General features: G+C 42.5%; 2 protein-coding genes across 2 annotated transcripts; both read right to left on the reverse strand.

The window, feature by feature from the left end:
• Window positions 1-13,158: 13,158 nt before the first annotated feature.
• LOC124113185 (aminopeptidase N-like) lies at window positions 13,159-61,053 on the reverse strand. The gene is made up of 21 exons (XM_046473459.2): window positions 60,477-61,053; window positions 55,746-56,277; window positions 47,225-47,383; window positions 46,684-46,801; window positions 42,266-42,386; window positions 41,207-41,355; window positions 40,615-40,728; window positions 39,230-39,340; window positions 30,399-30,464; window positions 26,608-26,673; window positions 24,831-25,009; window positions 24,375-24,484; window positions 23,814-23,959; window positions 23,226-23,281; window positions 22,610-22,757; window positions 22,219-22,298; window positions 20,876-20,986; window positions 20,213-20,380; window positions 19,173-19,301; window positions 18,222-18,297; window positions 13,159-17,419 (listed from the first exon to the last, which is right to left on the reverse strand). The coding sequence occupies exons 1-21, from the start codon at window positions 60,706-60,708 to the stop codon at window positions 17,264-17,266; spliced, it is 3,027 nt and encodes a 1,008-aa protein (XP_046329415.2). The 5' UTR covers window positions 60,709-61,053; the 3' UTR covers window positions 13,159-17,263.
• Window positions 61,054-84,630: 23,577 nt separating this feature from the next.
• Window positions 84,631-119,229, reverse strand: LOC124113195 (alpha-aminoadipic semialdehyde synthase, mitochondrial-like). The gene is made up of 13 exons (XM_046473466.2): window positions 119,075-119,229; window positions 105,375-105,490; window positions 104,306-104,435; window positions 102,945-103,055; window positions 101,666-101,774; window positions 99,596-99,672; window positions 96,438-96,501; window positions 94,924-95,097; window positions 88,543-88,638; window positions 86,981-87,093; window positions 86,122-86,216; window positions 85,528-85,704; window positions 84,631-85,268 (listed from the first exon to the last, which is right to left on the reverse strand). Exons 2-13 carry the CDS (start codon window positions 105,472-105,474, stop codon window positions 85,162-85,164), a joined length of 1,353 nt encoding a protein of 450 aa, XP_046329422.1. The 5' UTR covers window positions 105,475-105,490; window positions 119,075-119,229; the 3' UTR covers window positions 84,631-85,161.
• Between the last annotated feature and the right edge of the window lie 24,950 nt (window positions 119,230-144,179).

The following is a 144,179-nucleotide window of genomic DNA, read 5'->3' on the forward strand; positions in this document are numbered from 1 at the left end:
ATGCAACTTAACGAATCTTTGACACCACCCATAGAGATGTGTACTCTGTACCGATGAGAAGAAACTGTATGCGGTATTCAATAAACCCAAGTCAACATTTTTTAACAAAATACATTATTTTTTAATTTAATACAAATACCACTGAGAAATTCAAAACAGTAAATTGTGAGTAACCGAGGCAAACATGGATCAAATACACACATATATTTAAAAGAAAGTAATGTTAATAATTACAATGTACGTTTTTAATACCGAGGCAATTCGTCATAGTAATAAAAAGTATATCAAGGAGTATGTCTAATTATTGCCACTTGTAACATGGACGCTAACAACAATATTTAGTACTGAATTAATGCAGTATATATTGCAAATGTATCCTTATAATTTGGCCTGAACATTTTGTAATGTTTGATATTTTTCTAAAATATTTGGTAGGAATTATTCGAAAGCCAATCCGGCATATATACAATAGCAACATTGAGGCTCTTGATACTACATAAAGGAAGTGAGCAGAAAAATCCTCACTGCTTTATTCATTTAAGACACTAAAAATCCACATTAGTTTCTATGTAAGGGCGGTTTATTACGTCCAGAAGTGACACATCGCCATTACCGGACCCTGTTTTTCATTCTCTCGCCCACTTCACGGGCAGCACGTGCATGATGTGGTCGACAGATGGCCCGTCAAGCGGCGGTCAGCCAAGCGAGGTTGAGCGCCACGGACTTGGAGTTAAGTCCTTAATTAATTTTCTATTCTGTTAAATAATTACAGCTATTATGATATCAGTAAACAATCATTGTTGTTGGTAATAAGCATATAACCCTTTTTTATACATTGATACCACACATCGTATACTAGCTCTTTGGATACCCAAATTTGAATAAAGTTTTCAAATGGTTTCTCAAGCCGTGACTATATAATATGGCAGGTTACTACAGTGATATATATATAGAAAAAGAAATTCACGTCGTTTCCGACTCGGTCACAACATGAGAGATATAAAGGGCTCTCTTACATTTCCTTCTTTCAATTCAGCATGTATTTTGAATTCTGTTTCTGCAAACAGAGCTTAGAAAATTTACAAAATGTTAAAATTATGTATTTTATTGCGGGATTTTAAGTAAAAAATAAAAATACAATCGAATAGTAATAACGACCGACCGAAATTTCAATGTACATGTTATGTCTTACTATATACTTGAAATAATTATATATGATTGTTATATTTCATTGAGATAAAAGAAAAACGTGCCAAAATACATCGTATACAGTCGTTTACAAGGCCGTGCCATGTTGTTTATTACAGCATCTATTTATCATATATACGTTTTAGTATCAGAGACATATGTGTCGAAATAAAATATTATTTTTTTTTACAAATAATACATTCAGATTAAGATTTATCAGTCTCGTTAAACATTAGAGACACTATCATTTGTTGTTATTTTATGTCACCCCAAAATGGATTTCAGCGAGGTAAATCATTACATGAAAAAAGATATCTGTATTCTTTTTGTGTACGAATATATCGATTGGGTAAATATTTGTGTTGGTGTTCTACATGGGACGTCCAAGGGATGCAGATGGGAAGACTTGCGTGGACAGAACACAAGTCGAGCATCCTAAAGGGACGGATGTTGCTTGTAAAGTATGGTGATGGTTTCGTGTATAAATGATTCCATACTTTGACTTCATTTCGCTCATTCACATCTGCAGGAGCCCACTCGCCTAAACTTCTGTGTACGGTATGATTGTAATTGTACACTAGATCGGACAGCACGTCCACATAGCGCTCGGTGTTCTTGTGTGTCAGATACCTCGCTATGAGTGACCTCAACGTTCGAATGACTCTCTCGGCGTAATTCGCTTTAATGTCTTCTTTCTGAGTGACAAATAGACTGGCGCTCTATAAAATCCTGGAATGCCCCTTTAAATTCCGTACCTTTGTCCACTCTGATGGTTTGTGGCTTGCGACCGTGCGACAAGATGTCTTTGAATGCCTCGACAGTGGACTCGGGTTTCTTGTTTTTTAAAGGCGCTACCCATAGATAGCGCGACAAAACATAGACATGGTTCTATCATCTATTTTCAAAATAGCACGTTCTGAAGTAAAACTGTGCACATCATGTTACACGGTTAAAACTCAAAGTGGCATAAGCCCAAACTCTCCCTGTCAGCATCCCCCCTCTCACTGAATCTGATACTCTTTAGCCATGATCTTATCAGTTGTTCCCCTGCTCCAGTGAAGCAGGCACGGTCGAGCTGGTCCAAGTTTGTTTACTTTAGGGCACTGATGGCATGGGCCAGCTTGACACTCAAGGATTGAAACATAACACTCCAAGACAAAACAGTGAAACTACAGTGACCAAATCAACTCTTTGAAAAACGTTTTGAAGGTAATAATTATAATAAAGTGTCTATTCACTGGAAACTGACATCCCTTGACCAATATTTAAATCATGTTCAATGTGGTAAGCATTTATATATATCGGGTTTAAACCCAATTAGGCAATTCATTAGCCATTACTAATGATGGTAGTTTTGGGTTAAGCTCATACTCATAGGTATGTTAGTAGACTAACCCTTAGTCTATATAATTTTGATAAAAACCAATAACGCCAATAAATTGAAAAAGAGCCACACTGAGATGAGAGATTCCGCTTTTAGAAAATTTTACACTTGCTTCGTGTTTTAGGGCTATACCATTTCAGTAAGGGGAAGACAGAAAGGAAACTAGAAAGCTTGAGATTCTGTGAGGCAGACTAGTGTTTTAATAGTATTCTGTTCAACTTGCTCTTTCAGTGAAAAATTGAAAAATGGATTTATACTGGAGCAAATTTACAATATGTTCGCCACTACAAATAATGTTCAAAACTGTTTGACTGCCATGAACACACAGTGCCATTTAGAAAGTGGTCAAATGTAACAAATAATATATTTGGGATAACACTGGTAGTCAACTGGTAGTCTAGATCACATACATTGTGTACCCCTCTGACAAGTGTAAATTGGCAGGGCTCCAATGGCCCGTTGTCGGATTTTCATCAGCCAATCAACTTCGGATTCGCCTGGATCAACCGGATCAACCAAAACTACCTTCTGCGGACTGAGATTATACTACTCACCCGAGCTTGAGGATGTTCACATTTACTCATCTCACTGCATAGGTTGAGGTTGTTACTGACGCAGGGGAGAACACCTCAGTTGACCGTTGCGTTGTATACATCCAACAAGGACCAACATAGCCCAGAGTGGCAAAACAGCACAGTCATATTTTATATGAAAATAAATATGCACAAGTCATTTGTTTACATAATATTAGGCGTGACAATTTCATAAATACACGCTGAGTATATAAAACAAGACACTGCTGATTCACACGATCACTTTCCGTATGTGGGGTGATGGGTGTTGAGGGGCGTGGTGTATTTGGGTGATATGTGTTGAGGGGCGTGGTGTATTGGGGTGATGTGTGTTGAGGGGTGTGGTGTACTGGGGTGATGTGTGTTGAGGGGCGTGGTGTATTGGGGTGATATGTGTTGAGGGGCGTGGTGTATTGGGGTGATATGTGTTGAGGGGTGTGGTGTATTGGGGAGATGTGTGTTGAGGGGCGTGGTGTATTGGGGTGATGTGTGTTGAGGGGCGTGGTGTTATGGGGATATGTATGTTGAGGGGCGTGGTGTATTGGGGAGATGTGTGTTGAGGGGCGTTGTGTATTGGGGTGATGGGTGTTGAGGGGCGTGGTGTATTGGAGAGATGTGTGTTGAGGGGCGTGGTGTATTTGGGTGATGTGTGTTGAGGGGCGTGGTGTATTGGGGTCATGGGTGTTGAGGGGCGTGGTGTATTGGGGTCATGGGTGTTGAGGGGCGTGGTGTATTGGGGTGATGTGTGTTGAGGGGCGTGGTGTATTGGGGAGATGTGTGTTGAGGGGCGTGGTGTATTGGGGAGATGTGTGTTGAGGGGCGTGGTGTATTGGGGAGACGTGTATTGAGGGGCGTGTTGTATAGGGGTGATGTGTGTTGAAGGGCGTGGTGTATTGGGGTGATATGTGTTGAGGGGCGTGGTGTATTGGGGTGATGTGTGTTGAGGGGCGTGGTGTATTAGGGTGATGTGTGTTGAGGGGCGTGGTGTAATGCGGTGATGTGTGTTGAGGGGCGTGGTGTATTGGGGAGATGTGTGTTGAGGGGAGTTGTGTATTGGGGAGATGTGTGTTGAGGGTCGTGGTATATTGGGGTGATGTGTGTTGAGGGTCGTGGTGTATTGGGGTGATGTGTGTTGAGGAGCGTTGTGTATTGGGGTGATGTGTGTTGAGGGGCGTTGTGTAATGGGGTGTGTGATGTTGAGGGACGTGGTGTTCTGGGTGTGTTGTGCATTGGTGGCGTGGGGTATTGGGTGAGTGGTGTTAAGGGGCGTTGTGTTTTTGGGGGTGTAATTTTGAGTGTGTAATTTTGAGGGCGAGGTGTTCTGGGTGTGTGGTGTTTTTGGAGTGTGCTGTTGAGGTGCGTGGTGTATATGGGTGTGGTGTTGAGGGGCGTGGTGTATTGGGGTGTGGTGTTAAGGGGCGTAGTGTATGGGGTGTGTGGTGTTAAGGGGCTCGGTGTATTGGGGGTGTGGGGTTGAGGTATTCGGGGTGTGGTGTTGAGGGGCGTGGTGTATTGGGGTGTGGTGTTAAAGGGCGTAGTTTATGGGGGGTGTGGTGTTGAGGGGCTCGGTGTATTTGGGGTGTGGGGTTGAGGTATTCGGGGTGTTGTGTTGAGGGGCTTGATATAACTGAATGTGGTGTTTGCGGGTGGGGCAGGGCCTGGGTTTGGTATGTGTCTTCTTCATGGAAGGGGGATCGGGGGATATGAAGGCTTGTTAGGTGTGATGGGTTGTATAGAGTTTTGAGGCGTCCTAAAATGTGTTCGCTGTGCATGCTGGGTGTCCTTAAATGTGTTGCCATCCCCACAAATGTTGCCTGGTTCAGAGTAAACAAGTGTAACCCTTGAATCGGTGTCAGAAACAAGAGCCTCAGAAATATAACTATCACGGGCCCAGTAATAGTCAATCTCCGGTCTTGTCAATTACAGTCCTTAATTTTTGAAATGTCATCATGAGTATTAGGGAAGAAGCTCATGTGCCTGTGAGCACTATGTGATAAGATCACCACTTCTCCCTGCAGGGAGGCTGCCCCCGTCCACGGGTGTTTCCTGCACCCTGACCAGACCATGTCACAGTCGGAGCACTGACATGTACGTGCAGTGTGCCCCGTGTATGCCGCATGTCCCACTTATCAACTGACATGTACGTGCAGTGTGGCCCGTGTATGCCGTATGTCCCACTTATCAACTGACATGTCACAGTCGGAGCACTGACATGTACGTGCAGTGTGGCCCGTGTATGCCGCATGTCCCACTTATCAACTGACATGTACGTGCAGTGTGGCCCGTGTATGCCGTATGTCCCACTTATCAACTGACATGTCACAGTCGGAGCACTGACATGTACGTGCAGTGTGGCCCGTGTATGCCGCATGTCCCACTTATCAACTGACATGTACGTGCAGTGTGGCCCGTGTATGCCGTATGTCCCACTTATCAACTGACATGTCACAGTCGGAGCACTGACATGTACGTGCAGTGTGGCCCGTGTATGTATGCCGTATGTCCCACTTATCAACTGACATGTCACAGTCGGAGCACTGACATGTACGTGCAGTGTGGCCCGTGTATGCCGTATGTCCCACTTATCAACTGACATGTCACAGTCGGAGCACTGACATGTACGTGCAGTGTGGCCCGTGTATGCCGCATGTCCCACTTATCAACTGACATGTCACAGTCGGAGCACTGACATGTACGTGCAGTGTGGCCCGTGTATGCCGTATGTCCCACTTATCAGCTGACATGTCACAGTCGGAGCACTGACATGTACGTGCAGTGTGGCCCGTGTATGCCGCATGTCCCACTTATCAACTGACATGTACATGTACGTGCAGTGTGGCCCGTGTATGCCGCATGTCCCACTTATCAACTGACGTGTCACAGTCGGAGCACTGACATGTACGTGCAGTGTGGCCCGTGTATGCCGCATGTCCCACTTATCAACTGACGTGTCACGGTAACACTGAACTCACTCAGTTTTGTTAACACTGAACTCACTCAGTTGTGGTAAAACTGAACTCCCTCAGCTGTAGTAGAACTGAACCCAATCATTTGTGGTAAAACTGAACTCCCTCAGCTGTAGTAGAACTGAACCCACTCAGTTGTGGTAAAACTGAACTCCCTCAGCTGTAGTAGAACTGAACCCAATCAGTTGTGGTAAAACTGAACTCCCTCAGCTGTAGTAGAACTGAACCCACTCAGTTGTGGTAAAACTGAACTCCCTCAGCTGTAGTAGAACTGAACCCACTCAGTTGTGGTAAAACTGAACTCCCTCAGCTGTAGTAGAACTGAACCCAATCAGTTGTGGTAAAACTGAACTCCCTCAGCTGTAGTAGAACTGAACCCACTCAGTTGTGGTAAAACTGAACTCCCTCAGCTGTAGTAGAACTGAACCCAATCAGTTTTGGTAAAACTGAACTCCCTCAGCTGTAGTAGAACTGAACCCACTCAGTTGTGGTAAATCTGAACTCCCTCAGCTGTAGTAGAACTGAACCCACTCAGTTGTGGTAAAACTGAACTCCCTCAGCTGTAGTAGAACTGAACCCACTCAGTTGTGGTAAATCTGAACACCCTCAGCTGTAGTAGAACTGAACCCACTCAGTTGTGGTAAAACTGAACTCACTTAGTCAATACAAAGCCCAACTCACTCAGTCAACGATAACTCACTGGATCGTGGTAAATCACGACAAGGCTATTCCCACCATTTGTTTCATGTTAATCAGTACCGTTGCGCGTCAGGGAAGAGTATTGGTAGCCAATGATTGTCGTAAAAGGTGACTGAATGGATCATTGTTCACACCCGATGGCATCGCTCATAATAACCAGCAGTTTGCCTGATCTAGACTTGATGAAATACTGCGGCGTGAAACATCATTCACTCACTATACAGCTACATGTCTGTCCCAGTGAAGGTCCGGGTAAGATTCGGTCTTCAGCAAGTCATGCTTGTTATTACGAGGGGACTAACGGGCACGTGGGGTCAGGCTCGCTGACGTGACAGATGCTTGTTATCCTGTCCCAAGCGATGCTTACATCACTCACTGGATTGTCTGGTCCAGGGTCGATTATTTCCAAAAGCGCTGTCAGATAACTGGAATATTGCAGAATGCGGATATAAACCAACTAACCAGCAAACAAACATGTATGCAGTCATTGGTTCCCCTGACACCAGTGCTACTCGTACACACGCCTGGCCGTGGTTCTCTGAGCTGGCGGAGTTGATGAAGTGTATCCGGTCACGGAGTAGCATGTCCTTCCGCCGTCCGAGTCACATGGCAATTACCATCGGACTTGATGACTGGTAGATGGATTGTGTGAACTAATAGCGTGTGAGTGAGCTTAGCATTGGAACTACGGTAAACTACCATCGGCCTTGATGACTTGTAGATGTGAGGTGAGCTGTGATGAGGTGAAATGGGGTTTAAACGTCGCGTCCAAGATTATTGCGCTTATATGGCGACGTGCATGTACGTGTGTGTGTGTGTGTGTGTGGCTGCTTGTACTAGTCCGGACTGATGCCGATTTATAGTGCTAGCCCACTGAGATACGATGCCGCAGTTTAACATGAATACCCCACTCAGACACAGTATACTTACCCCGTTCGAACCCCGGACCTTCCGCTCTCCGGGTGGACGCTCTACCTCTAGACCACGGAGGCGGTCGACTTGTAGAGGAATTTGTAAACTAATAGCGTGTGAGTGAGCTTACTTGGAACAGCATTGGAACTACGGTAAGCTACGGTTATAACGAACTCAAAGAGACCACTAATTTGAATTCGTTATAACCGTAGTTCGTTATAAGCATATGTACAACAAATATACATATATTTCATCCGTCAGTCAGTTGTAAGCGTGTTCGTTATAAACGTAGTTTGCTGTATTTCCAGGGGGGTCAACTAGGGGGGGAGGAAAGTGTAGGTCTTGGAATCGACCTCTTTGGTGAAACCAGCGAGAATGGGTGTGGTGCTAATAAACCTAGGAACAATGAGGGCAAACCAGGATTCGAACTACGATCATACAATTCTGGACGCAACACTGCACAGCAAACTGTTGCATATTATATATCTTCAGTCAACAATCACGAAATTGTGTGTGACAAGTGAATTAAGTGGCCTGTGTGATCTCCAACTAATCGTTTGACATTGGAGAGATTGCTCCAGCATCTAGGCATTCATCTGTCAGAGAACAACCACTCTTATCTTTCTTAACAATATACCTATGACTTACATTTCTCATTGTGTTGTTATCTTTGTGCATTCATACATATATACAAGTACACACACACACGCACGCACGCACGCACACACACACAAACATAAACATACATACACACACACAAACACACACACAAACACATACACACACACAAACAAACACACACACACACGCACGCACGCACGCACGCACACACACACATACGCACGCACATACACACACGCGCGCGCGCACGCACGCACACGCACCAAGTTCACTGTATTAGAACAATCTCGCCTGTTATCGCTGGAAAATAAAGTTAAAGTGTCTATCATCGTAATCATATATACATTCTATACATGCAAGTACAACAAAGTTGTATCAACATTGAATCTACGGCGCATTTCAACGTTGAAAATGAAAGGTTATATGACGTTGAAATCAGACGCTAATACAACGTTGAAATCAGACGTTGATTCAGTGTTGACGTCAGACATTGCAATCTAATGTTTACAGTTTATACCACCTTGGACATCAATTGGCATGTCATCCAATAGAACGTCTCCTCATTAAGTTTTAAGCAGTCCAAAGACGTATGTGCTGAAATGCCCATGCATATCTGCCTTGTAATGGAAGATAAACTGAATGATATGCTTGAACAAAGTGGAGAATTAGGAGAATATGTTTTACTCAATTTGGTATTTCTGAACTGAATGAACAATTTTCTTTTATCCTCGGGTACTGTTTTGAACTAAAGTTGCGCGTAATAAAAACACATCAGTTCAACAATTACCGCTTATTACTCCTATTTAGGAGCTTAAGTTATTCTAACATCGCGTCGTCTGCTCGAAAACACAGGCCTCTAAGAGCAGAGTAGCCTCTCCTGTAACAAGGTAACAAATCCTTTTGTGTCTGTAAGAGGCAGGACTAAATCAAATTTATTTGTATATAATCACAAACTGTTCCATATGTTAAAAATAGGGATTATATCTGGCCTTGTCTCTTCTCTTCTCTCTGTAATATATCTCTTCTTTTGTTGCCTGGTCTGTCGATGTTTCCTCTATCTCTAGATTACTCTCAATCCAATGTTTCACTTTTAATTTCATATTTCCCTCCTAGAATCGGTCATCAGCAGCCCATGCTTGTCGTAAAAGGCGACTAGGCTTGTCGTAAGAGGCGACAAACGGGATCGGGTGGTCAGGCTCGCTGACTTGATGCATGTCACCATATCCCAATTGCGTGGATCGATGCTCATGATGTCAATCACTGGATTGTCTGGTCCAGACTCGATTATTTACAGACCACAGCCATATAGCTGGTATAGTGCTGATGTGCGGCGTTAAACAACAAACAAAACAAAACAAAAACAACGTGGCAGTATTTTTGGTTACAGGGAGTATTGCTGATTGTTGACGGCAGAAACTGTTAGAGGCGCACATACAATATCGACATTGCCCTTGTGAGTGCTTGTACCTAAAACTCCGGGCATGGTGAGAATGGGGGAAAATGGTGATTCTTCATCAGCGTAAATCTTACAAAGTGCAAAACAGTAGGGGATGATTCTACACCAGCGTTATTTAAATGAAGGAGGGTGTACGACCCGGCTGCTCTGATTGTGTTTGATGGATGGTTTGTTCGTCTTCGTCGATGAGCGAGTTCTCGGTTATATAAGAGAGGTAACTCTTCGTGGAATAATTCTCGTCCACAGAGCGCTTATTCAGTCTCCGTCGAAAACTTCAGTTTATTCTTGTCTCCCCCGGAGTACGTCTTCTTCTTACTTTAAGTTCCCTTCCAGGATATGTGCCATAGCTGAATTTATGTCCCCGTATCCTGCGAATAGTATCATTACTATTTGATCGTGAGTCATGAAGACATGTCATGATATAGTCGCAGTCGTTCAATCGACTCTGCTTTATGCAGAGATTTCTGTTGGAGAGATATGGAAAGGGTTTTGTCGCTTTATATACAACACAGATTATGACACAAATAGTATTGTCAAATGGCACTCAGTGATTCAAACAGTGTTTCTTTAAATACTTCCTTCCAAAAGCGAATACATGAGTACCAATAGCCTGATGCAATACTTTATTTAAATATTTGTTACTACAATTGCATTTGTGAGTGACTTTGTGATGCACATCTTGAAGAAATCTCTTTTTTTTTTGTATAATGTCGTAATCTCGGAACAACGCGTCTATAGCGACAGCGTACTTGGCGATCTGACGTTTTCCTGCAACGCAGCTGTGTGCGCTTCCACGTGTTTACATTCCACCACTGGCATCAGCATTTAGACACTTCATCCTCGTCAGTTTGAAACAGGAGATAAACATATACATACTGTGATTTCAGCGTAGAGCGATATTGCCTGCACATGTACATTTTACCAGCTATAACCCGCAAAATATAGGGCCCATCAACGTATGCTTGCCGTGAGAGGCGACTATATCGATTGGGTGGTCAGGCTCGGGGACTTAGTTGACTGAATGTCAGAGTTTTGTTTGTTTTTTATTTGTTGTTTAACACCGCATTTAGCAATATTCCAGCTATAAATAATTGCGTCTGGACTAGACAATCCAGTGATTGACATCATGAGCATCGGTCCACGCAATTGGGACACGATGACATGAATCAAACCACGACATCCATTTTTGATGGATAATATGAAGCAAACGAGAAATGGTTATTCCATGGTGATATTTTTTATACGGGTAATATAGCCGATATCACATGTATCATGTCAATGAGTATACGCAACAGGTCCTTCTTTAAATGTTTCAATGATTTAGCAATCCTTCCGTCAATGTTTCAATCGCGTAAACATTCCTTCTTTAAACGATTCAGTGATGTTACATTCCTTCTGTCAATGTATGTATGACATCAAGAAGAACAGTTGCACATTCTAGGAGTGACATTGTCATAGCGACTGATTTACGACACCCATGTCTGAAGAACATTTAATTACAAAGGCTCATTACCCTGGAGCCATGACATCTATATGCCTTGAAACACTTCATTGCTGTTATTTATAAGATGCTTATCCTAAATGTTAATCCCCATTTTTGTGTACATCGACCGTCTGCCATCCTGAACGAGATGTGCAAGTATGTCACTGATGAATTACTGTTTACATTTAATTTTATTACTTACTAATGTCAGGTGACCTTGGCTATATAAGCCTTGGTCGAGAAAGATTGAGGAAAAAGAAGAAAGAAAGGTCTTACCCTTAGCCTAGCTAGGGTTAGGCTGGGTGCTCCGGGGCACCTAGACAACAACCACTACCATTATGTGCTGACCTGGCACATAGTGTCTTTTGTATGTATATATCTACATGTATAAAGTAAAACTGTATATACCGCAAGCCATCGTCTCCAAGTTGTCACTTACTACTGAGAACCATACGTCGGCCCCTTGCATATACTAGTATGCAAATTATTCATTAATCAGAGATGAGACCACACACGTTGTTAACATTTTAAGGAAATCTGTTGTGAACCTTCCTAATAATGTCTGTGTCTACTGTCATATATCATAGTCAGCCTATTTTTTCTGCAGAAACAGATTCCACATGGCGTAAAGGGCAATATTGCTTTGGAAGTTATATGAATTGACCAATAACAATCAGTGATGGCACCCGGTGTTCGCGACAAGGTGTTAAGCTATGTGACGGCGGCCTGTAAATAATGGACCGAATCAGCTTAGACTAATGTCCGACACAAACTTGTAAGATTATACTGTATTAGAATACTTTTTTACGAGTATATTGGACTAGAAACCGTGATTACAGTCCAACCTGTATGAATGTACGACCGTTGTTGTTTTTTGTCATGGTGAATATTTATAGATTTGAGTGCAGACTTATCACACAGCAAACACCTGCACCTCTCGATAGCTAGTGAGATTTCGTGTCAGAATAGCCACGAGCACCCATTGCGTGTCAGTAGCCTCAGGAACGGGTGGTTGCTCACTGTGCCATCGGTGTCTTTGGGATTAATGTTCACTCTATCAACCTCTGGTCTGCCTGGATCATCCCTGATTACTTTCAGGCCACCGTTATAGAGCTGAAATATTGCTTTAACGTGAGTCGACATCTATGCATTTAAATCCATTTCGGAGGATTTGTATTCAGCGAGGTGTCAGTGATGAAAGATCCACAATGAAAACATGGCATTTTGATAGTAAACCGTTTATTATAACCGTCGCCTCGGGACTCAGCGCCATTGTTTACAGACTGGTACAACAATAATACGTCAAACCAACATTCATTTATATAGACTTAGTAGCATTTACAAAGGTTTAACTGTATCTACATTTTAGTGCAAATGTTCAAGAAAATCATGTATTTCGACACAAATGGTGTGATGGTAGTTTGGGTTCACTAAAAATAAAACAAATGATATTCATATAGGACTCCATTGCAAGCCAAATCATGCGTTTTAATTCGTCATTACATAACCAGTATGGTTCAAAATGGAGGCTTACACTGAAACGCCCACCACCACCCCACCTTCACTCCAACCATTCGCGCGTGCAGCACGTGGCCTTCCTTCGTCACAATGGAAGTCACTCTCCTCACACGTCAGCATTAGGACACTGTGACCAACACATCTCGAAAACCAACAATTTCTTGAGTTAACATTGTAAATTCTCTGTGCTGCCGATACACAGGCCTATGGGTTTTGTTTGTTTGTTTATTTGTTGTTTAACGCCGCACTCAGAGGTATTCCAGCTATATGACGGCGGTCTGTAAATAATCGAGTCTGGACCGGACAATCCAGTGCTTGACATCATAAGCATCGATCCACACAATTGGGATCGATGACATGCATCAACCAAGTCAGCGAGCCTGACCACCTGGTCCCGTTAGTCGCCTCTTACGACAACTATAGTCGCCTCTTCCGGCAAGCATGGGTTCCTGAAGACCTATTCTACCCCGGATCTTCACGTGGCAGGCCTATGGGAAGTGACTGTTTGACAGGTTCCGCTATATGTTACGTTGAGGGTTACCTCTGGTATGTGAGTCCTATCATGCTGCCTGATAAAAATGAGATCATTTACTTTTCATAAAACAGTTATTTACTTTTTTACATTTATGAAAAATTTAGCTTTGTGTTGTCTTGTGACGAAGAATGAATGAATTATTGATGTTTAGAAAGGTAATACGTGTATCTCCTGTTTTACATAGCGTGGAACTGTGACAAGTAAGAAACTAATTCGGATACACCTAGGAGTTTTACGAAAAAACTTCCATGTATCCTTCGGGGATATCAACTGATCCCTTATTGTTCAAAGTTCTATGATACTACAGATATCATATGATACAAGGAGGTAGTGGAACTGAGACATATCATATGATACAAGGACGTGGAGGAACTTATGTATATCATATGATACAAGGACGTGGAGGAACTTATGTATATCATATGATACAAGGACGTGGATGAACTGATGCATATCATATGATACAAGGAGGTAGAGGGACTGACACAAATCATATGATACAAGGATGTGGGGGACTGAGACGTATCATAGGATACAAGGAAGTAGAGGGACTGAGTCATATGATACAAGGAGGGAGTGGAACTGAGTCATATCATATGATACAAGGAGGTAGAGGGACTGACACAAATCATATGATACAAGGACGTGGAGGAACAGAGACGTATCATATGATACAAGGAAGTAGAGGAACTGAGCTATGTCATATGATACAAGGAAATGGAGGAACTGATGCATATCATATGGTACAAGGAAGTAGAGGAACTGATGTATATCATATGATACAAGACGTGGAGGAACAGAGACGTATCATATGATACAAGGAAGTAGAGGAACTGAGCTATGTCATATGATACAAGGAAATGGAGGAACTGATGCATATCATATGGTACAAGGAAGAAGAGGAACTGATCTATATCATATGAAACAAGACGTGGAGGAACTGATGCATATCATATGATACAAGGAAGTAGAGGGACGGAGCCATATCATATAATACAAGGACGTGGAGGAACAGAGACGTATCATATGATACAAGGAAGTAGAGGGACGGAGACATATCATATGATACAAGGAAGCAGAGGGACGGAGACATATCATATGATACAAGGAAGTGGAGGAACTGAGACATATCATATGATACAAGAAGGGAGTGGAACTAAGTCATATCAGATGATACAAGGACGTGGAGGGACGGAGACGTATCATATGATACAAGGAAGTAGAGGGACGGGGATATATCATATGATACAAGGAAGGTGAGGAACTGTTAAATATCATATGATACAAGGAAGTAGAGGGACGGAGACATATCATATGATACAAGGACGTGGAGGGACTGAGACATATCATATGATACAAGGACGTGGAGGAACTATGTCATATCAGATGATACAAGGAAGTAGAGGAACTGAGCTATGTCATATGATACAAGGAAATGGAGGAACTGATGCATATCATATGGTACAAGGAAGAAGAGGAACTGATCTATATCATATGAAACAAGACGTGGAGGAACTGATGCATATCATATGATACAAGGAAGTAGAGGGACGGAGCCATATCATATAATACAAGGACGTGGAGGAACAGAGACGTATCATATGATACAAGGAAGTAGAGGGACGGAGACATATCATATGATACAAGGAAGCAGAGGGACGGAGACATATCATATGATACAAGGAAGTGGAGGAACTGAGACATATCATATGATACAAGAAGGGAGTGGAACTAAGTCATATCAGATGATACAAGGACGTGGAGGGACTGAGACGTATCATATGATACAAGGAAGTAGAGGGACGGGGACATATCATATGATACAAGGAAGGTGAGGAACTGTTAAATATCATATGATACAAGAAGGGAGTGGAACTGAGTCATATCAGATGATACAAGGACGTGGAGGGACTGAGACATATCATATGATACAAGGAAGTAGAGGAACTGAGACATATCATATGATACAAGGACGTGGAGGAACTAAGTCATATCATATGATACAAGGAAGTAGAGGAACTGAGACATATCATATGATACAAGGAAGTAGAGGGACGGAGACATATCATATGATACAAGGAAGTAGAGGAACTAAGTCATATCATATGATACAAGGACGTGGATGAACTAAGTCATATCATATGATGCAAGGAAGTAGAGGAACTGAGACATATCATGTGATACAAGGACGTGGAGGAACTGACTCATATCATATGATACAAGGAAGTAGAGGAACTGAGACATATCATGTGATACAAGGACGTGGAGGAACTGAGACATATCATATGATACAAGGAAGTAGAGGAACTGAGACATATCATATGATACAAGGAAGTAGAGGGACGGAGACATATCATATGATACAAGGAAGGTGAGGAACTGTTAAATATCATATGATACAAGGAAGTAGAGGAACTGAGTCATATCATATGATACAAGGAAGTAGAGGAACTGAGACATATCATATGATACAAGGAAGTAGAGGGACGGAGACATATCATATGATACAAGGACGTGGAGGGACTGAGACATATCATATGATACAAGAAGGGAGTGGAACTGATGTATATCATATGATACAAGAACGTGGAGGAACTGAGACATGTCATATGATACAAGAAGGGAGTGGAACTAAGTCATATCATGTGATACAAGGAAGTAGAGGGACGGAGCCATATCATATGATACAAGGAAGTAGAGGGACGGAGCCATATCATATGATACAAGGAAGGTGAGGAACTGTTAAATATCATATGATACAAGAAGGGAGTGGAACTGAGTCATATCAGATGATACAAGGACGTGGAGGGACTGAGACATATCATATGATACAAGGAAGTAGAGGGACGGAGCCATATCATATGATACAAGGAAGTAGAGGGACGGAGCCATATCATATGATACAAGGAAGGTGAGGAACTGTTAAATATCATATGATACAAGAAGGGAGTGGAACTGAGTCATATCAGATGATACAAGGACGTGGAGGGACGGAGACGTATCATATGATAAAGGACGTGGAGGGACGGAGTCATATCAGATGATACAAGGAAGTAGAGGGACGGAGACATATCATATGATACAAGGACGTGGAGGGACTGAGAAATATCATATGATACAAGAAGGGAGCGGAACTAAGTCATATCAGATGATACAAGGACGTGGAGGGACTGAGACGTATCATATGATACAAGGAAGTAGAGGGACTGAGACATATCATATGATACAAGGATGTACTACCATACCCCGTGACATTCTACAGTACATAACTACCATACCCCTTGACGTTCTACAGTACATAGCTTCCATACCCCGTGACACTCTACAGTACATAGCTACCATACCCCGTGACACTCTACAGTACACAACTACCATACCCCGTGACACTCTACAGTACACAACTACCATACCCCGTGACACTCTACAGTACACAACTACCATACCCCGTGACGCTCTACAGTACATAGCTACCGTACCCCGTGACGCTCTACAGTACACAACAACCATACCCCGTGACACTCTACAGTACACAACTACCATACCCCGTGACGCTCTACAGTACACAACTACCATACCCCGTGACACTCTACAGTACATAACTACCATACCCCCTGACGCTCTACAGTACATAACTACCATACCCCGTGACGCTCTACAGTACATAGCTACCATACCCCGTGACACTCTACAGTACATAGCTACCATACCCCCTGATGCTCTACAGTACATAACTATCATACCCCGTGACACTCTACAGTACATAACTACCATACCCCCTGATGCTCTACAGTACATAGCTACCATAACCCGTGACATTCTACAGTACACAACTACCATACCCCCTGATGCTCTACAGTACATAACTATCATACCCCGTGACACTCTACAGAACATAACTACCACATCCCGTGCCGCTCTACAGTACCTAACTACCATACATAATTCCCATAACCCATCTCAGTGAACCACTCTGTCAACACGGCGCTGTGGTCCTCCATCCACAACTTCCTGGTGTTGAATGCAGACATGGCTGAACTGACTACAGAAGGCCTGATAGATCTTGTGTTGTTTGCCAGGAGTTCAAGCTGTAAAGAATACATATAGTTATTATGACAATACACTGTTGAATTAGTGAGTTAGTGAGTATTGAATTACTGTGCTTTTAGCAATACGCCAGCACTGTCAAGACTTGTGGGCTTCACACTTTGAACACGGGCGTGTGTGACGAGCTTAGACTTTACAATATACTTAGGGAAAGCTAATGGAACTTCATGCGATGCATTATTTTTTAACTCACTGCTCAAGACAAACGCTGTTAATCTCTTGGCAGCCTAACAATTTTCCTCTGAGTTGAAACAAATCATCGTTCTGGTTCAGGTTGTTTAACTCGAAGGCAAATCACGCTTTTCATAATGGATTATCTTTTTAAAAAACAAGCCAATCAAATTCAGGTTTTGCACCAATGAGTAAGTGATTGAGTTATGTTTTACGCCGCGTTTAGTACTATTTCAGGAAATGGAGGGTGGGGGGCACCAGACATGGGATTTTGACATTTGACCCCTATAAGGAATCGAACCCTGGTCTTCAATGTGACGTGATCCACGAAGCTACCATCTGTCCCTGCGTGTGCACGAGGGATGAGGAGGACACAACCATATTGATCATTTCCACTGGTGCTTCACGGATCCTTAATTATATTTCCCCAATTGCTGGCCTCACACACAAGTATTAATCCACGATCAGACCACACACTTCGACATGAACTCTGACTTAGAAACATAATGTTCACCCGCAACCATATCACACACTTTAGCATTGCAACACAATGTTCACTGCGTGCTACAATGACTAATTATAAGTTGAAATGTCCTTACGATACCGTCTTACCTCTGCTGTAAACGTACTGCTGGTCAGTGTATGGGCGACAACACCTAGGACGTTCCTTACTATTGTCTTCCGGAGCCTGAAACACACGCATCAAATGCTGGATCAGCTACTTAAACGCACAGGTCGATGGGCTGTACAACGAAATAGATATACTTTCCAAGATGTTAACAGTGGTGAGTGAGAGAGTTGGGTTAACGCCGCTTTTAACAGTATTCCAATTATATCGCGGCGTGTCAGCTTAATGTGGGAGGAAAGCCCGAACTAATGCAGGTCTCTGACGTTTACCACTTCGGTGAAACCCACGAGCACGGGTATGGCTGCTGACAAACCTAGAAACATAATTGAGGCGAACCGGGATTCGAACAAACAATCATAGGTTTCTGGCGTGCCCAAGGGACGCAACTCTGCACAGCGAATCGGGGCGCCTTAGACGACTGGGCCACCCGTGCCCCCACCAAGACGTTAACAGCTAATAAGTCCCCAACTACTCATTTTAGGTTGCCAACATATATACTGGTCTGTATATGCTCCGGAGTTACAACCTGAGGGTGACCAAGACATGGGGGATCACAATGATGTATATATAAGCGACTAAAGCCTGTCCATAGTAAATAGAAACCTCTACTAAAGTTGTACGATTCCGACAATATCATGAGGCTATCTAGCATAAACCTTTGATCCAGACAAAAAAAATGCACAATAAACGATTTCATTTATGCGGGTGTTTTGTGATAAGAATGCTCCGTTCTTACATTTTATTTAACGATTGGGACGTCTTCTATGAGCGTACAGTGAAGCTTCCGCCTCGTATAGGCTAATATATTAATGAGGAAGAGCCGGAATAAAAACCCTAGATTTGGGCACTGAAGGGAAGTTTTATACACGGCATTTGCGCCACCATGGGCGACTGCTTCCCCTCCTCCACTTCCAACACGCATGGAAGTCACTCACGAGTGGACGTTTTCCTTCACGTAGTCCCATACGATGTGCACGGCATCCGGGGACCTGGCCAAGGTGGTGAAGATAGTTGCCTGATGGAATGACTTTATCTTCCTAGAGTCACTTGCGACATCAAGAACCCTGTCAAGCATATCATTGTGAGTGAGTGAGTGAGTGAGTGAGTGAGTGAGTGAGTGAGTGAGTGAGTGAGTGAGTGAGTGAGTGAGTGAGTGAGTGGGTGGGTGGGTGGGCGGGTGGGTGGGTGAGTGAGTGAGTGAGTGAGTGAGTGAGTGAGTGTGTGGGTGGGTGGGTGAGTGAGTGAGTGAGTATGGTTTTACGCCGCTTTTAGCAATATTCCAGCAATATCACGGCGTGGGACACCAGAAATGGGCTTCACACATTGTACCCATGTCGGGAATCAAACCCAGGTCTTCGACGTGACGAGCGAAAGCTTAAACCACTAGGCTACCCGACCGACCCAGCATATCATTATGAGTATCTGAACAGGACATAGACTTCTACGTCCTCGAATACCAAGACTATCATACTCACAACACTGAGAAATCTAGGCTAGATTGTGTAGTGAAGTTGAGGACATAATGAATAACGAATAAAGCGACAAAACCCTTTCCATGTCCAATAGATATCTCTGCATGAAGCTGAGTCGATTGTACGATTACGACTATATCAAGAGCATGTGTTTATGAATCAATATCAATTAGTGATGATACCAGGTGTTCGCGAAAAGGTGAGCGTATCCTGCCCCACCGGTGACACTCGTCAAAAACACATGCAAAGCCAAGTCAATTGTTGACCTGAAAAAGACATGGGAACATATGGTACATGTCGAAATTGGGAATTGCATTGCACATCATTTTTGTCTCAAATTTGGAAATGTCCTCCACATGTCTCCCATTTAACTTTTTGAAAGCTTCACTGAGGCCTTACTTGTTGTAACCCTGGTCAAACAACTTCTGAGCACATGGATCAAGAAGTAACACATAAATCAAGGAATAAGCAAACGTAAAATGTCCCTGGTGTATGGAGTGTACCTTCTGATGAGCCATGGCTCTTTGGGACAGGCCAGACCAGTCAGCAGTCGGTGTGCGTATCGGTAGTCAGTGGCGGTGCTGTAGGCCTCGTAAACCGCCTGCCACGCCTCTAACCCCCCTTCCCGTACCCCGTAGCAGTTGACGATGTCCACAATATCCGGGGACGGCCTACAAGTAGCAGTTGATGAATCGTACACAATGATCAACATGGAATGTTTTATGATATGGTAATATTGTCCAAGAAAATTGTGATGTATTTATTCATATCTTTAAACTCTCTATTCTCTTTCTCAGGCTCATTCGTCCATATCTATATCTGAAATTCTTGTGGGATGCTTATCGCGGTTGATCAGGTCACGACCTCTAAGACTCCACACAAGACAATTAACTTTTAAGTCTTAGCTGCAACATTATACTATTGCTGTCACCAACCCCTGGGAAAATAGCCTGAAATGGCCGCTGGCAGCAAGGGCTGGTTTTTCATATGTTTTATCTTATAACTATACTAAACACATGCACCCATGTACACATTCAAACCCTAACACAATTCCAATTAAAAGGATTTTCAATGAACTACAAAAACCAAAAAATCAGCTCTAACAGTATATATATGCACAGTTTAACAATGCGAACTGATAAGGTACGATTTAGTCGCCGTGTTACCTGTACTTGTCCTGGTCGACGGTCCAGCGGTTAAACAGACGTGAGGAATCAGCTAAACAACTCCCGAGGCCCTGCCGACATGCCATGCGTGCGACCCTGGCTCGCTGATAGCTGTTGAAGACATGGACGATAAGTGCAATATTTGAAATGAGTTTGTTGATTTTTGGTTCGACAAATGGACACTAGTTGTCCCGTCCTCTAAGGCGTCGCAGTTCGTGTATACAGTTGCGTACCTTTGTCGTGGAGGATTACGCAGATCGTGGGTTCGGATCCAGGTTGATTGTGATCCTTGATTTGAAGGCACCAAACCGAGTTCGTGGATTTCACCAAGTTGTCGATTTGAACTCCCCATAAATTGACAAATGGTTGTATTTATAACTGAGCTACTGCTCCAAGCGGGCGGTTGAAGATTGGTTGTAAATACTTGGAAGATTCCTTGAATATGCTGTTGGGGATGGAAGGTCGTAGACACCATAACATTTGAATTAATATGTTATTAAAACGAGTGTTGATTCCTGATCAGGAACAAAGACTCACGGACAGCCTGGTTGTCATCGTACATTAGCTCTTAAGTCACAGATTTCAAACCAGAGACCAAAGCGCATCTGTAACGTTCCTTACAAAATTCAAACCAGGTGACACTGTGGGTGAGTGACTCGGGTTCTTATGTCACCGATTTAAAACCAGGTGACACTGTGGGTGAATGACTCGGTTTTTTTAGTCACCGATTTCAAACCAGGTGACACTGTTGGTGAGTGACTCGGGTTCTTAAGTCACTATTTAGGCCCACATCTCAAACTATTCTTTCTTAATAAAAAGAACTAAACATCATTTTATATTATACAATATATCACAAGTGCATGTACTTAACATAGCAATTAACTGGGCAGCACAAGGCTTTTGTTGACTAAAGAAATTACTCTTTAATAATTTATGTGAATACATGTATTTTTATGACATTAGAAACATGTTTTAGAGGCTACTATTTCTGAGGTTGGAATAGGAAAGAATAGGTGATTTGGGTTTAACGAGGCTTTTTACTACAATCACAGCGAATAAGATTCATGTGGGCGGAAAGTCTACGTGACGTAGAACATTGAACATTTGCCATAATGGTGATGCCTATGAGCATTGATCATTGGTAAGGCTAATCTTGGATTCGAACCCACGACCAGCAGTATTTACGTCTCAGGGTGAAGTGTGGTGCCCCGATCCACTGGGCCACCCATGTTAAGTTTGATTTAGTTCGGCATTATTTACGAAACATAAATCATACAATCTTAATGATATGCTTCTCCTTTTTTTTAGAATTGCATGTTAAACTCTACCCAGGCATAACTCACACAACAAGGGGCGTGTCCGAGTCGTCAACCTCCACGCCATAGTCCCTGTAAGCACTCGTCACCAGGTCCAGCACAAATTCCTGAGGATACAGCATCACAATGTATTACAAACTTAACACGACAACCGAAGTGAATGTGCCTGTATAAGATCAATAGAATCCAATTAGTATTTAGTGTGACAAAAATTCATGAACTTGACACGTTAAACACAACTCACACACACACACACACACACACACACACACACACACACACACACACACACACACACACACACACACACACACACACACACACACACACACACACACACACACACACACACACACACACACAAACACACACGCACATAAAGACAATGAAGTAGTTGCGACATCAGAAACACACTTGCCTTGAAAGCCCCATAGAAGCGAGTGTCCATCAGTCGTGAGTCCAGGTCGTCCAGGACGCGGACAGCCGGAGTCCAGGAGACATAGTCGCTGTCATTCCTCAGGAAGCCGAGTGTCCGGAAGGCTATGGAGGCGTTCAGTAGACCAACCCTTTTGGGTATTAGGGATTGACCGATAAAAAATCTTACCGGAATGGGATAGTATAGAGAATATATTTTCACAAACACATTATTTACACTGTTCGTTTGTAAAACTTATCATTCAGCAATATTAAGGCTATTTGGCTGAGAACTGTAAATATTCGAGAACCAGACAATCAAGTGACTGATCAACGATCCACACCGTCGGGATATGACACGCCATCAATCAAGTCACAGAGCCTGACCACCCGACCCATTTGGTCGCCACTTATGACCAGCAGTGTTTGCTGGGGACACATACCTTGATCATAAATAACGAACCACTAAGGGGACTTTTTGGACTGAAAGGAGGTGGCAACCTATCATGTTCTTTTCACAATACATTTCTTCGGGACACTCAGCGTTCGAGCGAACATGCAAACGACCCCTCTCAGTGTCATGATACCGATAGTTTCCATTTTGTCAACGAATAGCTTACCCAGCCATACTAAACGCATCATCGATTATCTGAGCTCTGTTGACAGGCGGGAAAACCTGCAATCAAATACATCTGTAGACATATATTTCAAATGAGTGTCTGGGTAAGTGACATAAATGATTTAAAAAAGTCTGGGGCAACATACATTTTACCATCAAATCCGCAGTAAGTTGTCATGCAAGGTTACTGGAAACTTCCTCATTCAGCCCCTGAATTAAACATGTGTCAGACACAAAGGCAAGTTATATTTTCTTATAATTTGAGAGTTTGAGTGTGATGGGGACATGTTGTGTCGCTAACCCTTGCATTTAACTTGGGCTAAGCAATTGAACTCATCATTCTTCTCCCCGTGGAACCCGGACTGGGGAGGTTAACAAGAACCCAACCTTCGGGGTAGGCACTGTCCCTGTCTTTTTAAAGACTACTTTCGTTCAAGGTTCTACTTACTGTTGGGTTAGTTTCCAACTGTATACCTCATCATACTTTACCCTATACTATCCTGTCTGGTGGAAGTTAACAAGAACCCAACGTCCGATATGTGCACCATGCCTGCATTTAAAAGACTACCTATTTTCAAGTTGTACTCACTGAGTGATTTGTGTCCAGCTGTCTAACTAGGGCTAACCAGTTGGCCTCCTCATAGTTCACCCTGTAGTACCCCGTCTGGTGGAGGTTGACAAGAACCCAGCCTCCGGGCGTGGACGGGTCTTGGATGTTGACGTCTTCCACCTCAGCTGAAACAACGCATCAACAACCCTCGTGAGTAGTTAGAGTTCACTGGGACTGTCCAAATGTACCTACAGAGAACATTGCTACGTATAATCCTGTCTTTTCTGTACATATTTAAATACTCCATAGATGTCATCTTAATGTGGATTAATGGTTCGGATGGTCGGATGGTGTGTGTGTACATCTGACCGCACTTCGTAACGTTATGAGAGGACAGCCTGACTCTAAACAACCGTGACGTCTCATTGACTAGGGTTAGAGTGGATAACGACAGTTAAACTAGCGGACAAACCGATTGATTGCTGCGAAAGGCAATAACACGTCAACAATTCACGTGACAGGCAGTCGGTTTTGTTGGATCACAGAATAACTGAATTGTCTCTAAAAATGAGTAGTATATGTTTATGTGAACAATCTTACTGGAATTCTGTGTTCTGTAGAGCCACGATATGTCCTGAAATGTGTGCTCTTTACTGAAGGACGAAGTGTCAGATGCAGTAGCATAAGTTAGGGGAATATCCCATTTATATCTGCAAAGAAATATTGAAATATATGTAATGATCAACTATATATATATAGTAGGTTAGCTAAGTACTTCGGCGCCATTTTGTCATCTACGCTAACGGTATCTAAGACCCTGACATACACGTTACAAAAAAAAAGAACTCTGAATAAAATCTGAGCAGGTGGAAGGGGGTGTGGTATTTCTTCCTGAGATAAGCATTTAATATGTATTTAAAAGCAAGAATCACACGTCGCAGACAAAACCAATACCGTTTGCAAATCTGTTTTCATTAATTATTATATGTCTGTGCATATGTGTATTTTAACGCGTCCCTGCATTAATGTGTTTACAAAATCACAGTAGCAACATACCCGTATTTGGCTCCATCGTCGCTGACGTCCGCGCTCATGTTGGTTTGGAATAGCTGTTGACTGACTTCGAGGGCCCCTGATCGTGGTATTGTAACCATGACAACCGGATAATGCATTTGTAGTAGCCACGGTTCCAATAAATCTCCAACGTTCACACTAATGTTTTCCTTTGCAGCTTCCTTCAATAGAATGACAGAGTGTGTGTTCAGTGTTCAGTGTTGAACCGAAACAAAATATTCAGGTGGCTCAGTAATAATGGAAAATAAAATCCACGAATCAACATGCAGATGAACCATCATTCATATTACCTGACATCTTGTACTTAAACCGTTATTGAAGTAGCTGATATGATGTATCTTAACCGTTAATCAATAACCTGACACCATGTACATGACCCGTTATTCAATCACCTAACAACAAGTATTTGAACCTTTAATGAATTACCTGACAATAAGTATTTGAACCTTTAATGAATTACCTGACAATAAGTATTTGAACCTTTAATGAATTACCTGACAACAAGTATTTGAACCTTTAATGGATTACCTGACAACAAGTGTTTGAACCTTTAATGAATTACCTGACAATAAGTATTTGAACCTTTAATGAATTACCTGACAATAAGTATTTGAACCTTTAATGAATTACCTGACAATAAGTATTCGGCCCTTCAATGAATTATCTGACAACAAGTATTTGAACCTTTAATTAATTACCTGACAATAAGTATTCGGACCTTCAATGAATTATCTGACAACAAGTATTTGAACCTTTAATAAATTACCTGACAATAAGTATTTGAACCTTTAATGAATTACCTGACAACCGTTATTCAATTACCTGACAATAAGTATTCGAACCGTTAATCATGTGCATGTACCTGACAACACGTATTTGAACCGTTAATCAACTATCTGACAAGTATTTTAACAGTTAATCAAGAACCTGAAAACATGTAATTGAAATGTTAATAAATTATCTGAGAACATATAGTTGAACCGTTAAACAATGACCCGACAACATGTATTTTCGACCCGTCATTGAAGTATCTGACAACATTAATTTGAACCGTTAATCAATTAGCTCACGACAAGTACTTAAACCGTAAATAAAATTACATTATAACATGTTTTTGAACTGTTAATGAATTACCTGACGACATTACTTAATTATCTGATCATATGTATTTGAACAAGCATTTAACTTCTTGACATGTATTTGAATCTGACCTGGCAATGGGCATCAGTTATTAAAGTACACAATTACCCGATTTTGACCAGGTATTTTTTACCAGTATTGAAGACAGAAACATACCTGAGCATATCTGTCGCTGTACGTGTCTGACAACCCCGGAATATTCGAGTTAGAATATGTCTTCAGCAACCCAGCCGACTATGCTTGTCGAAAGAGGCGACTAACGGGATTGGGTGGTCAGGCTCGCTGACTTGGTTGATGCATGTCATCGTATCCCAATTAGGTGGATCGATGCTCAGGATGTCAACAACTGGAGTGTCTGGTTCAGAGTCGATTATTTACAGACCACCGTCATATGGCTTGAATATTGCTGAGTGCGGCGTTAACAACAAACAAACAAAACAAAAAAACGTGCCTGACAGTCTTAACCGACGAATGCTGGGCCCACTACTGGTATATAACAAACTAAAACAGCACAATGTGAATATTAATAAAGATATATCATTATGTGAGTCATGCTAACAATGTTTTCAATTTAATTATGATTATGTATATAAGGAAGTGTAATACATGTAATCACTACCTCATTGAAGACTGTCCACAAGTCGGAATTTTCCACTGATCCGTACTGATGCTTGAATAAGTACTCCTGGAAGCATACAGCACACATGTGATATATAAAGTACTCCTGGAAGCATTCAGCACACATGTGATATATAAAGTACTCCTGGAAGCATACAGCACACATGTGATATATAAAGTACTCATGGAAGCATACAGCACACATGTGATATATAAAGTACTCCTGGAAGCATACAGCACACATGTGATATATAAAGTACTCCTGGAAGCATACAGCACACATGTGATATATAAAGTACTCCTGGAAGCATACAGCACACATGTGATATATAAAGTATATGAAATGCATCTGAAAAGGCCAAACGTAAGTGAGTGAGTGAGTGAGTTGGGTTTAACGCCGCTTCAAACAGTATTCCAGTTATATCACGGCGTGTCAGCTTAATGTGTGAGGAAAGCCCGGAGTGATGCAGGTCTCGGACGTTTACCACTTCGGTGAAACCCACGAGCACGGGTATGGTGCTGACAGACTCAGAAACATAATCGGGGCGCACCGGCAGCTGTTAATGGTAAAGACAGACCAATCAGGTAACAGCAAGGTGATCAAACATACATCGAATCGGAATAGTTGTGTAATATTGTTATCATATCTACAAACATGAAACAACATTTACGTTTCTTTGAGACCAGCGCCTCACCTTATTATTATTATTTAGATATATGCATAAAGATTCATAGTGACAAAACACTCTCCACAAGACTGTATAACAAGAGGGATGACTTCAACTTTCCAATTGTCAACTTTCCCTTCATGTCGAGCAATATTCCACCAGCTCCAGCCTTTGGTGTTTACATTTCACAACTTTTGAGATACAATAGTCCTTGCTCTTTGTACCAAGATTCCTTGCTTGTCATGCTTGTCGTAAGAGCCAACTGACGGGATCGGGTTGTTAGGCTAGCTGACTTGGTTGAAGCACGTCATCGATCCCAAATTGCTGGATTGTCTGGTCCAGACTCGATTATTTACAGACCGAGGTGTATTTTAAAGAGTGCGGCGTAAAACAACAAACACATGCTTATGACATACAATCGACTGTACTTTATGCAATGATTACTATTGGATATGGAAAGGGTTTCGTCGCTTTATTTGCTGCCTTTTCATTCCTTGTCGTGGGCACGGGTGGCCCAGTCGTCTAAGGCGCCGCGATTCGCTGTGCAGAGTTGCGGCCCTTGGGCACGCCAGAAACCTATGATCCTGGGTTCGAATCCCGGTTCGCCCTGATTATGTTTCTAGGTTTATCAGTACCATACCCGTGCTCGTGGGTTTCACCGAAGTGGTAAACGTTTGAGACCTGCATCACTTCGGGCTTTCCTCCCACAATAAGCTGACACGCGTGATATAACTGGAATACTGTTAAAAGCGGCGTTACATCCAACTCACTCACTCACTCATTCCTTGTAGTTCTTTGTTCTGTGGCGTCTCATCAATGTGAGCCCTGGTTGCTGTATGCTCTACCAGAAATGTTCACGTGTTCACGTTCCGCTCGCCGACCAGCCTCTGTACTTACAGTTCAGGATTTCTACTTAATGCGGAGGTCACACCTGCTTGAATGTATAACATCAGTGCAGATAGCGACGTGAAGATTATGCTGACACAGCAATCTTAGCTTTTCATTACAAAAGCTAATTGGTGAGAGTTTGTGAGACGTTGTTGCCGATGTATCACAGATAAAAAATCTAGCGGGACACATGTGATAACCTTTACAAGCACGCCAAATGTTACCGACAAACGGAATAAAAATTACGAGTATTTCCGGTGTATTAATTAGAGTCATATTAACAGGTTGTGTAATGGATTTGTTTACTTGTTATAGATAACTATTATTTTGCCCTTAGAAAATGGTAAAATCCAACATACTACTGATTGGTGGGGGCGGTCGGGTAGCCTAGTGGTTAAAGCGTTCGTTCGTCACGCCGAAGATCCAGGTTCGAATCTCGACATGGGTACAATATGTGAAGCCCATTTCAGGTGTCCCCCGCCGTGATATTGTTAAAATATAGCTAAAGGGGCGTAAAAACCATACTCACTCAGTGATTTGTACCCCTTTTAATTCTTGACCAAAATTGAAAACTGAAGGAATAACCCACAACATAAAAAGAATATGACGTTCATCACATGAATGTATACTGAACCGCAAAAGAAACGTCACCATGGATAGACATTTGAGAAAACTTTTTTGTCCACTGTAAACATACTTTGAGATACATTTAAAAGATAAAAACTTGGCAAAAACTGATAATCAAGGTTGAAAATAAAGTGTCAAATGTTCTTAAGGTGAAACACAACACTAGTCTCTGTGAAAATGCCATCACAAGTCAGTATCTCGTGTGTCCGCCATGTGCGTTGATGACTCCCGTGCAAGGTCGATACATGGATGGATGAAGCGGTTGGTGAAGGCCATCGGCACTTGAGCTCACAATCTGAGGAACGCCTGACGCAGTTCAGCTGCAGTTGTCGGCCTTGGTCGGACGTCACTCAGCCGTCTTTGAATCTTGTCCCACAGGTGCTCAATGGGATTTAAATCGGGACTGAGGGCTGGCCACTGCATGGTTCTGATGTCATTCTGCTGGAGGAAGTCTCTTGTTACTATCGCAGTGTGAGCACGGGCGTTATCATGCTGAAACTCGTGGTTGCGGCGACGTGCGAAATGAGGTATGGCGTGTGGTCTCAAGACTTGATCAATGCACCGACCTGCTGTGACACCATTGCCTCTCCCTGGACCGTTGTTCTGGAAGACCACAGGGCCGACCCTCTGTGCAAGACCAATTCCACCCCACACCATGATGCTCGGACCACCCCACTCTCTCTCAACAACACAAGCATCCGCATAACGTTCCCCACGGCGTTGCCAGACTCTCTCTCTCTCTCTCTCTCTCTCTCTCTCTCTCTCTGTGTTATCTGCAGTTGAGATACAGTAACGGCTCTTGTCTAAGGAGAGGACTGAGGACTCCTGGTGGCGCCAATGCCGGTGCTTTGTGTTGCCCACCGAAGACGGTCCCGCTGATGACGTGGTGTCAGAATGGTTCCTCGGTGTGGCCTGTAGCAGTGGAGGTGTCTGCTCGTCAATCGTCGACGGACGGTATCCGCACTAATGTGTCGCTGGTGTGTCCCCATGGTCTGTCGAGCAGTTTCCGCAGCAGTAACAAAACGAACTTGAAGATGCTGTCGCACAATCTGACGATCCTGACTTTGGGTGGTGACCCTTGGTCTTCCACTACTTGGTCGGTCATCTGCAGTGTTGGTGGTCTGGTACCGTTGCTGGAGCCTGTATATGGTCCTTACGCGGACTTGAAATGTATTGGCTACTTGTCGGGCGGTTTGTCCAGCTTGCAATCGTCCAAGGTCTTTGTGTCGCTGATTTCTTGTAAATCTTGGCATGTGGTAGCAATTCAATAACGTATGAATGTTATCCGATCTGGGTCGATTTTCATAGGACAAGAAAGGTGGGAATACATGTGCATTTCAATTTGCACGGAACTCACGTGCATCGGGTTACCATGGCCGTTGCCATGATGCGTTTGGGCGATAGGTTATATTGCAATCTGCTTTGTTTTTTATCATAAAATTTCTTTTTTCTGGACAAGGTAATGTTAAATTTGAGAAACTTTGACAAAAATTATCGACATATTTACATGACAACTTTTCATGCAATGTTATTAGGGGTGACGTTTCTTTTGGGGCTCAGTATATATAGCTTTCACAGGTGTACATCCCGCCTTACAGCTTGTACTTGCATTAATTGCTTTCAGGAACAGTTCCTCTCCGAAGATCAGACGCAGCATCCGTACGACACTGGCTCCCTGTCGACACAAATGTTTAAATATCAAGCCATGCATACACAACACTAGCTTCCTGTCAATACAAACCACATATTTGTATATCTAGCCATGCTTACACAAGACTAGCTTCCTGTCAATATGAACCACATATTTGTATATCTATCCATGCATACAGTGCACTAGCTTCCTGTCAACACAAGCCACATGTTTGTATATCTAGCCATGCATACACAACACTAGTTCCCTGTCAATATAAACCACATATTTGTATATCTAGCCATGCATACACAACACTAGTTCCCTGTCAATACAAACCACATATTTGTATATCTAGCCATGCTTACACAAGACTAGCTTCCTGTCAATACAAACCACATATTTGTATATCTATCCATGCATACAGTGCACTAGCTTCCTGTCAACACAAGCCACATGTTTGTATATCTAGCCATGCATACACAACACTAGTTCCCTGTCAATATAAACCACATATTTGTATATCTCGCCATGCATACATAACACTAGCTCCCTGTCAATATGAACCACATGTTTGTATATCTCGCCATGCATACAGTACACTAGTTCACTGTCAATATAAACCATATATTTGTATATCTAGCCATACATACAGTACACTTGCTCCCTGTCAATATGAACCACATGTTTGTATATCTAGCCATGCTTACAGTACACTAGCTCCCTGTCAATGTAAACCACATGTTTGTATATATACCCATACATACAGTACACTAGTTCACTGTCAATATAAACCATATGTTTGTATATCTAGCCATACATGCAGTGCACTAGCTTCCTGTCAATATGAACCACATGTTTGTATATCTAGCCATGCATACAGTACACTAGCTTCCTGTCAACACAAGCCACATGTTTGTATATCTAGCCATACATACAGTACAATAGCTCCCTGTCAATATGAACTACATGTTTGTATATCTAGCCATACATACATTACAATAGCTCCCTGTCAATATAAACCCTTTGTTTATATATCTAGCCATGCATACAGTACAATAGCTCCCTGTCAATATGAACCACATGTTTGTATATCTAGCCATGCATACAGTACACAAGCTTCCTGTCAATATGAACCACATGTTTGTATATCTAGCCATACATACAGTACAATAGCTCCCTGTCAATATAAACCCTTTGTTTAAATATCTAGCCATGCATACAGTACAATAGCTCCCTGTCAATATGAACCACATGTTTGTATATCTAGCCATGCATACAGTACACTAGCTCCCTGTCAATATAAACCACATATTTGTATATCTAGCCATGCATACAGTGCGCTATCTTCCTGTCAATATAAACTACATATTTGTATATCTAGCCATGCATACAGTGCGCTAGCTCCCTGTCAATACAAACCACATGTTTGTATATCTAGCCATCCATACAGTACACTAGTTCACTGTCAATATGAACCACATGTTTGTGTATCTAGCCATGCATACAGTACAATAGCTCCCTGTCAATATAAACCCTTTGTTTATATATCTAGCCATGCATACAGTACACTAGCTCCCTGTCAATATAAACCACATGTTTGTATATCTCGCCATACATACAGTACACTAGTTCCCTGTCAACACAAGCCACATGTTTGTGTATCTAGCCATGCATACAGTACACTAGCTCCCTGTCAATATAAACCCTTAGTTTATATATCTAGCCATGCATACAGTACAATAGCTCCCTGTCAATATGAACCACATGTTTGTATATCTAGCCATACATACAGTACACTAGCTCCCTGTCAATATAAACCACATGTTTGTATATCTAGCCACACATACAGTACACTAGCTCCCTGTCAATATAAACCACATGTTTTTATATCTAGCCATGCATACAGTACACTAGCTCCCTGTCAATATAAACCCTTAGTTTCTATATCTAGCCATGCACACAGTACAATAGCTCCCTGTCAATATGAACCACATGTCTGTATATCTAGCCATACATGCAGTACACTAGCTCCCTGTCAATATAAACCACATGTTTGTATATCTAGCCATACATGCAGTACACTAGCTTCCTGTCAATATGAACCACATGTTTGTATATCTAGCCACACATACAGTACTCTAACTCCCTGTCAATTGAAACCACATGTTTGTATATCTAGCCATACATACAGTACACTAGCTCCCTGTCAATATAAACCACATGTCTGTATATCTAGCCACACATACAGTACACTAGCTCCCTGTCAATATAAACCACATGTTTGTATATCTATCCATGCATACAGTACACTAGCTGTCTGTCAACACAAACCACATATTTGTATATCTAGCCATGCATACAGTACACTAGCTTCCTGTCAATACAAGCCACATATTTGTATATCTAGCCATGCATACAGTATACTAGCTCCCTGTCAATAAGAACCACATATTTGTATATCTAGCCATATATACAGTACACTAGCTTCCTGTCAATATGAACCACATGTTTGTATATCTAGCCATACATACAGTACACTAATTCACTGTCAATATAAACCCTTTGTTTATATATCTAGCCATGCATACAGTACAATAGCTCCCTGTCAATATGAACCACATGTTTGTATATCTAGCCATACATACAGTACACTAGTTCCCTGTCAACAGAAACCACATATTTGTATATCTATCCATGCATACAGTACACTAGCTTCCTGTCAACACAAGCCACATGTTTGTATATCTAGACATGCATTCAGTATACTAGCTCCCTGTCAATATGAACCACATATTTGTATATCTAGCCATACATACAGTACACTAGCTTCCTGTCAATATAAACCACAAGTTTGTATATCTAGCCATACATACAGTGCACTACCTGTCTGTCAAAACAAGCCACATGTTTGTATGTCTAGCCATGCATACAGAACACTAGCTCCCTGTCAATATAAACCACATGTTTGTATATCTAGCCATACATACAGTACTCTAGTTCCCTGCCAACACAAACCACATGTTTGTATATCTAGCCATGCATACAGTACACTAGCTTCCTGTCAATATAAACCATATGTTTGTATATCTAGCCATGCATACAGTACACTAGCTTCCTGTCAATATAAACCCCATGTTTGTATATCTAGCCATGCATACAGTACACTAGCTTCCTGTCAATATAAACCACATATTTGTATATCTATCCATGCATACAGTACACTAGCTTCCTGTCAATATAAACCACAAGTTTGTATATCTATCCATGCATACAGTATACTAGCTCCCTGTCAAAACAAACCACATGTTTGTATATCTAGCCATGCATACAGTACACTAGTTCACTGTCAATACAAACCACATGTTTGTATATCTAGCCATGCATACAGTACACTAGCTCCCTGTCAATACAAACTCCATGTTTGTATATCTAGCCATGCATACAGTGCACTAGCTTCCTGTCAATATAAACCACATATTTGTATATCTAGCCACACATACAGTACACCAGTTCACTGTCAATATAAACCCCATGTTTGTATATCTAGCCATACATACAGTACACTAGCTTCCTGTCAATATAAACCACATATTTATATATCTAGCCACACATACAGTACACTAGCTTCCTGTCAATATAAACCACATATTTGTATATCTAGCCATACATACAGTACACTAGCTTCCTGTCAACACAAGCCACATGTTTGTATATCTAGCCTTGCATACATAACACTGGCTCCCTGTCAATATGAACCACATGTTTGTATATCTAGCCACACATACAGTACACTAGTTCCCTGTCAATATAAACCACATGTTTGTATATCTAGCCATGCATACAGTATACTAGCTCCCCGTCAATATGAACCACATATTTGTATATCTAGCCATACATACAGTGCACTAGCTTCCTGTCAATATAAACCACAAGTTTGTATATCTAGCCATACATACAGTGCACAAGCTTCCTGTCAACACAAAACACATGTTTGTATATCTAGCCATGCATACAGAACACAAGCTCCCTGTCAATATAAACCACATGTTTGTATATCTAGCGATACATACAGTACACTAGCTTCCTGTCAACACAAGCCACATGTTTGTATATCTAGCCATGGAAACAGTACACTAGCTTCCTATCAATATAAACCACATGTTTGTATATCTATCCATGCATACAGTACACTAGCTTCCTGTCAACACAAGCCACATGTTTGTATATATATCCATGCATACAGTACACTAGCTTCATGTCAATATAAACCACATGTTTGTATATCTAGCCATGCATACAGTACACTAGCTTCCTGTCAACACAAGCCACATGTTTGTATATCTATCCATGCATACAGTACACTAGCTTCCTGTCAACACAAGCCACATGTTTGTATATCTAGCCTTGCATACATAACACTGGCTCCCTGTCAATATAAACCACATGTTTGTATATCTAGCCACACATACAGTACACTAGTTCCCTGTCAACACAAGCCACATGTTTGTATATCTATCCATGCATACAGTACACTAGCTTCCTGTCAACACAAGCCACATGTTTGTATATCTAGCCTTGCATACATAACACTGGCTCCCTGTCAATATGAACCACATATTTGTATATCTAGCCATACATACAGTACACTAGGTTCCTGTCAATACAAACCACATGTTTGTATATCTAGCCATACATACAGTGCACAAGCTTCCTGTCAACACAAGCCACATGTTTGTATGTCTAGCCATGCATACAGAACACTAGCTTCCTGTCAATATAAACCACATGTTTGTATATCTAGCCATGCATACAGTACACTATCTTCCTGTCAACACAAGCCACATGTTTGTATATCTAGCCATGCAAACAGTACACTAGCTTCCTGTCAACACAAGCCACATGTTTGTATATCTATCCATGCATACAGTACACTAGCTTCATGTCAATAAAAACCACATGTTTGTATATCTATCCATGCATACAGTACACTAGCTTCCTGTCAACACAAGCCACATGTTTGTATATCTATCCATGCATACAGTACACTAGCTTCCTGTCAATATAAACCCCATGTTTGTATATCTAGCAATACATACAGTACACAAGCTGCCTGTCAATATAAACCACATGTTTGTATGTCTAGATTCAGATTCATGAGTTCATCTGATTGTGACAACAATCTAGACGTTATAATGTTAGGCAACTGGTTCACACACATCCTGTCGATATTGGTGTAGATATATCAGATTCAGATTCATGAGTTCATCTGATTGTGACAACAATCTAGACGTTATAATGTTAGGCAACTGGTTCACTCACATCCTGTCGATATTGTTGTAGATATATCAGATTCAGATTCATGAGTTCATCTGATTGTGACAACAATCTAGACGTTATAATGTTAGGCAACTGGTTCACTCACCTCCTGTCGATATTGTTGTAGATATATCAGATTCAGATTCATGAGTTCATCTGATTGTGACAACAATCTAGACGTTATAATGTTAGGCAACTGGTTCACTCACCTCCTGTCGATATTGTTGTAGATATATCAGATTCAGATTCATGAGTTTATCTGATTGTGACAACAATCTAGACGTTATAATGTTAGGCAACTGGTTCACTCACCTCCTGTCGATATTGTTGTAGATATATCAGATTCAGATTCATGAGTTCATCTGATTGTGACAACAATCTAGACGTTATAATGTTAGGCAACTGGTTCACTCACATCCTGTCGATATTGTTGTAGATATATCAGATTCAGATTCATGAGTTCATCTGATTGTGACAACAATCTAGACGTTATAATGTTAGGCAACTGGTTCACACACATCCTGTCGATATTGTTGTAGATATATCAGATTCAGATTCACGAGTTCATCTGATTGTGACAACAATCTAGACGTTATAATGTCAGGCAACTGGTTCACTCACATCCTGTCGATATTGTTGTAGATATATCAGATTCAGATTCATGAGTTCATCTGATTGTGACAACAATCTAGACGTTATAATGTTAGGCAACTGGTTCACTCACATCCTGTCGATATTGTTGTAGATATATCAGATTCAGATTCATGAGTTCATCTGATTGTGACAACAATCTAGACGTTATAATGTTAGGCAACTGGTTCACTCACATCCTGTCGATATAGTTGTAGATATATCAGATTCAGATTCATGAGTTCATCTGATTGTGACAACAATCTAGACGTTATAATGTTAGGCAACTGGTTCACTCACATCCTGTCGATATTGTTGTAGATATATCAGATTCAGATTCATGAGTTCATCTGATTGTGACAACAATCTAGACGTTATAATGTTAGGCAACTGGTTCACTCACATCCTGTCGATATTGTTGTAGATATATCAGATTCAGATTCATGAGTTCATCTGATTGTGACAACAATCTAGACGTTATAATGTTAGGCAACTGGTTCACTCACATCCTGTCGATATTGTTGTAGATATATCAGATTCAGATTCATGAGTACATTTGATTGTGACAACAATCTAGACGTTATAATGTTAGGCAACTGGTTCACTCACATCCTGTCGATATTGTTGTAGATATATCAGATTCAGATTCATGAGTTCATCTGATTGTGACAACAATCTGGACGTTATAATGTTAGGCAACTGGTTCACTCACATCCTGTCGATATTATTGTAGATATATCAGATTCAGATTCATGAGTTCATCTGATTGTGACAACAATCTAGACGTTATAATGTTAGGCAACTGGTTCACTCACCACCTGTCGATATTGTTGTAGATATATCAGATTCAGATTCATGAGTTCATCTGATTGTGACAACAATCTAGACGTTATAATGTTAGGCAACTGGTTCACACACATCCTGTCGATATTGTTGTAGATATATCAGATTCAGATTCATGAGTTCATCTGATTGTGACAACAATCTAGACGTTATAATGTTAGGCAACTGGTTCACTCACATCCTGTCGATATTGTTGTAGATATATCAGATTCAGATTCTAGTTCATCTGATTGTGACAACAATCTAGACGTTATAATGTTAGGCAACTGGTTCACTCACATCCTGTCGATATTGTTGTAGATATATCAGATTCAGATTCATGAGTTCATCTGATTTTGACAACAATCTAGACGTTATAATGTTAGGCAACTGGTTCACTCACATCCTGTCGATATTGTTGTAGATATATCAGATTCAGATTCATGAGTTCATCTGATTGTGACAACAATCTAGACGTTATAATGTTAGGCAACTGGTTCACTCACATCCTGTCGATATTGTTGTAGATATATCAGATTCAGATTCATGAGTTCATCTGATTGTGACAACAATCTAGACGTTATAATGTTAGGCAACTGGTTCACTCACCTCCTGTCGATATTGTTGTAGATATATCAGATTCAGATTCATGAGTTCATCTGATTGTGACAACAATCTGGACGTTATAATGTTAGGCAACTGGTTCACTCACATCCTGTCGATATTGTTGTAGATATATCAAATTCAGATTCATGAGTTCATCTGATTGTGACAACAATCTGGACGTTATAATGTTAGGCAACTGGTTCACTCACATCCTGTTGATATTGTTGTAGATATATCAGATTCAGATTCATGAGTTCATCTGATTGTGACAACAATCTAGACGTTATAATGTTAGGCAACTGGTTCACTCACCTCCTGTCGATATTGTTGTAGATATATCAGATTCAGATTCATGAGTTCATCTGATTGTGACAACAATCTAGACGTTATAATGTTAGGCAACTGGTTCACTCACATCCTGTCGATATTGTTGTAGATATATCAGATTCAGATTCATGAGTTCATCTGATTGTGACAACAATCTAGACGTTATAATGTTAGGCAACTGGTTCACTCACCACCTGTCGATATTGTTGTAGATATATCAGATTCAGATTCATGAGTTCATCTGATTGTGACAACAATCTAGACGTTATAATGTTAGGCAACTGGTTCACTCACATCCTGTCGATATTGTTGTAGATATATCAGATTCAGATTCATGAGTTCATCTGATTGTGACAACAATCTAGACGTTATAATGTTAGGCAACTGGTTCACTCACCTCCTGTCGATATTGTTGTAGATATATCAGATTCAGATTCATGAGTTCATCTGATTGTGACAACAATCTAGACGTTATAATGTTAGGCAACTGGTTCACTCACCTCCTGTCGATATTGTTGTAGATATATCAGATTCCGTTTCATGAGTTCATCTGATTGTGACAACAATCTGGACGTTATAATGTTAGGCAACTGGTTCACTCACCTCCTGTCGATATTGTTGTAGATATATCAGATTCAGATTCATGAGTTCATCTGATTGTGACAACAATCTAGACGTTATAATGTAAGGCAACTGGTTCACTCACATCCTGTCGATATTGTTGTAGATATATCAGATTCAGATTCATGAGTTCATCTGATTGTGACAACAATCTAGACGTTATAATGTTAGGCAACTGGTTCACTCACCTCCTGTCGATATTGTTGTAGATATATCAGATTCAGATTCATGAGTTCATCTGATTGTGACAACAATCTAGACGTTATAATGTCAGGCAACTGGTTCACTAACATCCTGTCGATATTGTTGCAGATATATCAGATTCAGATTAGACTGGTGAGTGCATGTGATTGTGACAACAATATGGATATTATGATGTTAACCAACAGGTTCATTCACCTGTACACGTTGTGCTAGAAATATCAGATTCAGATTGATGAGTTCATCTGATTGTAGACGTTATAATGTTAGCCAACTGGTGTTACCTTGTAGTAGAGGATCTTGTCAAACCTTGGAACTTCTTTCACAAGAGGCCAGTGTTTGTTTGCGTCGTGGATAAATAAAGGATGGAGTTGGTCTACCACAAAGCATTCATCCTGAAAAAAATAGGAAACAACAATAAGAAACCTACAATATTCAAAGTTCTTGATACTATTGTAGCTAAGCGCTCTGTAACTATGACAACCAACTATGTCTGAATCCAAGGTAACTATGACAACCAGCTTTGTCTGAGTCCTCTGTAACTAAGAAAACCAACCAAGTGATCCCATTGGAACTACCTTTGGCAACCAGCTATGTCTGAGGTCACTGTAACTATGATAACGCCCATTGTACACGACAACATACCACATCGGACCGTTGCGACGTCTGCAAGTGGCTGCTGCTATGGCAACCTGGTGTAAAATATATTAAATCTAGTGCTACAGGCCTACGAAACCCTAAACATTTGTTTAATGGAAGCATCAGGATTTTCAAGGACACGTCGTGTGCTGGAGTGATGCCAATGTACTGAGAGATGCTATTATCCACTAATTCTTTCCTATTCTCTTTGTTTTACACCACAAGGCTTGGCAATGGAGATCTACTTTCAGAATGCATTTATCAAATGTAACATGCGTGTTCAACACGATACTCCGAGGAGTGTTTTAACTTAAGAACCGTCTACATGCAAGAACCAGAGAGAATACGAACACCTCGGGATACCTTATTGTGAAAGACTACACTCGTCGTGGTATAAACGAATCGAACGACCGAGGGCAAGAGAAATACCTTGCAGACAACTGAAGTCATGACATGTATGATTGAACACCCTGTCATCACCTGCCCCGGTGGCGCAGTGGAAAAGCTGTGGGTTACAATACCAAACATTATATGTAAGGTTGCAGGTTCGATTCACATCATGGTATTTTCCTGTGAAAATATTCATGTGACTTTTAACCAGCCATATCAAAAGGTTGTTTATTCGGTTCAAATGTTTTGGTTTGGTTTGTTGTTAAACGCCGCGCTCAGCAATATTCCAGCTATATGACGGCGGTCTGTAAATAATCGGGTCTGGACCAGACAATCCAGTGATTAATATCATGAGCATCGATCCACGCATTTGGGATCGATGACATGCATCAACCAAGTCAGCGAGCCTGACCACCCGATCCCGTTAGTCGCCTTTTACGACAAGCATAGTCACCATTTACGGCAAGCATGGGTTGCTGAAGACCTATTCTGCCCCGGAATCTTCACGGGTCGGTTCAAATGTAAAACCTCCAAGCAGGTCTCACTTGAAAGTAGTTCCTCTCACAAAGTTACTATGAGACAGCAAGATACCTACAATACTGTAGCTTAAGTGACCCCGATTATTAAATGTGTGTCCGACCTGTCTCCATGAGGGATGGAGACTGTGTATCACGTAGAACTCAAAGAACACAGCGAAGCCCTCGCTCAGCCACACCCATCGCCACGTTGTCGGGGTGACCAAGTTCCCAAACCACTGAAACAGTCGAAACATTAGCAGTGAATTATGTCCTACGATTTAGAAATAATGAAGAAAGGGACTTCATCTATCTGAAACTACGTAATATGTCTAGTCCACATTTTTATTTATCAAGTGTTTGTTTGTTATTTAACGCCGCAATCAGCAATATTCCAGCTATATGACGGAGGTCTGTAAATAATCGAGTCCAAACCAGACAAATCATTGATTGACATCATGAGCATCGATCCACGCAATTGAAATACTATGATTGTTGGTTCGAATCCCGGTTCGCCCCGATTATGTTTCTTGGTTTGTCAGCTCCATACCCGTGCTCGTGGGTTTCACCGAAGCGTTAAACGTCTGAGACCTGCATCACTTCGGGCTTTCCTCCCACATTAAACTGACACGCTGCGATATAACTGGAATAGTCTTACAAGCGGTGTTAAACCCAGCTCACTCACTCACTCAGTCACTGTCAGGTCTCAAGTGTTACCTGGTGACACACTTCATGTCCAAGGAGAAGCATGGTTCCTAGTTTGGCCTTCCTGGAGTTGACTTCGGGGTTGAACACGATGTCTCTATACATGACTAGTCCCCAGTTCTCCATGGCTGCCCCGAGCCGACCCCGGATGACGATGTTATCTGCAAGTGTCAACACTGAATCATACTGCGCCATGTCTAGGACAAATAACACCGCATTCCGATTGGTTATTCTGAGTTTTCAACCAAAAAGAACATCCTCCGATTGACCTTAAAAGAGTGAATCAGATTGAACTTAAGTTCACAAGAGGCATAAATTCCAATTTATTGACATAGTTATATTTAAAACAAAACAGATTAAAAAAATTAATTACCCTCCACATATTGCAACACTAAATATTCGGAGAATATCCAAAAATACAAAATTTCGTGACTGTCAATGGCTTCGGCGATAATCGATTTGTGACCGTAAGCTGCCAAGGAGCCCTGATTGTGGCGTCGAATCCAGGTTTCGCCCCCATTAAGACCCTTATAGTTTTCGCAACAAAAATTCATAACGGTAAACGTCTCACAATGCAAGTGTTTGTTGCTTAACGTTCAACTCTGCAACGTGCATATTATATGACGGCGGCCTGTAAATAACCCAGTCTGGTCCTGACACACCGATGATTGCTGTTACGGACAACGTCCCATACCGTCGGGGCACGGTGACATGCAATCAACTACGTCATCGAGCCGGATGAGTCGATCATTAAGCCGCCAGGGTCAACCCAGCTGATGTTCATTTTAGTATTTTAGTTTGGGGACAGTGTCAGTGAACAGAGTCTCAAAATGTCCCTTAATTCAGTTAGTGAATGGAGCGTCCGCCCGGAGAGCAGAATGTCAGCGGGTCGATCTATGGCCGCTCCATGGGGTATCCAATAGGGAATGGCATCTCAGTGGGCTTTATAAAACAGGTATGATTCCGGTCTAGTACAAGCCCACACGCACGCACGCACGCACGCACGCACGCACGCACGCACGCACGCACCGACGCACCGACGCACGCACGCACGCACGCACATTCAGTTACCTATTTTTGAAAGTGGATAGGGGGGCCGGAGGTTCTGGTTAAACCACTCAAATATCCGTATTCCCTGCTCGTGGGCCATTGTCACTTCAGAAATAATGTCCGGCTCTGAGATGGTGCGATACTGAAATATAAAAGAAAAATATCTTAAATTACGCACCAGAATGTTTCATTGCCAGGTGTACCAGAACTTGCGCGTCAACGACACACGATGGGACGAATAGTCAACGTTGTTGATCTAACTGTTTGTAATATACATGGTAATTAATAAGGTATCGAGTATCCTAAAGAGACACCACTGTAACCTGAGTATCAATTCTAGCATGCCTTCTAATACACCGAAGCCATGCTCGCTGTCCAAGCTATACAACTAAGCCAGTGCATCTCGTGTTATTCAGTGTATCAGTGCTCTTACTCAGTCAGTGCGTCTAGTGTTATTCAGTGTATCAGTGCTCTTACTCAGTCAGTGCGTCTAGTGTTATTCAGTGTATCAGTGCTCTTACTCAGTCAGTGCGTCTAGTGTTATTCAGTGTATCAGTGCTCTTACTTAGGCAGTGCATCTCGTGTTATTCAGTGTATCAGTGCTCTTACTCAGCCAGTGCATCTCGTGTTATTCAGTGTATCAGTGCTCTTACTCAGTCAGTGCACCTCGTGTTATTCAGTGTATCAGTGCTCTTACTCAGTCAGTGCATCTCGTGTTATTCAGTGTATCAGTGCTCTTACTCAGTCAGTGCATCTCGTGTTAGTCAGTGTATCAGAGCTCTTACTCAGTCAGTGCATCTCGTGTTATTCAGTGTATCAGTGCTCTTACTCAGTCAGTGCATCTCGTGTTATTCAGTGTATCAGTGCTCTTACTCAGTCAGTGCATCTCGTGTTATTCAGTGTATCAGTGCTCTTACTCAGTCAGTGCATCTCGTGTTATTCAGTGTATCAGTGCTCTCACTCAGTCAGTGCATCTCGTGTTATTCAGTGTATCAGTGCTCTTACTCAGTCAGTGCATCTCGTGTTATTCAGTGTATCAGTCCTCTTACTCAGTCAGTGCATCTCGTGTTATTCAGTGTATCGTGCTCTTACTCAGTCAGTGCACCTCGTGTTATTCAGTGTATCAGTGCTCTTACTCAGTCAGTGCATCTCGTGTTATTCAGTGTATCAGTGCTCTCACTCAGTCAGTGCATCTCGTGTTATTCAGTGTATCAGTGCTCTTACTCAGTCAGTGCATCTCGTGTTATTCAGTGTATCAGTCCTCTTACTCAGTCATTGCATCTCGTGTTATTCAGTGTATCGTGCTCTTACTCAGTCAGTGCACCTCGTGTTATTCAGTGTATCAGTGCTCTTACTCAGTCAGTGCATCTCGTGTTATTCAGTGTATCAGTGCTCTTACTCAGTGAGTGCATCTCGTGTTATTCAGTGTATCAGTGCTCTTACTCAGTCAGTGCGTCTAGTGTTATTCAGTGTATCAGTGCTCTTACTCAGTCAGTGCGTCTAGTGTTATTCAGTGTATCAGTGCTCTTACTTAGGCAGTGCATCTCGTGTTATTCAGTGTATCAGTGCTCTTACTCAGCCAGTGCATCTCGTGTTATTCAGTGTATCAGTGCTCTTACTCAGTCAGTGCACCTCGTGTTATTCAGTGTATCAGTGCTCTCACTCAGTCAGTGCATCTCGTGTTATTCAGTGTATCAGTGCTCTTACTCAGTCAGTGCGTCTCGTGTTATTCAGTGTATCAGTGCTCTTACTCAGTCAGTGCATCTCGTGTTATTCAGTGTATCAGTGCTCTTACTCAGCCAGTGCATCTCGTGTTATTCAGTGTATCAGTGCTCTTACTCAGCCAGTGCATCTCGTGTTATTCAGTGTATCAGTGCTCTTACTCAGTCAGTGCATCTCGTGTTATTCAGTGTATCAGTGCTCTTACTCAGTCAGTGCATCTCGTGTTATTCAGTGTATCAGTGCTCTTACTCAGTCAGTGCATCTCGTGTTATTCAGTGTATCAGTGCTCTTACTCAGTCAGTGCGTCTAGTGTTATTCAGTGTATCAGTGCTCTTACTCAGTCAGTGCATCTCGTGTTATTCAGTGTATCAGTGCTCTTACTCAGTCAGTGCATCTCGTGTTATTCAGTGTATCAGTGCTCTTACTCAGTCAGTGCATCTCGTGTTATTCAGTGTATCAGTGCTCTTACTCAGTCAGTGCATCTCGTGTTATTCAGTGTATCGTGCTCTTACCCAGTCAGTGCATCTCGTGTTATTCAGTGTATCAGTGCTCTTACTCAGTCAGTGCATGTCGTGTTATTCAGTGTATCAGTGCTCTTACTCAGTCAGTGCATCTCGTGTTATTCAGTGTATCGTGCTCTTACTCAGTCAGTGCATCTCGTGTTATTCAGTGTATCAGTGCTCTTACTCAGTCAGTGCATCTCGTGTTATTCAGTGTATCGTGCTCTTACTCAGTCAGTGCATCTCGTGTTATTCAGTGTATCAGTGCTCTTACTCAGTCAGTGCATCTCGTGTTATTCAGTGTATCAGTGCTCTTACTCAGTCAGTGCATCTCATGTTATTCAGTGTATCAGTGCTCTTACTCAGTCAGTACGTCTAGTGCAACGCTACCTAAGCAGATAAGTTGCAAGTAACCGCCCTGATCTTGGGCGTTTGTTTGTTTGCTGTTTAACGCCGCACTCAACTCCCAGAGGTCTTCATAACTCTGACGATGGAAAGTTTATGGAACGGTCGATTGAGTTAAAGGTAATGTCTTCCTTATCGCCAAAAAATGGCATTTGAGATGCGTTTGGTTGGGTTTTTTAACGCCGCACTCAGCAATATTCCAGCTTTATGGCCGCGGTTTGTAAAAAATAGAGTCTGGACGAGCCAATCCAGTGACTGACATCAAGAGCATCGATCCACGCAATTTGGATACTATGACATGCATCAAACAAGTCAGCGAGCCTGACCACCCGATCCAATTAGTCACCTTTCACGGCAAGCAGGGGTTGCTGAAGATCTGTTCCACCCCGGATCTTCATATGTCCGACCTGATCTAACTGTTGTTGTGGCGGTATATACTCCTTAGGTACATCTACATATCTTCTGTGTTTTCGTTTCGTATTTAGATCTAGGCATGCGGATTCAGAGTGACAAAACACTCTCCACAAGACTGTCTACTTATCAATGGTCAGCTTGTCCTTTATGTCGAGCAATATGTAGGCCGCTCCAGCCTTTGATGTCTTCGTTACACGACTTCTGAGGTACAATGGGGCATGATATAATTTTAGAGAGCGTCACACGTGTCGTCCTCATAGTTGATTGACGGCGGTTAACCGCCTCCGTGGTCTAGAGGTAGAGCGTCCGCCCGGAAAGCGGAAGGTTCGGTGTTCGATCCCCGGCATCGTAATACCAAAAGACGTTAAAAGATGGTACTTGTTGTTACCCTGTCTGGCGCTCGGCACTAAGGGGATAAAACAAGGACTGGTCGGCTCGGAGTCAGTATACTGTGTCTAAGTCGGGTGTCATAACTGCGGTATGTTATCTCAGTGCGTTAGCACTATATGTAGGCATCAGTCCGGACTAGTACAAGAAGCCACACACACACGTGCATGCACATCGCTACATAAGTGCAATAATCTTGGACGCGATGTTAAACCCAATTTCACCTCGCCTTGACGGCAGTTACACATCCAAGCTTTCAAGAACGTTTTAACTGACATGACATTGTGGGATTTTATATTTGACGCGTCAGTGACAAAAACAATGTCTGATGTACCACTGCTTATTTGGACAAGTACCATATGACTTGCCCTTGCATGTGTTTGTGACGGGTTCCATCGGTGGAGCAGGATACGCTGACCTTGTCGTGGACACCTGGTAACACCACTATTAGAAAGTGATTCCTGTTTGTTTGTTGCTTAACGCCGCGCTCAGCAATATTCAAGCTCTAGGACGGCGGTCTGTAAATAATCGAATTTGGACCAGACAATCCAGTGATTGATAATTATGAGCATCGATCCACGCAATTGGGATACGATGTCATGCATCAGCCAAGTCACCGAGCCTGATCACACGATCGTGTTAGTCGCCTCTTACGACAAGCATAGTCACCTTTTACGACAAGCATGGGTTGCTGAAGACCTATTCTATCCCGGATCTTCACGGGTCGAAAGTGATTCCTAAACACATGCTCAAGATATAGTCGGAATCGTGCGGTAGACTGTTAACAGATATTTCTGATTATTAGAGGGATTTTTCCGCTTTTAGTCCCCGAATCTACGTACATTGAAAAACATGCTCCGTACTATACACGATTGTTTGTGGTGGTTGTACATTAGGAAATTATTTACATGTTATTTCCTTAGACCATGGGAAGAGTTTTCATTGCAATATTTTCATAAAGCATCCATGAAGACTGTAGTAGCAATCACTATCTGCTCGACTGCGTCTTACCATGACCCCTGTTGACGTGACGTTTTCCATGTAGTCGTAGTTGACGACCGCGAAGGCGAGGATGTAGATCGACATCTTGGGTGTCGTCTCGTAAACATCGGCAACATAGTTGTCTCCCCTGAAACATCATAATATTTGAAATCACCTCTGATTTGTAAGTGTGCGCGAATAGAAAACTCCTTTTTTGACCACATGTTGTTAGTTGTGGTATGTTGTATTAGTAAGGAAATTTGAACATACAGTTAACTACGGTTATAACAAACTCAAAGGGACCACTCATTTTTAGTTCGTAATAACCGCAGTTCGTTATAAACAAATATATAGCATATAAACAAAAAATGGCCGGGACTAAAAAATGAGTTTGTTATATCGGTAAGTTCGTTATAAGCGTGTTCGTTATAAACGTAGTTTACTGTACTTCGAGTTCCTGTCTGTGACAAAGCAGTTTTGTCATAAGACGTAATTAGGACTTAGTTTGAAGTTGATGAAGTTGATGAAGTTGATGATGTTGATGATGTTGATGATGCTGCACCAGCCACACCTTGGATCCTGTCGGATGATGTCCGTGTTGGACCACGATGTGTAGTTCCCCACCTTCCTCACCAGCGTAATGTTGAAGGTAGTCTTATAGCGAGGTTCATCGAAACAGGGAATCGCTTGTCGGGCTTTAGATGGTTGGAACTGGCTCACCGCAAAGTATCTGTAAGACAATTCGACAATAGTGTAGCACAATTATATAATTGTGTGAGTGAGTGAGTATGGCTTTACGCCGCTTTTAGCAATATTCCAGCAATATCACGGCGGGGGACCCCAGAAATGGGCTTCACACATTATACCCATGTCGGGTCTTCGGCGTGACGAGCGAACGCTTTAACCACAAGGTTACCCAAACGCCAACAATTATACAATGGTACATCACAAATACATGATAATGTAGCAAAGCCGAACCATAATATGACACAATTACACGCATGATATCATAATTACACAATACTCAGAGCTCGAGATAAGATGCGTATATGCGTAAAATACGCATTAAATAAACTGAAATACGCAGAAAAATCAAATCCTAGCGTATCAAATACGCAAGAAAAACTATAACGCTATATCATAATAAAATTAATGCATATATTACAACTTTTAGATAAAACGATTGCCTATATTACAACTGTTTGATGGTCTGATCGCGAAATCAGCTGATCGCGAAATTCACTTACCGACAGTTACATTGGGAAAAGCTGACGCGGCAAACATACTGATAGATGCCACTTGAAAAGCACATCTTGCCTAGTCAATGTACGTGTTGTATCCTGAATAGGCGCTAATTGGTATGGAATACTGTAAGGGACATTCTCGCGATCTCGCATTCTCGCTATCTCGACCTTTGGAAACGAACTAAATATGTCCAAAACACGAGAATGCGAGATTGCGAGAACGCGAAATTTGGCCAAATTCTCGTGTTTTTGATACAAAGCACTTTTTGTCAATAGTCGACAATGCGAGAGAGCGACATTTGGACATGGTGAAAATCTCGCAATCTCGACTTGTCAAATTAGGCCACAAAAACATAAAATCGCGAGAACGCGAGAATGCGACATTTCATTTTCTCGCGATCTCGCGATCTCATCATGTCCAAATGTCACATTCTCGCGTTGTCGACTTTTGACAAATTGTGCTATGTATCAAAAACACGAGATCGCGAGAACGCGCGATTTTGGCAAAAAATCAAGCCCCTGGGTACGTTACCAAAATGACCAAAAGTTTATTTAAGTTTATGCTTGTTTGTTTGTTGCTTAACGCCGCACCCAGCAATATGCCAGCTATATGACGGCGGTCTGTAGATAATCGAGTCTGAACCAGACAATCCAGTGATTGACATCATGAGCATCGATCCACGCAATTGGGATACGATGACGTACATCAGCCAAGTCAGCGAGCCTGACCACCAGATTCTATTTGTCGCCTCATACAACACAATTAAGCAGGAGTACAACACAAATTAACAATAGTAAAACACATAGTAGTATAAACCAATTAAATAATATTTGCTTCCTCAAGACTGGTAGCGAATATTAAAAAATGGATCATTCCAGGAAGAAAATGTTGTATGTGAAACCTACATGGTATTTTACATTAGGAAAATAGGAACAGCTGCAACACAGTTTCATTCAATATTGTATGATTTGATGTATTATAAAGGGAAATTACATGGCGAAGAAAATATCCGCAGTTGCTGTTGCTAAATTACAGATAAGAGTGAGTGAGTATGGTTTTACGCCGATTTTAGCAATATTACAGCAATATCTCGGCGCGGGTCACCAAAAATGGGCTTCACACATTGTACCCATGTCGGGAATCGAACCCGGGTCTTCGGCTTGACGAGCGAACGCTTAAACCACTAGGCTACCCAACCGCCCCACATAGAAGATGAATACCATGTATTAATATTTTAATAAGTATAAATGACCAAGCGGATGTTGTGCCAGATGTCAACCAAATATTGGCCCCACAGACTAGGCGTCATCGGCTGGTTCTGGTTCTCTCTCAACCGTCGTTCCCTCTCGTTTGCACAAAGGGTAGAACATGATATCGAACGATGCCGTCCCGGTAACACATTATGTTCTCCGAAGACTTTAATGCCTCTCCATATCATTACACCCTCAACATGACGACGTTGGGTAACGCAAGTGTCGTTAAAACGTTATCACGAACGCCTGGAGACCATCAGAGCTGTCCAGATGAAACTTGGACTCATCTCCAACAGTCCCAGTCTTGTCTTCCGAGCCTCGTGTGCTGTCTACAACAAGCTCGGCGTGCCTGGCGGTGACGTGGAAGCAAGACTGGGCGTACCGCTGGACGACGGGGCCGAATGTTGCGCTCCTTCAAACGGTTGCGTACGGTACTGCCACTAACTGGTCTTAACCCAGGAATTGTCTGAGCTGTAAAGCAGTCTGGTAGGGATTCTGTAGATGCACCAACCGCATAGTGTTGTCTCCTTGTCGTGCTTTCAGAATTCCCACGTTACAAAGACGTGTTTTGAACGGCTGTTAGCTACACAATCATTGTGTGCTGTTCAAATTAAAAACACGTGTTTGAGTATCATGTTTCCAACAAACACGCAAACATCTAAAATGTGCGCCGTACATGAACATACACGTGCAAATTATGAATCACGAACTAAAAGTCAAAGAGATGTCTTTATAAGATATCATAATGTATATTGAAAGATGAATTATTTAATTTCAAAATTATTTCCTTAAATTTAACTTTTATATGAAGCACAGTCACTTATTCCTGTCAGTATATAAAGGCATATTCATCACATATATTTACATTCGACTCGAGATACATCGTCAATCTTCTTTCCTTATACGGGGAAATGGAGGGCTAAGTCGCCTTAGGCGCAATTCGCGATACAGAGTTGCGTCCCTTAGACACGCCAGAAACCTAATCATAGGTTCGAAATCCGGTTCGCCCCGATTACGTTTGTAGGTTTGTTAGCGCCATACCCATGTTTGGATTCCACCGAAGTGGTAAACGTCTGAGACCTGCATCACTTTGGGCTTTCCTCCAACATTAAACTGACACGCCGTGATATAACTGGAATACTGTTCAAAGCGGCGTTAAACCCAACTCACTCACCAATTCACTCACTCACTCTCTTCTCATACACTGACTACGGCCGCTGTCAAGTGGTAACTTAGGGATATAATTATTGTTCTAAATTTCAGGACTGGCATATAAATATACATGTAGATATAGATATAAACATAGTATTTATAGTTTCAGCTTGGTAAAAATGATACTTTTCAACATTGTGTCTCTGCAATATCACTAATACTAACTGGTATTATGCTAGGCATGTTGACCCATAACGTCCCCCACCACCATGTCAGCAGCGGTTCTATGAGGTGAGGTGAAATTGGGTTTAACGTCGCGTCCAAGATTATTGCATTTATATAGCGACGTGCATGCACGTGTGTGTGTGTGGCTGCTTGTACTAGTCCGGACTGATGCCGATTCATAGTGCTAGCTCACTGAGATACCATGCCGCAGTTTAACATGAATACCCCACTCAGACACAGTATACTGACTCCGAGCCGACCAGTCCTTGTTTTAGCCCCTTAATGCCGAGCACCACACAGGGTAACAACAAGTACCATCTTTTAACGTCTTTTGGTATGACGCGGCCGGGGATCGAACCCCGGACCTTCCGCTCTACGGGCGGACCCTCTACCACAAGACCACGGAGGCGGCGCGGTTCTATGACTAATACGCTGTCATCCATACAATGTTGCGTTGATGTTAGCATGTAAACACTCCAGCATGAGGACATTTTTCGAACATTGGTTAGATCATGGTGTCAAAGGCGGACATGTGTTTTTCCCTTCAAACTACCGCGTGCTTGTACTGGAGTTACGTGTCATATTAGAGCCAAGTAAACATCTGAAGTCCCCAAGACCCTAACTACCTTCGTTCAGCTAAGCTTCTAGCTAGGAAATACTATAATCCTTGGTATCCTTCATTTCACAGCAATAACGACGTAATACATCTAGGGTTGGTATTTTCAAGTTCGGGGCGGGTTTCTGGAAACGGAAATGGATCCTCTGCATGAATTGATATTACAAACTTTAGACACGATGCATTGTTTTTCTTCATTAAATGATAATATTCTTGTAATGGGGACGCGGCAAGATCATTTAAATACACTGAACATTATAATGGTGATAAATTGTCGCCTTGCCAAAACAACCAGACAACTTTTCTCGCAATTCGTCAGGACAAAGAATTTAACGGCGCAATGTCAACAATGTAAGAAATTGACCTTGAATTCCATGCGTCAATAATGTATAACAAAAATCTAGTCTCCACACCTTATCACGCGCTATTGAAATATATATATTAAGTATAAAAGCACCTTACAGATTTTGTGTTCGAAGTTTAAATGACATTAACATGTGGATAACAAATGTATATTTTACATGTTGCGAAGGTTTTGAGAGCGCAATGATTGATGATTCAACGAACTGGTTGCGCGTTGTATTCAGACTATGTGTGTGATGCGTCCACTGAGACCGCTTAAGATGGCTATCGCCCCACAAGAATTTGCACCAAGCGAGTTGCTCTTTTTAAATGGGCACAATTACTCTTACACCATTCTTCGGGTATATAACTTGATTTCAAGAATGCCTAGAAGAAACAACATATACGTAGAAACGCTTGTGTGTTTAAAAAAGACTTTAAAGGCCCGAATATTTCTCCCATGGGAGAAAATTGTAGGCCTAGCCCATGCCTACCAGGCGGAGGGGTGAAATATGAGTCTGACGGAGATCTCTGCTTTGGCCACGTGGCTGTGTAGGCGTGTACCGCATGTCATCATATGGCACTTCTAATGTAAATTTAGTGGAGTAAAGAAATGATAAACATTTCTACAGGACATTTTCCTGACAATTGTTGAAATAACATTCAAATAATTGTATATTGCCACTGACTACAAAATATCTACATCACACTCTAACAACAAACTGTACCCAGGAGTCGTACTCTCGGTTATAAATATATAACATTAAGATAATTTAAAAGTCATTTATTGTCCATGAATTATATGTGTAATATGGAAAGTGTTAAATTGAATATGAGTGAGTGAGTGAGTGAGTGAGTTGGGTTTAACGCCGCTTTTAACAGTATTCCAGTTATATCGCGGCGTGTCAGCTTAATGTGGGAGGAAAGCCCGAAGTCATGCAGGTCTCAGACGTTTACCACTTCGGTGAAACCCGCGAGCACGGGTATGGTGCTGACAAACCTAGAAACATAATTGGGGCGAACAGGGATTCGAACCCACAATCATAGGTTTCTGGCGTGCCCAAGGGACGCAACTCTGCACAGCGAATCGCGGCGCCACCCGTGCCCCCAAATTGAATATGATATGAATGTATGTAAAGGTATTAATGTGTACCAACCACGTAATGTAAATGCACCCAAAGTCTATCATACGGGAGCGCATGTGGCGACCAATTATATTTAAGTAATTGGTTTTCTGAGTTAACTGACAGGGTGCAGAGTACGGGAAGGAATACGAAATCTCGGGGAGGTGTATAGAGCTAGGGTTGTCACAGAACAGCCAAGGTGATTTAAGAGAAACTATTAGTTAAGATTAAATATATGAAATGAACAAGGGAGAAACCTGTCCGACCCATATAGATGCAAGTTAGAAAATAAACTCAGGAATTATTAGAGAGGATTAGCCTAGGAGTACGAGGTCAGAACCTTGTGTAAGTCACTAAGAAGCTGTTTGACTACTCAATCTTCAGACTAATAAACAATGTTTTATTTTATAGAAATGAACAAAATAGAACAAAATGTTCACTAATTATCAATCGTTTAATCTTTGCAAAGAATAATGTTCTACCCATTCTCCCACTGATGTCCAACATACTCCTCCCTGTCAGTCTTAGGCATCCATTGTCTTGATGCACACAGAAGGGCATTATGTCCCTCCCGTGCTTCCTGTAGTGTGTCATCCTTCTATCTTGTCTCAGAGCTGAACATTTTCTGGTTATATATGGTGTACTTGGACAAATACTTACTATTTTAAAGTATTTTCTTACAATAAACACGTGTTTTGTCTCTTTACCAACATTTCCTTCATTTATCATATACTCTCACATTGAAACACTGGTTGTGACAGCGGTAATGGCCCCAGATAGCATCTGTCTACATTCCCCTCCACGACCCGGCTGTGTCTATAGTCCTTGGCTACAACCTCTCCCCTCACCACTTTCACAGATGGACTCGTCAAACGTCAGAAGTTTTGAATATTCTTGAGAAGTTCCAAATTACTTTTCAAGATATCTATTTATGATTGCTATCTTAAAAATCATACTTATAGGCTTATTTACTCCTTGTAATACATGGAATAAATAGACCGAAAATTGAACATAGATATGCCTTTGAACTATCAGTATTTTCAAAAGAGCAGTCTAAGTGGTGTACCATTTTAACGGCATGAGGTCAAGATTGTCACTGCCATCTTTAGGAGAGGTCCACTATTTATAGGGGACGTAGGCAAAGATGATACTCGTTGTTACCATGCCTGCTGCTCGGCATAAGGGGATACAAGAAAGACCGGTCGGCTTGGAGCCATTATACTGTATCTGAGTTTGGCATCTACTTAAAACTGTGGTATTGTATCTCAGTGGGCTAGCACTGTAAGGTCGGCTTTAGCATTGACCACATAAGTTCTAAGTCGGCCAACAACGTTATTTATCGCATTACATATTAAATCTTGGCTTGGTGATTGTCAAAATCCATTTCATTAACTGACTGATTTGTGAACTCCACACGTCATAGACGCGTACAGGAAATCCGTGACTTGCGCATCAAAACAAAGGGGCAAACAAAAGTATACCGAGTTTGTTTTTTATGTAATTGAAAACTGAAAGAACAGTTGTTAAATTTGATTACAGTAAACTACGGTTATAAAAACAAAGGGGCAAACAAAAGTATACCGAGTTTGTTTTTTATGTAATTGAAAACTGAAAGAACAGTTGTTAAATTTGATTACAGTAAACTACGGTTATAGCGAACTCAAAGGGACCACTAATTTTAGTCGTAATAACCGCAGTTCGTTATAAGCAAATATACAGCTTAAAAACAAGAAATGTCGGGAACTAAAAATTGAGTTCGTTATATCGGTAAGTTCGTCATAAGCGTGTTCGTTATAAACGAAGTTTTCTATATGTCTAATTAACCATGATTAATTTATGATTCAGTTTGTGATACGTAATGTGTGGCTGGGTGGGAAAAGAATGGTAAATAAAGATGGGGATAAGAAATAAATTTGAAATATACGATCCTTACCATGTTTGAAATGTAAATTTAAGCTGAAAAAAGATCCGATCTCTATGATACCCATCCGCTGTCGAGTATTATGCGTTTTTTTACAAGCTTTAGATACAATTCTATTCCAAGAAATATAACTATGTAGAAATATTCGAGTGCTAACTAAGCAGAAATACAGTTCAATGTTTGGATATAATATCGCTAACTTAAGCTATTGTACCAGATGTTAAATTTAGAATAACACTTTCTTAGTAAATTACAGATTCTCGTACCTTTTTGGGTCGAGTCCCGTCCGGAAAGTGTTATCCCAAATATAACATTTGTTACGTTTGACCTCTTTCTGAATGGTATTGTGTGTTCAAAACTTAAGATATCGTGAACTGAAAATCTAACATATGTTAAATTGAACTGAGAGGTATGGTTTATTTTGCCCCTCAGTATATATAATTTGTTAAAGAAAATACAACCGTTTTGTGATAATGTGTCAGTAAAAAAAACCAAAGACCTTACTTTTTATGTAGTATTGCAATACGGAATAATTTTCACCTACGAAATATACTTTTGAAAATGTTGTTACTACCTGTGCGTTTCTTTTGTTGGAGGGTAGTTACAGTTAAACATATTTGCTACTTTACCAATTGCACCGTTTGAACTACATTGTCCACATTAACCAGTTGTAAGAGGCGAAATGTGGATTGGTTGGTCAGCTGTTGTGACTTCGATGATTGCGTGTCATCGTTCCAATGTTGTGTGTCCATACTCGATTATATATACAGTAAACTACGGTTATAACGAACTCAAAGGGACTACTAATTTTAGTTCGTTATAACCGTAGTTCGTTATAAGTACATATACAGCATGACTACAGCAAGTAGTCGGGACCCAAAAGTAAGTTCGTTATATCCGTCAGTTCGTTATAAGCGTGTTCGTTATAACCGTAGTTTACTGTATACATGTAGCTGGAATATTCCTGAGTGTGTAGTGGAACAGCAATCAAACCCAATGGACATTAAGAATGGGTGTGAGTGATTATGGTTTTACGCCGCTTTTAGCAATATTCTAGCAATATCACGACGGGGGACACCAGAAATGGGCTTCACACATTGTACCCATGTCGGGAATCGAACCCGGGTCTTCGGCGTGACGAGCGAACGCTTTCACCACTAGGCTACCAGACCGCCCCAACACATTAAGAATGATCGACCGGTACATGTACTCACTGTATCCGTCCGTTCTCGTCCTTATAGGCGTTGTAAGCTATCCCGTATGGTGATGACGTCAGTTGGTCCTCGTAACCAATCGACAGCTGGTATTTCTCGCCAACTGTCAACTCCATGTTTAACAGAAGGATATAAAACTCCCTCTCTTTGTCAGATATTGTCTGTACAATTCTTGGCGCGGACTGATTGGCTCTTAATGGTTTTAGTGACAGAGACTGTCTATCAATAGTTAGCTCTTTGACATTAAGCGTTATATTCCACGTCGGTTCTTTGACGTCAAGGAAGATGGATACGTTACCGTGGAGTTTGAATAATGCTGATTTATTTTGGTAGATGTCCATAAACAGTTGTATGTTGTAGTGATAAGGTACCACTTGACCAGGGAGGGTTTTGTTTACAGGCGCCGGCTGTGTTGTCGTTGTCGTGGTTGTAGGCGCAGCAGAGGAGGAGGTTGACGTTGGTGACGTCTGTGGGGTTGAGGCCGACAATGACATCATTGATGTCATCGTGGAAGTCGTTAGGTAATCTTTGCCTTAAACAAATAAATGCAAAATGTATGAAGCTGACTCAACACGGGAGGGCATAATGTATTGACTTGGATTACAGGGTTGAACCTGAATACAGCAGGTAATTGAGAAAAATTCTATACGTGGAAGGAAAATGCAGACATTTGAAAAGGACATCAGCTGGGAGCCGACCGTTTGGTGAAGGTGTGTGTGTGTGTGTGTGTGGGGGGGGGGGGGGGGGGGGGGGGGCGTATAATCTTCGATTTTTGCCCCATTCTGTTAATTGTCTGCTACTAAGATTTCAAGGTGTTTCTTGTAAAACAATATTTACGTTTATATTTTAAAAGGTTTAATGAAAAAATCTAGTTTTGCTGCCGTAGTTGAAAAACATATCTAGTCTCCTTATATAATTTTCGCGAGGTCCAGATTGAGAGATCTCATTCTCTCCGTCTTGAATTATGGCAAAAGGTCCTGTATACAGGAAACATGAAGATTGGGCATATGTGGCTTGTTTAAGAGCAAGGTTCAAGGTTGTAAAGGTGAAGAACGCGAGATCGCGAGAATGTCCCTTACAGTATTCTGTGGAGAATGTTTTCTTTCTCCACCATTCTCTGAACTTGTCCATGCACAGGGAGCACCTAACACGCAGTGAGTGAGATACGTCTTCGTGCTTGAGATATCAGAACTTCTCTGATAGCCTTTAGCACAGGTGTACATATCTCGCCCGTATCCGCTGTAACTAGCCTACTTTCTGACCTGCTCGTTAAGAAACTTTTAAAAATGATTTAATATCCACCATTACGTTAATACACCATCGTTTGGATTCCGGGTTGGAATTGGTTCCCTTAAGCCTTTACTGGTGGTAGTTAATGTCAACGTACCCCAAAGGCGTGAATCGTTGCTCATAATATCAGTCTCAGTACTGTCTGGCCAAGACTCAAATATTTACAGGTAACCGTCATATTTTCTACATGGTGTTCTTGCCACAACTCAAAACTAATCGCGTAAACCGAGTTCTCGTCTTGATGTACCACGGCCTGTCACATGTGTGGTATACACGGGAGTCGGTGAATACCAACAAAGCATCTATAAAACGCCTTTGTGTAGTCTGTACGCTTGAGTTATGAAAAATCCAGATCCATGAAGATCCGGGTTAGAATGGATCTTCAGCAACCCATACTTATCGTCAGAGGCCACTATGACTAACGTAATCGATCGCTGACTTGGTTGATGCATCTATCCCAATTGCGTGGATCGATGCTCATAATATCAATCACTCGATTTGTCCCGACTCGATTATTTACAGACCGTCGTCATATAGCTTGAATATTGCTGAGTGCGGCGTTAAAAACACACACAAAAAAAACAACAAATATGAAAAGACCAAAATAATGAGGCAGCTTCATACATTCTGGAGTACGTTCCCCCAGTCTCACGTTTCCCCGCATCACAGACACCACGAGAACAGACAGGAGAGGCGCACAGGGGCAGTCAGGCTGGGGCACGTATCTATATATATATATAGGATTACAAGTGTTTATGTTATTTCTTCAACCTTGTGTACATAACGATGTCAGCAAGTTTATACACGGATAGGAAAAGCTAATTGGCCCGATTAATTATAACTATCTAATTGCAGAAAGAATTATTTCCATGACCCATGCTCATCAGAGAGTATATTTCCGTTTCTTTGCGGAGCAAACATTCCTGATTTTCCCTGTCAAATCCTGGAAGATAAATCTTGTTCTAAGATTGATTTAAAAGGCTGTAAGTTGTTGTTGACACTGAACGTATAATTGTGGCTGTCAGTCATCCATCTGTGTATGGTATTGCATAACCGGGCAGTGTTTCAGAATTGTTTATGTACTGATTTCCACTGTGACGGTGAGGTGAAATAGGATTTAATGTCACGTAAAACTTACATTGCGACGTGCATGCACGTGTATATATGTGTGCAACAGCTCTATACCTTGCTCTATCCTGTGTGGGGAACCGAACCCATGTCTTTGGTGTCATGAGCCAGCGCTTAGCCCACAATGCTACCCTACCGTCCCGACTGTGCTGAAGAGCATAGGATACGATGTCTTCACATCACCCCCTGATAACCTGGTGTAGAACAACAAGGAGTCTTTACGCATCCGACTTGTTTGTGTAACAATATTTTTTTGTATCATGCATGCTCCCAGATGCTCATGATGTCAATCACTGGATTACCTGGTTCAGATTCTATTATTTACAGACCGCCGTCATAGGAAGTCCGTGGACAGTATTCGTCACTTCCAATATGGTGTCCGTTTGTTTACAAAACTTTCACACCTTGAAGAATAGAAATTAGACACATTTTTAATGACCCAGCTTAAAATTGGTCAGATGGCCCTTCATACCAATGACTTCAAGAATCCCAGCGCGAATTGTTGAATACTATTGTCGAATATATTCAAAACCAATATGGTTCAAAATGTCATTCATAGCCGTGAAAAGTTCAGAGGGGTTACTGATAGTTTCGGCCCGGGTTTGAGGACCTTAATTGTTAACCAAATATTCTCTTTCATATTGAAATCCGTAGACTGTGCCGACATGAGTCACATTGACGAGGGTGGGCCCACATGAGTCACATTGACGAGGGTGTGCCGACATGAGTCACACTGACGAGGGTGGGCACACGGGATGAAGACTGTAGATTTCATTGTCGGTCCTTCCTCCAAATGAAAACTCGGTTTTTGGAACCTACCACAACCTGGCATTCTTCCGAAGATATAAACTTTCCCCAGTGGCGCTTAACCGTCCATAATTTTCTTACCCGACATTTCATGTATTTTTGTCATTCTTTTATTCCATCTCATTCTTTTAAGTTTTCTCTGGACAGTCTTTTTACACGCTTCGCGGCATTCGTCACCACTCGCCCCTTTCCGTAACCTGCAAGAAGACTCGTCACGCTATCGACGAATGTTATGTGCGAAAATACGACAAACCAGTCAGAATGCGCGTATGACATCAGGTACTTCAGTCAAAGAATCCCACAGGAAAAAAAAATGATTTTACAAATGTCTTGCATCTAAAATCATACCCTAGATACAGTTAAATGTGTTCAGTCATACTGTATAAACACCGTTAGTCCCGATGTGTTAGAATAGCATCTGGAATATATATGACATGGTGATAACATACGTGAATCATTACGCAACTAGTTGGCCATTCTTTTTACTGTGCCGATTTGCGCTTAGACGGAACCCAGTGGCCACCAGAGGGGCAGAGTCGCTATTCGGCTTGCCCCGGTATTACACGAGTTGGTCACGAATGGCTTCGCGGCGCAACAGCGAAGGCGTCTTGCATCACATGTTTTGCTGAGCGCTTTGTAAAGTGACGGATACTTACGTAGCTGTAATATTGCTATGCGGTTAAACAACAAACAAACAAACAAAACGTGGTCCAGGGACACATGCGATGACACAGGTGTCTCGTGGTCAACTACGGAAATCAATAATGTGACAAGGTTTGTTTGTTTGTTTGTTTGTTTTTTGTATTAAACCTCGGATAGCTTTAACGATATTGGTTGCATTGTACATAAAGTTCGAGACAGAAACTCGGGGTTTAGAAGAGAATGTATAGAAAAAAGACATTTCCCAGTTATCATCATATTGCTTCCATGTTGACATCGACTAGTTACGTAATCAGCAACGGTAGAATAATTTTTCATCTTTAGAATTCAGGGTGAGAAAATCAATGGATAGATGCTTAATCGGTCACGTAGGCTCCGGTATTTGTCCGATTACGACACACATGCGTTCATGGCCAGAGCCAACTTTAAACGAATCAAATTGAGATATTACTACATGTAACCTGCCCTCGACCAGACAACCAGTGGTTGACAGCATGAACAACAATCCACATCGTCGGCGGGGTACGATGACACGCAGTCTCCGAGCCCAGTCCCCCGAACCATTACAAGCAGCATAGGTTGATGGGGTCAAATTCTAACGCGGAATCCCTACGGAGGAAATGACACGTACACTGTCTAATTGACAACTGTTGATATTTTATCGATAAATGCATTATATTTTTCCCTATACAGATATTAATGAAATACGTATCATTGGTTTATAGAAGTTCAGACACGACTCTTCTTTACACAACAATCAATGTCGACGTCATATTCAATTGCAAACACCATCGTCTCAAAACGAACACTAATTTCATAATTCTATTAACTTAATGGTATACTTACTTGAATTAGTAACTCCCTGGAATTCCTCTCTGACCCTTATCTCCCTGACCGGAAGTGACGTATTAGGCATGTGGCACTGACACACAACATGACGTGGTCCTGCCATGAACACTATAATGCCCACCAGAGCAGCCAGTATCACCGCCAGCAGTATCAAAGCACAGGCACAGGGGACACTCAGATAGAAGCCTCTTGTCCTCTCCTTTGACGCGTCCCCTGGTCGTCCGTCCATCCTCCGTCACAACTATAGCATACAGTATACTGGGTGACTGTATATTTGCTGTCGATGTTTGTTTTAAGCGGTTCCGGTTTCCTCCCTCGACAAGTACCAGCGATGAAGCGAGCAGCTTCACAGATGGAATAGCAAAGCTTTAGCTGGTTCTCCCATCGCGTTTCTCGTCACCCCATCTCCGCCTCCAGAGAGCACGCGTGACTTGCAGTCAAACTTTACACCACAGTACTCTGCAGCATTAACACATGATACATCTACGGTAAACAAGTTGTTTCGTTTAAACATAATATTATCTATTTTATTACAGATGTGTGGATCGTTGGACCCATCTCCTCAGCCCGCACACTGCGACTATCATTCAGCCATCAATACAAAATATCTCACACACGCACCACTGCATTTACGTCATGCCAAACAGGCCCAGCAGTTACAACTCTGTGGCAATACATTTTATTTTTCTGCCTTCTTCTTTGTGGTTTTGACTGTACATGTATACAGATCTGTGCGGCGAATTCGGATATAGCGCACTGTTGAAATCCTTCAGCTGTCACAGCTCTTGTTTATGAGTTGATGAATACCTCATCGGGGACACAGGTGGCCCAGTCGTCTACGTGTTCGCCATTCTTTATGTGCAGAGTTCCATCCCTTAGGGATGACAGAAAGTAGTAGGTTTGAATCCCGGTTCGCTGATTATATTTTCTGGTTTGTCAGCATCATATTCGTGATCATGTGTTTCGCTAAAGGAGTGAACGTCTGGGACCTGCATCACTTCGGTACGGCGGGTAGTGGGGTGGCATCCTTGACCAGGTATAAGCGGGTAGTGGGGTGGCATCCTTGACCAGGTATAAGCGGGTAGTGGGGTGGCATCCTTGACCAGGTATAAGCGGGTAGTGGAGTGGCATCCTTGGCCAGGTATAAGCGGGTAGTGGGGTGGCATCCTTGACCAGGTATAAGCGGGTAGAGGAGTGGCATCCTTGGCCAGGTATAAGCGGGTAGAGGAGTGGCATCCTTGACCAGGTATAACTTGGTAGTGGAGCGGCATCCTTGACCAGGTATAAGCTGGTAGAGCAGTGGCATCCTTGGCCAGGTATAAGCGGGTAGAGGAGTGGCATCCTTGACCAGGTATAACTTGGTAGTGGAGCGGCATCCTTGACCAGGTATAAGCGGGTAGAGGAGTGGCATCCTTGACCAGGTATAAGCGGGTAGAGGAGTGGCATCCTTGACCAGGTATAAGCGGGTAGAGGAGTGGCATCCTTGGCCAGGTATAAGTGTGTAGAGGAGAGGCATCCTTGGCCAGGTATAAGCGGGTAGAGGAGTGGCATCCTTGACCAGGTATAAGCTGGTAGAGCAGTGGCATCCTTGGCCAGGTATAAGCGGGTAGAGGAGTGGCATCCTTGACAGGTATAAGCTGGTAGAGCAGTGGCATCCTTGACAGGTATAAGCGGGTAGAGCAGTGGCATCCTTGACCAGGTATAAGCGGGTAGAGCAGTGGCATCCTTGACCAGGTATAAGCGGGTAGAGCAGCGGCATCCTTGACCAGGTATAAGCGGGTAGAGGAGTGGCATCCTTGACCAGGTATAAGCGGGTAGAGCAGTGGCATCCTTGACCAGGTATAAGCGGGTAGAGCAGTGGCATCCTTGACCAGGTATAAGCGGGTAGTGGAGTGGCATCCTTGACCAGGTATAAGCGGGTAGTGGGGTGGCATCCTTGGCCAGGTATAAGCGGGTAGAGGAGTGGCATCCTTGGCCAGGTATAAGTGTGTAGAGGAGTGGCATCCTTGACCAGGTATAAGCGGGTAGAGGAGTTGCATCCTTGACCAGGTATAAGCGGGTAGAGGAGCGGCATCCTTGACCAGGTATAAGCGGGTAGAGGAGTGGCATCCTTGACCAGGTATAAGCAGGTAGAGGAGTGGCATCCTTGACCAGGTATAACTTGGTAGTGGAGCGGCATCCTTGACCAGGTATAAGCGGGTAGAGGAGTGGCATCCTTGACCAGGTATAAGCGGGTAGAGGAGCGGCATCCTTGACCAGGTATAAGCGGGTAGAGGAGTGGCATCCTTGACCAGGTATAAGCGGGTAGAGGAGTGGCATCCTTGACCAGGTATAAGCGGGTAGAGGAGTGGCATCCTTGACCAGGTATAAGCGGGTAGAGGAGTGGCATCCTTGACCAGGTATAAACGGGTAGAGGAGCGGCATCCTTGACCAGGTATAAGCAGGTAGAGGAGCGGCATCCTTGGCCAGGTATAAGCGGGTAGCAAGAATGCATAGCTATGTACACAGCTTCCAACAACAGGGTATTGCTGGGTCAAAAGACATATGTGTTAAACATGACGACTTCTTTTTCCCGCACAGCCTGCTGTTGTTCAGACGGACATATAATGTTACATGTGTGCATGCAAAAACAGCTCATCTGCTCTCTCTAGTGCGAGTGGAATTTAAGTGATCTAATCTAAAGTTACACCCAAACCACGCGCTGTACCGTGTAAGTGCCCATGAACCGTTCTATAGTGAGGAAGGTCCGCGTTCATATATAGAGAACCGCAAAAGAAACGTCACCATGGATAGATATATGAGAAAAGTTATTTGTCCAAAAACTGTAAACATACTTTGAGATATATTAAAAAGATGAAACTTGGCAAAGGTTGAAATAAAAGTGTCAAATGTTCGAGTTAAAGTGAAACACAACACTAGACTCCGAGAAAATGGCATCACAAGTCAGTATCTCGTGTGTAGCCATGTGCATTGATGACTGTCGTGCAAGGTCGATACGTGGAATGGATGAGGCGGTTGATGAAGGCCAAAGGCACTTGAGCCCACACTCTGAAGAACGCCTGACGCAGTTCAGCTGCAGTTGTCGGCCTTGGTCTGACGTCATCAGCCGTCGTTCAATCTCGTCCCACAGGTGCTCAATGGGAATTAAACCGGGACTGAGGGCAGGCCACTGCATGGTTCTGATGTCATTCTGCTGGAGGAAGTCTCTTGTTGGTCTCGCAGTGTGAGCACGGGCGTTATCATGCTGAAACTCGTGGTTACGGCGACGTGCCAAATGAGGTATGGCGTATGGTCTCAAGACTTGATCAATGTACCGAGCTGCTGTGACAGCATTGCCTCTCCCTGGACCGATGTTCTGGAAGACCACAGGGCCGACCCTCTGTGCAAGACCAATTCCGTCCCAGACCATGATGCTCGGACCACCCCACGAGTCTCTGTCAACAACACAAGATCCGAATAACGTTCCCCACGATGTCGCCAGACTCTCTCTCTATTGTTGAGATACAGTAACAGCTCTCGTCTGAGAAGAGGACTCTTCTCCACTGCTGGTGGAGCCAATGCTGGTGCTATGTTGCCCACTGAAGACGGTTCCGGCGATGACGTGGTGTTAGAATGGGACCTCGGTGTTGCCTGTGACAGTGGAAGTGTCTGCTCGTCAGTCGTCGACGCACGGAGTCCACACGAGTGTGTCGCTGGTGCGTCCCCATGGTCTGTCGAGCAATTTCCGCAGCAGTAAAAATGCGTTCTTGAAAATGCTGTTACACAATCTGACGATCCTGACGTCGGGTCTTGGTCTTCCAATACGTGGTCGGTCATCTGTAGTGTTGGTGGTCTGGTACCGTTGCTGGAGCCTGTATATGGTCCTTACGTGGACTTGAAATGCATTGGCTACTTGCCGGGCGGTTTGTCCAGTTTGCAATCGTCCAAGGGCTTGGTGTTGCTGATTTCTTGTCAATCTTGGCATGTGGTAGCAATTATAACGAATGAATGCTATCCGATTTGGGTGGATGTTTATAGGGCAAAAAAATGGGGGAACGCATGTGCATTTCAGTTTGCACGGACCTCACGTGCATCGTGTTACCATGGCCGTTGCCATGCGTTCGGGCGACCGGTTTTATTGTCATCTGCTTTGTTTTTTATCATCAAATTTCATTTTCTGGACAAGGTAATGTTAAATTTTAGAATTTGTGACAAAAATTACCCAGATATTTAAATGACAACTTTTCATGCAGTGTTACTTGGGGTGACGTTTCTTTTGCGGTTCAGTATAGTTTGGCCCTCTATGAAGGCTCATACTCCAATGAACTCACACGAAGTGAAAGTCAATTCTTAAACGCCTTCCAACTAGGTCGATCTCTACATGTAATTCAGTGTCTCTCATAGAACCCCTTCAGTGTTGCCTTCAGTGGTCCAATCTTAAACTTACCCAGTATGCAGTACCCTTTTCCTCTTTAAACACCTCACGTAAGTAGGAACATAGAGAATACTCCACACATTCTCGTTAGATACCAAATTTACGAAACTCACACTCGCTCGGTCAGATACAATGCAGGGTTCACGAGTTTCGTAAAAATTGAATCTAACGTAAATAAGTGTGGTATTTTATTTATAACCCAATTCAAATATGTATTTATGTGTAAATATATAACAACTTTCTGTCGTTAACAGGCCAAACTGAAACCGCTTGTAAATCTGGTTGTGCATAAATATTAATATATGCCCAAATATGGGCATTGTTGACATTTCTATGCATACACGTTCCTGCTGTTGTGTGTGCAAACATGCCGGCACCAACGCTCAAGATCCTTTAAAACGAATATCTTCAACGAATGTCATTCCAGGGCATTGTTGTTAGTACGCTGTACAACTGTTAGAACACATAAAAAAGAAAATGAATTTGAATTTCGGACCAACACTAAGTCCATCGCAACGACGGGGTCTCGGTTGACAATCAAAATGGTTTGGTTTCCTGGATCTATCAGCTGAATTTTATATTTTGTCCGTATCATTTTGAAAGAGGGAAATTATAGAGGGAAGAGGGATAGAGCGTGCACGCCAAAAACGTTTATGATAACTGAACTCAAGTCTGCTAACGTGTCACTGGCAGCTTCGAAGGGCAAGGTCACCATCTGTATAAGAAAAGACACCTATGATCTACTCACAGCGTTTTACGCTGGAGATCAATAGGGAATGTTATTGTGCACATTTGGGATGTTTTGGGGCCACAAAACAGAAGTCAGGCACACTTCCACGGGGTTTTCGAACGATTTGTATCGGAACTGTTCACCTTGAGTGATCTGGTCGTGCAGCCGTGTATCCAGTGTTCAATCAACAGGAACATGCAACTTATAATAATAACAAACAAACTCGCAGACGGGGCCGAAGGCGGGTGAGTTAAGAATTTTCTGTTGCACTCCTTCATAGCTTTCGGCCCCGTCTGGGAGTATGTTTGTTATATTAAAAACCTTCGGAAGCAATGTCACAAACTACGCTTCGAATGGGCACAAATAGTTGTCCAAATAGTGTTGTGATGCTTCATCTTTCTCACCCCCTATGTATAGGCAGCTATATGCAAGTAGTATGTACTTATTATACCAATGGTGAGTTGTGGCCATATGTTTACTAGCTGTGTCAAATATATGTTGACTTAATTATCCCGAACCGTAGAAATAACTTCAGTGTGTGAAATATTAGAGGCGCTTGACCAGTGGATAGTTACATCCCGCTGGCCAAAGGATCGAATTTGGGACAGATAAAACCAGGGACTGACAGCATGAGCAACCATGCACGTCATGAATGACTAGCAGAACACGAACAAAGCCATCTCACCGGGGCCGTGACTCACATCTAGTCGCTGAAATTAACATATTTGACAGAAAAAAACAGTTGTTAATCACAATTGTTAAATATGATAAAAAGGAGCCCAAAGATTCTCTTCATTAGAACTGATACTGCAGTAATCTAGACTTGCCAGTTATTATAGACTTGCATGGGCTGTATTGGATATATTTGGTTCAGGCCGAGGCGGTAGACCGGGCCCTGTAGGTGACTCTGATGTCAAGCGTGGGGTACTGGGAACATACCAACACAGAGTCCGTGCCCAATAGTGAGTGAGTGAGTGAGTGAGTGAGTGGGAGAACGCGCAAATGTTATTTAACACCATATTTAGCAATATTCCAACGATAACACGTCGTTTGGCGTTGGAGTGAGTGAGTGAGGAGGGGAATGTATAAATGTTATTTAACACCATATTTAGCAATAATCCAACAATAACACGTCGTTTGGCGTTGGAGTGAGTGGGGTTGGGAGTGTATAAATGTTATTTAACACCAAATTCAGCAATATTCCAACAATAACACGTCGTTTGGCGTTGGAGTGAGTGAGTGAAGTGGGGAGTGCATAAATATTACTTAACTCCATATTCAGCAATATTCCATTGATAACGCGTCGTTTAGCGATGTGGGTTGTTCTGATACATTCAACTCTCAAAACTGACAATAGAGGAGAAATGTTAAAATGTTGCATCACGCTTGATCTCATTAATAATACTTCTCATAAGCCGGCATATAAGTTTAGATATGATGAAATATGATACTGGAACCTATAAATCGATCATTTATGTGCCTACTCAATGAAGTTAATGTTCCACAAAGAGCAAAGGTGTCTTTCTGTCGATATCCTTGGCTTGTTCCAAACCTCCTGTCTTGGTGATAAAAACAATTTTCTGTGTTTTCTGTTAAACGATTCACCAACAATTTTCAAATTATAAAGAAGGCGCAGAAAGGTTTGCCACCGGTGGGGCACGCTCACCTTTTCGCAAACACCTGGTATCATCACAATTTGAAAGTGATTCATAAACACATGCTCATGATATAGAAGGTAAACGCCCAATCGACTCGTTTTCGAAAGTATGGAAAGGATTTTGTCGGTTTTATTTAACAACTTTCAGTATTTCACATGCATGGTTTTAATGCTATTGAATCGTTATACCTTGACTTGAAACCCAGGCATTTGATGTATTTTCCCTACTTTTGAAAAAAAAATTGTATTGCAAACATGTTGACGTGTTCTGCCAACTGGCACGATGAACACATGGTTATTTAAGCAACAAATCATGAAAAACACTATCTTTCCAATATCCAGAGACGTGTGGTGCGGTGGGGTGTGGGGTGGTTAAAGCGTTCGCTTATCACACTGAAGCTCCGGGTTCGATTCCCCACATGGGTGCAACGTGTGCAGCCCATTTCTGGTGTCCCCCGTCGCCATATTCCTAGAATATTGCAAAAAGCGTCATAAAACCATACTCGCTCACTCACTCACACGTTTCCTTACATAGATTCCGAAAAAGGTAAAAAAAATATCATTATGCATTTATTGCTGGGTCTCATTAATCGTGAAATCATCATTATGTATTTGTTTTAAATCTGAATGTTTACTGTACGAGATATGTGCAATCACTGACACTGACTTTATTATATATATGCCATACCATTTGTACTGTATAAGGTGCCGCAGTTGTATGTGTATACATGTATGTGACAGAAATATAGGATCGTGGTTCGAATCCTGGTTTGCTCCTCTTGTTTCTCCAGGGTTACACCAAAGTGTTAGGAGGCCTTCCTCCAACGACTGGCTGACATACCGGGAAATAATACCAAAGCTGTTCAAAACGGCGAAACACAACCCCCTCCACATGCTTTCAACACATCTACAAGTTTATCAAGCTCTACACTAGCTAAAGGTGTTTTGCAAGACGGAAGGATATGCTACTCCGTGACCGGAAACACCGACAACTCCACCAGCTCTTGAAAACATGGCATTCCGGCGTACGTACATGTTGTTTATGGTTTGGTTTGGTTTGTTGTTTAACGCCGCACTCAGCAATATTCTAGCTGTATGACGGCGGTCTGTAAATAATCGAATCTGGACCAGACAATCCAGTGATTAATATCATGAGCATCGATCCACGCAATTGGGATCGATGACATGCATCAACCAAGTCAGCGAGCCTGACCACCCGATCCCGTTAGTCGCCTCTTTCGACAAGCATAGTCGCCTTTTACGGCAAGAATGGGTTGCTGAAGACCTATTCCACCCCGGATCTTCACGGGTCGCGCGAAAGGTAAAGATGATGAGTGATGCAAGCATGGCAAGCATGGGTTGCTGAAGTACCCGTGTCAGACGAATAGGTTCATGTTTGTCTGTTTGTTTGTTTGTTTTACTCTCCCCCGGTAATATTCCTTCTAAATAACGGTGTTCTGTTCGTAATCGAGTCTTGACCAGACAATCCAGTGATTGACACGAGCATCGATTAGGAAAGGATGATTTGCATCAACCAAGTAAGCGGATAAGACCAATTCTGAACAATCATTGATTAAGCCACCTGTCGTCACAATCATTGGCTATCGGGGACCATTTCTAACCCAGTAATGCCATGAGCTTTTACTGCCACTCAGTGAGTTGTTCATCACCTTGTGTGAGTGGGTTGGGATGTATCCAAACTGGGTTTCGGTTTCACGGCAAGTGCAAGGTTAGCTTCAACGCAACTGAGTATTTTCAGCTTTACCACAACTGAGTGAGTTCAGTTTTACCGCAACTGAGTTCAGTTTTACCGCAACTGAGTTCAGTTTTATCACAACTGAGTGAGTTCAGTTTTACAACAACTGAGTAAGTTCAGTTTTACCACAACTGAGTGAGTTAAGTTTTACCCAAACTGAGTGTAATTACTATTCAGTTTTACCACAACCGAGTGAGTTTTTGTTTTACCGCAACTGAGTGAGTTCAGTTTTACCGCAACTGAGTGAGTTCCGTTTTACCGCAACTGAGTTCAGTTTTACCGCAACTGAGTTCAGTTTTATCACAACTGAGCGAGTTCAGTGTTACCGCAACTGTTTAAATTCAGTTTTACCACAGTCTCGCCGCAACTGAGTGAGACCAGTCTCGCCGCAACTGAGTGAGATCAGTCTCACCGCAACTGGGTCAGATCAATCTCATCGCAACTGGGTCAGATCAGTCTCACCATAACTGAATGAGATCAGTCTCAACTTACTTACTTACTTACTTTGGAGATTTAACGTGCGCTTTCCGACTGATGCGTATTTCGCACACGGGCCCGGCCAGGCCATTTAATGTGTTTCCGAAAGGGGCGAAGGTGGTCTGTGCAACCCAAGAGGGGGGTTTTAGGGGTTGCTTATATAGAATTTGGGAATTTTGAGATTTGGAATAGATGCCGATTGGTATGGGGAGGAGAACTAAGGGAGCTGGGTATGGTGGATGTTTGTTTGTTCATGTGATTTTGATTTGGTAGGTTATTGTGTTTTTAGATGCGTTTTATTAGTTCCGTTTTTATTAAGAATACGCCTAAGGCCTTGAAGTTTTCTAGTTTATTTTGTGGGTTTAGTATTGCTTCTAGAGTTAGAGCCTTGTTTAGATTGAGGGTGGTTTGTAATGCGGTTCGATGTGTTAGGTAGTGTGTGCAGTTGATGAGTGCGTGTTCTGGGGTTTCTGGTTGTTTGCAGTGTGGGCAGTTACCTGTAGTGTGTTTTTTAATTTTTTTAAGGTGGTTATTTAGGTTGGTGTGTCCTGTTTGGAGTTTAGTGATTACTCTGTCGATTTTTTTCGATGGATGGAGAATTTTGGGTTTGGTTAGTGGTTTGCTGAGCACTTTTTTGATTTGGCTATTTGAGTTTAGATATAGGTTATGCCATTTTTTTGTGAGTTTTTGCTTGTTTACACTTTTAATTTCTGATTTTGAGATGGGTAAGTTTAAGCTTATTTCTGGGATTTTGAGGGATAGTTTAGCTGCTTTATCGGCGTTTTCGTTACCGTATATTCCTACGTGGGCGGGTATCCACAAGAAGGTTATTTGTTTGCCAGCCTTAGTTAGGTCGTTGGAGCTTTTAAGTATTTGATTTATTAATTTAGGTCGGTTTTTGGTATTTTTGTTTTGGAGGGCTTGCAGTCCACTTAGGGAGTCGGTAAGTATTAGGATATTTTTGTGTTTTTTGGATTCTTGATTATGGAGGGCTGAGGCCATGCCCATTAGTTCTGCCGTGAATATTGATTGGTTGTTTGGGAGTCGGAAGGATCGTGTGGTTTTAGTTGGTTGTGTGGTATGGACTCCGAAACCTGTGTGTTTGGAGGTCGGATCTGAGGATCCGTCCGTGTAAATGTGACACCAATTTGGCCAATTTTCGTGTATGTATGCTAGTGTGGTAGTTTTAGCTATGTTTGGGTCGGTTTGTTTATTTATTTGGCTAGCTAGTGTTGTGTCTATGTTGGGTATTTTAAGTTTAGGGGTGAAGATATTTGATTGTTTGCAGTTTTGTTTAAGATTTTTAATTTGGTGTTCATTTAGGTAGTTTGTTATTCTTTGGGATATTGGGGTAAGTAAGGGGTGTTTGCGAGCTAGAGCTTGGTTTTTGGGGCTGATGTTTTGGTTTATTAAGTTTTGGATGAGAGGGTTTGATTGGGACGCGGCCCAGAAATTTAAGCTTAGCTGTTCCCTGCGTAGACTTAGTGGCATTTCTCCTGTTAAGGCCTGAAGTGAGGTGTAGGAGGTGCCATGTTGGGTGCGTGTAATTAGTTTGAGAGCCTGATATTGTATTGAGTCAAGTTTTTTAGATAGAGAGTTGTTTAGGGTGTTGTATATGGCGCAGCCGTAGTCTAATTTTGATCTAATTAGTGATATGTAGAGAGAGAGGAGGGTATCTTTGGATGCTCCCCAGTTAGAGCCAGTTAGGCATCTTAGGGTGTTTAGGTCTTTACTGCATTTAGTTGTTAGGTTTTGGATGTGAGCATCGAAAATAAGTCCTAAGAATTTTGTTTGTTTTTGAAATTTGATTGTTTGATTGTTTAGCTGGAGGATTGGGGAGGCGGGTTTCATGTTTTTATGTTTGAATACTATTCCTGTTGTTTTTTTCTGAGTTAAGGGAGAAGCCCCATTTGTCAGCCCATTGTTGTATTTTATTAAGAGATTTTTGGAGTAGATTTTGGACCATGTTCATGCTTTTAGTGCGGATCCAGATGGCTCCATCATCCGCGAAATTTGATGTGTTTACTTTAGGGGATAGGCCCTCGAATAGATCGTTTATCATTATATTGAAGAGGGTGGGGCTGAGGATACTGCCCTGTGGAGTACCATTTTCTAGGGGACATTGGTCCGATAGAGTTTGGTCTATACCCACGGTTATTTTACGATTGTTTAGGAAGTCCTGGATGTAGTTTATTATCTGACCTTTGAGTCCTATTTTTTTAAGTTTTTGTATTAGCCCATCGTGCCATACCATGTCGAAAGCTTTAGAGAAGTCTATGAAGATGCCTGTGGTATATTGTTTATTTAGTTGTCCTGTCTCAATATCTTGTTCTAGTCGGACGAGGTTATCTAGGGTTGAGCGGCCAGGAGTGAAACCGCTTTGATCTGGGTTTATGATGTTATTTTGGGTTAAGTAATGTTGTAATCTATTTTTAGCCATTGATTCCATTACTTTACATAAGTTTGAAGTTAGGGATATTGGCCTATATGAGTTAGCTTGATTAGCTGGTTTATTAGGTTTAGGGATTGGTATGACTAGGGCCTGTTTCCAGGGAGTAGGAACCTGTCCGTTTAGGTAGATGAGATTGTATAGTTTGAGTAGTGCCTGGAGTAGTTTTAGGGGGAGTTTTTTAATTATTTGGTAAGAAGTTAGGTCTAATCCTGGGGCTGTGCCCTTTTTCCTGTTTTGGATTACGTAGAGGAGCTCCTCCATTGTGTAAGGTTGATTTATTTCTAGATTGTTATTGTTTGGTTCTTTTGTGGGTTTGTTTTCTGTTTTAAGTTTATCTTGGAATTTTTTACTGAAGTTGGTGTTACTGCTAACGGCCGAAAAGTGGTTGGCGAGATTATTTGCTTTTTGGGCGGGGTTGGTTGAGTTGTCAATGTTAGGTTTTTTTATGTCGTTTTAAGCCTCTGATGGCGTGGATTTTGCGCCAGACCATTCTGGCATCTGTACGGTTATTTATACCTTCGCAGAATTTTTTCCAGTCTCTACTTTTGGCTATTTGGACTAGTTTTTGAACCTGGTGGTTTAGTTCGTGGGCTATGTTTAAATATTTGTAGTCTCGTTTTGCTTTATTGAAGGCTGATTTACGTTTTCGTCTAGTCTGTTCTATTTCCTCATTTCACCATGGTACCGTCGGTTTGCCTGTCTTAGATGTTTTGAAGGGGATGGAGGTTTTGGCTGCGTTTATTAAATAGTCTGTGGGGTTTTTACAATAGGTTTCTGGATCATTATTTTCTATTTCGTTTAAGTTAGCTTCGTTGCAGATATCTTGGAATTGGTCCCAGTTAGCTTTATTGTAATGGAATTTTGGTTCTTGGTTTTCTGTTTGGATTGGTACGTTTGTATTTCCTATGGTTATGTTTATGGGGAAGTGGTCACTACCTAGCGGGACGTCGTGCACTTCCCATTGAGTACTTTGGGCTAGATCTGCGGTGCATATGGTAAGGTCGATAGCCGACATTTTTTGGTTTATCTTATCGTACCTCGTGGGTTGGTTGCTATTAAGGAGTACTAGGTCGTTTGTTTCTATCCATTCGGAGATTAATTTGCCATGATTATCTATTTTATCATCTATGCTCCATGTAGGATGGTGAGCGTTAAAGTCTCCTAGGAATATAGTAGATTTATCGCTTATTTGGAGTAGTTTGTTTAGATCCTCAGGTTGGACTTTTTGTTCCGCCCAGTGGTAAATATTTATGATGTTATGTTTCGGTTATTTAATGTGATTTTAATGCCGTTGGCTTCTAGGTTTGGCGTGTCTATTTTTATTTCTTCGTAATTTATATCTTCCCTGATAAATATGATTAGTCCTCCTGCGGCTCTTCTTGTTTTCGGTTTAGCTCTGTCAGTTCTAACTGAGTTGTAGTAAGGTAGTGTGAATTTGGATTTTTTTGAGAATTTGGTTTCCTGTATACAAGCAATGTGAGGGCCTTTATTTAGTTTAAATTTAGTTTTTAGTTCATGGCCGTGGGAGGTGAGTCCGTTGGCGTTCCACTGAAAAATATTTAGTCCTTCGAATATTGGGTTCGGGTGATTGGTGATTTATTTTTTATTTTATTCGGTGAGTTCTTTTAGATGGAGGTTAAAGAGGAAGAAGGGAAGATTGGTTAATTTTAGATTGAAAGCTACTTTGTGGAAGGATTTCATGCTAGCTTTTGGTGAGTTTTGACTATGCATGTATGCTAGGAGTAAGGTGAGGTTATTTAGGTTTTGGGTGTTGGTTGGTTGGGGAGTTTGGTTTGTTTTAGTTGGAGTAGTGTCTATTGTTTCCTCAGTAATGGAGAAATCTTCGTCATCGGTTAGATTAGGTTTAGCTGATTGAGTTTCCATGGGGGAGGCATGTGATGTGGAGGATTGTGAAGGTGTTTGTGGGATGGGTGTAGCTGATGATTTCTTAGTGTTTGTGTTTTGTTGTTGTGCTTGCTTGTGGGAGAGTGTTGTTACCATATGGGCTGTAGGGTGCTTGGATGAGGGTCGTGTTGTGGTGGTCATTTTGAGGTTTGTTTTGCATGCGGGGGTTGATGTTTTGGCTATGTGAGATGTGGGAGGGTTCGTGGTTGGTTGAGTGGCTGCTTGTGTGTGTGAGGTGGGTGCGGTTTCTCGGTAGGGGGCCCAGACAGAGCTGTCGGTTATGGGTGTGGTGTTTGTTTGTGGGATGGTGTTTGGGTGTGGTGTAGGGAGGAGTGGTTTAGATGCAGGTGTAGCAAATTTTCGTGTTTGGATTTTGGCCGTGTCTATGTTTATGTGTTTGTTTACGAAAACGTAAATCAGTCTCATCGCAACTGGGTCAGATCAGTCTCATCGCAACTGATTGAGATCAGTCTCACCGCAACTGAGTAAGCTCAGTCTCACCGCAACTGAGTGAGCTCAGTCTCACCGCAACTGAGTGAGATCAGTCTCACCGCAACTGAGTGAGCTCAGTCTCACCGCAACTGAGTGAGCTCAGTCTCACCGCAACTGAGAGAGATCAGTCTCACCGCAACTGAGTGAGATCAGTCTCGCCACAACTGAGTCTCATCGCAACTAAGTGTTTCACGACTTCATGCTTCACCGACTCACATTATACAGTTTGCGTCAATGGAAGCGTACATCCTTATTGTTGGAACGAGGAACAGGGCATATATGAGCAAGTCTGCTGACCAGTGTTTGTTTGCACAAGATGTCTGCGGTATGGATGACAGTTAAGCAGATGTGACACTCGGTGTCAACTGCCTCGGGGTGTCACGTTAGTCTATTTGGCTTTTTGTGTCGCTCAGCACAAAGACTTGGGCCACGGCTTACTTATATGCTCCCTTCACTTGCTTACAACCCAAACGACTACCCGAAGAACAGTCACGGTGCTCCGAAACATCTGGGACTTCGGTGTACTATAATGCGTGATAAATGTATTCCTAAACTTAAAGATTTTATGTGATTGTGTACATTATCAATTATATGTCGGGTGTTTTGTGTTTTCCGACTGCATGTTGTTTTGCGCCCCTGCCAGGAACAGCCATCGCACTAGATTCATTACATGGTCCTCACGTTTGCCAGGACATCCGCTTGTTTGCCGTGTTAAGCTTAATTCGTCCATATTACAAGGACTGGTGTGATCGGAGTCAGTACACTGTGTCTGATAATATGTGGGGTATCCATGTCACACTGCAGTCTCTCAGTTTGCTTGTACAAGGTGATACATACATGCACACACACAGACACACATCCGCATACACACATACATACAGACACACACAGACACACACACACAGACACACACATACATACATGTACACACACAGACACACATCCTCATACACACACACACACATACATACAGACACACACAGACACCCACCCACACACACACACATACATACATGTACACACACAGACACACATCCTCATACACACACACATACATACAGACACACACAGACACACACACACATACATACATGTACACACACAGACACACATCCTCATACACACACACAAACTCATACATACACCCACACAGACACACACAGACACCCCCCCCCACACACACATACATACATGTACACACACAGACACACATCCTCATACACACAAACACTCATACATACACACACACAGACACACAGACACACACGCATACAAGCATGCATACATACATACATACATACATACATACATACATACATACATACATACATACATACATACATACATACATACATACACAGACACTCATACATACATACACACGACCACACACTCTTACATACATGTACACACACAGACAAATACACACAGACGCACCTATACAGGCATGTACACACACAGAGAGACACACACACACTCATTCATAAATACACAGACATACACACACTCATACATACACACACACAGACACACGCATACATACATACATACATACATACATACATACATACATACATACATACATACATACATACATACATACATACATACATACATACATACATACATACATACATACATACACACGACCACACACTCTTACATACATGTACACACACAGACAAATACACACAGACGCACCTATACAGGCATGTACACACACAGAGAGACACACACACACTCATTCATAAATACACAGACATACACACACTCATACATACACACACACAGACACACGCATACATACATACATACATACATACATACATACATACATACATACATACATACATACATACATACATACATACATACATACATACATACATACATACACACACACTCATACATACATACACACGAAGACACACTCTTACATACATGTACACACACAGACAAATACACACAGACGCACCTATACATGCATGTACACACACAGAGAGACACACACACTCATTCATACATACACAGACACACACAGACACACACACTCATACATACACACAGACACACACACAGACACACACACTCATACATACATGTACACACACAGACACACAGAGACTAACACACTCATACATACATGCACACACACATACACACACACTCATACATACATGTACACACACAGACACACACACACTCATGCATACATGTACACACACATACACACACACTCATACATACATGTACACACAAAGACACACATCCTCATACACACACACACACTCATACATACACCCACACAGACACACAGACACACACACACACGCATACAAGCATGTATGCGCATGCGTCAGAACAGCAAGTCGCTGAAAAGTCTTCTCTACCAAAATCATCTTATATCTGTATCATTATCAGATATTGTGACGCAAAAGTCATGTAAGGTGATTAAGATGATACCTACAATGAACTCATGTTAGTGAATCATGAAGATGATTTTGGGTTTTGCTTAAAATCAAGTGTCCAAAATGTGTAGAAATGTGAAGGAGAATCTACACAAGTGGACCAGTGCTGATTGACTGAGCGTCCGATTAATCACCAAACAATGGGCAGCCCAAGCAGAGTCAGTGAAGCATTGAGTAGCTCGGTCAGCGAGGAAGATGACCTTCGATACGCTACACAAAGTGTGGATGATATAGACAATGACATTTTCAATGAAATACACAGACGCATTGGACAACTAGATCGAATTTCTTTTGAAACTGAACTTTTGGACATATACAATGATGATGAAGAAAAACTAAACGAAGTGAGACAAAGTCTTTATGACGTAGCCAAGGATACTCGACACGATACCCCAAATGGATATCTACCAAAACGTGTACAAAGAGAACATTCCAGGAAGTCTGTAATTGAGAAATATGCGTCTGATGTATATTGCCTATATGGTTTTATTACACAGACAATCCCCTCTCATATACTGGAAAAAAAGTACTCAGCAAAGGCAAATCAAACGCACGTCCCACCAACGTACCAGGAGATAGTTTACTGGATACACAAAGAGGTAATGATCTTTTGACCCTAATCTATGCAAAAATGATGGAAATGCGGGATTCTGCGAGCGAACATAATGCCAGTCTGGACAGAAGAATTGAAGAACTACACAGCAAATTCGACAATGAACTCAGGAATATGAAGCGGACCATCGAAGAGAAGAACAGCGACCTAATAACAGCGTCAAGCGAGATAGAAAGGTCTAAAAACGTAGAGCTCAAGCTACGTGGAGACGTACGGATACTAGTCTCTCAACTACGTGAGAAAGATTCACGGATACACCACCTTGAAAGTGATCTGAAAGACAATATTAGTAACCTAACGCGAAAAACCAATGCTATAGACGGCAAAATAGACATAGTAAACACTCGCAACAAGCTTATGTACTCTGAGGCAGTTAGAAGCCCCCCGCTGCTCAGAACTGTGAGCTCCAGCGCACAACCAGGACATGAGGCTGACAGTGTTCTGACCAGAACAGCAGAGACCAACAAAACAAAAACTCCAAGTGTTGTGGACATTACTATTAACCACGAGAGGAATACTATTGGAGACAACACCGAGAACGACGAGGGCGGCGACAGTGACACTATATGTACAAGTCCTACTCAACATGACAGAGTCAGCGATGACCATATCAGGGATGTTGGATATGATGACGTTAGCCATAAACAACACGAAGACAATGCTCAGAGATCTGTGAGATTCGACAGTGAATGGTCCAGAGCTTTTAGAGGTGTTTCACCAAAATTTAAAACAAAAAGATTTGTGCTATCGTATGTTAGAGCGGATAAACCACTAAAGACAGTGCAAGATGCCATATGTGAATATGCTAAACAACGTGGTGTCCATGTGAGTTACGTTCGTTTGCTGAGGCACTGGGAAGGCTACAATCCCACCTACACACTGAGAGTGAACATTGACAGTAGGACAGCAGAACAAGTTAGTGAGAATGAAGATTTCTGGCCGCCAAATGTAAGATGTCGGGAATGGATACCACAGTCACACAGAAACAGCAATGGCGCACGCTAACTCGTCTAACATGATAGCATTGAACACTTGCCTAATACTTATTACCATGCTAAGTATAGGAACATGGAATGTAAGAGGTGTACTGTATTGTCGACAGTACTTAGAGAAACTAGCGAGGGACTGTGATGCCCTTGCAGTGTGTGAACACTGGTTGAACGATAGAACGCAGAGCTGGTTTGACTGTCTAAATGATAAGTTTGACGTCGCGGCTAAGGTTAAGGCTAACCAGCGAGGATGTAGAGGGGAAGGCGGTGTGGCAATTTTAGTTAAAAAAAATATGTACAGGTACACTGATATATGTGAATGTGAGTATGATAGTGTTGTAGCTGTGAGACTCTCCCGTCCCCAGTGTGCTGATATGTATGTAGTGTGTGCTCTGCTCCCCTCCACTAATCACAACACAGCAGTGTATGAGGAGAGTGTCAAGGAAGTGTTCGACGTGGTTGATGAGCTATCAGAAAGCAGTTATGTTGTTCTTTGTGGAGATTTTAATACAGATCTTGTAAATTACCCAGCATCCCCTCGCTCCACTGTACTGCAGTCATACTTGGATACAAGAAACATGATACCATCATACAACTGTGGTGTCACTCTAGGTCATCTCAAGACATGGTGCAACAAGGCTGGAACACAGTCATCTCTGATTGATTATATTTTCTTGCCAGATGCTCTTCAATCATCTGTGCTGACGACCTCTGTCAGTAACAACATCGATTTCGAGATATCGGATCATTCACCAGTAGTGGTATCATTCCTAAGCGATGCGTTCTTAACAGAGCAAAAGCTATGGACTCCCCCAACTTACAAATGGCAGAAGGCGAATGACCTAGAACTGAAGATGTACTCATCTGAAGTTAACAAAATACTTGGTGACACCCTTCCAGACGTGACACATGCTGACAGCGATATGGTGGAATATTACTTTGATGCTATAGTGAGCTCTCTCCACACGTCAACAGCAATGTACATCCCAACAGGACACTACAGACCATACCTTCGACCCTATTGGAGAGGATCTAGTCTAGACTACTACCACTACCAGATGCGTCATGCTAGACGACAATGGATATCTCAAGGTAAACCTAGAGGAGATGCACATGGCTCTTATAAACAGTATAAAGCAGCTAAATGCAACTTCCGTCGACAGAAAAGAAAAGCCGAACGGCAATGGGACAGACACAAGTATACAGAACTGAACTCTGCCTGTGAAGTGGACATTGGTGAATTTTATAGAACTGTCAGGAAACAGAGGAAGACTAATGTAACATGTACATCTCTACAGTATAAAGACAAGACGGCCAGCACACCCGAGGACATCTGCAATATGTGGACTGATTACTACGGAGATCTGCTGTCTCCTCTCGGTAGGCCTGAGTTTGAAACGGACTTTTATGAGGAAACAAAATCAAAGGTTTGTGATATAGCAAACAGTAACATATCTGAGAACGATCCAATCCTGGCGACAAGTATTACATCTAATAAAGTGAAATCAACCATTAAGAGGCTGAAAAAGAATAAGTCTCCTGGACCAGACTGTATTACTGTAGAACACCTCTGTAATGCTGACAATCTTCTGTTTAAACATCTGGCACACCTCTACAATATGATGATCAGTACTTGTTACACGCCTGTCATGATGAGAACTGGAACTATTATTCCCATCTACAAAGGGAATAATAAAGATAAATGCAACCCAGCTAATTATCGCGGTATCACTCTAACATCCGTGATTGGGAAGGTATTTGAGAGGCTGTTGCTAGACAGACTGGAGTCCTACATCTATTAATCCTGATTTCCAACATCGTCTCCAGTGCGGCTTCCGGAAGGAGCATGGCGCCAGTGTTGCTACATATGTGTTAAAAGAGGCTATTTCCTATTATCAAGATAGACACTCAAATATATATGTTGCCTTTCTGGATAGGCCTTCGACAGGATATGGCATGAGGGGCTGCTACTGAAACTATACAATCTTGGTGTGAAAGGCCGTGCATGGCACATTATCCGTCAATCTTACCAAGAAGCAAGTGCTTGTGTTAAATACAATGGGAGCACAGGTGATTTGTTCAATGTTCAACAAGGAGTAGGACAAGGTCGTGTGCTCTCAGCATGGATGTTTCTAGTCTACATCAATGACCTGATATCTCTGCTTGATAATCTACAATGTGGACTAATTGTTGGTAAGGAGCACATCCCAACGGTAGTACTGGCTGATGACACTACTGTTGTGAGTACGAGTGTACATGGACTGAATATGTCTCTTGATACTATCCACCAGTATGCTCGGCGCTGGAGACTGACATATAACGCCAATAAGAGCTGTGTCTTGTCTTTTTGCAATAACAGAAGACATTGTAATAGACCTGTGTTCAGAATTGGAGATGTGACAATGAAGATCCAAAGCAGTACGATTTATGCCGGCTCTCTGATACACACGGAAAAAGCAAGTGAACGAACTACTAGGGCTTGTGCTAAGGCGCGACAGACAATCAACTCCTTAAGAAATGTTGGTCTTAGAGCTGGAGGATTGAGCCCAGTATCTTCATCGAATATCTGGCAACGAGTGATCTTCCCCACTGCCTTCTATGCATGTGAGCTCTGGCCTAATATCAACAACCGTGAGATCAGTGAGATGGAAACCCTACAGCGCTACTTTGCGCGACGAGTCCAAAACCTTCACAGGAGATCCTCTACAGCTGCTACAACCCAGGTTCTAGGATTGTGGTCAATGCTGGGCAAGGTGGAGAAAATGAAGCTTCTCTTTCTGGGACGACTCTGTAGAGCAGCAGGCACAACCATTATGAAACCGATTTTCTATCTCAGACTATCCCAGTATGTCACCACGATCTCACACAGTGCCAGATCCATAACACATGATCTACTGAATGTGGCTCAAAAGTATGGATTCTCAGGCGTCTTAGATAAACTAATCAACTCTGGGGAATTTCCATCTAAGAGTGTATGGAAGAGCTTGGTACAACGAGCTATTAGTGAGTCTGAAAATATGAATTGGAGAAATACTTTGCAACAACGTCCAGACATGCATATGTTTAGTGCTATCCACACCCGCCTTGCCCTACATCGTCTCTGGTCTCTTTGTGTATGGTATGATATTGCTCCCCCCCCTGTATATGCTCTTGTAAAGCTCGGCATATTACCTGTAACGTCTGGACTGTGTCTTATCTGTAATTGTGAATGTGATGACATTGTTAAGCACCAATTGCTTTACTGTGATGGCCTAATGAAACAGAGAAATGTGATTAGTGAGTCTCTATTTGACAATGTTAGCCTTGAAACATATCTCAGACTTGAGGACACGTCTAGTGATGCCGTCAAGATTCTGACATACCTCGGTGCTATTACAGATGTGGTCCAAGACATGACACTTGACAGCTGGGCAACATTCATGAGTATCGTGGCTAAACATGTCAGCTCATGGAACTTAACATCCATATTGTATTTGTGAAGCTATGTCACACATCATGTAAATATAGTTTCACGCATCACTTCATTACTGCTTACCCAGCCCAATCTGTTGTACTTACATGTATTTTGTCATTGCCGTTGTCAAATAATGTAATGTAATTGTATGTACTACTCTCCAAATCATTGGGGGAAATAAAGAGTATTCATTCATTCATTCATACATACATACATACATACATACATACATACATACATACATACATACATACATACATACATACATACATACATACATACATACATACATACATACATACATACATACATACATACATACATACATACATACATACATACATACGAAGACACACTCTTACATACATGTACACACACAGACAAATACACACAGACGCACCTATACATGCATGTACACACACAGAGAGACACACACACACTCATTCATACATACACAGACACACACAGACACACACACTCATATAACACACAGACACACACACAGCCACACACACTCATACATACATGTACACACACAGACACACACACTCATACATACATGTACACACAAAGACACACATCCTCATACACACACACAGACACACATACACCCACACAGACACACAGACACACACACACACGCATACAAGCATGCCTATATACATACATACATACATACATACATACATACATACATACATACATACATACATACATACACACACACACACACGCATACAAGCATGCATATATACATACATACATACATACATACATACATACATACATACATACATACATACATACATACATACATACACACGACCACACACTCTTACATACATGTACAGACACAGACAAATACACACAGACGCACCTATACAGGCATGTACACACACAGAGAGACACACACACACTCACTCATTCATACATACACAGACACACACACACTCATACATACACACACACAAACACGCATACATACATACATACATACATACATACATACATACATACATACATACATACATACATACACACACACACACTCATACATACATACACACGAAGACACACTCTTACATACATGTACACACACAGACAAATACACACAGACGCACCTATATATGCATGTACACACAAAGAGAGAGACACACACACTCATTCATACATACACAGACACACACAGACACACACACTCATACATCAGACACACACACTCATACATACACACAGACACACACACAGACACACACACTCATACATACATGTACACACACAGACACACAGAGACTAACACACTCATACATACATGTACACACACAGACACACACACTCATACATACACACAGACACACACACAGACACACACACTCATGCATACATGTACACACACAGGCACACACACTCATACATACATGTACACACAAAGACACACATCCTCATACACACACACACTCATACATACATGTACACACAAAGACACACACACACTCATACATACATGTACACACAAAGACACACACACTCATACATACATGTACACACACAGACACACACACTCATGCATACATGTACACACAAAGACACACACACTCATACATACATGTACACACACAGACACACACTCATGCATACATGTACACACAGAGACACACACACTCATACATACATGTACACACACAGACACACACACTCATGCATACATGTACACACAAAGACACACACACTCATACATACATGTACACACACAGACACACACACTCATGCATACATGTACACACAAAGACACACACACTCATACATACAAGTTCACACACAGACATACACTCTTATGCATACATGTACACACACAGACACACACACACACTCATACATACATGTACACACACAGACACAAACTCATACATACATGTACACACACAGACACACACACTCATACATACATATACACACAGACACACACTCATACATACATGTACACACACAGACACACACACTCATACATACATGTACACACACACACACACTCATACATACATGTACACACACACACATACTCATACATGCATGTACACACAGACAAATACAGACACACTCATACATACATGTACACACAAAGACACACACAGACACACACACACACTCATTCATACGTACACATACAGACAATTACACACAAAGGCACACTCATTCATACACACACAGAGACACTCATACATACAACACACACACAACACACAAACACACACACAGACACTCTCACACACAAACACACTCAAACACACAGACACACTAATACATACATACACACACAGACACACGCACACCCAAAACACACACATGCACTCTCAGGCACACACATACACTCTCTCACACACAGACACACACAGACACACACATCTACGCACGCCACTATATAAATGCGATAATCTTGAACGCGTCCTTCAGCCCCAAGTCAACTCACCATATCGTGTGGGTGTGTTATAGTCTGATGTCTTATAATGTTCTATCACAGGGTGTAACACAAATATGTGAAGTGTTACTGGCTATTGAAGTGTGCTTTGTCGTCATATCTGTAGACAGAGTACAGACAGATTGGAGGGACGATCATCATTTTGTTTGCTCTGACAAGTACTGTCACTCACTCACTCACTCACTCACTCACTCACTCACTCACTCACTCACCGACTCACAAGCACACCACGCCCTCATGAACAAGCATTTAATAACAAACACATGACTATGTAACTTTTAGTTTATTAAAACAGAATAAAATAATGTGTATATAGACATGTAGATAGGCCAATCGGTTAGTCATTGCAGTCATAGATAAACTACTTGTGTGTGCAGATATGTTGCCGCTGTCTTTGTGGCTGTTAATGGTTGTCATTGAACACAAGTATACATTTTCCAGGTGACATATCTCAGCCGTAAACTACCATTAACAGGAGCATTTAGAATGCACCATAAAATAAATGACAATACGAGGACGACTTACAAGTGATTTGTAGCAGATACATTGTAAACCATTATTTTATAATGAAGCTGATTGTGACGAGGAAGGACGACACGATCTCTCATCAAAAGAAAACAAAATGGGTACCCCGTTGTGCTTACATAGATATTTGTTGTAGAAATATCACAACCGTGCAAGATAGGCGTCAGGATAAGAGTGCAGTTGTACTCAATTGATGAAGCAGCATAATCGTACCGAACCCTTGCGTCTGACAACTATGATATGATTTCTGTACTGGAATATACTGGTATGTCATTTACTTTCTTTCAACAAACTTGATTCCCTTGCGCTCAAGTCTTTGCAGCATGGGCTTGTAGATCTCTGGCGAGACAGGCATGACGACACCTTTCTCAGTTATCTCCCCTGAAACAGTGAGAGGAAGGGGTTCACGATGTAGATCATATATATATATATATATATATATATATATATATATATATATATATATATATATAAAGGTACATTAAGGTACATTTCTGTATGGAAGAATCAAATATGGGTCAATCGTGTTTTCTTGTTTACACAATGTGACAAGATCAAAACGAATGTGAAGGTTTTGTCCAAAAGTGCTACTACATTTCGTCAGTATCCATAATGTTTTGTGCCGCATCTGCCTGCCTACCATTCAGCACCATCATTGCTGCAGTGGCTGCGCTTCGACCCACAATTTTGGAAATGGCCGTGTGTCTTCCCGGATCCCCAAGCACGGTGAGATCCAGCCTCCTGGTCTCGGTGGACCCATCCTTGAAGCGCCCGGCCACCTTGACGTTCATCAGGGCCATGTCTTGCTCGGTCGGACCTGAAACACGCATGAACAGAACCCCTTACCGAACTGACGTCACAAACCCAAAAGCTAACATTCCGAATTAAGACACACCAACAACAGGCGATGCACCAGTGTTACAGATCAAGTCCCCGTGCGGCGTGTTATTCTGTTCGATGTTTTAGAGCCAAGCCAACCGCATCAAGTATCAGATTGACAATATGTCAATAAACCCTGTCAATACCTCAGTGTAAATGTAAAACCTTTCTGTCAATGTAAAACCTCAGTGTGACTGTAAAACCTCAGTGTGAATGTAAAACGGCTGAGTGAATGTAAAACCTCAGTGTTCATGTAAAACTTCTCTGTGAATGTAAAACGGATGTGTGAATGTAAAACGTCTATGTGAATGTAAAACCTCAACTTGCCGCGAACATTTTCAATGCAAGAACTCACCAAATTTGAAGTCAGGTCGTTTATCAACGTGACAGACCAAGGTATCAAATATGGTCTCTCTCTTTTCGATTTCTGCAGATCCCAGCAAACCAAGGCTACAAGAGAGATAGTTTGAAGTGATATATAGGATGCCTAGACAGATCAGTAACTGATAGCATGAGGATCGATCCACCCAACTGGTATATGGTGATATCCATTAAAGACTAACCGATTCCTTAAGTCTTACGACAAGCATAGGTTGCAAAGAACATTATATTCTTACCCGCAACCCCAGAGGCCTTGATTCATAACGACCCACAATAACATATGATTCATAACGATCTTCAAATCAAATATAATTCCTAACGACCTCCAAATCAAATGGTTTATAATGGCCTTCAAATCCAATATGATTCATAAAGGGCTCCAAATCCAATATAATTCATAAAGACCTTCAAATCAAATGAATAAAATTACTTTCAAATCAGATGATATGAAACGACCTTCAAATCAAATTATTCGAAATGACCTTCAAATCAAATGATACAAAACGACCTTCAATTCAAATGATAGAGGCACAACCTTCAAATCAAATAATTCAAAACGACCTTCAAATCAAATGATACGAAACTACCTTCAAATCAAATGATTTGAAACGACCTTCAAATCAAATGATACTAAACGATCTTCAAATCAATTTATACAAAACAACCTTCAAATCACATGATTCAAAACGACCTTCAAATCAAATGATACAAAACGACCTTCAAATCAATTGATACAAAACAACCTTCAAATCAAGTGATTCAAAACGACCTTCAAATCACATGATTCAAAACGACCTTCAAATCAATCATGAAGCCGCTACGTGCAGACACACCTTCTCATGACCTCTACTTGACCTGATTCTCCTATTCTGTCCTTGACCTTTGCCTCCAGGACTTCATCTGTGACGTCATCATTCAGTCCAAGCTCGGAACACATGTACTTTCTCTGTGTTATGCAAAATATGTGTTATGCACGAATCCTGAGCAATAATAAAGATAACTAGTTTACAGTAATTCAAACAACTCTCTTATCTACGCGTAATGTTATCTTGTTATCTAGTGTCTTGTTACCTTGTTATCTAGTGTCTTGTTATCTTGTTATCTAGTGTCTTGTTATCTACGTGTAATGTTATCTTGTTATCTAGTGTCTTGTTATCTACGTGTAATGATTGCATTCATATAAAGTGATAATTTTCTCGATACATAGGAATCAGTGGCAATACACTTCTCCAGCTTCAGGATTACCCCTCATCTCGGAGCAAGTATCCTATGCACTTCGCAACATGTATTGAATACAATCTAGTGTCTACAAGAAGGTCCAAACATTGCAATGATCCATACCCTTCTTTCATTTCAGTGAAGTAACCGTACGAAAATCTGCACCGCAAGTGATGAAATGTGTATGGACTGTTTTGCGAGTAAAACATAGATTTACGTGTGTAAGTAAAAGCGACACAAATACTTCAATAATCACAAAAACATCTCTGCTAAAAGAAAAACCCACTGCACCCTTTCAACTATTCATGTGTTTATGAATCACTTTCAAATATGTTCGGAAAAAGAAAAAACGTATCCTGCCCCCGGTTGGTAAATGCCACAAACACATGCAAAGGCAAGTAAAGGGTTCACCTGAAACTAATGCATGTGCTTGTGTGTCATTTGTATTTACTTTCCATTTGTTTTTGTACTGTACAAACGCGCATTTTGGCCTTTCGCATAAATTGCTCTGCTAATGAGAATAATTAATTGAAGCGACAAAACCCTTTCCATATCCAGTAGAAATCTCTGTATAAAGCAGAGTCAATTGTACGATTCCGACTATATCATGAGCACGTGTTTAAGAATCAATATCAAATAGTGATGATACCAGGTGTTCGCGAACAGGTGAGTGCATCCTGCCCCACCGGTGGCACCGTCACAAACACATGCAAAGGCAAGTCAATTGTTCATCTGAAACAACATGGGAACACATGCAACAAGTCAAATTAGGGAATTGCATCGGACATAAGTTTTGTCACTGATGCGTCAAATTTGGAAATGTCCTCCCCATGTCTACTACCATAAAACCTTTTGAAGGCTTTACTGAGGCCTTGAATGATGTAACGTTGATCAAACAACTTCTGATCAAGAGTCATATGACGCTCTTTTAAATCTTGGGAGAAAGAGCATGCTCAAAAGTTCAAAAAGTTGAAATGTAAACACCAAAGGCTGGATCTGCTGGAATATTGCTCGACATGAAGGGAAAGTTTGCAATTGGAAAGGTGAATCATCCCTCTTATCATTCGGTCCTTTTGAGAGTGTTTTGTCACTCTGAATCTTTATGCTAAATCATATGCTACAATATGATGCAAGTACATCCATGACTGGCGAGCTGTTATTGTCGTTGGCTACATACCCATGTGAAGGGTTGAGATTCATCAACAAGCATCTGGTGAGTGGAGACGTTGTACAGCCCAAGTCTCATCAAGCTCAGGATCCCAGCACAGAAGCCCTGGGCAGGAAGCAAACAACGGGATCAGTGTTAAAGCAATAGTATGTTCATATTTCTGCGAGTGTACAAGGAGATTGTGTGTAGATTGTACACGGTTCTTTCGCTAACGGGACGGTTGGGTAGCCTCGGGCTTAAAGCGTTCGCACGTCATGCCGACGGCCCGGGTTCGATTCCTCACAATGTGTGAAGCATATTTCTAGTGTACCCCGCCGTCTTACTGGTAAACTATTACTAAAGGCGGCGTAAAAGCATACTCACTCGCACTTTTCTTTACAGATTCAGGAAAAGAAAAACGATATTATTATGCATTTATTCCTGGGTCTGTGAAATCATAGTTATGTATTTGTTTTTAATCTGAATGCTCACTGTACTCACCGATAGTGACTTTATTATGCATATGCCATACTATTTGTACCAAATGGAAAAAGGATATGTCCTTACATATACAGTAAACTACGATTATAACAAAGACGCTTATTAATAACTTACCTATATATCGAACTTACATTTTAGTCCCTAACATTTGTTGTATAAATACTGTACATATGCTTATAACGAACTACGCTTATGACGAACTAAAATTAGTGGTCTCTTCGAGTTCGATATAACCGGAGTTTTCTGTACAATATTCCAACTTAATCATTTGTTCGCCTGGATGGATATACATACCTCGTATCTCATGGAGCCCACTCTAGATGGAGGTACATACCTTGTATCTCATGGAGCCCACTCTAGATGGAGGTACATACCTTGTATCTCATGGAGCCCACTCTAGATGGAGGTACATACCTTGTATCTCATGGAGCCCACTCAGGATGGAGGTACATACCTTGTATCTCATGGAGCCCACTCTAGATGGAGGTACATACCTTGTATCTCATGGAGCCCACTCTAGATGGAGGTACATACCTTGTGTCTCATGGAGCCCACTCTAGATGGAGGTACATACCTTGTATCTCATGGAGCCCACTCTAGATGGAGGTACATACCTTGTATCTCATGGAGCCCACTCTAGATGGAGGTACATACCTTGTATCTCATGGAGCCCACTCAGGATGGAGGTACATACCTTGTATCTCATGGAGCCCACTCAGGATGGAGGTACATACCTTGTATCTCATGGAGCCCACTCTGGATGGAGGTACATACCTGGTATCTCATGGAGCCCACTCAGGATGGAGGTACATACCTTGTATCTCATGGAGCCCACTCAGGATGGAGGTACATACCTTGTATCTCATGGAGCCCACTCAGGATGGAGGTACATACCTTGTATCTCATGGAGCCCACTCAGGATGGAGGTACATACCTTGTGTCTCATGGAGTCCACTCTGGATGGAGGTACATACCTTGTGTCTCATGGAGCCCACTCTGGATGGTGGTACATACATTGTATCTCATGGAGCCCACTCAGGATGGAGGTACATACCTTGTGTCTCATGGAGCCCACTCTGGATGGAGGTACATACCTTGTATCTCATGGATCCCACTCAGGATGGAGGTACATACCTTGTATCTCATGGAGCCCACTCTGGATGGAGGTACATACCTTGTATCTCATGGAGCCCACTCAGGATGGAGGTACATACCTTGTGTCTCATGGAGCACACTCTGGGTGGGGGAACATACCTTGTATCTCATGGAGCCCACTCAGGATGGAGGTACATACCTTGTGTCTCATGGAGCCCACTCAGGATGGAGGTACATACATTGTATCTCATGGAGCCCACTCAGGATGGAGGTACATACCTTGTGTCTCATGGAGCCCACTCTGGATGGAGGTACATACATTGTATCTCATGGATCCCACTCAGGATGGAGGTACATACCTTGTATCTCATGGAGCCCACTCTGGATGGAGGTACATACCTTGTATCTCATGGTGCCCACTCTTGATGGAGGTACATACCTTGTATCTCATGGAGCCCACTCTGGATGGAGGTACATACCTTGTATCTCATGGAGCCCATTCTAGATGGAGGTACATACCTTGTATCTCATGGAGTCCACTCTGGATGGAGGTACATACCTTGTATCTCATGGAGTCCACTCTGGATGGAGGTACATACCTTGTATCTCATGGAGCCCACTCTGGACGGAGGTACATACCTTGTATCTCATGGAGCACACTCTGGGTGGGGGAACATACCTTGTATCTCATGGAGCCCACTCTGGATGGAGGTACATACCTTGTATCTCACGGAGCCCACTCAGGATGGAGGTACATACCTTGTATCTCATGGAGCTCACTCTGGGTGGGGGAACATACCTTGTATCTCATGGAGCCCACTCAGGATGGAGGTACATACCTTGTATCTCATGGAGCCCACTCAGGATGGAGGTACATACCTTGTATCTCATGGAGCACACTCTGGGTGGGGGAACATACCTTGTATCTCATGGAGCCCACTCAGGATGGAGGTACATACATTGTATCTCATGGAGCCCACTCAGGATGGAGGTACATACCTTGTGTCTCATGGAGCCCACTCTGGATGGAGGTACATACCTTGTATCTCATGGATCCCACTCAGGATGGAGGTACATACCTTGTATCTCATGGAGCCCACTCTGGATGGAGGTACATACCTTGTATCTCATGGTGCCCACTCTGGATGGAGGTACATACCTTGTATCTCATGGAGCCCACTCTGGATGGAGGTACATACCTTGTATCTCATGGAGCCCATTCTAGATGGAGGTACATACCTTGTATCTCATGGAGTCCACTCTGGATGGAGGTACATACCTTGTATCTCATGGAGCCCACTCTGGATGGAGGTACATACCTGGTATCTCATGGAGCCCACTCAGGATGGAGGTACATACCTTGTATCTCATGGAGCCCACTCAGGATGGAGGTACATACCTTGTATCTCATGGAGCCCACTCAGGATGGAGGTACATACCTTGTATCTCATGGAGCCCACTCAGGATGGAGGTACATACCTTGTGTCTCATGGAGTCCACTCTGGATGGAGGTACATACCTTGTGTCTCATGGAACCCACTCTGGATGGTGGTACATACATTGTATCTCATGGAGCCCACTCAGGATGGAGGTACATACCTTGTGTCTCATGGAGCCCACTCTGGATGGAGGTACATACCTTGTATCTCATGGATCCCACTCAGGATGGAGGTACATACCTTGTATCTCATGGAGCCCACTCTGGATGGAGGTACATACCTTGTATCTCATGGAGCCCACTCAGGATGGAGGTACATACCTTGTATCTCATGGAGCTCACTCTGGGTGGGGGAACATACCTTGTATCTCATGGAGCCCACTCAGGATGGAGGTACATACCTTGTATCTCATGGAGCCCACTCAGGATGGAGGTACATACCTTGTATCTCATGGAGCACACTCTGGGTGGGGGAACATACCTTGTATCTCATGGAGCCCACTCAGGATGGAGGTACATACATTGTATCTCATGGAGCCCACTCAGGATGGAGGTACATACCTTGTGTCTCATGGAGCCCACTCTGGATGGAGGTACATACCTTGTATCTCATGGATCCCACTCAGGATGGAGGTACATACCTTGTATCTCATGGAGCCCACTCTGGATGGAGGTACATACCTTGTATCTCATGGTGCCCACTCTGGATGGAGGTACATACCTTGTATCTCATGGAGCCCACTCTGGATGGAGGTACATACCTTGTATCTCATGGAGCCCATTCTAGATGGAGGTACATACCTTGTATCTCATGGAGTCCACTCTGGATGGAGGTACATACCTTGTATCTCATGGAGTCCACTCTGGATGGAGGTACATACCTTGTATCTCATGGAGCCCACTCTGGACGGAAGTACATACCTTGTATCTCATGGAGCACACTCTGGATGGAGGTACATACCTTGTATCTCACGGAGCCCACTCAGGATGGAGGTACATACCTTGTATCTCATGGAGCTCACTCTGGGTGGGGGAACATACCTTGTATCTCATGGAGCCCACTCAGGATGGAGGTACATACCTTGTATCTCATGGAGCCCACTCAGGATGGAGGTACATACCTTGTATCTCATGGAGCCCACTCTGGGTGGGGGAACATACCTTGTATCTCATGGAGCCCACTCTGGATGGAGGTACATACCTTGTATCTCACGGAGCCCACTCAGGATGGAGGTACATACCTTGTATCTCATGGAGCTCACTCTGGGTGGGGGAACATACCTTGTGTCTCATGGAGCCCACTCAGGATGGAGGTACATACCTTGTATCTCATGGAGCACACTCTGGGTGGGGGAACATACCTTGTGTCTCATGGAGCCCACTCAGGATGGAGGTACATACCTTGTATCTCATGGAGCCCACTCAGGATGGAGGAACATACCTTGTATCTCATGGAGCCCACTCAGGATGGAGGTACATACCTTGTGTCTCATGGAGCACACTCTGGGTGGGGGAACATACCTTGTATCTCATGGAGCCCACTCAGGATGGAGGTACATACCTTGTGTCTCATGGAGCCCACTCAGGATGGAGGTACATACCTTGTATCTCACGGAGCCCACTCAGGATGGAGGTACATACCTTGTGTCTCACGGAGCCCACTCAGGATGGAGGTACATACCTTGTATCTCATGGAGCCCACTCAGGATGGAGGTACATACATTGTATCTCATGGAGCACACTCTGGGTGGGGGAACATACCTTGTATCTCATGGAGCCCTCTCAGGATGGAGGTACATACCTTGTATCTCATGGAGCCCACTCTGGATGGAGGTACATACTTTGTATCTCATGGAGCCCATTCTAGATGGAGGTACATACCTTGTATCTCATGGAGTCCACTCTGGATGGAGGTACATACCTTGTATCTCATGGAGTCCACTCTGGATGGAGGTACATACCTTGTATCTCATGGAGCCCACTCTGGACGGAAGTACATACCTTGTATCTCATGGAGCACACTCTGGATGGAGGTACATACCTTGTATCTCACGGAGCCCACTCAGGATGGAGGTACATACCTTGTATCTCATGGAGCTCACTCTGGGTGGGGGAACATACCTTGTATCTCATGGAGCCCACTCAGGATGGAGGTACATACCTTGTATCTCATGGAGCCCACTCAGGATGGAGGTACATACCTTGTATCTCATGGAGCCCACTCTGGGTGGGGGAACATACCTTGTATCTCATGGAGCCCACTCTGGATGGAGGTACATACCTTGTATCTCACGGAGCCCACTCAGGATGGAGGTACATACCTTGTATCTCATGGAGCTCACTCTGGGTGGGGGAACATACCTTGTGTCTCATGGAGCCCACTCAGGATGGAGGTACATACCTTGTATCTCATGGAGCACACTCTGGGTGGGGGAACATACCTTGTGTCTCATGGAGCCCACTCAGGATGGAGGTACATACCTTGTATCTCATGGAGCCCACTCAGGATGGAGGAACATACCTTGTATCTCATGGAGCCCACTCAGGATGGAGGTACATACCTTGTGTCTCATGGAGCACACTCTGGGTGGGGGAACATACCTTGTATCTCATGGAGCCCACTCAGGATGGAGGTACATACCTTGTGTCTCATGGAGCCCACTCAGGATGGAGGTACATACCTTGTATCTCACGGAGCCCACTCAGGATGGAGGTACATACCTTGTGTCTCACGGAGCCCACTCAGGATGGAGGTACATACCTTGTATCTCATGGAGCCCACTCAGGATGGAGGTACATACATTGTATCTCATGGAGCACACTCTGGGTGGGGGAACATACCTTGTATCTCATGGAGCCCTCTCAGGATGGAGGTACATACCTTGTATCTCATGGAGCCCACTCAGGATGGAGGTACATACCTTGTATCTCATGGAGCCCACTCTGGATGGAGGTACATACATTGTATCTCATGGAGCCCACTCTGGTGGGGATACATACTTTGTATCTCATGGAGCCCACTCTGGATGGAGGTATCTCATGGAGCCCACTCAGGATGGAGGTACATACCTTGTATCTCATGGAGCCCACTCTGGATTGAGGTACATACATTGTATCTCATGGAGCCCACTCTGGTGGGGATACATACTTTGTATCTCATGGAGCCCACTCTGGATGGAGGTATCTCATGGAGCCCACTCTGGATGGAGGTACATACCTTGTATCTCATGGATCCCACTCAGGATGGAGGTACATACCTTGTGTCTCATGGAGCCCACTCTGGATGGAGGTACATACCTTGTATCTCATGGAGCCCACTCAGGATGGAGGTACATACCTTGTATCTCATGGAGCCCACACTGGATGGAGGTACATACCTTGTATCTCATGGAGCCCACGACCATGTTCTGCACTTTCTCGATGCCGTACAGCGGGATGTACGATTGGTGGAAGGAATAGGGGACGGCCTCAAATTCGGCCTTGAAGTCCCGGACCGCCCCAATGTCATGGACAGCTTCCATGGTGGCTGTTCCCGCCGGGAGGATCGTCGTCTGTAGGACAGAACAATAACGTCATAATGGCAGGAAATATACAGGTTTTTACCTCATCTCGGAGCTGAAAGGCGCAATTCCGTGCGTATAAATACGTCCTTTATAACAGGAGATTTACATGTTTGCGCATTCATAACCTTGCTTTTAAAGGGCGCACTTGTACGTGTAGACGTACATTCCTTTAGGTAGGAGATTCACATATACATTCGTTACACCTACTAGTTAAAGGGCGCACTTGTACGTGTAGACGGACATCCCTTAGGGCAGGAGATTCACATATACATTCGTTACACCTACGCGTTAAAGGGCGCACTTGTACGTGGAGACGGACATCCCTTAGGGCAGGAGATTCACATATACATTCGTTACACCTACGAGTTAAAGGGCGCAATTCCTGTGCAGAGTTACGTCCCTTATAGCAGAAAATGTACATGTTTGCACATTCACAATATCTAGGAGTTAAACGGTGCAATTTCCTGTGCAGATTTACGTCCCTTATAGCAGGAGATTTACATGGTTGCACATTCATAATATTTAGGAGTTAAAGGGCGCAATTTCCTGTGCAGATTTACGTCTCTTATAGCAGGAGATTTACATGTTTGCACATCCATAATATATAGGAGTTAAAGGGTGCAAATTCCTGTGCAGATTAACGTCTCCTATAGCAGGAGATTTACATGTTTGCGTTTATAATACCGAGGAGTTAAAGAGCGTATTTGTTGATGCAGAACCTCTGATAATGATTTCGAATCCCGGTTCGTCCTATCAATGTTTCAAGGTTTGTCAGCACCCTACTCGCAGGTTTCACAAGGCCACTTTTCCTTATTGCTGACTGAAGAGCAAGCGCAACGAATGCTATATTTGCTATGTTTGTGGTTTGTTATTCACAAATAATAGTGTATTTACAGTTCTGATCTGACACTCAAAAGTGCGGCTAGAATCGGTGAGGTGTATCCTCTGAGCGATGCGATTTTCAATGAAGTGCCCTAAACTAATCCGTTGTCTGTTCGTGAGCAGCGTTGCACAGCGAGGCTTGTAACGTTTCGCTGCACAACGCTCCCCTGGAGTATACTGAACAAAATAGGGAAATTACCGAGTAATAATATGTACACGCACATCAATAGTTACGTCGATTTACCCCAACCCTGAAGAGATTCTAGGTTAGAATTAGTTTCTCAGCAACCCATGTTTGCCTTAAGATGCAACGTAATAGATGGACTGGACACGCTGGTTGCCCGTGTCATCTTACCCTCTTAATATACGGTTCAGACACGACAATTAACAGGCCGCCGATATATAGCTGGAATATTTAGGGCGTGAAATAACAAACAACTATTTACCTTGCCGTCCTTTATGTAGCCGCTCGCCTTCCAGTACTTCCACAGAGCCTTTCTCGGGTTCCAGCTGATCAACACAGATACATCATTCTATTCATTAAAAGTTGTTAAAGTATTTCGTTATAGATACTCGGGTATTGAAGTTGAGAATGTTGAAATGTTCTTAAAATGTTGTTAAAAAAATACAAAATGTCAACGCCAGAGAACAACCTGTTTCGACAATCCATGACGCTCAAACAGAAAAAAATCAGCGGGAAAAAACACAAGAATGGACCCCCAGGATCAAGGATGTCAACAGGTGCTCCGCGAAACAGACTCCATGGGGCTCACAAAGCAAATACAGCGGAAGCTGAAGTAATAGTAGTGGTAGTAGGTGTAGGAGCAGAAGTAGTTATAGGAGCAGCAGTTGCAGCAGCAGCAGTAGAAGTAGTGGTAGCAGCAGTAGAAGTGGTAGTAGTAGTAGTAGTAGTAGTAGTAGAAGTAGTGGTAGCAGCAGAAGAAGTGGTAGTAGTAGTAGTAGTAGTAATAGTAGAAGTAGTGGTAGCAGCAGTAGAAGTGGTAGTAGTAGTAGTAGTAGTAGTAGTAGTAGCAGCAGTACTAGAAGAAGTAGTTGTAGAATGGTAGTAGTAGTAGTAGTAGTAGTAGTAGTAGTAGTAGTAGTAGCAGCAGCAGTACTAGAAGAAGTAGTTGTTGTTGTAAAATAGTAGTAGTAGTAGTAGTAGTAGTAGTAGTAGTAGTAGTAGTAGTAGTAGTAGTAGTAGTAGTAGTTGGTCAATAGTCCTATTTGAGCCGCGCGCTGATTGAGCCGCGTGTTAGTCTGGACTAGTCCTAATTGAGCAGTGCGCTGATTGAGCAGTGTGTTAGTCTGGTCTAGTCCTATTTGAGCAGTGCACTGATTGAGGAATGTGTTGGTCTGGTCTAGTCCTAATTGAGCAGTGCGCTGACGGAGCAATGAGTTAGTCTGGTCTAGTCCCAATTGAGCAGTGCGCTGACGGAGCAATGTGTTAGTCTGGTCTAGTCCCAATTGAGCAGTGCGCTGACGGAGCAATGTGTTAGTCTGGTCTAGTCCCAATTGAGCAGTGCGCTGACGGAGCAATGTGTTAGTCTGGTCTAGTCCCAATTGAGCAGTGCGCTGACGGAGCAATGTGTTAGTCTGGTCTAGTCCCAATTGAGCAGTGCGCTGACGGAGCAATGTGTTAGTCTGGTCTAGTCCCAATTGAGCAGTGCGCTGACGGAGCAATGTGTTAGTCTGGTCTAGTCCCAATTGAGCAGTGCGCTGACGGAGCAATGTGTTAGTCTGATCTAGTCCCAATTGAGCAGTGCGCTGACGGAGCAATGTGTTAGTCTGGTCTAGTCCCAATTGAGCAGTGCGCTGACGGAGCAATGTGTTAGTCTGATCTAGTCCCAATTGAGCAGTGCGCTGACGGAGCAATGAGTTAGTCTGGTCTAGTCCTAATTGAGCAGTGCGCTGACTGAGGAATGAGTTAGTCTGGTCTAGTCCTAATTGAGCAGTGCGCTGACTGAGGAATGAGTTAGTCTGGTCTAGTCCTAATTGAGCAGTGCGCTGACGGAGCAATGTGTTAGTCTGATCTAGTCCCAATTGAGCAGTGCGCTGACGGAGCAATGTGTTAGTCTGATCTAGTCCCAATTGAGCAGTGCGCTGACGGAGCAATGTGTTAGTCTGATCTAGTCCCAATTGAGCAGTGCGCTGACGGAGCAATGTGTTAGTCTGGTCTAGTCCCAATTGAGCAGTGCGCTGACGGAGCAATGTGTTAGTCTGATCTAGTCCCAATTGAGCAGTGCGCTGACGGAGCAATTTGTTAGTCTGGTCTAGTCCTAATTGAGCAGTGCGCTGACGGAGCAATGTGTTAGTCTGATCTAGTCCCAATTGAGCAGTGCGCTGACGGAGCAATGTGTTAGTCTGATCTAGTCCCAATTGAGCAGTGCGCTGACGGAGCAATGTGTTAGTCTGATCTAGTCCCAATTGAGCAGTGCGCTGACGGAGCAATGTGTTAGTCTGGTCTAGTCCCAATTGAGCAGTGCGCTGACGGAGCAATGTGTTAGTCTGGTCTAGTCCCAATTGAGCAGTGCGCTGACGGAGCAATGTGTTAGTCTGGTCTAGTCCCAATTGAGCAGTGCGCTGACGGAGCAATGTGTTAGTCTGGTCTAGTCCCAATTGAGCAGTGCGCTGACGGAGCAATGTGTTAGTCTGGTCTAGTCCCAATTGAGCAGTGCGCTGACGGAGCAATGTGTTAGTCTGGTCTAGTCCCAATTGAGCAGTGCGCTGACGGAGCAATGTGTTAGTCTGATCTAGTCCCAATTGAGCAGTGCGCTGACGGAGCAATGTGTTAGTCTGGTCTAGTCCCAATTGAGCAGTGCGCTGACGGAGCAATGTGTTAGTCTGATCTAGTCCCAATTGAGCAGTGCGCTGACGGAGCAATGAGTTAGTCTGGTCTAGTCCTAATTGAGCAGTGCGCTGACTGAGGAATGAGTTAGTCTGGTCTAGTCCTAATTGAGCAGTGCGCTGACTGAGGAATGAGTTAGTCTGGTCTAGTCCTAATTGAGCAGTGCGCTGACGGAGCAATGTGTTAGTCTGATCTAGTCCCAATTGAGCAGTGCGCTGACGGAGCAATGTGTTAGTCTGATCTAGTCCCAATTGAGCAGTGCGCTGACGGAGCAATGTGTTAGTCTGATCTAGTCCCAATTGAGCAGTGCGCTGACGGAGCAATGTGTTAGTCTGGTCTAGTCCCAATTGAGCAGTGCGCTGACGGAGCAATGTGTTAGTCTGATCTAGTCCCAATTGAGCAGTGCGCTGACGGAGCAATGTGTTAGTCTGGTCTAGTCCTAATTGAGCAGTGCGCTGACGGAGCAATGTGTTAGTCTGATCTAGTCCCAATTGAGCAGTGCGCTGACGGAGCAATGTGTTAGTCTGATCTAGTCCCAATTGAGCAGTGCGCTGACGGAGCAATGTGTTAGTCTGATCTAGTCCCAATTGAGCAGTGCGCTGACGGAGCAATGTGTTAGTCTGATCTAGTCCCAATTGAGCAGTGCGCTGACGGAGCAATGTGTTAGTCTGATCTAGTCCCAATTGAGCAGTGCGCTGACGGAGCAATGTGTTAGTCTGGTCTAGTCCCAACTGAGCAGTGCGTCTGTCAACGTACTTGAACTTATACTTGAGAGGATTGTTGGCGGATTCTGGAGTCGGAATGGCGCTTGTGTACAGCTCATACGAAGTGACCTGAAAGAATCAGAATATGGCAGTTATTTTGTATGCAAAGCTGCGTTGGGAAAACTTGAAGCAGCTGTATACAAACAACACGACGCAGCCTGTACACACGTGACTGAACCAGTGAGTCCAGCATTCATCAACCACGTGACCGAGTCTGACCAACCGAGCCATTCACTCGCCTCTTACGTCAATCCAGCAATTCCCCTGGGCCTACCCTGAATCCCCATGGGTTGATGGTGAGCAATCATCAACCATGTGACCGAGCCTGACCAACCGAGCCATTCACTCGCCTCTTACGTCAATCCAGCAATTCCCCTGTGCCTACCCTGAATCCCAACGGGTTGATGGCCAGCAATTATCAACATGTGACCGAGCCTGACCAACCGAGCCATTCACTCGCCTCTTACGTCAATCCAGCAATTCCCCTGGGCCTACCCTGAATCCCAACGGGTTGATGGCCAGCAATAATCAACCATGTGACCGAGCCTGACCAACCGAGCCATTCACTCGCCTCTTACGTCAATCCAGCAATTCCCCTGGGCCTACCCTGAATCCCCATGGGTTGATGGTGAGCAATCATCAACCATGTGACCGAGCCTGACCAACCGAGCCATTCACTCGCCTCTTACGTCAATCCAGCAATTCCCCTGGGCCTACCCTGAATCCCAACGGGTTGATGGCCAGCAATTATCAACATGTAACCGAGCCTGACCAACCGAGCCATTCACTCGCCTCTTACGTCAATCCAGCAATTCCCCTGGGCCTACCCTGAATCCCCATGGGTTGATGGTGAGCAATCATCAACCATGTGACCGAGCCTGACCAACCGAGCCATTCACTCGCCTCTTACGTCAATCCAGCAATTCCCCTGGGCCTACCCTGAATCCCAACGGGTTGATGGCCAGCAATTATCAACATGTGACCGAGCCTGACCAACCGAGCGATTCACTCGCCTCTTACGTCAATCCAGCAATTCCCCTGGGCCTACCCTGAATCCCAACGGGTTGATGGTGAGCAATCATCAACCATGTGACCGAGCCTGACCAACCGAGCCATTCACTCGCCTCTTACGTCAATCCAGCAATTCCCCTGGGCCTACCCTGAATCCCAACGGGTTGATGGCCAGCAATTATCAACATGTGACCGAGCCTGACCAACCGAGCCATTCACTCGCCTCTTACGTCAATCCAGCAATTCCCCTGGGCCTACCCTGAATCCCCATGGGTTGATGGCCAGCAATAATCAACCATGTGACCGAGCCTGACCAACCGAGCCATTCACTCGCCTCTTACGTCAATCCAGCAATTCCCCTGGGCCTACCCTGAATCCCAACGGGTTGATGGTCACACATGGCAGAAGAAGCTAAACAAGTACATCCTGGTTCGACAGGAAATGGATCTTATTAAACTAACTCCTTGTAAAAAACTTCAGTGTATTATTCCTAAGTAGCAAAAGAACCAGAAGGAGTGGATACTATTTATTACGCCGGTTTTAGCAATATTCTGAGGCGGGAAACTCCAGACATGGGCTTGTCACATTGTACCTAATATCGTGTTACGTAACCTTTAGTACTATTACGGCTTTTTCGAGGCGGGAGATAGCAGACATGGGCTTCACACGTTGTTGTTTTTTGTTGCTGTTGTTGTTGTTTAACTCCGCACTGTGCTCCAGCTATATGACGGCGGTCTGTAAATAATAGAGTCTGGACCAGACAATCCGGTGACTGACATCATGAGCATCGATCCACGAAAATGGGATACGATGACATGCATCAACCAAGTCAGCGAGACTGACCACCCGATCCCGTTAGTCGCCTCACACGACAAGCATAGTCACCTTTTACGGCAAGCATGGGTTGCTGAAGACCTATTCTACCCCGGATCTTCACGGGTAGCTTCACACGTACCCATTTGGGGAATCGAACCCGGTTTTTCGGAGTGACGAGCGAAAGCTTCAGCCACTAGATTACCACAGCGTCCAGCAGCAGAGTACCTCAACTTACCTCCCCTCCTCTGCTCTTCATTTCGTCTATTGTCTTCTTGGCAATCATGTGGTCCGCACCGGGGCGGAAACCAACGTCAACCAGGAAGGTCAGACCAGCGTCGACAACTCTGAAACACGTGACGGATACGTGAAATGGATACTGTGTGGTTCCGTTAACATTCTGCCAGATGGCATCAAATAATCACGAAAGTAAAGGCATGAGAACTGTCATAGTACAATCGTTGGGAAACAAATAGCTGAGACAGGGAGTCGACAACGACACTAGTCCATCTACCCACCGTCAGGTAAGGTAAGGCGTTTTGAGATTTTACGTGACCTCTCCGACATAAAAGCGTAATTCGCACACGGAATCACAGGAACGATCTCAAGATCTTTTTCATCAGATTGATCAAGAGTCATGTTTGTTTGTTGTTTAATGCCGCACTCAACAATATTCCAGCTACATGATGGCGGTCTGTAAATAATCGAGTCTGGACCACACAATCCAGTGATTGACATTATGAGCATCGGTCCACGCAACTGGGATCAATGACATGCATCAACAAAGTCAGCGAGCCCGACCACCCGATCCACTTAGTCGCCTCTTACGACAAGCATAGTCGCCTTTTACAGCAAGCATGGGTTGCTAAAGACCTATTCTACCCCGGATCTTCACGGGTCGAACCAGAGTCATGAACCTGTTTATAGTAACAACTTCATCTTCCACATTTGACTGTTGTATTCAAACGGAAGAATAACTGCTTCATGTAACGTTCATACGGGCGCATCCAAGCGTTAATATCCCGTGCGTACGTGGAACATGTTTAATTATGTTTTCATATAAAATAAATCACTTTTAAAAAATATTTTTAAAATAGCCGTGCGTCTTATGAAGTTGTGTATATGTTATTGAAAAGTATGTTTATTTATTATGCAATGTTACATAACAAAACATATAACACTTCAGTAAAAGGGGACACGGTGGCCCAGTTGTCTATGAAGCCGCGATTCGCTGTGCAGAGTTGCATCCCTTGGACACGCCAGAAACCTATCCTTGTGAGTTCAAATCCCGGTTCGCCCCGATTATGTTTCTAGGTTTGTCAGCACCATACCCGTGCACGTGGGTTTCGCCGAAGCCGTAAACATCTAAGACCTGCATCACTTCGGGCTTTCCTCCAACATGAAGCTGACACGCCGCGATATAACTGGAATAGTGTTAAAACGGTGTTAAACCCAACCCACTCACACGCACTCAAGTGAAGTAATTTATATATAAGTAATATCACAAAACAGTTTACTGTTGATGCAGCCGCGTCTGTTCGGGAACGGTGTAGTTCACCGACACGAGACTCTTCTTCATGGCGAGGCAAGCTAGGGATAGACTCTCAATCACAGCGTCCGGCACACAACTGAAACATACAGCGCTTGATAGCAAATATAAACAGATGAACTGTGGTAAAATGGGGTGTAATGTGGCGTTAATGACTTTTAAATTGCCATAACCACGTGTATGCGTGTGCGTGGATGTTTGTACTGGTCCGAACTTATGACGGTTGTACAGTGTCCACTGAGGCTCCGTGCCGCAGAGTAACGCTGACACAGGTGAGGTCAGGTGAAATATGGTTAAACGTCGCATACAAGATTATTGCACTTATATAGCGACGTACATGCACGTGTGTGTGTGTGTGTGTGTGTGTGTGTGTGTGTGTGTGTGTGTGTGTGTGTGTGTCTGCTTGTACTAGACCGGACTGATGCCGATTAATAGTGCTAGCCCGCTGAGATACCATGCCGCAGTTTAACATGAATACCGAATACCCCACTCAGACACAGTATACTGACTCCGAGCCGACCAGTCCTTGCGCCAGAAAGGGTAACAACAAGTACCATCTTTTAACGTCTTTTGGTATGACGCGGCCGGGGATCGAACCCCGGACCTTCCTCTCTCCGGGCGGACGCTCTACCACAAGACCATGGAGGCGGTCACATTGACACAGAGAGCATCTTGCCGGAGAGGGGAAGGTAGGGGGCTCAATTACTCGCGACATACCCAAAGACCTTAAATATGGTACTTGTTATTACCCTGCCTGGCTCTCGGAGTCGGTATACTTTGGCTGAATGGGGTAATCGTGTTACACTACGGGATGGAACCTCAGTGGGCTAGCACTGATAAACCGACTTACGTCCAGACTAGTACAAGCAGTCACACACGCTTACATGCACCTTTGTTTGTTTGTATGTTTGTTTGTTTGTTGTTTAACGCCGCACTCAGCAATATTCCAGCTATATGACGTCGGTTTGTATATAATAGAGTCTGGACCAGACATTCAAGTGATTTACATCATGAACATCGTTCCACGCAATTGGGATACGATAACATGCATCAACCAAGTCAGCGAGCCTGACCACCTGATCTCGATCCGACAAGCATAGTCGCTATATAAATTACAATAAATTTAAATTAATTCAATTTCACCAACACCATCATAACATTACAGTCAAACTTGAGTTTTAGACAAGACCACGATTTCCAAATCATATAATGTCAAGCTCCTGTCCACCTTATAACAGATGGTTTGGCCCCCTGGGAAATGTGCTAGATACAACGTTTGGGGGTATGCATGTCCATGTCGTTGTTTTTAAGATCGACAACGTGAGGTACCTGACAACGACGTCATGTTCAGATATAAGCCTTTTCAGGCTGTCAGTTTCTTTCATCACGTCCAAGCGCACCAGCTTCGCACCCGGACACAGCTCACCAACTTGCTTTAAGCCGGGCCCTCCTTTGCTCACTGTAAAGGGGAAATGACGATAAAGAACCAACCATGCAATATCATTTTGTCGAATTCGTTAAATGAGAGGAGGGGTGGTCTAGTGGTCAAAACGTTTGCTCGTCACGCCGAAAGACAGTGTTCGATTCCCCACCTGGGTACAATTTCTGGTGGGGGCGGTCGGGTAGCCTAGTGGTTAAAGCGTTCGCTCGTCACGCCGAAGATCCGGGTTCGATTCCCGACATTGGTACAATGTGTGAAGCCCATTTCTGGTGTTCCTCGCCGTGATATTGCTGGAATATTGCTAAAAGCGGCGTTAAACCATACTCACCACCATTTCTGGCGTCCTCGGCCGTGATATTACCAGAATATTGATAAAGCGGCGTAAAACCTAATTCAACATCAACACTCAATGCAGTTAGTACTCATGATTACTAGCTCCGTTTATTTTTAACAGGTGTTGTTCACTGACAACCAGAGAATAAAAGAGGATGAACAATTTTAATCTTTGATAGAAATAGTGTGATATCGCTGCAGCTGACCTGGATGTGTTTAAAATGTCAACAAAGACAACCACTGGAGAAACTTACTGTCAGCATTATACTCAAATATTTACTGCATAAATAAAAAACAAAAGAGAAACAAGCTGTACATAGTAATGATTAGCCAAAATGCATTTTCAGAGAATGTTAGGGTATGTCACGGATTTTACCTGTTAAATAACGTATACACGCATTACAAATTTCTAAATTGCAAATCAGTGGCATGATATTGTGATTTGAAACTTCTGACCAATCAGATGACGAGGTTTGCGGAAACATGTACCTAATTTTGTCAAAAACATGCGTGATTTTAAACATTTCCTCCCACCCCCTGCCTCCACCCCAACCAGGATATTAAACAACTGTCCTCCATATAAAGTGTTTCAGCAAAATAGCAATAGTCCAGTGTGACACTCACCAGCGGTGACCTGAACGCCTTTCTCGTTAGAAAAGTCTTCATACATTGGGCCCGTCACCCTCCCAGTCCCGAATACCAAAATCTTTTTCAGGGTTGCCATTTTGTTTTCTCCTAATCTGAAAGAAACAAAAACATCACCAGACCTTCAAAACACCATGAGACCTTCAGCAATCCATTCACTGCTCATGCAGATATACAGATTCTGGCGGCACCAGGCCTTCATGTAAAAGAGAACTCATACTGTTTCATATTTCAACAAATAAAATTCCTGGCAGTTCTTTAGTTACAGCCAATCACATAGTGTGTATTTCACACACACAAACATGTCACACAAACACATGGGTTCGGACAAATGCAAAACCACTTCACACCAACACATGAGGTCGGTCAAGTATATAAACACGCCACAACACATTGAGTCGGTCAAGTATATAAACACGCCACACCAACACATGGGTTCGGTCAAGTATATAAACACGCCACACCAACACATGGGTTCGGTCAAGTATATAAACACACCACACCAACACAATGAGTCGGTCAAGTATATAAACACGCCACAACACATTGAGTCGGTCAAGCATATAAACACGCCACACCAACACATTGGGTTCGGTCAAGTATATAAACACACCACACCAACACAATGAGTCGGTCAAGTGTATAAACACGCCACACCAACACACTGAGTCGGTCAAGTATAAAAACACGCCATACCAACACATGGGTTCGGTCAAGTATATAAACACGCCACACCAACACATGGGTTCGGTCAAGTATATAAACACGCCACACCAACACATGGGTTCGGTCAAGTATATAAACACGCCACACCAACACATTGAGTCGGTCAAGTATATAAACACGCCACACCAACACATTGAGTCGGTCAAGTAAAATAAACACGCCACACCAATACATTGAGTCGGTCAATATATAAACACGCCACACCAACACATGGGGTCAGTCAAGTATATAAACACGCCACACCAACACATTGAGTCGGTCAAGTAAAATAAACACGCCACACCAACACATGAGGTCGGTCAAGTATATAAACACGCCACAACACATTGAGTCGGTCAAGCATATAAACATGCCACACCAACACATGGGTTCGGTCAAGTATATAAACACGCCACACCAACACATGGGTTCGGTCAAGTATATAAACACGCCACACCAACACATGGGTTCGGTCAAGTATATAAACACGCCGCACCAACACATGGGTTCGGTCAAGTATATAAACACGCCACACCAACACATGGGGTTCGGTCAAGTATATTAACACACCACACCAACACAATGAGTCGGTCAATTATATAAACACGCCACAACACATGAGGTCGGTCAAGTATATAAACACGCCACACCAACACATGGGTTCGGTCAAGTATATAAACACGCCTCACCAACACATTGAGTCGGTCAAGTATATAAACACGCCACACCAACACAATGAGGTCGGTCAAGTATAAAAACACGCCACACCAACACATGGGTTCGGTCAAGTATATAAACACGCCACACCAACACATTGAGTCGGTCAAGTATATAAACACGCCACACCAACACATTGAGTCGGTCAAGTATATAAACACGCCACAACACATGGGGTCGGTCAAGTATACAAACACTTCACACCAACCCATGGAGTCGGTCACGTACACAAACACTTCACACCAACACATGGGGTCGGTCAAGTACACAAACACTTCACACCAACACATGGGGTCGGTCACGTACACAAACACTTCACACCAACACATGGGGTCGGTCAAGTACACAAACACGCCACACCAACACATGGGGTCGGTGAAGTACACAAACACTTCACACCATCACATGGGGTCGGTCAAGTACACAAACACTTCACACCATCACATGGAGTCGGTCACGTACACAAACACTTCACACCAACACATGGGGTCGGTCAAGTACACAAACACGCCACACCAACACATGGGGTCGGTGAAGTACACAAACACTTCACACCATCACATGGGGTCGGTCAAGTACACAAACACTTCACACCATCACATGGAGTCGGTCACGTACACAAACACGCCACACCAACACATGGGGTCGGTCAAGTACACAAACACTTCACACCAACACATGGGGTCGGTCAAGTACACAAACACGCCACACCAACACATGGGGTCGGTCAAGTACACAAACACGCCACACCAACACATGGGGTCGGTCAAGTACACAAACACGCCACACCAACACATGGGGTCGGTCAAGTACACAAACACGCCACACCAACACATGGGGTCGGTCAAGTACACAAACACGCCACACCAACACATGGGGTCGGTGAAGTACACAAACACTTCACACCATCACATGGGGTCGGTCAAGTACACAAACACTTCACACCAACACATGGGGCCGGTCACGTACACAAACACTTCACACCATCACATGGGGTCGGTCAAGTACACAAACACTTCACACCAACACATGGGGTCGGTCAAGTACACAAACACTTCACACCAACACATGGGGTCAGTCAAGTACACAAACACTACACACCAACACATGGGGTCAGTCAAGTACACAAACACTTCACACCAACACATGAGGTCGGCCACGTACACAAACACGCCACACCAACACATGGGGTCGGTCACGTACACAAACACGCCACACAAACACATGAGGTCGGTCACGTACACAAACATGTCACACGAACACATGGGGTCGGTCAAGTACACAAACACTCCACACCAACACATGGGGTCGGTCACGTACACAAACACGCCACACCAACACATGGAGTCGGTCACGTACACAAACACTTCACACAAACAAACGGGGTCAGTCACGTACACAAACACTTCACACCATTACATGGGGTCGATCACGTACACAAACACATGAGGTCGGTCACGTACACAAACACGCACCACCAACACACGGGGTCGGTCAAGTACACAAACATGCCACACCAACACATGGGGTCAGTCAAGTACAGAAACACTTCACACCAACACATTGCGTCGGTCAAATACACAAACACGCTACACCAACACATGAGGCCGGTCACGTACACAAACACTTTACACCAACACATGGGGCCGGTCAAGTACACAAACACTTCACACCAACACATGGGGCCGGTCACGTACACAAACACTTCACACCAACACATGGGGCCGGTCACGTACACAAACACGCCACACCAACACATGGGGCCGGTCAAGTACACAAACACTTTACACCAACACATGGGGTCGGTCAAGTACACAAACACTTTACACCAACACATGGGGCCGGTCACGTACACAAACACTTCACACCAACACATGGGGCCGGTCACGTACACAAACACGCCACACCAACACATTGGGTCAGTCAAGTACACAGACACTTCACACCAACACATGGGGCCGGTCAAGTACACAGACACGCCACACCAACACATGGGGCCGGTCACGTACACAAACACTTCACACCAACACATGGGGCCGGTCAAGTACACAGACACGCCACACCAACACATGGGGTCGGTCAAGTACACAGACACGCCACAGCACATGGGGTCGGTCTCGTACACAAACATGTCACACCAACACATGGGGTCGGTCACGTGCACAAACAAGCAGGGCTACACATGGGGTCGGTCACGTGCACAAACAAGCAGGGCTACACATGGGACTAGCAGGACTAGCATGTATGTATGTATGGATGGATGGATGGATGGATGGATTGATGGATGATGATGGATGGATGGATGGATGGATGGATTGATAGATGATGATGGATGGATGGATAGATGAATGGTTGTGTGTGCGTATGCGTGTGCGTGCGCACGTGCGTTTATATGTATGTAACACTGTTTTATGTACTTTTGTATATATGCATATTTTTATGTGTTAAGCGTTTTAGTTAAGGATTGACTGTGTATTTTTTTCGGTTCATTGAGGTATGAATCGAAAAACCGATATGCAAACTGTATGAATCCGCGTACACAGTCAATGCTTATAATTAAATTCGACAACGGAAACATATAATAGTTTAACCAAAAACAGTTGTTTATATAAAAGCAGACGAAAATGACGAGATTGATAAACATTCCCGGTGTAGGAATACATACTGTGGCGTGACATGAATCAGGTGATTGTTTAATTTAAGCACATAACTTGACACGCCCACACAGTGAGTAGCCAATCAACCGAGAGTAGGATTAAAACAAAGTCCCCAGGACCTGTCAAACAAGGAAAGAGGCGAAAAGAACTGCAACAGTCAGACTGTAACGAGCCGGAACAAATATGTCCGGGAAAAGGCGGCTGTTTCAAATGACAAAGTCAGTTACCGCCGGATTCGAACATTAGTTCCCTGAGAACGGGCAGACCCAGTTGGAAAAATGCTAGTTAGAAGTGAAACCCGAAGAAATGAAAGTTGTGGCACAGAGGCGAGCGGGACAAAAACAGGCGAGCGAGTCTGCACATTTGCTGTTTCATTCCTTCTCGGCCTTCGGTCTCAAGGGTTGTATGGACAAGGAATATGCATGAATTTCGCTAAATGTCCTGTGCATCGCGATACACGTGAGCAGAAAGGGAATCCCTCGCATGTAATATTAGGATTCCCCGACATTCCGTAGCAATAAAAGTAGTCTGCTTCGGTGGGCGTGGCTTACGTTTTTACATTCATAACATGTGACCAATTCAGCTAATCAGAATGCAGGAATTTCAATGAACACAAGGAAAATTTAATTATGTGTATATAATTCCTATGCCCTGTACACTTATTCTGCACTATCATTATTCACGTATCACAATGTAATGATATGTATGTTGGAGAAGGCCTCGTAAGTGTGTCACTTGTGCCTAATCCATTTGATTTTTCACAAGAAAATATGTAAATACAAAAACAAAATAGGATGTCTCCATAATAAAGAATTTGTTCATCCGTATATTTTATCCTTACTTAGTTCTCCAACTTCTAAGGGGCGGTGGGGTAGCCTAGTGGTTAAAGCGTTCGCTCGTCACGCCGAATACCCGGGTTCGATTCCCGACATGGGTACAACGTGTGAAGCCCATTTCTGGTGTCCCCCGCCGTGATATTGCGGAAATATTGCTGAAAGCGGCGTAAATCCATACTCACTCCAACTAGTAAATGCCTCTCAAAAAAGTTAGGAGGTCCCTAGGAGAAATTCAATGCATCGACACAATGACACCACGCGCAGGAGACTTCAAGCACAGATAAAGCAAACATTTTTTTTTACTGTGACCTTGACCCAGCACAGAGGTCACTCAAGACCATTTCATATCTTGGACCCGCCCCCAGGAGAACAAGTTGAAAGATCCTCGATCTATTTGTCAAGCTGCTACATTGAAGACAGACTCTTAATGAAGGTTTGGATAAATAGCTGTAAAGATATTATTTCAATGACATAGATACACATCTACAACAGTGTTGTGTGCCACAATTATGTTGAGACAATCTAGGACTGAGGTAATATATGCCAATCTGACAACACCCTGTCTACAAAATGGCATTGTTTCTTTTTTTAATTTTGGGATGACACTTCATATTTCGAATTGCGATGACATGGTCAAGGTAGGCTATTTCAAGCAGACAGCGTTTGAGCCATAACCAATCGTTTACTTCAAATATTAACCATCACATCTAGCTTTCACTGTCGAAGCCATTTTATATTTTCAACTAATGACAGTAATAAAATCATGTAATTTCGTAGCTTGAGCTCTTCCACACTACTCTGACATGGTGATGACAAGACTTGACACGCACTTACTTGTTGTAGACTTTAATATCTTTTCATCGAAAAAAAACCTTTACAATGTTCAAACATGAGTCTCATGTATCCTCAAAATATAAGTATCTTGTCTGATCTCAAAATATCTCGAAACCCATCACGAGTACTCGGGCTACCGGTTTATCAACAAGATATCCAACCGACGAGGTTTTGCACGCATTCTTCAACATCTGCGTCTATTCTTCACAAATGCATAATTACTTCGCGAACAACTGGATGTGTTTAATGCAGCATAAACTAATATGAGAACACCCTTTGTTTGGTAAACGAGGCAACAAATCCCCCCTTCTCCACTCGCCACGTGATCCTAAACTCGCACAAGTACAAGTCAACCTACCCTTCATCAGTGGAAATTTCCCATAAAATTTTCCTATATTATGAAACGTATTATACATGATTCATTGTGGAATGAACAACTGCAAAAGAAATGTCTGGGCATGTATGAAGGTTATTCAACATACTTTTAATTACGTGACGCTTCATAACTTGTACGAAGAGGGGGCGCCGGGGGCCCAGTCGTCCAAGGCGCCGCGATTCACTGGGCACGCCAGAATCCTATGATTGTGGGTTCGAATCCCGGTGGCGCCGATTATATTTCTAAGTTTGTCAGCACCATACCCGTGTTCGTGGGTTTCACCACGTCTGAGACCTGCATCACTTCGGGCTTAACTCCAACATTAAGCTGACACGCCGTGATATAACAGGAATATTGTTAAAAGCGGCGCTAAACCAAACTCCCTCACTCACCCACTCAGACAAGAAGATAATGAGGACGAGACGTGATGGTTCCGTGAGACTACGTCAATATCTATGTAATGACCGCTTATTTACTGACCCGCTGGATACCGAGTTTTTTTCAGACGCACATTTTCCTAAGATCTAAAAAGAAAAGGTTATGCGAGAATTGCGCTCACACGGAACTAGATGTACCGCCGGCTATATACTGACGCAGAGATGTAGAAGATGAAATTTTCTATCTGATTGTGAAACTTTAACTGCAAATTTCAAACCGGTTTACAAAAGAGACACTGCTATATGTTGTCGGAGAATTAATTCTACGTTAAAAAACAGCAAACGTCTCCGCAAATCAATACATATCAACAGGATGTATAATGCTTTTGTATAACATTATACATTCCATACATAAAATAGCCAGCCCTAAATTAAGAAAACTGATTTCCCTCATTGACGTCAAACGACGACAGAGAGGTGACCCACGTACACAGACAAGGGGGCATAACTCCGCTGTTCTTAGTATTAGTTTATTGTAACTCAAGTCACTTGGTGAGAATTACCTGTGGATAATACGGTGGCCCATAAGGGACATTGAGTCTGTTTTTCCATATTTTGATATTTCACTTACTTTTGTCGTTACCTTTTGCAAATTAACACGATTTGTCTTACAAATATGTGATAAATTATGTGTAAAGAAGATATTGAATCGCAGAAAAGTGAAACGAAATATTATCACCGCGGTGGACAAGTTTTCTGTATTTTCATTTTAGTTTTTGACATTTTCGTTTTGGTTTTTGACATTTCCGTTTTAGTTTTTGACATTTTCGCTTCACATTTCAGCGATTCTATAGCTACTTGAAAGTTCATTTTCCATGTTTTCGGTTGTTTTTATACATGATTTATTACATATTTGTATGACAAAGGTTACGATAAAAGTAAGTGAAACATCAAAATATGGAAAAACAGACTCCATGTCCCTTATGGGCCACCGTAGGATAAGGACAAGATATTTTCGTAGTGTCTTGTTCACGAGGAACCAAACTATTCAAACACAAATATCGATATTGAAACTGTATACGTTTAGGTATAAAAAAACCCATTACAAATGATGAATTCGAACTTAATGAAAAAGGAAATAATATCGAAATGGATGGCACTATCCAACTTATAAATTAGTCCATAGATTTCAACATTCTCCTGATTGGGGGGATGTAGTTTGACTCTTGTTGCGTTGTAATTATCATTTAAAAACAACTCGTATCTTATAATTCCTTTCGATCAAACTGTCTAAAGTGCTTGAAAAATGGGCTTTCCCGCTAGGGGAGACGAGATATCCGATGTATAGTATAGGCTCAAGTAGGAATATACATGTTGATGTAGCAATTCTCTAACTATTAACTGTATTGTTAACAAATGTGCGTTCTGATGTGAGTTATATATATCCACATATGTACACAGACAATGAGTCACACACACACACACACACACACACACACACACACACACACACACACACACACACACACACACACACACACACACACACACACACACACACACACATACATACATACTTTTAACAAAACTAAACTTACGATATATACATTAGATATGACAATTATAGCTGACTTAACATATGTTATAGATAATCATAATAATGCACCTTATATTGTTATCAACGTCAACTATGTGGCCACACTAAGTAGTACGTCTCACCATCTGTGCCATTTACACAAGTACACATATGAACTGTGATTACGCCACAGCATTGGGGCGGTCGGGTAGCCTAGTGGTTAAAGTGTTCGCTCGTCACGCCGAAGACCAAGTTCGATTCCCCACATGGGTACAACGTGTGAAGCCCATTTCTGGTGTCCCCCGCCGTGATATTGCGGAAATATTGCTGAAAGCGGCGTAAATCCATACTCACTCCAACTAGTAAATGCCTCTCAAAAAAGTTAGGAGGTCCCTAGGAGAAATTCAATGCATCGACACAATGACACCACGCGCAGGAGACTTCAAGCACAGATAAAGCAAACATTTTTTTTTACTGTGACCTTGACCCAGCACAGAGGTCACTCAAGACCATTTCATATCTTGGACCCGTCCCCAGGAGAACAAGTTGAAAGATCCTCGATCTATTTGTCAAGCTGCTACATTGAAGACAGACTCTTAATGAAGGTTTGGATAAATAGCTGTAAAGATATTATTTCAATGACATAGATACACATCTACAACAGTGTTGTGTGCCACAATTATGTTGAGACAATCTAGGACTGAGGTAATATATGCCAATCTGACAACACCCTGTCTACAAAATGGCATTGTTTCTTTTTTTAATTTTGGGATGACACTTCATATTTCGAATTGCGATGACATGGTCAAGGTAGGCTATTTCAAGCGGACAGCGTTTGAGCCATAACCAATCGTTTACTTCAAATATTAACCATCACATCTAGCTTTCACTGTCGAAGCCATTTTATATTTTCAACTAATGACAGTAATAAAATCATGTAATTTCGTAGCTTGAGCTCTTCCACACTACTCTGACATGGTGATGACAAGACTTGACACGCACTTACTTGTTGTAGACTTTAATATCTTTTCATCGAAAAAAAACCTTTACAATGTTCAAACATGAGTCTCATGTATCCTCAAAATATAAGTATCTTGTCTGATCTCAAAATATCTCGAAACCCATCACGAGTACTCGGGCTACCGGTTTATCAACAAGATATCCAACCGACGAGGTTTTGCACGCATTCTTCAACATCTGCGTCTATTCTTCACAAATGCATAATTACTTCGCGAACAACTGGATGTGTTTAATGCAGCATAAACTAATCTGAGAACACCCTTTGTTTGGTAAACGAGGCAACAAATCCCCCCTTCTCCACTCGCCACGTGATCCTAAACTCGCACAAGTACAAGTCAACCTACCCTTCATCAGTGGAAATTTCCCATAAAATTTTCCTATATTATGAAACGTATTATACATGATTCATTGTGGAATGAACAACTGCAAAAGAAATGTCTGGGCATGTATGAAGGTTATTCAACATACTTTTAATTACGTGACGCTTCATAACTTGTACGAAGAGGGGGCGCCGGGGGCCCAGTCGTCCAAGGCGCCGCGATTCACTGGGCACGCCAGAATCCTATGATTGTGGGTTCGAATCCCGGTGGCGCCGATTATATTTCTAAGTTTGTCAGCACCATACCCGTGTTCGTGGGTTTCACCACGTCTGAGACCTGCATCACTTCGGGCTTAACTCCAACATTAAGCTGACACGCCGTGATATAACAGGAATATTGTTAAAAGCGGCGCTAAACCAAACTCCCTCACTCACCCACTCAGACAAGAAGATAATGAGGACGAGACGTGATGGTTCCGTGAGACTACGTCAATATCTATGTAATGACCGCTTATTTACTGACCCGCTGGATACCGAGTTTTTTTCAGACGCACATTTTCCTAAGATCTAAAAAGAAAAGGTTATGCGAGAATTGCGCTCACACGGAACTAGATGTACCGCCGGCTATATACTGACGCAGAGATGTAGAAGATGAAATTTTCTATCTGATGGTGAAACTTTAACTGCAAATTTCAAACCGGTTTACAAAAGAGACACTGCTATATGTTGTCGGAGAATTAATTCTACGTTAAAAAACAGCAAACGTCTCCGCAAATCAATACATATCAACAGGATGTATAATGCTTTTGTATAACATTATACATTCCATACATAAAATAGCCTGCCCTAAATTAAGAAAACTGATTTCCCTCATTGACGTCAAACGACGACAGAGAGGTGACCCACGTACACAGACAAGGGGGCATAACTCCGCTGTTCTTAGTATTAGTTTATTGTAACTCAAGTCACTTGGTGAGAATCACCTGTGGATAATACGGTGGCCCATAAGGGACATTGAGTCTGTTTTTCCATATTTTGATATTTCACTTACTTTTGTCGTTACCTTTTGCAAATTAACACGATTTGTCTTACAAATATGTGATAAATTATGTGTAAAGAAGATATTGAATCGCAGAAAAGTGAAACGAAATATTATCACCGCGGTGGACAAGTTTTCTGTATTTTCATTTTAGTTTTTGACATTTTCGTTTTGGTTTTTGACATTTCCGTTTTAGTTTTTGACATTTTCGCTTCACATTTCAGCGATTCTATAGCTACTTGAAAGTTCATTTTCCATGTTTTCGGTTGTTTTTATACATGATTTATTACATATTTGTATGACAAAGGTTACGATAAAAGTAAGTGAAACATCAAAATATGGAAAAACAGACTCCATGTCCCTTATGGGCCACCGTAGGATAAGGACAAGATATTTTCGTAGTGTCTTGTTCACGAGGAACCAAACTATTCAAACACAAATATCGATATTGAAACTGTATACGTTTAGGTATAAAAAAACCCATTACAAATGATGAATTCGAACTTAATGAAAAAGGAAATAATATCGAAATGGATGGCACTATCCAACTTATAAATTAGTCCATAGATTTCAACATTCTCCTGATTGGGGGGATGTAGTTTGACTCTTGTTGCGTTGTAATTATCATTTAAAAACAACTCGTATCTTATAATTCCTTTCGATCAAACTGTCTAAAGTGCTTGAAAAATGGGCTTTCCCGCTAGGGGAGACGAGATATCCGATGTATAGTATAGGCTCAAGTAGGAATATACATGTTGATGTAGCAATTCTCTAACTATTAACTGTATTGTTAACAAATGTGCGTTCTGATGTGAGTTATATATATCCACATATGTACACAGACAATGAGTCCCACACACACACACACACACACACACACACACACACACACACACACACACACACACACACACACATACACACACACATACATACATACTTTTAACAAAACTAAACTTACGATATATACATTAGATATGACAATTATAGCTGACTTAACATATGTTATAGATAATCATAATAATGCACCTTATATTGTTATCAACGTCAACTATGTGGCCACACTAAGTAGTACGTCTCACCATCTGTGCCATTTACAGAAGTACACATATGAACTGTGATTACGCCACAGCATTGGGGCGGTCGGGTAGCCTAGTGGTTAAAGTGTTCGCTCGTCACGCCGAAGACCAAGTTCGATTCCCCACATGGGTACAATGTGTGAAGCCCGTTTGTGGTCTTCCCCGCCGTGATATTGCGGGATTATTGTTAAAAGCGACGTAAAACCATTCTCACTCAGAGCGGTGTTTATTAAATTACTATATGCAAGTACATATACTTGTAGATTTGCTCACGACAAGAGACACAATTCAAGTTGATCATAAATCAAATGTCAAAAGAATATTGACGGACAACAGAATAACACACTGTTACATCATATACTACCGAAACCAAGTTATAGAACACCCACAATCATAAGATTGTATTTTGCAATACAATCAGCCATGACTAATTAACCACAGCCTTCTAAACTTCTTTTGAAAAGTATATATTTAGATTTTAACCTAATTTATTTAGAGCGTATAGCCATGATCCGCCACGCGCTTCCGGCGTGATGGTCACTAACAACTAAATAGGGCAATAAATCAATCAATTTACAGAAGAAGAAGAAGAAGAAAATATTTTATTAAGGTGTCGCATGATATACATACATAAGGTCAGACAATTAAAACACAATTATTGTATATCACCCGGCCGATATGCCCTATGGGACACCAAATATCTCATAAGTACAGATAAAAGCACATAGTGTGCTAAAAAACACAGATGTTAAAAAAAAAGAAAAAAAAAAAAGAAGAAAAAAGTACATTTAAAATAAACGATGTAAAACGTGTAAGAGGCGCGGGTGCGCGGCATGTATCCCGCATTAAGCAAATGATTGGATAGATATAGGTAAATAAAATAGATGGATAGATACAACTACATGTGCAACAGTCATAGCAATGCGAGTCAGACGACGTGCGCCCGGGTCTATAGCATATTATCAGTTATTGTAAAATGCTTTCTACGCTGAAACATCCGGTTCACTAAAGCGGCAAGGCTTGCCGATAATTCATCGCATTGCATTAAAAAGGCGAGCTGGTCAATAGGAGTCATAGCAAAGAACAATGGATTAATTTAAGACGCTTGATGGAATAAGTTATATCTTAGGTCTGAATAAAGGTCACAAGTAACTCAAAAGTGCGTTTCGTCCTCAACTCTATCTAAGTTACAAAACTTACAGGTACGTTCTGGCAGAGGTGTTAAAGGGCGAGAAAATCTTCCAACTTCAACTTCTAACGGAAGAGTGCCACAACGAAGTTTAGCTAAACAGCTACGGTTTGACCTGTTCCAGTTATTGTAGACATAAAAGAAAGTATGAAGCGTGTTCTTAAATAATCGCAATGTTCGGAGTTTATTACCGTTAGGCTGACCAGAATCGTTCCTTAAGGCACTATGCCACCTTTCACCATCAATAATAATCAGTTTTTCCTTAATAATATGTGAATCTCTCGGTAGGACATTATAAACATCTAACCCAGGAAGCTGTAAACTGTTGAGCATGTTTAGCACAGTGTTATCCCAGGATTTACTGACCAGGTTTTAATGAGGCAAACCAAACGTTTGGGGGTGCATTATTCAATTTTGACCAAAAACGTGAGATATCGATTCTATGTTTCGTTAGAGGAGATAGCCACCCCATTTCTGCGCGAGTAGCCAAGTTAGGTGTTTAGAGACCGACTCTCAAGTAGAAACGACACGCTTTATTTTATTTTACATTTTACGCAAAATTCTGTGTATTTTAAAATCCCCTCCGTCTATCCAGTTAAACTATGTTTTAAGTAAATAGTGAGAAAAGGTCAACATTCCTTCCCAATTGTAGGAGATAGATGCAGCCCCTGTAGTGGTCAACAGGGGATATTGATTTACCGCGCGCGCGAGTATTTTAGTCACATCACTTGATTTTTTCCAGGCCGATCTTATTGCTGGAACTATGCGGAAAAATAACATACAAATAATGCACATCTGTACGTTCACGCAAACGCACGCACACACACACACACACACACACACACACACACACACACACACACACACACACACACACACACACATACACGCACATACCAAAATGTCCAGAAATCGATACATCGTATATGTTACAGTGTAATCTGTGTCAACTTACGATTCTGCGAAGTTCTCTCACACAATCAGCACAAATGACGATTGATAGAGTTATACCGTTGAGTGACATGGTGCAGGGTTTTATATGTAACGGCATGTAATCGTCCATGCGCATCTTAACTGAAAACTAGGGAATTTTCCATCGTTATTGCTGACTCGGTAAGATGAAACGATACTTATTTCTCCATACGGGGGAAAGGGGGGGGGGGGTCGTTGCGCTTTGCTTACTGGTGCACAGGGATTTTTTCGCGTTCAAACTAAGCACAGATCAGTCCAGACACGAACTGCTGGTGTTTTCTGCTAGTTTGGGACTTTGGGAATTTCTTTTCCCGGTTCTCATGACCACAACAAGCATTTTCGTTTTCGTAATACCTATTTTATATTTTTAGGGTATTTCCACCTGGACTAAAGGAAGACTCCAGTGACTTTACACAGTAAGGAGGAACACCCCACCAACAACACTGATGGAGGCAATAGTCGCCCTTAACTCTGGCAACAAGCTTTGAGTTTGTAACGGGCTTCTGTCGTCGATGTAACATCTAAAATGAGGTTACTTATCCAAGCTGTGCTTCTTTAATAATAATAATCATCATTATCATCATAATGATAACGATGATGATGATGATGATGCAACATTTTTCATTTGAAAGGGAGGATCAGTCAGTTTACTTGGAGGAGGAGTTATTAACCATCTTGTGGAAGGTCAGGCCTATACGTACTTAGGGATGCAGATTAATTAGGGACAAATTCCAGAATGCCCATATCAAGGAAACTTCGGGCAGAGTACAAATGTAGACTAAAGAAATCTGATGAAAACAAGTTTCCACAGTTTTCTAAAACGAGCCAAGGGTGTGGGACATAATCTTAATGTCGGTGTTGAATTTGTTGATTCATCTGTACTGCTGGACGGTACAGAAATGAGTGTCAACCAAGTGAAGTGCCATATCAAATCGGCCCAGACTCAGTTTTTCAAGGAGAGGCGATCTGCACGACCCCTGCATGGAGTTTATGTTGAGTGTTTTGAGAATATAAGCAATCATGCAGAGTCCTTCACTTGGATGAATTCGTCTGGCCTGAAAAGTGAAACAGAAGGCTTTCTGTTTGCTGCTCAGGACCAGTCACTTCCAACTCGAAACCGTCAAGTACCAAGTTGTCCGACTCCCCATTGTTTCCGGTGCCTTAGGTTTGGTACCTTCCAATCTGTTCACTGACAGTGGGAGAGTACCCGGGTTTGCTACCAGGAATACAGCCCCTCTGACAATCTGGGTAATGCAGAAGGCTGCAGTGTTGGGGAGTCTTCACATTCTCCGAAAAGTTCTGGGTGGGTTAGACTGGGCAGCGCTTCCTTGGAGAAGTCCCATTCGCTGCGTGTAGAGGGGGGCAAGGGCCCTGAGCTGATTATGAGCCTAACCAGCCTGACTGTGCCAGGATCACCAAAACCCTTTTTGCTGCATTTTTTTATTTTAATCTGTACATAATAATAATTACAAAACAGGACAAAACCCTTTCCATAGCCAATAGAAATCACTGCATTGAGCGGAGTAGATTGTACGATTCCGATTGTATCATAAGCATATGTTTATGAATCAATATCAAATAGTGATAACACCAGCTGTTTGCGAAAAGGTGAGCGTATCCTGCCCCACCGGTGGCACCCATCACATACACATGGCAAGTCAATTGTTCACCTAAAACCATGGGAACACATGATACAGGGGTAAACAGGGAATTGCATCGGACATCATTTTTGTCACTGATGCGTCAAATTTGGAAATGCTCTTCCACATGTCTACCATAAAACATTTTGAAAGCTTTACTGAGGCCTTGAATGTGGTAACCTTGATCAAACAACTTCTGACCAAGAGCCGTGTGACGCTGTTTGAAATCTTGGTGGAAATAGCATGCTCAACTGTATCTAAAAAGTTGCGAAATGTTAACACCAAAGGCTGGAGCTGGTGGAATATTGCTCGACATGAAGGGAAAGTTGACTATTAGAAAGTTGAAGTCATCCCTCTTGTCATACAATCTTGTGGAGAGTGTTTTGTCACTCCGAATCTTTATGCATAGATCTCAATATGAAACAGATGAGGCGATCTCGCTGATCTCCTTTTTTTCTAGTTCAGGCTGGCAAATCAGTGGAAGGGAATTGGCCATTTGATTGTTATAGAACGATATCAGATCACCGGTATACCTCGAGCTTAAGTTAAACTTCTTGGCTTAAGTTAATTACCTTGTTTTGACTTTGCCAATGCGAACAGAAATTCAGATGCATAAAGAATCAGATCCACAAGAGTGAATGATTGAGTATGGTTTTACGCCGCTTTTAGCAATATTCCAGCAATATCACAGCGGGGGACACAAGAAATGGGCTTCACACATTGTACCCATGTCGGGAATCGAACCCGGGTCTTCGGCGTGACGAGCGAACGCTTTAACCACTAGGCTACCCGACCGCCCCTAGATCCACAAGAAGGGGGGTACAATTTGTGCCCATGGCGATGCCCACTTCCGGCCTCAATGTCTTACCCCCACATTTTACGTAGATGTTATCAATGAGGAAGTTCAGCAATTCACTTATTGTTTTCTCAGTAAAATTCAGATGGCATTTGCTTTAATTTTCTACAAATTTCTGAATGCAGACCTGTAATAGCTCCTCAAAGTACCTCCCAGTGACTGGTCAAGACTGATTGATGTGACTAACGGTATCGAAACCAGCTTGGTCTGTCACTTCCTGGGAGACACTGTCCAAGTGTGAACCTGGCCACCTCACCCAGTAGCAGTCTTCTGTTTCGTCAATTACAGTTCCACATCCAGGTCATCTCACTCACATTTCCCAAGAGACAGTCTTGGTGTAGGAAAGTGGCCAGCTCACCTAGCTGGATCTGACATTTCCCAAGAGACAGTTCTAGTGTACGGAAGTGGCCAGCTCACCTAGCTGGATCTAACATTTCCCTGGAGACAGTCCTAGTGTACGGAAGTGGCCAGCTCACCTATCTGGATCTGACATTTCCCTGGAGACAGTCCTAGTGTACGGAAGTGGCCAGCTCACCTATCTTGATCTGACATTTCCCTGGAGACAGTCCTAGTGTACGGAAGTGGCCAGCTCACCTATCTGGATCTGACATTTCCCTGGAGACAGTCCTAGTGTACGGAAGTGGCCAGCTCACCTAGCTGGATCTAACATTTCCCTGGAGACAGTCCTAGTGTACGGAAGTGGCCAGCTCACCTAGCTGGATCTAACATTTCCCTGGAGACAGTCCTAGTGTACGGAAGTGGCCACCTCACCTATCTGGATCTGACATTTCCCTGGAGACAGTCCTAGTGTACGAAAGTGGCCAGCTCACCTATCTGGATCTGACATTTCCCTGGAGACAGTCCTAGTTTACGGAAGTGGCCAGCTCACCTAGCTGGATCTGACATGTCCCAAGAGACACTCTTCAAGTGCGGAAACTGGCCACCTCATCCAGCTGCAGTCTTCTGTTTCGTTAATTACAGTTCTTTATCCAGGTCATCAACAATACAATTTGAAACCAAGCTCATTACAATCGGATCTTAGTGCTGGCTACCGCTACACGATACCTGAAGACATTACTTTGCAGGTCAAGTAAGAAAGACCTTTCGTGGACTTTCACTAACATGACTAACGAGAAGTAGACATCGCCAATCAGAAAACAGTTTTCTCGAGTTTTACGCCAAAACAAAGTAAACACAATTTATGGAGAACTACTTGTTTGACAAGTATAATGATCTATAAGGAACGTCGCTGTTAAACAAGTTGTTATCCACAAATAGTGTCTACTTCACTCTGCCAATAACGAAACGTTGCTGTAATGGTACATTTAGAAGTTATTATCAGCAAATAATCTCTACTCCACTCTGCCTTGAGCGCAACGTTGCTGTAATGGTTTATTAAAGAAGTTGTTATCCATCAATAGTATCTACTTCACTCTTGCCTGGCAAGTGTATAAGGATCTACAAGGAAACGTCACTATGATAGGATATTAAGAAGTCGTTATCAACAAATAGTGTCTACTTGACTTTTGCTTGGCTTGTGTATGAGGATCTACAAGGAAAGGTCGCTATGAGAGGATATTAAGAACTCGCTATCCACAAATAGTGTCTACTTCACTCTTGCCTGGCAAGTGTATAAGGATCTACAAGGAAAGGTCGCTATGAAAGGATATTAAGAAGTCGTTATCCACAAATAGTGTCTACGTCACTCTTGCTTGGCTTGTGTATTAGGATCTACAAGGAAACGTTGCTATGGTAGGATATTAAAGAAGTCGCTATCCATAAATTGTGTCCACTTTGTCATCCAACAACCTCTGAGAAATGGCTAATGACACATACTTTACAGCTCAAGTTTCAAAATGGTGACTTCAAGACCACGCATTGAAAAAGTCGATTCAAAATTTTAAAACCGAACAAAGAAAAAATCGTGAGTGACGGCTGAGTAGGGTTTTTTGCGTTTGAAATACATATCCTTTTGAAGCGAGCAATGAACGATATCTCAGTCTGAATCAGCAGCACGGACTATAACTATCTTTCGAAATGCTCTGTGTCAGCTTCTCGAGGTCGCATGATCAGAAAACAGTCAACTCTGACTGGTCGAAAGACAGGCCGTTGTCAACGTGACCAGCAATTGGATATGCTGAGATCTTTGAGTGGTGGCACGGAGCACTACCATCTGATTTCTATCAGATCGATTTGATCTGTAATAGCCTCGAACTAGACGTCCTTGTCTGATAGAACATAAATGAATATCTTAGAGCTATGCTGACAAATATTAATTTCTTTAAGAGATTGCCCAAAAACGTTTCCATATGTATTTATCGATCTGCGCCAGGCAATATTAGACACATGTCATTTAGGGCTATCTAAGCAGACAATGCCCTAGGGCAAACCTTTACAACTTTAATTGAATTGGCCAAAATAATTATAAATATTATTAAGGCTGAAAACAGTTGACTTAAGGTTTAAAACAATACTATGGTACCCTTATCGAATTTACAGTAAACTACGGTTACAACGAACTCAAAGGGACCACTAAGTTAGATTCGTTATAACCGTAGTTCGGTATAAGAATGCACCGCATTTGTACAGCAAATGGTCGGCACAAAAAATGTTCGTTTTATCCGTCAGTTCGTTATAAGCGTGTTCTTTATAAACGTAGTTTACTGTAGGCTTTTTTTTTTGCTCGGTAGTTCACATATTTAAAGTAGTGACAGAAAATTAATATACATTCTCCAACAAAATTCGAATCCCTGAATATATATAACAGAGGCTCCTGTAGGATATTAATGCATGAAGAAGATTCGCCCATTGTCCCCAAATGCACCAATGAGGAGATGGCTATTAAAAGCTTCGGTTGTTCGTGCTGTGAGGTGCAAGCCTGCCAAACTGGTTTGGTTAGTCAAGCTCCTCCTCAACCAGACTAAGGCCATACACATTACATTCATGAACATTCCACCCCATGCTCTGTTCACTCATATCATAGAACTAACCTGCTTTTCTCACTCCTGAACAAACCAAATAAATGCAACAAATTCATTTCCATAATCATAAAAAAAAAACTGTACGATTCTCACTTTTTCATAAGCATGCTTCGAATAGTGATGACACCTGATACTCGCACAAGACTGAGCATACCCTGTCCCGCTCGTGGTACCCATCACAAAAACATGCAAAGGCACGTCAACTGTTCTCCTGATCAAACATGCGAACATTCAAGTCATGACATGGAATTGTTCCGGACATCAATTTGGTCACGGATGGGTCAAACTTGGAAATGTTCTGCACATGTCTACCATAAGATTATTGTTGTGAAAGATACTGGTCATGTCAACAATAACTTGATGCCACTAGTACATAGGTTTCTCTATATCTCTGCTTGCCGCGTAAACTGAACGTGTGCCGACTCTTGGTGGTGGCATCCATGTAGTAGCGATAGATGCACTGATGCTTATGATTATTATTTATTCAATTTTATACAATTTGTGGCCATGATCCTTCGTTAAACGCACAAAAACTGGCAAACAATCCTTAAGCACACACACGCAAACACAACACACACATACATACACAACACACACTCACGCACACACAAACACAATCACACGTACACACACACGCATACACTCACACGGACACAACACACTCACACACATACAGACACTCACACCATACAGACACACTCACGCACACACAACACAGACATACTCACGCATACACGCATACACACTCACACGCAGACAACACACCAATACACACTCACACACATACACACACACTCACACAAACACTCACGCACACACAACACATATACACGCAAACACACGCACACATACACACACTCACGCACACACAAATACACCACGCATACACGCGCACAAACACGATCACAACACACATAAACTCACACACACGCACACACACACACAACACACATTCACAGGCACACACTTACACACAAACATAGACAACAAACATAGTTTAAGTGTTGATTGTAAGTTGCAACAAAATGACTTAGACGCTCGTACAATATCAATCTTTGCCAGCGATCCCGCCCGGAACACGGAGCGTCGGGACATGGTTTTCTGGTTTGCTGACAACTATCGACGTCCGGGACATATGGGTTTCATTGACACCTCGTATTTAAAACACCTAAACAGTGCCACAATAAATTGCCATAGTGACTCAAAAGGAACCTTAGGCAACGCTTTCACGGTCTGTAATAGTACTGAAAATCAAATTCAAGCGAGCAGATAAATGTTTATGTATCAATAAAACCAAACAAAGTATGGACTCGGACGCCGATCTCCCATAACACACCTACAGACATGAACATGCAAACTTCCAGTATATGAAGGGTGAAATGACAGAACATAGGCTGGAATATAAACCATTAAATGACACACAGAGAGAACTCGATTCCTGTTCACTGACACGCTGGCTTCACTAAGTCCTTATATAAATGCTGCAACCTTGACCAAGAGTCGTGTCACGGTGTATGAACTCACACAATGCTAGCTGCATGGGAAACATGCGCCATAACGTGAATGGAAATATTCGTGCTTGCGATTGACAAGTTTGACCTGTTATGTGTTATGGATTATAAATTCTTGATACCGTTCATTACAGAGCCGGCACTGAAGCATACACGGGACAAAGGTTACATACGTTGGGAATAGACACCGACAGTAGAAAGTGAGTATAAGAATTTATGGACGAACGACTTCTTTATTAAAAATAAGAACGGCGTTTCGGTGTAGGTTCTAACACTGTTATCAAGCAAGTGATTTACAGAGTGTAGTAAGCAAGTATATATACAAGTAGGAGGCAATGTTTATACAGTAGAGTATATATTGTTATACTGGAGTAGAGAAGCCTGTTGTGTACACACAAGGGTAGTGATAGACAGATAGACAGCACAGTAGAGTAGATATTGTTATACTGGAGTAGAGAAGCCTGTTGTGTACACACAAGTGTAGTGATAGACAGATAGACAGTACAGTAGAGTAGATATTGTTATACTGGAGTAGAAAAGTCTGTTATGTACACACAAGGGTAGTGATAGACAGATAGACAGTACAGTTGAGTAGATATTGTTATACTGGAGTAGAGAAGCCTGTTGTGTACACACAAGGGTAGTGATAGACAGATAGACAGTACAGTTGAGTAGATATTGTTATACTGGAGTGGAGAAGTCTGTTATGTACACACAAGGGTAGTGATAGACAGATAGACAGTACAGTTGAGTAGATATTGTTATACTGGAGTGGAGAAGTCTGTTATGTACACACAAGGGTAGTGATAGACAGATAGACAGTACAGTAGAGTAGATATTGTTATACTGGAGTAGAGAAGCCTGTTATGTATACACAAGGGTAGTGATAGACAGATAGACAGTACAGTAGATATTGTTATACTGGAGTAGAGAAGCCTGTTGTGTATACACAAGGGTAGTGATAGACAGATAGACAGTACAGTAGAGTAGATATTGTTATACTGGAGTAGAGAAACCTGTTATGTATACACAAGGGCAGTGATAGACAGATAGACAGTACAGTAGATATTGTTATGCTGGAGTAGAGAAGCCTGTTGTGTATACACAAGGGTAGTGATAGACAGATAGACAGTACAGTGGAGTAGATATTGTTGTACTGGAGTAGAGAAGCCTGTTATGTATACACAAGGGCAGTGATAGACAGATAGACAGTACAGTAGATATTGTTATGCTGGAGTAGAGAAGCCTGTTGTGTACACACAAGTGTAGTGATAGACAGATAGACAGTACAGTAGAGTAGATATTGTTATACTGGAGTAGAAAAGTCTGTTATGTACACACAAGGGTAGTGATAGACAGATAGACAGTACAGTTGAGTAGATATTGTTATACTGGAGTAGAGAAGCCTGTTGTGTACACACAAGGGTAGTGATAGACAGATAGACAGTACAGTTGAGTAGATATTGTTATACTGGAGTGGAGAAGTCTGTTATGTACACACAAGGGTAGTGATAGACAGATAGACAGTACAGTTGAGTAGATATTGTTATACTGGAGTGGAGAAGTCTGTTATGTACACACAAGGGTAGTGATAGACAGATAGACAGTACAGTAGAGTAGATATTGTTATACTGGAGTAGAGAAGCCTGTTATGTATACACAAGGGTAGTGATAGACAGATAGACAGTACAGTAGATATTGTTATACTGGAGTAGAGAAGCCTGTTGTGTATACACAAGGGTAGTGATAGACAGATAGACAGTACAGTAGAGTAGATATTGTTATACTGGAGTAGAGAAACCTGTTATGTATACACAAGGGCAGTGATAGACAGATAGACAGTACAGTAGATATTGTTATGCTGGAGTAGAGAAGCCTGTTGTGTATACACAAGGGTAGTGATAGACAGATAGACAGTACAGTGGAGTAGATATTGTTGTACTGGAGTAGAGAAGCCTGTTATGTATACACAAGGGCAGTGATAGACAGATAGACAGTAGAGTAGATATTGTTATACTGGGGTAGAGAAGCCATTTATGTCTACACAAGGGTAGTGATAGACAGATAGACAGTACAGTAGAGTAGATATTGTTATACTGGAGTAGAGAAGCCTGTTATGTATACACAAGGGTAGTGATAGACAGATAGGCAGTACAGTAGAGATGGAAGACATAAAGAATAGACTGAGGTCTCCACTTCAACCAACACTGTCACAACTACCACCTTGAAAACAACTTTATTACGTTTGTTTGTTGTTTAACGCCGAACCCAGCAATATTCCAGCTATAGGACAGCGGTCTGGAAATAATCGAGTGATTGGCCAGATAATCCAGTGATTTTATAATCACCCGTATCTCAGAAACCAGTGGTCCGAGTTCGGCCAACTCACGTGTGTGCATGTAGAATATGATTGTTGATTGTAATCCTTACTTGTAGCCTCATAGGGAAACCTAAAACATAATGCATGTATAACAACATGGATCGTTCCTCACCAGATCATCCAATAACTGTCAAATTTGGCATTTGTAGTAGCGACAGATGCCTCCTCAGATCTTACTTCTGATTTCTTTACGTCCAACGTACACCAAGCTGCGATTTTACGTTACTTCAAATTTCTCAGATATGTATTATTAAATCTCGTATCTTCAACGGATCTGCATATGAAACATTGAAAGTTGGTATTTTATATATCAATATTGCACAATTGTTGTGAGTGTTTTGTTTTGTTAACATTAAAGTCGCTTGGCGGTTATATTTTGATTCGAAACCTTTCATGCAGTAAAGATACTGAAAGAAGCAGCATTGCAAATGTACAAATATGTCTATGAGCGAGACTACACGTCTGCAGTCTACGCGGACACTAGACCCGTCTTGGGCAGCCTCGACAGAATACAATACAAAACCCTAAAGCACAGCAACGGGTACTTCACTAGAAGTGAGTGAGTGAGTGAGTGAGTGAGTTGGGTTTAACGCCGCTTTTAACAGTATTCCAGTTATATCGCAGCGTATCAGCTTAATGTGGGAGGAAAGCCCGAAGTGATGCAGGTCTCAGACGTTTACCACTTCGGTGATACCCACGAGCACGGGTATGGTGCTGACAAATCTAGAAACATAACTGGGGCGAACCGGGATTCGAACCCACAATCATAGGTTTCTGGCGTGCCCAAGGGACGCAACTCTGCACAGCGAATCGCGGCGCCTTAGACGACTGGGCCACCCGTACCCCCCTACTTTAGTAGAAGCACTACAAGTAGAAACAGGAGAACTCCTATTGAAACTGACAAGCGAGCAGGCAATATTATCGTTCTGAGGACGAACATAAAAATCTTTGTCGAAAAAGATATGGCAAGACAAAAACACCCGAGATGAAGCCCAAGTTTGGAAACATCCCAGTCTGAAGCCATTTAGGGTAATATACTGAACAGCATTGAAAACGCACCAGCAATAAATCTTGAAATATTACAAAAACAACTTGAGCAATGACCGATTTTGATTAGAACAGATATAGACGGATTATTAAGAAAGACGACAAAGGAAACAGGAATACCACACAGTAATTACATTTACGTCATCAGTGTAAGGAAGACACATAGGGTTAAAATGAAAAGTCAATATCTGGTATGTCCGCCATTGACAGCAACACAGGCCATGCAACGTCTTCTCATTGATCGAATAAGTCTGCGAATAGTGTTCTGGGGCATTCCACTCTTGACGTAGTGTATCTTCAAGTTCTCTCAGGTTCCGTACTTGCGGACGACGTGAGAGACTTTGACCCAGGTAATCCCATAGATGTTCAATTGGCGATAGATCGGGTGACAGGGCTGGCCATGGAAGCAGAGGCACATTATTGTTCGCTAGGTACTGTGTTGAAACACGTGCTGTATGTGCTCTTGCATTATCTTGCTGGAAGGTGTGCATATCCTGGTGCTGATGAAAGAATGGGATGACGTGATTTGCCAATATGTTATTCCTGTAGTAAAGGGCATTAACTCTTCCACGACAAACATGGAGCTCTGTTCGATGGTTATGACTGCTGTCGCCCCACACCATGACACACCATAAAAACGGGACTCATCAGAGAACAGCACACCATACCACTGTCGCAATCTCCAATGACGATGCCTTTTTGCCCAACGCAGACGTTCATTTCGATGTCGATCAGTGAGTATGGGTCCAACATATGGACGTCGAGCACGTAGCCCTGTTGAGCGGAGACGTCGACGTACGGTGTCAGCACTGATCAATTCCGTCGGCCTTGTACGGTTGCTGCAGTCCTGGTAGCCGGAAGTGTACGGTCACGAAGATGCCGACGAACCGGACGTGGTCGATCTCTGGTGGTTCTTGTCTGCTAGTATCCGCTCCGTAGCCTGAGAACTGTTGAATGATGACATTGAAACCGGAGTGCAACGACTCTACTTGACGTACTAACTTTTCCCAAGGCACGTTCACGTTCTGCTGTTAATCTTGTGTCAGTACCCTTTACGTCTGCAGCAACAAGTGATGTGGCTTTTTAAAGTCTATCTTTTATAGCCCTATTCTGCATGCTTCCCGTGAAACAAAACACGTTTTCCATGATGCGCACGCAATTTGTTGCGTTTTGGCGTTGTCGCTCACAATAAATTTAGGAATGTATTTTGACGAGCTGTTCTTCTTTATGCTTCGTCCAGAACGTCGAATATTACTCATTCAATTATATATTTTCATATGACTTAAGCCCGGATAAAAATACATCCATTTTCATGGTGGTGCGTTTTCAATGCTGTTCAGTGTATTACGTGATCCCATCCGAAAGTCAGCCACCAGAAGGTCACTGCAAAGGTTACACCCTCCCTGTACTTTAAAACTCCCAGTGTTGACACTGTACTTAAACATCAGAAGTAACTTAAAAAGAAAACCAAACCATACTAAAATCAGCAGCTGTCACTAAAATTCAAACCACCTGGGACAATTGGGCCCATATATACACTGATTGATCCAAGAAGCCTATCAACAACACTGATGGTTACAGGCTTCACCTCCACAGCTCCAAACCCCAAGCACATTGGGTCCGCCTACCTGATGGTCAGTCAGTATTCACTGCTGAATTGGAGGCAATTCATCATGCACTCAAACTCCTACCGGAACTACCGGAAGGAAAGTTAGTCGTCCTATCAGACTCGCTGAGTGTACTTCAAGCCATCAGCGGCAGAAACTCATACTGGAGACTTAACACAGAGAGTAATATTCTTTACAAAACTATCGGACCAGGGACAACAGGTGGATCTTGTATCCCGTTGTCTGGCGAGGTTGGGATTCTATTCAGGGAGCCATCAATATTTAAATACAGATAAATGTTTTTAAAGCTTGTACAATTTATTGACGTCCTTAACATTGGTTGGTTGGTTTGTTGTTTAACGCCGCACTCAGCAATATTCCAGCTATACGACGGCGGTCTGTAAACAGTCAAGTCGGGACCAGACAATCCAGTGATTGATATCATGAGCATCGATCCACGCAATTGGGATCGATGCCATGTATCAACCAAGTCAGCGAGCCTGACCACCCGATCCCGTTAGTCGCCTTTTACGACAAGCATGGGTTGCCAGGAGATCCAAACCAGGAGATCGTCAACAACTGTTGTAGCACGCTTCTATATGGCCACTTTGCACAAATGTTGCACCATTATGATCAGAGTTTGCCATGCTTACCAGACACATTGGGCCCTTAATAGTATGATATTCGGGATACTCAGTAGAACGTTTTTAGCGCATATAACAAACACGCATAACTGCGATATCAGTTTCTTGCTACTTTTTTGACAGGTGTCATTCAACCTGTTTTTGACATATTTTTTCTGGATGAAAAATAGAATAATTCCTGAGGTTAAGGTGTTGCTGTTCCATTGCACTTTTCATTGCAAATTCCGGAATACGCCCAGGGCTTAAAAACGTGCAGTCCTGCCACTAATCTTGTTCAGAAGTTGTTTTATCAAGGTTACAACATTCAAGGCCTCAGGAAAGCTTTCAAATGGTTTTATGGTAGACATGCGGGGGGGCCTTTCCAAATCTGACGCATCAGTGACAAAAATGATGTCCGATGCAATTCGCTATTTGGACTTGTACCTTATGTTCCCATGTTTTTTTCAGATGAACAGTTGACTTGCCTTTGCATGTGTTTGTGATGGGTGCCACCGGTAGGGCAGGATACGCTCACCTTTTCGCGAACATCTTGTACCATCACTATTTGACAAACTTCATGTCTCCTTCATCACAGGCCAAATGAAGGGTGTTGTAACCGTCATCGTCTCTGAGTGACACTTCTCTGTGTCCATACCGTGCCAAATCTCTACTGTTGATGTCCCCCACGTTCAGAGACAGGACAAACTTCACCGTCTCCACGTCTCCTCCCTGACAGTGAAGGATGTTGTTACCGTGCCTGTCCAGCAGTGACACATCGGCGCCTTCACTCACAAGGAGCCCCACCACTTCTCTGTGTCCGTACCGTGCTGCCCACATCATGCTCTACATTCTACAGTTGATGTTAACATCACCTGCAGACAGGATCCGCCTCACTCTCTCCAGGTCGCCGCCGTTCCCGCTGGCTACATGGAGGTTGTCGCAGTCTGCTGGTGATGGAATCGCTGAAACACAAAGTGAGTGAGTGAGTGAGTTGGGTTTAAGGCCGCTTTTAACAGTATTCCAGTTATATCGCAGCGTGTCAGCTTAATGTGGGAGGAAAGCCCGAAGTGATGCAGGTCTTAGACGTTTACCACTTCGGTGATACCCACGAGCATGGGTATGGTACTGACAAACCTAGAAACATAATCGGGGCGAATCGGGATTCGAACCCGAAATCATAGGTTTCTGGCATGCCCAAGGGACGCAACTCTGCACAGCGAATCGCGGCGCCTTAGACGACTGGGCCACCCGTGCCCCCTGAAACACAAAGTTACCTATGTATACATCCTGATATCTTCGTCACACATCTGCATTGTTCACACCTCAAAGCCTCGACACGTGACACGAGCACTGATACATCAATAAACAACGTGGCTGACAACAGTAGCATAATTAAGAGGAATGACGACAGCTTATTCATGTGATTAAGGATTAAGCATTTCTATATACTTTCTGTTACATCCAGTGGTTGTAATATTACTCTCTGTGTGATTAGTGGGTGTCAACGATGGAGGAACTGAGCTTCACAAGGTGATAACGTCAGTACAATTGCTGTTTGATATTATAATCGGATAAAAAGGTATAACACTGATGTATGTCAGCCTGTTTTGTTTGTTGTTTTACGCCGCATTCAGCAAAGTTAAGCAATAACATGGCGGAGTCGGCCCAGTGGTCGAGAACATGAGCACCGATCTACACAGTTGGGATAAAATGACATGCAAGAAGCAACCACGACGGGTCTATACACCAGCTTGTTAGTTGTATTGGGGGTAAAGAGTGGGCTTGCCTCACGCGCCAGTTTTGATGTGAGGATCGCTCGTCATCCCTGATACCCTGCCTACCCAACTTCGGAAGCTTGACCACCGTCGCCGCTGAGTAAATATCTATTATCACCGACTTTTGCTATCACCAAAGTAATTTTTGAATTTGATAGTGACCACTGCCATATTATTTATTGCCATTGAATATTGCACTACCGCTCTATTGTTAACTGCCGTTGTAATTGCTGTGTAGTAATATGGGTTAATTTGTAAACCGTGCTAATTGTGTAATAGTGAGTGAGTGAGTGGGGAGGATGGTTTTACGCCGCTTTTTGCAATATTCCAGAAACATCACGGCGGGGGACACCAGAAATGGGCTTCACACATTGTACCCATGTCGGGAATCGAACCCGGGTCTTCGGCGTGACGGGCGAACGCTTTAACCACCAGGCTACCCGACCGCCCGTAATTGTGTAATACGTATGTTGATTATATACAACTTGTTGGTTGTTTGTTGGTTTCACAGTGGGTTCTTTAACGTACAGATTTCCGGGTTAACATATTGTTTCAATTTGGGAATCGACGCGTAACAACACAGACCCGGTCTCATGATCTGGGGCGGTCGGGTAGCCTAGTGGTTAAAGCATTCGCTCGTCACTCCGAAGACCCGGGTTCGATTCCCGACATAGGTACAATGTGTGAGGCCCATTTCTAGTGTCCCCCGCCGTGATATTGCTGGAATATTGCTAAAAGCGGCGTAAAACCAAACTCACTCACTCTCATGATCTATCCAGTTTCTAACCGTTGGCACTGCCTAGTTAGTTGCGCAAACATATCAGATAAAATAAACATACCTGAATTCCCGTTAAGTAGAAACCTTTAAGTAGAAAAAACCCTCATGTAGATACCTTCCGTTGGTCCCGGCACGCTTACTATATCATTATCGTGGATATGAGATGTGTTATTTATATATGTAAAGATCATTTCTTCTTTCATTGTGTCTGGTTATGTTAAGTGTATCTCCTAATAGATTAGAGGAACCCAACACTACCCTTTGTCGTTTGACATTACGCGTTTCTTCCACACTGAATACTCCAAAGCTTCATTTAGGGTTGTCATGTCTTCAAGACTGCATTGGTGCTGGATAAACATCGGCCTTACCCCGACTCAAGTGTTTGACAAAAAGCCAACTCAGGAATGCTCTGACAGAAAATTCCTGTGTGTACATGTGGCACCATAGCTACAAAAAAGGCAATGCCATATACGTGCAGCATGCGATTTTCTGAACTGTCGTGACAATTCCTCTGTCAGCCAGGTTTAAAAGGCAAGGACAATGACTGCTGATATACACATCAGAAAATCAGAAAACGAGCCGTTAAAATGCCACGTCTATCAGAAGCACAACGCAACAACGCCATCGGCCGACAGCAAGCGGGTGAAACACAACAGCATGTGGCGCAGTTATGGGTGTGACCAGATTGACCATCTCTAACTTGTGGAGACGTTACAACAAGGTTCGTGAGAGGCCAAGGTCAGGACGACCTTCCGTTACAACGCCTGGCCAAGATCGCTACATCCGGGTACGATGGCTGCGGGACCGTTTCATCACGGCGACGTCAACAGCCTCACAAGTACCGGTATTCATCACAGATTCTGCACACGTTCAACACACATCAACCAAACATTGGTTATCCTACAATCGACACTGTTGCCACAAACAACAATCACAATCACAATTTTGATCTAAGTTAGCTACGATCAGCATAGGTGTTATACATACAGTAAAACCATTTACAACGTTATCATAGTTTCTGTACTATAAATAGAGAATTTCACCTGAGTGACTTTTGATATCATAGGACATGAGGGTGAGATTCTATTTATCATCTTCCAACTTTTTTTCAGTTTGTTGACCGTAATAAGCAGTGTCTTAAGTGTCAAATATTACTGCTGACAGCTTCAGTAGCAGAGCCATTAGTGGTGTCATTTGATTGTGACCACAGGTGTAGTCAGGTGGTAATCGACGGTGTCGCTTTACCAAGGTTGTAGCACAGGACAATAATGTTTGCACAATTCCCGTGACGATTACACCAGTGTATTGTAAACCAAGTCATATACAGCTTTGTATTTTATGGCAGCAAGTTAACACAACTTGATAAGTGAATGCAAATAATCCAAAATAGGTTTTGTGGTTGGTAGACAAATTTGTTGACAACAATCAACAATTCAAAAGGAACGATTATTCATTACCGCGTTTGTTTGTATGTGTGTTGAACATCCCCAAACTGCTCACATAATCCAATAAGATTCAGAGCTCCCATAAAGATCCAAACTGTTAAAGACAAGTAAAGTGAAAAACAGATGATGTTGCGAATATTAATTTCCCTTCATACATTTACTCAATTTCAAATTCATAATATTCGCAGAAAGTATAAAAATGGCCAAGTGAAAGTATGCAAATCACACGCTCCGTAACCGGCTTCCAACACAAACCTATTTGGGGGCGTGGCCTGAAGCTACCGGCACAGTGGTGACAACTGTTTTCATTGGCTGATATGCTTGCCGCGTTTATCTATCTTGTGAATCCTAGCTATTTTACATATACTGTCTCTGCTATTTCTGTAAATCCTATAACAATAACGACCTTTGTCCACGGAGGCCAGTTGGTCAGATAGGAAATGTATCAACAAATTAAGCTGTGTGTGTCGTTGTGTCTGTGTCGGTGTGTTAGTGTGTTCGTGTGTATGTGAGCTGGTGTATGTGTGTCTGCGTGTGTCTCCATGATAAACCCAAACAACCCCCCCTGCTATAATAGCTGTCTTCTTATTCTTATCTTCCTTGCAAATGCTTAGCCTCGGTCAGTTACGGCATGGTAGGTCAGATGGATAAGAACCAACCGTTTTAACGTTCACCTCCCTTAGTCTGGAAAGTTAAAAAAAAATACTCCTTAGAGGTGAAAAATACCCAATAATTATCTCAAGGGGTGGGATGGGGGAATGGGGGGCAATGTTCAGTGGTAGAAAGAGACCAAAGGAGTATCCCCTGTGTTCAGTGTTTAGTTTTTCGATGTTTTATTTTGGTCAATATGGATTGAGAACAAGTTATCCAACTTATGACTCCCTCTTCCTGTGGTCAGTGAAGATCTCCGTTCCCTTAGGCACATTAGGTTGGTTGGTTAGTTGTCGTACGCCGCACTCAGCAATATTCCAGCTAAATGACGGCGGTCTGTAAATAATCGAGTCAGGACCAGACAGTCTGGTGATGGACATCATGAGCATCGATCCACGCAATTGGGATCGATGACATGCTCCAACCAAGTCAGCGAGCATGGCCACCCGATCCCGTTATTCGCTTCTTGTGACAAGCATAGTTGCCTTTTACGGCACGAATTGGTTGCTGAAGACCTATTCCACCCCGGATCTTCACGGGGCGCAGATGCAGATGCTGAGGGATGCATCAAGTTTCATTCAATCTGATCGACGAGGTTATGTCATCACATTCGCCTACCCACAAAAAGTCTTTCGCTTTGTAATGGACTTCTTACGCCAATCCCCTAAGATACGATTTTGATCGGAGCCAGGGTACTCTTCAGGATACCACCCCGGAATGGCCAGGACCCTATTAAAACTTACAGTACATGTCGGGTGTTACCAGCTCCTTTGGTATACATGTTGGCAATCAACTGTACAGTGTGGATGAAGATGGTCATCTTGGTACAAGGTCGGAGGATTCATCAGTCCTCTTGCGCCATCTAAGTGGCTACAACCCTTCAATTCAAAATCGAATCTTCGGCGTGACGAGTAAACGCCTCAACCATTAGGCTACCCGACCGCCCTTCAAGTTTAGACTGCTAACTATATCCGTATCTACATTAAGTTGAGTCAGTGTTACCTTCATGACTATGTTGCATTCACTCTCTCATGTGGGTCACAACCAGCCGAAAGTCTCCCCCTCCGTGGATATATACTTTTACCGTGCTTACAGAAAACAATTTTGATTGATGGGGATGCAGCCGGAATGACTCATTTCAGGTATCCAGGATGGTACACAGATGGCGCTGGAAAAATGGAGCACTTTGTTCCAGTGAAGCAGAATGTCATCAAATGCCTGAAAGCATGACCAATGGCCGTACTGCCCACCCGAGTAGTGGAACTGACAGGTCGACTGCACCTTGGCATACCTTTCAAAGAACGTTATTTGGAAGATGGGGTACCATTGAAATCATAACAGATTCACAGCCCCAATGAATTCAACTTGAATAAAACGTCGCGTCAACATTGATCCTGTCATACGGGAGCAGCATGTGAAACATGATAAAAGGTGTGCAGGCCATATACCCTTTGACGACAAGCATGGATTGCTGAAGACCTATTCTATCCCAGATCTTCGAGGTTCGTTCATACGGTATATGTAAACACAATTTACTACGCTTGTCATATGACACGCATCAATAGATCGAGTGATTAGACATGGTTGATTGCGTGACATCATGCCGGGTGGAATGAGAGGTTATTCATGCTGATCACCACCCTAGTGTCCAAATATAGTAACGTCCTGACGAGTGCTTAGTATAAATGGCACTATTTTTATGACGACTAATCTCTGACCAAATACAACCCAATGAGCGTCTGCCGAATCTCTATAGAAACAATATAAAACAGTTAAAACCACTGTTAACAAAATACACTGCCATATAACAACATATTATGAAACTATAGTTATTGATAATACCCCGACACTGCAGTACACAGCAAGCGGGTGTGACATAATTGCTGATTCCGATTCGTGTTCTGTTGGCACTTCCGTACTCGGGGGTGGCAATGTGGACGATGTGAAATCAATCAACAAATGTACCTAAAATTGCAGTAGGTTCGAACTTGCAGCCTTCTTACTTGCAGCCTCATGACCGAATCAATAGGATACAGAGGCGCTGATGAATCGTTTTCGTACCAGCAAGAGATATTTTACGTCCGTTTCCTAAGGTTCATACAACGTGTACTGGACACAAAATTGTTGTGGTTGTTGTTTCAGATTTGCTGGTTTGGGAGACAGATAACAACACCATCCCCCGGCTTTGACTCTCGGTGTGGGGTGGGGGAGGTGATGGGTTGTTGGGTGTGGCGCACGGGTTTGTCCCTCTCCCTCGTTTCTACATTTCAACCAAACCCCGGGGGAGCGTGTTAAATTTATCAAAGAAAGCACACCTTAACCTTATTGTAGACTTAAACATTGGCGCTATACTAATTTCCGTGTCTGTTACGACAGAAGCTCATATGAGGATCATAAATCTGTTTAAAATGAATTTTAGACACCTTTTTGGATCGTGCCCAGGAGCATCAGTGTGAAATTTAATTTCTCTATCTCCGTTCCTAAATCCCCCGCCACGTTAACACATTCAGCACACACTGTAGTATAGAGTTATGTCCCTTTGACTGCATCTGGGCCACATGTTCAAGGTGTCATTAGGGTATGGGTTTTACAAATACATCAGCCCTCATTTGACTCAGGATGCAAAAACGCATAGTTACGAATCGTCTTAGAGCTAAGATCGCTTTGTGGAACGGGGCCCTAGTCGCGAGGTCTTTCACACTGTTGTCCCAAGTAACGTTGTGTGAAAGATTGTTGATATATATTGTATATTTGTATATAGTGATGTATATGTTAATGCATCAACGCTGTACCTCTAATGCCGCCGATAGCGGCCTGAGTGTAATAAAGTTCAGTTCAGTTCAGTCACGATTATGGCTTTCATTCCTTATGAAACTGACAGTCGTGACAATACTGAAACAAAGATCTGTTGAGCCAATTCCACTTACTACAGAAAGAGAATCTCACCCGAGTGTCTTTTGAGGTCAAATATATCAACACTCGTTGATAAAAGTGGAACAACTTTTTCCGCAAGAGGGTGAGATTTTATTTATCATCCAACATCATTCTTCCAACTTTTTCAGTTTGTAGTTTGTAAGAAGCAGTGTCTTAAGTGTAAAAAGTCCTGCTAGCAGAGCCATTAGTGATGCGATTTGATTGTGACGTCATGGTAACCAATGACGTCATGTATGTGCAATGGTCTTCAAAGCATTGTGATGCAATTCCATTGCAGCGATATCTGCAATGTAGATATTGCTTGATCTCACCCAAGCGATATATCCTGTGGGAGCCAGTTTGGGATGGTAAATCATTGATTGCTGTATATTTATGGTATCCTAGTTATTAATTTTCGAAATCTCTCCTATTTCTCAGATAACTTTGTTTTCAAATGATTGTCTATCCTTGATGCACATCATTCACACATCAAACGCGTATACGAGTGAATTTGGAACCGAGTTCTGTAATAAGGGTGAAGATAGTCAAATAATGTGTGTAGACATTAGGTTCACCGCAAGTACTAACATTAGCACGCATGCAGCTTATTTACAGACCACGCCAAGTTATGAAAACTGATATTAACAAAACAAAAGCAAATAAATTCAAAGGTTTATTTATATATAATTACAGCAACGACACACATAAAAACGGACATGCAGGTGCTCAAATGTTGTACAACTTGTATAAATGGTGTACCGTGGTAGTCATGGGTCTAGAATTGGTTCCCAACGAACTGAGCTTGTCGTAACAGTTGTGTCTGTGTCTTCGTACTCCGAAGGTATGAGAAGTTGTTAATACTATGGGACGACATGGTGAAGATGGGAAGGGAGGGGGGGATATTTAATTTTCAAAAATACTTGTCTCAGAAAATGAAATACATACATATATTTCAGACTATAGATAAAAAAGAAATTGTCTGCCACAAAAATACATTTTTGCAAGGTGGTTTTCTTAACAATACATTTAGGCGATTTTTTTAATTTAAAAAACGTAGGTAATGTCCAATCAAAAACACCAACAACCCCCAACCCACCCGCTCCAGAATATCAAATAGTCGGTCCTAAAAAATACCTTATATACAGCCCACCTTCACATAACGTAGGCGTTGCAAAACGAGCAAACAAACAAACAAATGGCACACCGAAGTAAAAAGTGTTTTTAACAGGCCGCTATCATATAACTTACCTTCTTTAAAAAGAAACCTAACACACATAAGTAAATATAAATGTAGCTTGTCTGAATGTTTCTTGAATATTTTAGATCAGACAATTCACTTAAAGACAAAAGACGGAGAAACCCCGAAATAACAACTATCTCTGCTACCCCCTCATCATGTTCATAATATTACACGATGGACATGCATAACTGACAACCTAGGAAGTATGCATTTGTTTGTTAGTTTGCTTGTCGTTAACGCCGAATTCAGCAGTAATCTAGGTATGTGACAGAAGTGTATAGATAATCGAGTCTGACAATCCAGAAATGTAGTTAACATTTAGTCGTCGGGTCACCTTGACACGTCGTCAACCATGTCACCAAGCCGGACAACCCCGTCCACGTGGTCCCCTCTTTCGACTGGGGGGAAGAGCACTTTTGCAGGAGTCCCCACAGGAGAACAGACTGCAGTGGCCAAAGGTTGTAACTGTGTAAGATATCACGATACACAACAAAACATTACATGCGTTATTCACTATAACATGTGTTATATTCAGACATATCATGTAATTACTGTATATCAACTTGGATATGACAACATATGTAGAAATGTCAGAGCAGTTCGTGGAAATTACATGTTTCAATAAGACACCAATATTTAAAGACAAATCTGAATTCATTTGCAAATAATAAATACAATATTGCTGTGGCCAAGAACATAAAATCTTAGCTTCAAAGTTTTCAGAGGAGATATCAAAGTGCAGTGAAACTAGATAAACAGGGTTTCTTGGAGGTAAAGATCAAAATATGGTATTCTGCATAATTGTCATATACTTACTATTTATCACATGTCATCTGAAAACGTTAAAAAATGTCAGCGTAATGGGCAGATATGATCATGTCTATGTATACTGGGGTAGCCACGTTTTAAATTGAATCGATATTCTGTGAGCACATTTTAGTGACATCATTCAGGCTAACGTGTCAGCTTCGTTGGTATTGCGGTTGTGTTTCAATGAGGTGAACAAATTGGTTAATAATGCTTTTATACAAACGATCATGGGCAAGTGTGATAGATAGAGACGTACGTGACGTCGTGATAAACTAAGCAAATGAGTTAAATAGATACGTGGTAAAACTGTTATTTTAAGATTAAGTGACATAGTATACACATCCTCTGGCAAAAGCATTACGTAGAGAATTAAGTAAAATTATCAACTAATTGATAATTGAGGAAATTGGTTATGGAGAGACTTAAGTGGCATTATGCCAGGCGCACTAAACCTGAATGTAACTGGTTCGACAAACACATCACTTCAACTAGAATCAGTCTCTTTTTGGAAGTGACGTCAGTTTATCTACATCCAGTAGTCAGACAATGTACTAAACACAGCAGTTCAACTGATTCTAAATAACTACCTTTAAATATACATACATTCAATCAGTCAATACGTCACTAAATACGACTACTGAAGGTGTCGCGTTGGGCAAACTTCCTTGTACAGAGAACACATAATTATCCATTACTCTACTACAGTGTGAGATCAAATGGTTCCTCGGGGGAAATATTACTTTCCTAATCACCATTTGAAGTAAGCGTTAGATTAAGGTTCAAATGCTAAAATCTAAACCTTGTGCTTAAACGTATCAACATATTAAAAAATAAGGTAGATACATTTCAGTTAGGGACAATATGAACGTGAATAGCAAAATGAAAAGGACAATATCTGTTGGGTTATTAATGACATGTTAAAAATAATAAAATGACACCACACCATTCGTTTATACTGCATCTTTGTGTACTGCCTGAAGGCAGTGGTTATATCAGAGACTTGCGCGACATTATTCAAGAACATCCTTCTCACTCTGATTGAGACCAAATTGGCGTCATAACCATCATGTACAAATTGGCCCTGTAGAGCCTTAAGTGACGTTATATAAAACATCCTAGGTAAACTGGTTTGGTAAAGAATAAAATGACTTAATACCCAATGCGTATAAACCTCCATAAAAGCCCAAAACTAGTGAAGTCAATTCTAATATAACAGAAGTGAGCCTGAGTAGAGACCAAAATGGTTATACAGCGACGTAAGTGAATACTATACTGCATGCTAATTGGTTAAGTAGAAACTAAAGTGGCATCATACGTAACAAAATGGTTAACTATAGGTTTCATTGGCATTATATACAAGTTCTGGGCAAAGTGAAGAAGATAGTTAGAAACTAAAGTGACATATATAGACAATAGCCTTGGCAAATATATTATACAGTAGACAATTAAATGGTACTATATACAGCATGCATGGCGTATTTGTCAAGTAAAGACAACATTCAGGGCAAATTGGTCGAGTACAGACTTAAATGACACCATATTAAAACTTTAGGGCACAATTGTCAAGTAGAGGAGTGGCGAGGTTGTGTGTGTGTGTGTGTGTGTGTGTGTGTGTGTGTGTGTGTGTTTGTGTGTGTGTGTGTGTGTGTGTGTGTGTGTGTGTGTGTGTGTGTGTGTGTGTGTGTGTGTGTGTGTGTGTGTGTGTGTGTGTGTGTACTAGTCCGGACAAATGCTGAGTTAATAGAGCTAGCCAACTGGGATACCCAGCTCAGACAAAAAACACTCATTCCGAGCCGACCTGTCCTTGCTTCAGCCCCTTAATACCAGGGTTACACGTACCATGTTGTAACGTCTTTGACCTTCGCTTAGGGCAGACGTTCTATCCTCTAGAACACGGATCCGGAGGTGATCGTCAAGTGGCCGCACTGAATACAATATTCGGGGCAAATTGGTCAAGTTGAGACCTAAATGACACTATATACAATAGTCAGGGCAATTTGAAGAAGTCAAGATTTAAAGTGACACTATATACAACATTAAGGGCAAACTGAAGAAGTCAAGATTTCAGTGACACTATATACAACATTCAGGGCAAACTGAAGAAGATAAGATTTATGTGACACTATATACAACATTCAGGGCAAACTGAAGAAGTCAAGATTTAAGTGACACTATGTACATTTAGGGCACATTGAAGAAGTCAAGATTTCAGTGACACTATATACAACATTTAGGGCAAATTGAAGAAGATAAGATTTAAGTGACACTATATACAACATTCAGGGCAAACTGAAGAAGTCAAGATTTCAGTGACACTATATAAAACATTCAGGGCAAACTGAAGAAGTCAAGATTTCAGTAATACTATATACAACATTCAGGGCAAATTGAAGAAGTCAAGATTTCAGTAACACTATATACAACGTTCAGGGCAAACTGAAGAAGTCAAGATTTCAGTGACACTATATACAGCATTCAGGGAAAACTGAAGAAGTCAAGATTTCAGTTACAATATATACAGCATTCAGGGCACATTGAAGAAGATAAGATTTAAGTGACACTATATACAACATTTAGGGCAAACTGAAGATGTCAAGATTTCAGTGACACTATATACAGCATTCAGGGAAAACTGAAGAAGTCAAGATTTCAGTAACACTATATACAACATTCAGGGCAAATTGAAGAAGTCAAGATTTAAGTGACACTATATACAACATTCAGGGCACATTGAAGAAGTCAAGAGTTCAGTAACACTATATACAACATTAAGGGCAAACTGAAGAAGTCAAGATTTCAGTGACACTATATACAACATTCAGGGCAAACTG

Source organism: Haliotis rufescens, unplaced genomic scaffold, assembly GCF_023055435.1.
Source record: "Haliotis rufescens isolate VD_foot unplaced genomic scaffold, xgHalRufe1.0.p SCAF_14, whole genome shotgun sequence".
NCBI classification, from domain to species: domain Eukaryota; kingdom Metazoa; phylum Mollusca; class Gastropoda; order Lepetellida; family Haliotidae; genus Haliotis; species Haliotis rufescens.

What these genes read in the sequence shown, in the direction of transcription:
- LOC124113185 (XM_046473459.2), bottom strand. Translation starts at nt 60,708, where the DNA reads ATGGACGGACGACCAGGGGACGCGTCAAAGGAGAGGACAAGAGGCTTC. An exon ending in TCCATCCCTCATGGAGACAG is followed by an intron (nt 39,341 to 40,614) that starts GTCGGACACACA and finishes TATTTTTTTCAG; the next exon opens with GATGAATGCTTTGTGGTAGA. An exon ending in GTGAAGGAAAACGTCCACTC is followed by an intron (nt 18,298 to 19,172) that starts GTGAGTGACTTC and finishes CGTGTGTTTCAG; the next exon opens with GCTCCGGAAGACAATAGTAA.
- LOC124113195 (XM_046473466.2), bottom strand. Translation starts at nt 105,474, where the DNA reads ATGGCAACCCTGAAAAAGATTTTGGTATTCGGGACTGGGAGGGTGACG. An exon ending in CAGACGCGGCTGCATCAACA is followed by an intron (nt 101,775 to 102,944) that starts GTAAACTGTTTT and finishes CACGTGTTTCAG; the next exon opens with AGTTGTCGACGCTGGTCTGA. An exon ending in ACGACCTGACTTCAAATTTG is followed by an intron (nt 85,705 to 86,121) that starts GTGAGTTCTTGC and finishes TGCGTGTTTCAG; the next exon opens with GTCCGACCGAGCAAGACATG.